The sequence below is a fragment of the Pleuronectes platessa genome, chromosome 6 (genome assembly GCF_947347685.1).
Source record: "Pleuronectes platessa chromosome 6, fPlePla1.1, whole genome shotgun sequence".
Taxonomy (NCBI): Eukaryota; Metazoa; Chordata; class Actinopteri; order Pleuronectiformes; family Pleuronectidae; genus Pleuronectes; species Pleuronectes platessa.
The window spans coordinates 9181310-9325488 of record NC_070631.1 but is presented as its reverse complement, the minus strand read 5'-3'; the positions used below and the strand labels follow the sequence as shown (position 1 = coordinate 9325488).

The following is a 144179-nucleotide window of genomic DNA, read 5'->3' as shown; positions in this document are numbered from 1 at the left end:
TGATTTCTGAATTGCTTGTTACACATAGTGCTGATTTAAAAAAACTATTCTCTGATTAAAATGTATCTTCATTTGAATGATCTGATATTGATTAAAAAAAAAGACAGATTGAAAACTTAAAAACTTGTAAAAAACGCTCATCACTAAATCCACTGTGTGAAGGTGCCCCTCCAATCTGAGCAGTCTAGATCCAGGCCTGCTGTCAGTGAGATGCTGAGTCAATTCCTAAATCCCACTGTCCTTTCACCCTACTTTGGCTCTTTTGGGTATTGTTACTTTGAATATTTTCATAAACCTCACAGATTTTTTATATTTTTAAGGGATGTTTTGTTGACTCCATTTTTATTGTGGCAGGTCAAATGCTTCGTTGGATAAAGTGCAGTCTCTTCTGTCTTCCCGGAAATCCTTGCGTCTTAAGGAAGCACAAAACCTTAGCCTCAGAGTAGGACGAACCTATGAACATGTAAGTTGGTCTCTTATGTTTCATGTGCACCATTAAATATTCACTAAATTAAAGGATTACCGTAAGAGTATTAATTTTAAGCAATGAGACACGACATGCCATTCTTTACGGCACAGTTACCACAAACACGGTAAGGAATGGCATCTAGATTCTTTGACACAACCCTCATTGTGATCAACAATGCTCAAACACCACTTTTTTTTTAATCATATTTAAATAGTTGATGATCATTGAATGTACAACTCCATTTATACATAACTTGACTTTTTGTTTTGTTTTCCAGGCTTTTAGGGAGTCAAAGATCTTGAGGTCATTGTAACCTTGAACTCCATCGCATTCTCATGAACGCTATATCTACAGTGCCTTCAGAGAATTTTTTCAAATTAACACGCACTTGGCCTCAATGATGAGCTGCTTAGAATTTGGTGGTCAAAGGTGAGGGTGACACAGCTCATTGTTCTCTGTTCTCTCCATCTTTCAGGACATCGAATGCAGTGAGGCCGAGGCAGATGTCGCAGGGACAACCATGGCAATCTACACCGTTCAAGCTGAGGGTGATGATCATGATGGTCCTGGTGGACTCTTTGCAGATGTCGGTATGGTCCTGGAAGGGGTCCAAGTTCTCAACAACCTCCAAAGTATCAACCATGCATGCATAATGCTTTATGGGTTGGTCTATGCTCTTAATTTGAGCTATCCAAAAAACTTGAAGTATACATTCGAAGCTTACCAGAAGATCCTGATGGACCTGGAATCGTCCAAGCCTTCAGCCAAAGTACGAGCACTGAAACTCAAATTGTTCAGGTGACTCTTTTTTTGGGGTGGGGTGGTGATGGGAGGAGGAAGTACAGGAAGAGACCTATGTTCTACTACTATATGTTTAATGTTGTTGAGCCTGAAGAGTTTGTTCTGTCCTTTCATATCCCATTACAGCGATCGTTCCAGCAGATACAGATGTAAGGAATGTTGTTGAGCCTGTAGTTTGTTTGTTTGTTCTAGATCTAGAAAAAAGAGCAGGTCCTTTACTGCCATTGTTGGAGCAGATACTAACTTGCCTCTGTTCTATTGCAATTACAAAACATGTTTCATGTTCCATCTATAGCAGTAGATTACTTGGTTGAAGAGCTACACTACCTGCTGAGTACAGTGTCTGTGTGAAGAGAAGCGTTAATAAATTAGTTGAATCAACAAGGTGGTCTGATTGTATGCATCATTGAGATATTGTTGAATTTCAAACAAATACACAATCATCTTGAATAGGTAACCTAATAGAAAAAATCCATTGAATATGAATCATAAAAATAATGCATTATGATTAAATTTAAGCTTAATTGTTATGTATTTCAAAAACATACACATTAATCATCTTGAATAGGTAACCTAATAGAAAAATATTAATGGATATTAATCATAAAAATACATAAATCTAATGCATTTTGATTGAATTTAAGCTTAATTGTTATGTATCTTAAACACATACACTTTATTCATCTTGAATAGGTAACCTAATTACTATGTAATTCAAACAAATATACTTAATGTATTCTAAATGTATAACCTGAATAATATGCATTTAAATTCAATAAATTATATTAATACTGAATACATAAACCTGAGGAATATGCATTTCAAATGAATAGGCTTTATTACACTGATGCATATGGATCATGTAAAGTTTATGTGGTAGGTTTATGTTCAAAATATAAAAAATAATCAAATGGAACTTTGTTATTAATTAAATTACATAAATCTTAAAAGTTAGGGTTAAATATTTCTGTGAGTGTGTGAAGCACTGATTTATTTAATTATACTATATAACTTTAATGTGTATGTTTGACACATGGAACCATTGCATTATGTTTTATTGCAACGTGATCACAAACTATGGCCATAGAGGTCGCAGGTGATTTGACACAACACTATTATTCTCAACAAAAATAATCATAAAAGTGTAAATATCATGAATGTCACATATATATTGTAATTATTGTATTGTACATACACTCATATGTTTGTGTCCGCACCATGTGCATGATTCAGTTTTTGGCGTGAGAATCATCAGCCTTTAATGTTTTTAATATGTTACAAATTTATGTCACAAATATATAAATATCATTTCATATTTTCTTTGCAAAGACCATGAACCTAAAGTAAAGTTCATTTCAACCAGTTAAATAGTTGGAGGTCTGTGGTGAAATGTGTGCAGAACACCAGAGCAAGTTTACTGGACGCCACAAACAGAGATCAGATATGTGCTGTGTGTATCTTGCATTTGTCCCTGTGAGTATCCGTGTATTTACACTGACAGCTCTGCATTTTTTCATACCAGCACAAAGTACAACCCCCCCCCCCTCCCCCACTGAAATACACTGCAAAGACAAAACCCATTAACACCATCCCTCTGCCTATTACTGTCTCCTCTCCATCCCGCTCCTCTGCTGTCAGTCACCCCCGCTGCCCTGAAACTGTCCTAAATGACTTAATCTAGCGGGCCGACAGTCCTCCACTGAGGCCGGGGAGCGGGTCGGCCTCTGTGCGCTGTAAGGGGATTGCTGTAATTACTGGGATCTGTGCACCGTATTTATCTTTTCAAGGGACGGGTGATCCTGCCATAAAAAGCCCCACATTTGGCAGTTAACTAATGCACACCATTAGATTGATTGTGCTGGATTTGTGTTTGTGTGTGTGTGTGTGTGTGTGTGTGTGTGTCCCATATTTCCCCACTGCTGTCATGCTCCGTAATGTGTGTTAAATAATGCCCGGTTGTTCTCTGTAATCCTGATTAAATGGGGGTTAATGTGTGTCTGTTGTACTTTGTCACAGACTCTCCGGCCGTGACCTTCTGTGACGGCAGGGTTTGTTTAAATGAACTGGCTTATGAGACATGATCGGACGTGAGGGACGCTGCACTGGGATCAGGTGTCACCACTGGGTTTGTCTCCTGCCTCACACTGTGGGAACGAGACACTGAATGATTGACAGTTTGTCCCGGGAATAAATAAAAACAACATCGCTCCGATATGCTCTTTTACATGAACATAAACCTCAGCAGCTTTCCAGATCTGACATTAATGGTCAAATAAAAGGGAGGGGGGGGGGGGATAATGAAAGAAAATGAAATTATCACTCTTCTTGGATGTGGCAGAGAAACAAACAGATTGACCACGCTCTTCTTTCCAAAAAATCCTCCCCCGTGCAGGCAACATGTTCCTCACGTCCATCTTGGCTGTTTTTTCAGATATTTGGTGTCAGTGTGTGTGTGTGTGTCTCTGTCTGTGTGTGTGTACGTGTAAACGTGTGCATGGGTTTGTGTTTGTGTGGCTGTGTGTTTGTGTGTGTGTGTGTGTGCGTGTTGTGAAGACGGAGGCTGCACCAGGCTGTCCAGCCTACACACAAACCGTCCCGTCGTTAAATCACCTTTCTGTTTCCATCCACCATCCACTGCCCTGAGCGTGTTTTTCATTTGATGTGCGGTGCGGTCGGAATGAAAGAGGCTCGGGGAGAGAAGAGCGTGAAAACACAAATGCAGGGGGGAACCGAGAGAGGATGCACAAACCCCGTTGGATGTCAAAGTAACTTCAGACCGTGTTCTCTTTGCATTAATAAAACTAACTTTAGCCATCTTTGTCACTTCAGAGTCTCTCACACACACACACACACACACGGGCACCCTCGTTTAATCTCTCTTCTCCTTCCCCTTTCTCCCACTTGTTCCTTATTAACTTTTATGTTTCTGACCTCGGACACGGGCATGAGTACACAGATATATTACAGTAATTATCTAATTTTACAGTGCCATTAAATGTCACAGAAATCCAGAGTTATGACATTAATACAATAAAGAGGTTTTGGGCCAGAGGGATGATAACTTAATACTGGACCAGTCGGGGACAAAGTGTCTACTGTGGGTTTTTGCCCAGTGTCTTTCATAGATAACGAGACACTGCATGATACAACACATCTATTAATATAAGGTTTAAAAATGTGCAGCGACGTGATTGATGCATTTCAGAAGTTTACAGGGTTCAAAGTTTCAAAAGTCAGACGGAAAGGCTTCGGGTGAAATGCATGCAACCTTAAAATCATCCGAATAATTTCGGAAACACAATCGCAGCGACGGACCAAACGCACACCTCACCTCTTCATTTCTCTATTCAGACGAGCGTGTTTCCCTCCAGGATTCAAGTTTATGAAATATTATATTTAGATTTCCCTTATTTTTCCCAGATCCTGGCCGGCAACAGTGTTATTTGCCGTGGCTCTGACTGAGGCATATTTGGGAGCAGTTCAAATTCAAAGCTGTGCCAATCTACCAGTTCCTTTTTTTCCCATTCACCACCCCCCCCCACTCTCCACTCCTCTCACTCACTCTCCACCCGTTTTCTGTGTACCCTCTGTCCCAGTAGATGGAGATGTGAAATATTTAAACACACTTTGTTGTTTGGGGACAATGCACTTCAGCAGATGGGCCATCGCCGCACAGACCCCAATGTATGCAAATCTCCATACAAAGCAGCCCAGGATGTTTTCAATATAACACAAGTGCCTCGGGCCCTGTTTTAATCCCTCTTTACCCGCAGCCAATGCACTGTTTCATCCAGTCAAACGCCTTAAGCGCTATGTCAACTTGGACATCTGGCCACATAACTGAACCCAACAAAAAATAAAAAAGAAGTGTGCATGTGTGTGAGGAAGGGAGTGTGTTTATGGAGGGTGAGACGGAGAGATAAAGGTGATGCGGTGCCGGCTGGTGAACTGAAACATCCAGAGACGTTTTCATCCCTCTATCAGTGGCGTCATTAGAGAGAGAGAATAAAAGGGGCGAGGCGGCGAGGATTCTTCACCCCCCCACACCGGGGGAAACAGGTGCCAGAGTTGCTTTCTTCATTGTCTCTTAACTTGTTTTGCTGTTTTCTCGCTTGTTTTTCTCAACCCCCCCACCCTCTAGGAATAAGCGCACACACACACACACACACACAACCACGCACACACACACAAATGTGGCAAGGTAACACACACATGCTGCCTGCAGACTTTCTGGTCAGAACACTGATTTCTGTCGTTGTGACATGTGAAGGGTGCTACAGCACAGCCAGACACCTGGATTCACATGGCATCCTTTACTACTCTGTGTCAAAGTCCATGTGTGTGTGTGTGTGTGTGTGAGAGAGAGAGAGAGTTTGTGTGCGCACTAGGTGTGTGTAAGGTGTGGGGGTAGGTGCCATGGAAGGCAGCATCTCCTGAGGGTAACTCATCAGCTTTTCCTGGATGGACCACAAGTTCAGATGCTTGTGGCAATGTTGCATGTCCTCGTTGACCCACATGATACGGACCACACATGTTCACGCATGTGCAACATGACCATGTGAAAATATATGGTGTGCTGCAAGACATGAAAAATGTAGCACAAACATGCAAATGTGTGGGTTTGCATGAAATCGACACGTGTGTAAACCTGAAAGACTTCAGGGGACAATGATATCATCTGTGGTGGTGAAAATCCTTGTCACTGCTTGAGAGGATCGGACAGTTTATTAGGTTTAATTCTTAATAAAATATCACCCATACTCTTATTAAATTATAATGTGTCACAATCAAGGTTAATAAAACCAAGACAGAATGAAACAAATGTGTCTGTTGTTTTTTTTAATGGTGCCTTATTTGCAAGAGATATCAATTTGCTAAAAAACTAAATACTTGCAATCTTTTAAATAAATAAAACACAGTATTTGTTGCAATTTGTTGTGTAATTTTCTTTTTCTCTCAATGGTCATTTCTTTGTTATTGAAATAGATTCAAAACAGACTTTTATTTCAAAAAATTAATTACAATAATTTAATGGTCTTTTGTTTTCTCGAGTAAAAGGAACCGGCTTCTAATTGATCTTTTAGACCGACTGTGAAAGGCCTTAAATACACACACGTTGTTATTTACAGCTCATTAAAAACGGTGCTAATGAAATGCCCACAGCTTAAATTATACTTAAAATCTCAATGCAAAATATAGTTTGAAGCATATTTCTCTTGTTTTTTTAATCCACATTGTTTTAAATGTCTGGTGATTTTCATCAAATTGTAAAAATGTGTTCAGGTTGTGCGTAGCCACGACATATCGGAGCTCTGTAAGCAGATTCCTTTTGCGCTGTTTTTTGTAGCTGGCATGAGAGAGACTGCCTGCAGCTTGTGTGATGGTCTGTGTGGATGTGTGGATGTGTGTGTATATGTGGGGCGGGGGGGGGGGCCTCATGTGTGCATGTGTACTTAAACTTCAGGCCATGAAAGTGTTTGTGTGTGTGTGTGTGCCTCCCAATGTGTATGTGGTTGCATGTGTGCGGATCAGTGTGTGTGTGAGTGTGTGTGTGTGTGTGAGTGTGAGTGTGTGTGCGTGGTGCGCAGGGGAAGAAAGAGTGTAGGTGAGTGCAGAAGACAAACCTGTCAGTTTCACAGCTGGTTTCTCTAGCTGCAGGGCTGAGGCCGGAGCTGGGTGACACTCAGCATCACAGCAGCACAACACAAGGCCTGGGGTGAACACACCATCATATACTGTAGACACACACACACACACACACACACACACACACACCGTGGCCTCAGCCGTACGACCAAGAGACCGGTGAAACACACCACCTGGGAAAGTCTTCGTATCTTGTCAAAGATTTGTCTTTCCTTTTTGGCTCGATGGGGGGTGTGAACAACATCACCGAGCAGATTGCCTGGCAATGGACTGACCATCATGTTGTAAGGAAGGGGTGGGGAGGGTGGGGGAGGGGGGGGGGGTTGAAAGAAATAACCAGAGTGTAATGTAAGACGAGAGCGGCTTTCTTCGCAGCAGCTCGGAGGGGGGGACGGAGTCCCAGTTGCTCCATCGTGACTATCCTGGTCACTCCTGACAGATTATTGGAGATGGAAGTTGACGCTGGCTGTTAGCTGGACGGTCCCGTTCCTGCATCAAGGAGAGAGATGCTGTTCCCATCCTTTGGTCTCATTTTGGGACTCGCTTCGCAGTGTGCTCCACAGCGGAGTGGACTCTGTGGGGAAAAGGGCCTCAGGCATTTGCACACACACACACACACACAGACACACACACACACACTCCCACCCAAAGCATCCCCCTACATCCTTCACCATCCCAACACATTTCCATCCTCACTAGGATCTCTTCAGGGTATTAGGAGGATGTTGGCCTTTTTTAGATCTTCTCACAACGAGCACAGTCGACAAGCAAAAAGCACTTCAAGGTAAGACAACAATAAAAAAAAAGGTTAGAGGACATCAAAATGTGCAGACATCAATTATTCTGCAGAGAGCTAATGAGCAGCAGAATACTGTTGTATTTAGGAAGGTGAGAATCCACATTGTGAATTCTGTGGACATTTTGGCAAGAAAGACCCTGAGTGGACTCAATTATTAAAATAAAGTAAACATGTTGACAGGAGAAATGAAACTGTGTTTTGACTGCTGCTGTCAGGGGAGGTTCCCCTGTCTAAAGTTTACACAGGAAATGATTACGCCTCAGTGATTCTGCCCTGGATAGTGTGTGTGTGTGTGTGTGTGTGTGTGTGTGTTAAGTGTGTGTCTCTGCGCGTTTGAATGTGTGCACTCTGCGATCAACTTCTGCTAAATACTAATTACTGAATACTTAGTACGGATGCCCTTTCTATTGGGTCCCTTTAGTATAAACATTCATTATGGCCCTTTTTCTCCTTTGTAGCTCCATCATCATTATTCCACCGCATCCCCCCGGAGGAGAGAGACAGAGCTGGGGCCGGGGCCGGGGCCGGACCAGGCTGGGGGAGACAACACTGTAGAACCAGAGCGCCAGGACCTGGGAATGCACACAAGTGATATTTGTGCGTGGAGATCAAAAAGCATTTACCTTTAGATGTTTCCCTGATATGAATATTCAACGTCCTTATTGAAATCTAATTTGGGTCTCCTTGTCTCAGGGGTCTTTTCATCAGTGCCTGTTGCCTGAGGCCACTGCTGATTGACAGCCAAACTTTAGAAAAGAGCAAGCAGGAAAAAAGGGGAGATCTGGTGGTGCTGGAGATGTGAGCGTTGTGGAGCCAGGGAGAGCTGGAACAGATGAGTGGAGGGGTACTGAGAGGGCTGGGGTGGGGGGGCCCGACAGGGGGGGTGGGGTATTTAACCTCCTTGTGTGCATGCACAAACAGAATGCTGCAGATTATTAGGGCCAGAAGCGCTCTCATATACACGACAGCGGAATAGAGAAATAATCATTTCAGGTTTTTCTCCTGTTGAAAAAGTCCTGCCTCTAACCTTGATGTGATCCGGATCATTTAGCATTTGAGTAATGTTCAGGAAGCTGTCATCTCGGACTTCAGGAAACTCTTGACATTTTGTACAATTAATTTAACAGTTTTTAAATGTGATGAGTTGATTTATTAACAAAATTATCCACAGATAATCATTGAAAATCTTCATCAGCGGCATCATGAACATTTTATAGCACTATAGAGCATTTTATTTAATTTACTTCAGGAACAACATTTTTTACTATTGGTTCCTAAACTGATTTTCCACCTGACTTATCTTCATTCATTGTCATAATGTTCATGAATAAACAAATATAATAAATTTAGAAAACATAGCAAGGGACAGAATGTTTGTGTTAGTTCAGTTTGACATGTCCACGCATCTAGTGAGATCTGAATTGAAACCACAAGTTGATGAATTAGTCAGCTTGTTATTTAGATAGTTGAGTCAAAATGCTGAATGTTCTGTGGCTGCAGCTCCTCGGCTTTGTTACTTTTACTCATGTTATGTGAAGTAATACATGTAAATAACTTCCGGTTGTTTCTGGTCAAACAAAAAGATCAATTTGAATGTTAACATATCTGATATTTTACAGACCAAGCTTCTAACCTAATTAGAAATGAACGACCAGATTGAAAAATAACAATGATTTCCATGATTACTAATCACAGTCTCAGTAAAAAGATCTTAGTGGGATAAACTTTTCCTTTGAAAGATTTGCCATTTATCTCACTAAGAGGGTTAGGGTTAGAGATTTCCTTTGCTCTCTTCTCTTCTTAAAACAGAGCATCTGACGCTCGGTGCCAAAGGCCTGACACCATATTGTTTTCTATAATTACATTTCTTAACATTTGCCCTGTTACACGTCTACATTTATGACTGAGGACCTGTGAACTCCAGATCCGCTCATTTGGCAAAATAAGAAAACGGAAAAACAAAATAAATTCTCTTCTCTCACTGTGACTGCAGGGGAGAGTGTAATTCTGCCTCTTAGTTTTTTTTTGTGCTTAAATATAAAACCAATATTAGAGGCTGAAAAAAACTGGTGTGTCTCTGAAGAAGAGAAAAGCTTCATCGCAAAGAAGGATTCAGACATTTGCTCCACTGTTCAACTGTCAGTGCTGGATATTACTTTGTTCTGCTGGAAGATGAATAACAAGTGGCGAGTGCATGTACACACACACACACACACACACACACACACACACACACACACACACACACACACACACACACACACACACACACACACACAGACACACACACAAACTAACACTGTCCTCATCTGGCCAGTGGGTTAAGCATGGTTTAATGTTATTATTGCGCAGGTGTGGGTCTTGTCCCTCAGGGTTCCATTAAAATGATGCCCCCTCTCAATGGCGGCTCCATTCCCTCTTTATATTTAACACAGGCCATATGTCTAGCAGGAGGCAAACAGCTGATGGGGTTTAATTGACGGAAATCAACATATTTGGTAGTGTGTGTGCATGTGCGTGTGTGTTAGTGATGTGCTAATGGTGGACGTGCTCTGGCATCAGGGGACATCTTTAAAGGGTCAATTGTGAATCAGAACCGAGTTTGGAAAGAAAGGAGAGATGAGAAAGAAGGAGGGCATCGGAGACACGGAGGAAGAGAGAGAGAAACATAAAACGGAGACAGAGGAAAAACTGCAATGCAGGACAGTTTGGATTCATTTTGGGACGTGTCCGTTCCAGCTGTGCACAGAGAGCTGACTTCATGTTCTATCAGGCTTCACAGAGACGCAGCACCTGGCTGCAGTCAACTCATGTAGAAGCAGCTCTGACACTGAGCTGATCCCGGATCAGGAGGGGACCCGAACCAAACCAGACCGTACACCCACTGCCACAAGGACCCACAATCATGCACAATAACCCTTTTCTTCTCATTTAACAGAAATATTTCTTGGATCCATTTTGAAAACTATAGAAGAATGGGGAAAAGTAGTTCTCGGTCATGAGGGATAAGCCAACATTAGGCTAACAGGCGCAACGCAATTAGCACATAAAACCTGTCAATGGCCCTCGATATCACGGCCCTCTAAGGAGTGGCAGACTTATAAAGCCTCCTGATCTATTACTACAAAGTGATTAATCCTCCCCACACAATGACCAGTCTTTAACTGGGCCTCTATATTATTAGGTATCCCTGTATGGCACTTCAGCCCCGCACTAATTAGCATTCAGATCAGGCACCACAGAGACAGCCCCTCCACCACAGAGGAAGGACACAGGATGAGATGGCGACACAGTGAAATGTCATTAACTTGATGTTAATTACTAATTAATGGGGCTATTTCATTTACATGTATCCCCGGCTCCTCTCGGATGGAGCCTGCCTTTACTGGGTTACTCTTACCAGCCGACAAGTTGGGGGAGGGTTTATCTCCCCCCCCCGTCTCTCCCTCACACTCCCCCTCAAAGCGTCTCATCTCTGCTAATTAAATAGTGGGCCACTCATCATGATTATTATGTCTGCTTTTACAACACCATTCTGTGTCAGCGAGAGCACTCCAATAAGCAAGTGACCACTTCTTTAACACCAGGGCTGTTTTTTTGTATGAACTGGGCATTAAAAGCCAAATTCGGTGCCAACTCCACTCCACTCCACTGACTTCTATCTGACTTGTTACTTTCACTCACTTGTGACCCCCCCCCCCCCCCCCCCCTCCCTTTCTCTTCATCGCCACGCGGCAGCGACAAGCCGCCCGTCTCCATGGCAACCCGAGCCTCTGGTCCCAGGAGGAGGAGTGGGCTGGGTTGACAAGCGTCTGGCCATTCGCACGTGGGCAGTGCCAGCTCGCCAACATGGCACACAGCATCCTGCCATATGGTGCCACCGTATACGTCCTGCTGGCTCGGACCCGGAGTCTGGGCCTGCAGTGAGCGGGGAGTGTGAACCCGCAGCAGAACCTGTTCCGCAGCTGATCCACGTGCAGCACCGGCAACTCATCTGCACATAAACTGATCTTTTAATGATTTAATAAAGAACCTTTGTTTTTTATTCTTGATCTGTGAATGTAGGTGCATGATAATACTTTTGTAATCGTGGATAGTATTTGCTGTAAATCTGAAGTCAACTCAATGAAAAGTCTCAGAGCGATAACAAGAGATGTCTTCTGTTCTGCAGACAGAAAGTGTTTGTACAGTTTCATGAAGCTGGACGAGCTCCACTCATCATTAATACCACACTGCCTCTCGGTGGCACCACAGAGAAAAGACATGCTGAAGCACACTGAAGATACACATTAATGCTGACAAAATATATTTTTATTCAAAGTCAATATATGCTTTTAAATACAACATTTCTTAAAAGCATTGGAATACTGCATATTCTTGCCTTTTTTCTTATCATATATATATATATATTATACATTATCAAAAATCTATTTGTCAGTGAGGCTTTCAGGAACCTACAGTGAGATATGTTGGTGAACAGAACATCAGCTATTTGTCGTGTAAATCTTAACATTCTGCAGAACAACATCGACACAGTAACACAAAAAGAGGACAAGCAGTGAAGGCAACTGGAAATCAATGCAAATCTGCTGAGTTAAACATCTCAGGAATGTGCGGCATTCAAAGAAGAAAGGCTGATATAAAAAAGTTGAAGGCTCATTCATTTGTGCAGCAGTTTTATATAAATAGACTCGATTGTGTAACTGAATGGTCAAGGCAACATTCACGTTCAAACATGGTGTGTGCACAGATTCTAAATTCCAACAATAGGAAATTCCAAGCTCGATAGTTGATTTCTTATTCCCATGTTAGTGTAACCACTGACCATAATGGGCATTTCCTATATTAGAATTGTAAAGACACCATGTTCAACCAAAAGATACACGCCTGTGTATGTAATCAACGATGACAAGCGACATAAGCAACACAACTCCCGCAACCGAGGAAACAATGGCAACGTGCAACTATCGCTGATACTGTGTGACCGCAGTTCTCTCATCGCTTAAATTAGACAAAGAATACAAAATGCACAGATTTAAAAGAAGGTACACGCGTCAAGTGAGCATCTAAACTGGACGTGAAATCTGCTGAGTGTAAAACACAAATTGCAAAACTGCGTCGTGGAGGCTGAATGAAACGATCCTTTCTAGTTTTGTGCTGCTACATTCTCTGCAGTAAGGACATGATAACAAATCCTCTCCGGTAAGTTAACGGTGGTTGTTGGTGCTTTCCCCTGCACTGCGATATTCATCATATCAGTGTGTAATCATAGAGACAATAGTATTACAACTAGCAAAAGGAGATAGAGTGAGAAAACTTTGATTTGTCTAAAACGCCATGACGAGGATCCCTCCCCCTCCCCCCATGTACTGACATCACTTCCCGTCTAAAGAGTTACTATAATGTAAAGTGCATAATAACTTTGTATTTTATTTAACGCAAAAACGTTTGAGATGATTATGTGGACGGTTGTGTTTCCGTGGATGCTGCCTCCTTAGACGGGAAAGTTCGGGTCAGAGCAGAAGAACAAGTGAAGACACTAAACTTGCAGAACGTTCTATTGAGTTTTCCAGGCGCCATCACACTTATACAGTAACTTACATTGTCCCATCAAAATATTTCATTTTTCTCTTATCTATCTGAATATATATATATATATTTTTTTTTTCTAAAAAAAATTAACAAAAAAGGTCATAAAGCCATATAAATAAAGCACACAAAATAATTAGGTGAGGTATTTCTTTTCCATGCGTCCACATAGAAAAATAGAATAAAAATAAATCGATAACCTTTGGTCATGTTGCCACAGAGCTTTCCGTGACCCCCCCCCCCCCCCCCCCCACTGCGCCGTAACGGTAAGGATGAGCTCGTAACCATGGAGATGCGGTAGACAAATGGTACGGGGACATTAGGAGCGCCTGCAGTGTGATTAGTGGCCGGGTAATGAGCTGTCAATCAGACGGTTCTGGTGGAGATGGGTAGAGTGGGGCTCGACTAATAAGAGACTTCGGATACGGGAGGCTGGACTCTCCCTGCGTGTGGCACAGCGTCTCCCTGCAGGGCAAGAACACACACCACCCTGCTCTGTGGCAGCTGTCTCACACATCCATCAGTCTCAGGGCTCCTCCGACACACAGGGACACACCGAGAGCGAGCCGCCGCTTTCCAACAACAGTCGAGAGTCACACATTCTGGAACAGGTGTAAACAGTTAGACCAGCAACCGTGTAAGAACCCGATGATTTCTTTCTCTCCCACTCCACATCCTCCCTGAACTGTCGGAGCAGCTACTGACACCGCCGTGTTTTGCTCTTTGCTCCCTGTGATTTGTCGTTGTGCCGACTCTGCTGTGTGCTGTTCAGTAACTGTTGCGGTGCTCCTTTAACCAGACCTGTCCGTTTTTCCAGGTGTCGTATGCAGGCTCCCTCCGATGCGCCACTTGCCGTCCATTGGCTGAGTTCTCCAAAGTGAATCGTGTCCTAGCTCCCGGTCGCCCCAAGGTCACACTCTCCCTTGAGGAATGGCGCTCCGGTCGCTCTGATGACTAACGATCTAGATGTGGATGTTGTGGTGGCGCACCTTACTACAGTCAATGTCCATCCGGCGGGCCTCGGCGAACGCCAGGAAGGTGCAGAGGCCCAGCACGTTGACTGTGGTGATGAGGGCGAACACAGACGCCCACGAGCCTGTGGCCTCGATGAGATACCCCGAGAAATACACCAGTAGGACCCCTGGACAGAAACACACACACACACACACGGTCGCACTGAGTAACACGTTATCACAAAGGCAGCACACACAAGCTTCACTTTAGTTTTCCACGAGTGTCGCAGTCCGCTGAGCGTCCCTCACAGGACCACACCTGTCATCCTCCGCTCCCTCTATTATTCATCTGACACAAACTCAATCACGCTCCTTTGATGAAATATGCATCGCACATGAGCCAGGGTGACGGACGGGAGACACGTCGGCGGGTTGGAAACTCAGAGACGTCAATGAATAATTTCACGTTATAGATTGTTAAAGGCAAGAAAAACACAATAATTTAGAAGCTGCTGCAGAAAAATGTATCACAGATATTTGTCTCACCTGAGAAAGCACCACATGTATTCATAACACCTGGAAGAGGAATGCAGATACACACATGTTAGATTTAAAACTTCAGTCAGGTCAGTGCTAAATAGATTCATGTTAATGAAAAATCTTTAAGTACTTACCAAATAGTGCTCCAGCACAGGATGGAGCGAGATCTTGAACATTAACAGAAACCCCACTGTGGACATGAAGTAAAATCATTGTTATATTATAATATCATTACTTATAAGGTGCTAAACTATCAACTGACTAAAAATAGTTTCTTGCACCGATCGAACTTAAAGTTCCAGTTGCTGGAGGAATATGAAAAATATTGCAGTAGTAGAAATAAACATCTGATATTTTAACATATCAAAAGTGCAGCTTATGTTGTACAAATCATATTAATGACTAATAAATATTAATTATTTTAATACTTAAAAATATCACAACACTACTAAGATATCATATAATCAGAAAAACGATTATTAACAAAGAAAATACCAGATCAGAACAGAACAAACTTTACAGTCCTTCAGGTTCATACGTTTTTAAAAACCTGACACTTCCTCAAACTTCTACATACTTTCTGACACAGTATCACATCCACCACAAGTGCTTACACGCCCTGACTTAGTATGTTCTTGCACACGTGTTGGTCCCTCAGTTTGGATTAAGTCAAGGACAAATACTTACAGTTTAAATTATAAGTTTAATGATCATTTAAATATTTGAAGAATACTAAGAGGATTAAGGACATATTGAGAATTAGCATACAAATTAATGACCGTTTTTTAGCAGGCAAAGAGCCGAAGAGTAAAAAGGTCAACGACCTATGACAATTTTACCTAATTGTTTGACACTCGACTGTACAAAACTAAGACAAATCAATGACTAACAGGCACTGATTGGGCAAAACTGAAATTGACCGAACATTAAACTGACAAACTGACCCTTGGGGACCACCACATTTAAATCTAAAAATAGTTTTTAGTTTCAGGGGCAGAGACGGAGGAGTGTGAGGACATGGTGGCTGCCGGTACCTGTGACTGAAGGTGGTGAGGCCCATGGTGGCAGACACAAATGCTACAGCCCAAGGGAAGGTGTTGTTGCCACATAGAAGGAGGGTGAACACACTGGACACACCCATGGAGAAGAACTAACAGATGGATGAATGCACACGTAAACCACACATACATAATCAAATACAAATAGGTTTCATTATGTACAAGAGGAGCGAGATTAACCACACAATGAGAATAGAAAGTCGACACACCCAGATTAATCATTACAAATATTTTACCTGCATCAACTTCCTCACTGAGGCCGTATCGAAGCCTGAGGGGAACAAAAGAGAAGTAAGGACAGGGAATTAAACAGCTGGCTTAACAATGACTACATACATTTAAACTTGTGTGTGAAACCCGTTCCTCTACCTGTACTGATGAGGTGGTCAGACAGGCAGCCGCTGAGGAGGGAGGAGGGGATGGCCACTAACCAGGGAATCACATTGAACACCCAACCCTGCGAGGACAACACATTATCTGGGCATGAATGAACTTGAAGAGAAACAGCAGGGAACACTGAGTGTTGGGTTATTTTACTAAGTCACAGTGTGCTGTGCTGTTGGGCTTTTCACTCTACGGACAGTGATGTCAGTTAGAAGGTCACATGGTCGATCGATCGACCTCAGTATGTGGCGTCATCATGACTGCCATGCTTTTTTTCTGTGGCGCACCCATCTGGCTGACATTGTGGTTTTTCTGTGAAATGTCCTCTGGTTGGAAAACCTTCCCATCAACCTTAGCGGCATTTTGTGTTCAGTGCTGATTAGCAAATGATAGTTTAATAAGATGCTAAATTAGAATGCCGAACACTACTTTGCGTTTTAAAGGTTCAGTGTGTAGAGTTTAGTGACATCTAGTGGTGGAGTTGCGTGTTGCAGCTGAATACCCCTCACCTCACCCTCCCCTTCCAAACATGAAGTAGAACCCGTGGTAGCCTCGATTTGTCATAAAACCCCAAATGGTGTTTAGTTTGTCCAGTTTGGACTACTGAAAAAAACATGGCGGCCCGGTGGACCTGCTCTGATCGCCTCCCGGTGGCTGGCTGAGGTATAGGTCATAAATCCCGCCTCCTCATTGTTAGTGGATGGGACACGGACAAAACTAAAAAAGCCCTTGTTACACTGATAAATGCTCAAGTGCTCATGTTTGCGGTAAGTTTGGTTTTAATTAGTTATTGGATGCTTTACAAAAATTGTGAAATGTCATGATTGACATTTGAGACAAACGCCCACGATCGCTACATTTGCATCTGGGTCACTTTGGCTTAATTTCCTGATAGTGGGAGGGAGTGGAGACCTGTTGTCAATCTTTATGTACAAGTAAAAAAAAAAGCAAATGCTGTTTACTGAGTATAATGTCAGAGTCCCAGGAACCACTGTGGCCTCTTTGACCTCTGAAACAAAGGTGTAGTCTTTTATTTATTCAAGGAGACAGCAGGTCAATAAGGCTCTGAGCCCGACTGTAGATGATTTGTCTTGTTAAATCAAGGTGTAGTCGTTCTTTATTACATCCCGTCACTGTGACGTCAAATATGTGAAGAAGCCGTCTTTACCTTGGCATCCGGGAAGGTGTCTCTGAAGAAAGTTGGCAGCCAGGACAAAAGAGTGAAGAAGGTGCTGGCGGTGCAAAGGTGTGTAACGATCACGGCACTGTTCAGCAAACGACAAGAGACAAACTGTCATAAAAAAGTGCATTGCAGCCACATTTGTGTTTACCAACTCTTATCTGCTCACAAGTCCTGTTTGTTTAAACACACTCTGTGATTTTCCTGTCTATGATGTTTATAAAGGTGAGTACCGTGTGGAGGAAGGCATCACGGAGCCATACAACTTTCTTCTAATCTGTTTCTCTCAAGGTGGCTCAAACTAAATGAAACCACAGAGGTTCTGTGTGGCTGAGAGCGGAGCCTATCAGCTGCATTGACGTGAGGAAATATCTTGGTTATGGGGACAGACCCGAAGAAGACGGAGGAACTCAACTCCGGAGACATTGACAGACAGCTGAGACAACAGCAGACGTAAATATGCACATATAATAAACTGGATCCGTGTCTGCAGAAACAGAAATCACATGACAGGGCTATCTGTCAAAACTGGGACATGTTCTTCCACAATCCTCCAGTATTCTTTCTAAACCAGCCTCTAACTCTCATTTCCATGGTTGCAAAACACAATAATTAAAGTGGAATTTCAGGTTTTGGATGTTGCTGTAACCGAGCCACAATATTACAGGAGACCCGCCTGACTCAAGCTCTGTGAAACAAACTAAACAACAGTTGCTCAATCATTTGCATTTAAGATCAAACAAACAGCGACCCAAAATACACACAATCACAGAGCGAGGCTTGAACACGGGCTCACAACCACACACACACACACACATGCGCCCTTTAAGGTTATCTCACCAGACTGCAGGTTGTTTGAGGAGCCGCAACCAGTGTCTCTTTGTCAGTTTGGACTGGGGCCCACCGCTTCCCAGGGATTCGAGGGTGATGATAGGCCCTGCAGAAAACACACAGGCACAGTCACGTGGGCGTCCGAGAGGACACTGACTCTAATTATACAAATAAGAAGCCGCAGGACAGGGGAGTGCAGACGGTTTGAAGCCTCGCTTGCCTTCTCCTTTGAGTAGATACTTCCACATGCAGTAGGACCACACCACTGAGAGGAGGCCGGTAACATAGAAGACACTCTCCCAGCCGTACAGGTCCAACATGAGGGAGCCGGCCCCTCCGATCAAGAGAGTGCTGGGGAGGGGGGGGGACAGGGGTCATGACAAGACACGACAAGTCAGGCAAACACACTCTCGTAAAAAGATGTTTCAAGACAGTAACGTACTAAATTAAAACAGAAACGTGTATTAGCAGTGATTGTGACATCTGTCAGGATTTCAATATTTTAGCTATATTCTCTGTCTGACTCAACTCTAAATGAATAAAGATAGAAGCAGTTTGAGCCCGATAAGGCCTTCACGCAAATGATTAATAATAACTTTTTCCTTCCAAGTGTTTAATCTTGAAAATTAGAATGTGTCTGCGTCACAGTTTTGTTTCGTTGTTTCGGTTAAATTGTTTTGAATGTCTGTACAAACAGAACATTGTTTTGATATAGCAAGAACACAATAATCTTTTCTCCAGTTGTCAACACCATTGGCCCACATGCCATCCGCTGTGTCAAGGCCTTGGGAGTGGCTCCTTGTCACTTCGAGGAGGAAGAACCAAGATCTACTGTTATACAATAGACAGGCGCCGGCTGGTTGATGTGTTCTGATGTGACTTGTTGGATGCCCATTGTTTTGCTGATTCATACCTGTTCATTGCTTCCTAAATAAATACTTGATTGAACAAACCGAGTTCGGCTCATCTTCTCATATTTAGGATAAACCAACACGCCTGACACATCACAATAGACACAACTGTACAATCAGCTCCTCTTTGCACATTACAATGGGGGATCTGTGACAAACACTTATTGCACAACAGTTGACTCACCCCAGATAGGAGCCGCTACCCACGGTGCTCATGAGGAAGCCTCTTTCGCTTTCCACCACCTTCTGAGAGCACAGACTCGCAAGGGAGGGGTAATGAACTCCTGAGATCAACACAGAAAACAACATCAGCCGGAGTTTAGGAAGAAGTCCTCAAAAATAATTTGAGGTGTGGCTGAAAAAATTGATTTTTACCACGCCGTAACACAAAACTAATGTAGATCTGAGGAGAAATTATAGATTTTGTGCGTGTAACATGGTGAATGTTCAAGGAAGGGATTTAGTGTTTGTCATCCAGACATGGGAGCAGCTCATTTTTTACTTGTGCAATAAAAGCTTGCTGCGAAAAGTTTTAGGATCTCACCTACGAAGAATGTTGATTTATGTTCTCAAGGCAAAGAAAGTAAAGATGGTGAATGTCACTGATGTTGTAGTTCCTATTGGTCACCAGCAGAGGTCTATGCATTGTGTGGATAATCAATAAATAGGATGGTCATCATCTTCCTCTTTATATAGAATGCTAACTTAAATTTTTTTATTTTTTATTTTAGAGCACAAATGGGATGATGACGATTCGAACACACGACAGACGCAAAAATGAAAGAAGGAAGGACAAAGGAAACAAAATCTAAATATAGAGAATGTGTTTCAGCGTCTTGACAAAAGACAAGTCCAACCACATCCTGGATTACTCACAGCAACAAGTTCTGCTTGTTTCATTTGTTGATTTGAGTTTGATATTTGAAACGACAACAGATAGATAGATAGAACGATTGATAGAGCGCTAGATACTCTATTGATCCTGAGGGAAATTTAGGAGCCACACACTTAAGACCCATGGAAGTACTGAAACAACAGACTCTTGAGAATGTCATCCTTCCAGATCTTAAAACAAACGCAGACCAATCTTTAACAGGTCTGCAAAGAGCAATTATGCCTCGTCACTGACTTCATTCATGCAGCACCTCTGACCTTGCAACAGGCCCATGAGAAAGCGAGCCAGCGTCATGGAGAAGATGGGCTGGGAGCAGAACTGAGCCAGGATGGGTGTGAAGGCGGTCATCGAGCCCCAGGCCGCTGCAGACAGCAGGAGGACCTTCTCACCTCCCACTCTGTAAACAAAGGACACAGCCTGTATTAGTTTTACCCCCTGACTGCTCAGATAGAGGCCTACCTCATTCAGAGGGTTAGAGCAGAACGGTGATCTCCAGGATAACTTAGCACATCAGAGAAAACACATCTGTTTATGATGATACAATTAAAACGTGTATTTACTACAGTATCTGTTTTCGGAGTAAAAACACAACTGGCAGTTTGATCAGCAGGGGGTTAAAACCAGAGACAAACTAACAACAAGTTTCCCGGTCAGAATGGGGTCGGATCACAACATGACCAAGTTTCCTACCTGTCACTGACGTAGCCTCCGAGCACCTGGGTGAAGCAGTAGCCCCAGAAGAAGCTGCCCAGCACCATGCCCGACTCCCTCTTGGTCCAGTTGAACTTCTCCGCCATGCTGACGGAGCAGATGGGCATCGCCACGCGGGCGCAGTAGAGCAGGCACGTCCCGAACAGCAGCACCACGGTCCATACCCTCGCCACCGGCCTGCGCGGGAGGAGAACGGGTCAAGTTATTCGAGTTTGGTTGGAGCAGATGGAGCCTGAGTCCATCCCAGCACGGTTGCCTCATAGCAAGAGGTTTCCTGGTTTGAATCCCAGCTTGGCCGGGGTCTCTCTGTGTGGAGTTTCTGTGTTTTGTCAGGGTACTCCACCTTCTTCCCACAGTCCAATGGCATTGGGGATAGGAGTTATGTTAATGGGAGGTTCTAAATTATCAGTGTCAATATTAGTGTGAATGGTTGTTTGTCCCTGTATATTGGCCCTGAGATACACTGGTGACCTCTCCAGGGTGTAGCCATAGCCCACCTCTGGCTCAATATCAGCTGGATAAAGGATAAGTTGTGCAGATAATAAACAGATGGAGGATGAAGGCAACATCTGGAAACAAAATTAGTCCAGAACTTATATAACTAAAAGGAGTGGGACCACCTAAACCAGTTTGGTTGCCGACTATTCATTATCGGCCAAATAGCCTTCTTATACTCAAGGTATGCAAGTTTCTACAATATGCCCACAGGGGAATTCATTTAACAAAATGATGTCACAACAATATAATAAATAAATTACACTGAAAACTAAGTCAGGAAAGTTCTCCCGCACATTTTACACTCACTATATTAGAAAGAAATGACAAATTGCACGGGAACATAACTTTGATCCTCATCTCTGTATCGCAGATCTTTGAAACAAAAGCCCTGTTTGTATGTGTAGCATTACTTCTGCTTTTTTGTAAATAAAGGACAAATAAAAGGTACATTTTCGCTCATATTTTCTTATCTTAACAAGGTTTTTTGTATTGTATTCGTTTCTAATAAAGGAAACATGACTCACTTCCTTACTCATAAACTATTTGGCCCTACAACTTCAAATCTCAAGAGCACTGGACCTTGACTGTAACATCACTGCTGTCACTCTCTGTGTTTTTGCTGCAGGATTCCTGAATTACAAGGAAAGAGAGTTATTTAACTATCAGAGAATCAGAAGTGTTCAAGGTTAATATGCGATAGTTGCTGGAAACTGGAAACTGGAGAACACGACAAGCGGGCAGCAGCTGAATAGAGGATCAGGGGTTAGAATAGAATAACGTTACCTGGGCCAGTGGGTGTTGTGCTCAGGCCACTTCTTGTGACCCGCCGGGACTCCGCTCTTCTCTGGCGGACTGTTTTCCTTGTGACAGACCAAATCTGGACTATAGTTCTTGCCATATTTTTGAATAACTGCCATTCAACGCGAGGTAAACGGCGGCCCCCCCTCCTCCTCCTTCTCTGTCAGTCGAGATTTTACTTTGAGTCTCTTTACGCGCGGTGAGCCGACGCAGACGCTGGGACCAGGACGCAGGAGTCTCCGCGCGGTCTTATCCCTGCTTTGCACCGTGTGGATCCATGACCTGAAGCGGAGGAAGGCGAGCGAGCGAGCGAGCGGCGGAGGAGCTGGGCTGCTGGAGGAGGAAGAGTGGTGTTCGTGATGCCCGAGGAGGAGTAATCCACGTGTCAGTTTTTCTCCCCCAGCCTCCTCCTCCTCCAGCTCAGCCCCGCAGTTCTCCTTCTCATCGGTAGGGCTCATCAGGAAGTGATTTCAGCAATCCTGTAGTGTAGAGACCTTAGTCAGCCGGCTGCAGCCATTACTGTGTGTCACCAGAGAAGCATCTGGCTGAGGCCCCTTCCGTGTCTGACCATGACGGGGCACTTTATATAGTTATATATAGATGGAGGTGAGGAAGATGAGTTCTGCTGTAAGTCCCCACCGATGAGGAGGACGATGATGGAGCCTGGACTGAAGGAACTGAACTGTGCACAGAGGCTGTTTGTAAACACGTGTCATGGAATGATCTGCATTGAGCAAACTATTAGCATCTGTCCTACCAGTATGTGGATGTGTTAGAGTAACAGCACAGTTAACTTTTATATCAGGAGATAACTTTTTAATCAGGAGGTGAGATAAACATTCAATCAAAAAGGAGGGAGGTAGATGAATGAGACAAGGTCAGAAGTGGAACATGCACACAGGGACATCAAAGGAGGTGTGAGCTCCTGCACTCCTCAAACTAAGTAAAGGGTATTTTACTTTTTTAATAACTAATTACCACAGATTCCCTGGTAGCACTGGCTGCCACACAAAGGCATGGTCAGGATGTTTTGTTTTGCCTTTTGGTAGTCGATCATTTCACTGACCTCAATGAGTTTCAAAGATAAGTTAGGCCTGGCAATGTGTGACTATTCCCGTCATTGGGTGTTAGTTGCATCATCATAAAAACATAATTTTAATGGTGTAGCTGGTCACACTGCTTAGGTAACAGAGTATTTCAATCATTAACATGGCACTGATCATGGTTTTTGGAAGTCATGATCTGTATAGTTCAGATATAAGTTTTTTATCTAACTTTGCGATGAGAAATCGAAACCAAGTGCTTGAATACAAACTTCCAATCTGTACATAGTGCAGAACCCGAGGGAAATGAGTAAACTTCAGAGCAACAACACGCTCTTGATGCCCGGTCCAGTTTAAAAATTCACTTTTATTGCAAAATAATATACCAGCAAAAAAAAAAAAAAGCACATCAAATTTTTGCAAAAGAGCTACTTATTCCATACATGTAAATAATGCATCAGTAAAGGTATCTCCATGTCTGAGTACATAGATTTATCACCATTCACATTTTTGAATATCGCTTGTGATGTTTGACAACAATATGAAACCGAGGTCGCCCTGAAGCCCGCACAGTCGCAGAATGCTGCAGAGTTTACAGCTTCCCAGGAATCTTGCCTTGTCCCACCTGATTACTGCTACTATGATGTACAGCTTGATGTTTTCTCCGTTCTTATCTGCATCTTTTCATAAGGTTTTAAGCAATAATGAAATATGAATCTAGGAAATTTCCTTTTTCAATGTCACAGTAGCTTGAAACATCCAAAGTATCTTGCTTTGGCTGTTCCTGTAACAGAAGAGCACAAGCTGACAGACTACTCGCTGAAATGTGGATGGTTTTTTGTAAGGAAAACGTTTATTTGAGGCAGTGCACACTGAGCCGCCCACTCTCCCCCTGAACATCAACCCCTCCTCTAAGTGGTCACACACAGAACGTGACAGCCTAATTTAGGCTTTATTCACACCCTCCTATGCAAACAACTTTCCCTGCCAACAGACAGAAAAACCTAGTGTAACTGAGATAAACCAATTTTATTTAAACAGATATTTAAATACCAAGCAGAATAATGGTATGTGGGTTATTTTAGTGTGAGAGTTCCTCTTAAAATGCCATTACTCCAGTTTGCACATTCTACCTTACTTAAGTATCAAAAAGCAACCCTTACAAAAAGAAAAGGTTGTACTCTACGAGTCGGTTTGTCGGGGTATAAATAGGTAAAGGAAATGTGTCCGTTATATCATGCGGTGGTATGTTTTCTCTGCGGGTCCTTATTTGGGGTCTTCGATTGTTCCCTTGCTGAGGTCTGTCATTTTCGGATACTTCACTTTCTTTTGGTCAAGTTCGTTTTGAGCCCACAGCAGGAGTTTCAGGAGCTTGGCCAGCTTGGGGGTTGACTCCCTGTTTTCATAGTCGAGTACACACTGATTTACTTCACTCCACACCTGAAAGACAAACGCATGTACATGTAACTGCTTCGAATACGTTCTCTACCTAACAGTGGATCGTATAGAATATGTTGCACTTTTATTTGGGTTCATGAGAGGAAGCCCAGACCTAAACATTCTGATCTTCAGCCCCTGGTTTGGGCCATAAAACTTCTACAGTTCTAAATTCGATATATTATCCCACAATGGTTTCTGTCTAAGAGAAGATGATTAAATAACAATCGAAATATATATTACAGAAGTTTTTTAAATACATTTTTGATGAATACATTATTATATTAATTGAGTAATAACAAATAACCATTCGATTTATCGAAAAATCTATCGTTTGATTACTTGATAAATCCATAAAATAATAATCTATAGGTGCAGCTCTAATAACAAGATAGTCCCGTCTTCATGCTGCAGAAAAAGGCCACAGCCAGTAACTAAAGATTAACAACTTGATCAAAAACAAGTATTTGGCTCTTCAGCCAGCACATAAACACTATCATCGCTTTAACAACATGCTTTGACCTCACCTTCTGTCTCTGCATCATATTCAGCAGATCTCCGAATGGGGACTCCTCCGGGTTGTCGAACGCCAGCAGGGCCAGTGTCCTCTCCATCTCCGTCAGACACTCTCGGCTCTCCTCCCCCTGCTCCGCTAACTGAGCCTGGGCGAACTCGAGAGCAGCTTCGGTCTCCCTCAGACGAATCAGCTCGATCAGATGCTGCTGCTGTGAACGTGAAACCAAAAACATGACTGCAACGGTGAGTGAAAAGAAACAGACTGAGCGATACATGCAGGTGAATGACATGCACTTGATTTTTACCTGTAGGTGAAAGTAGAGGTAACGGTTCGTATCCAGCAGCTCCGGGTGCAGACTGTTGATCAGCGCGATGGCGTCCTGGATCTGTCCCTTCAGGATCATCTCTCGGATTTTAATCCGTTCATCGAGAGAATCCAGATCGACACTGGGCTCGATCCCGGACTCCATCCGGAATTTCTCTGCTGCCTCTTTGAAGCCCTCTGTTTGAACAGAAACCGTGGATTTAGAAAAGAACCCTGCATATTCCACATTCAGCCATCACACAGAACTGCTCTGCATATGGAAAAAAAAAGCTTGTTCACCTGTCACCAGGTAGTTCATGATGAGCCGGTTCATGTCGGCTCTCTGGATGTGGACATTGTTGAGTTTATCCATCCACTCGTCCCTCGTTATTTCGTCCTGCTTCTCTGGATAACTCATCGTGACCCTGGAGCAGAGGAGATTAGCTTCGTTGTCACGTCACAAGTTATCATTTTATAGCTCACGAACAAGAACAACTTCACAACGTCACAACAGTGTGGGTGATGTATTCTTCAGTTTGACAGCAACCGCGACACCGGAAATCAAAGTCACAATATCTGGGGCCTTCGAATATAAACACAACATTGAAGCCTGATTTTCGTCAACACGGATGAAAACAAAGACAACTTTCGACTTTGCGAGTATTTAAATCGAACACACGCGCCCGGAACAAACACTATTCTGTTCCATTGTCTTTCATTGTGTTGAATCTACAACCTCACCCCAATAGAAGCGACACTTAGTTCACAATACCTGGAGATTTTGTCGCTACTTCCCAGCAGTAGCTAGCTAGCTAGCGGAGGTTAGCCTCTTCTTCTTCTTGTTCTTCTTCTAATTCTTGTTGTTGTTCTTCCGCTTCCTCCTGTCTACTTCCGGTGTCACGTCGAATTGTGTTCCCAGTTCTCCACAACTAGTGTCTGTTTGATAGCGCCCCCCCTCGGTGGTGAATGTTGTGTTCGCGGGTGGTACCGTCTATCTATGTGCTGGGTTCAGGTGAATATTGGAGACACATACTCTTAAGGGGATACAAACATCACCACAACACCGGTACGTCAAACCAAACTTCCGACTCACTACTGCCCCTAGAGTTCATTTAAAGAATTGTGTAACCATGAAATTCCCTTGATGTTATGTCGAAATTTCAATTCTTCTTGTTTTGTTTTATTTTCAACAGCTGCTTTTGTGTTATAATTATTTTCTAAAGGTGATTTATGTTTGATTGCACCGCAATAAACTGGCAGGAAGTAAACGTTATAACTTATAACTGAATCCTTATTCACACATATTTATCTCTTGTCTTACAAAGGGTATGTGTTATGGACATTTACATATTGAGATGTTTGCTCATTTTATAATGTGGTTACTCAATAAAAAAATCCCTCTGATGTGAAACCTGCTTCCTTGTTTCTGCTTTTTCAGGATTAGAGAGAAAGGACTGAATGTAACTGGGAAGATGATGGGAATGACCTTGTAAAGCTGAACTGTGAGAAAACACTATCTGTCCAAAACGTAGTAGTTTAACATCTTCTCTTCTTTTTGTCGCAGCTCACTCTGATGAATGATCGACATTTTGCAAGGCTTCACTAGAACTCACAAAAAGAAAACCTGTTCTCAACCGGCTCTATTGACTTTCCATCACTGTTTGTTATAGTCAGACATTAATATAGTAAATACTTACAAAACATACTGCTTTACTTCACATTTAAATCTTTAACAAAAATGTCAATAAATACAGTTTGGTGGTTTTTTATGACACTAGATTTCATCTTCGTACACAACAGTGCCAACAAACAGTTTGAACTTTGCACCACTGTTGCATTATTAAACAAGGACTCCTCTTTGACAGGTCCTCTCCGTTCTGCAGCTGCTGGTTCGGACATGCCCATTGTGTGGATTATACCATTATACCCAAGGGTGCACACAAGTATGATGATGAGTGCAGGTCCAACCTCTTTTACCATCTGCTATTAGATGCTGGGGCAGTAGTGATCCAGGATCCTATCAACTGTTTGCAGGGGGCTTTTGGAGAGGACGACTATGAACTGATCTAGACATTGCTGAAGTTTGGGGAAAATGTAACCGACATGAAGAATGTTTCAGAAACATGATTATGATGCTAAACGCAGCATGGACTGTCCCATTGGTAGTTCCCATGATTATGCTCCCTGGGGCGAGTATGACCTTCTTTCAAGGTTTGGCCTGTGTCTCTGTCTGTGTCTTTCAGTTCTGAGAGGAGATAACTTTAACTGATCGGGTGGTTCACATCATGCTCGACTACACTGCATGGTCCCTCTGCGCCAAACTTAAGGAAACCTCGGAGGGGCAGAAACAGTGGCAACAGATCTGTCATAACTTTATTTTTTAAAACTGTCAACAAAAGCGGTTCATCAACTTTCCTCCTCTTCCCCACGAGGCTGGAGGATTATACCTATGCTACAGGGAGGTGGATACTTACAACAGTGTTGATCACATGTACACAAAACAAAACACATATTTACAGTTTTAACAGACAGAGGGACACAAAAAGTATCTTGTTTGACTGTTGTGTGTCCATGTACATGACTTGTGTATTTTATTCCTCTCAATAATATACTTAAAAATATATAAATTCTACTATGCCTAGCTACAGGGACAATTACATCACGATATTATTATTGTTTTAAACCTCATTTATAAGTCTTTAGTCTAGCTATTACATTTAAATTCCACGATTTTTGAGAATACACTACATCAATTGATTGATGTGTTATATTAAAAAGATAAATGAAAGTACAAAAACAGTATCCAACTTATTTCACAATGCAGGATTCGTTTCTGTCTGTTTGTCTTCACCTAGTGGTAAACTGGAGTATTACATTAGTGGAATTTGCATCTCCCTACCTTCCCTACGATTTTATATTTCACAATGTGACTGTAACTTGTCAGCTCCTTGTCTTCTGAGTAACATGGCCCTCAAGGATGAGTTTTACAAATAGATATATGATACATATAGAATAAGATTTCAACATGTAGAGTACTTGTGTAAAATAAGGGCAGTCACAGCAGGATTTGAACTGGCTGCATTATACATGTTATTCTATCATGATGTAGTTCAGTAGTTTTAACTTCCTCTACCTGTGATGGACTGTCCCATTGGTAGTTCCCATGATTATGCTCCCTGGGGCGAGTATGACCTTCTTTCAAGGTTTGGCCTGTGTCTCTGTCTGTGTCTTTCAGTTCTGAGAGGAGATAACTTCACCTGATCGGGTGGTTCACATCATGCTCGACTACACTGAGCATGGTTCCTCTGCACCAAACTTAAGGAAACCTCGGAGGGGCAGAAACAGTGGCAACAGATCTGTCATAACTTTATTTTTTTAAACTGTCAACACAAGTGTTTCATCAACTTTCCTCCTCTTCCCCACGAGGCTGGAGGATTATACCTATGCTACAGGGAGGTGGATGCTTTCAACAGGGTTGATCACATGTAAACAAAACAAAACACATATTTACAGTTTTAACAGACAGAGGGACACAAAAAGTATCTTGTTTGACTGTTGTGTGTCCATGTACATGACTTGTGTACTTTATTCCTCTCAATAATATACTTAAAAATATATAAATTCTACTATGCCTAGCTACAGGGACACTTACATCACGATATTATTATTGTTTTAAACCTCATTTATAAGTCTTTAGTCTAGCTATTACATTGAAATTCCACGATTTTTGAGAATATACTACATTACTACGATTTTATATTTCACAATGTGACTGTAACTTGTCAGCTCCTTGTCTTCTGAGTAACATGGCCCTCAAGGTAGAGTTTTACAAATAGATATATGATACATATAGAATAAGATTCCAACATGTAGAGTACTTGTGTAAAATAAGGGCAGTCACAGCAGGATTTGAACTGGCTGCATTATACATGTTATTCTATCATGATGTAGTTCAGTAGTTTTAACTTCCTCTACCTGTGATGTCATGGCTGTTTGCACCAGGCACCACATGGTCATAATAACCCACCACACTGCTCCAGTGAACGCAGTACCCGTCTGGGCCGCTGGGTGGCGCGGATTCTCTCGTATGTAAACATAGTGACGGCAGCGTTTTGCAGTGGTGGAGAAGAACGTGTACGTCATTTTCACAATGGCGGAGGCTGGGTGAGGAGGAGTGTGTGTGTGTGAAGCGACGCTGCGATTGTTGGTGCTACATCGCCCGTGAGACGTGCACGGTGCCCCGAACATGGCCCTGAACCCCAGCGCGGCGGGGAGGAGGGACCCGGACCGCGCCGGGGCCGCCGGGCGCCACCCGGACGGCGGCGAGCCCCAGAAGAATTCAGCCGCCACCTCGGCCCCGGCCAACCAAAATGGCGTACAGGCTGGATGTGGAGACGTTGTAATGCCCGAGCAAGAAGCCCCTGAGCGGCGGAGGAACGCGCCGACGGACGCCCGGAGCTTCAGCGGCTCTCCCTCGACGGGCCCGCGACCGAGCGAGGAGCTGCCACGGAGGAATTTCCAGATCCCGAGGAAGGCGAGAGAACGGAAAGGTGGTGCCCATGTCGCTGCTCTCCTCAACAGAGCCCGTACTGTCTGTTCAGAATTCTGCTGCTGCATGTTGCTAACCTGTTAGCTAGCTGGCCCCCGGTGCTGCTTTATTAGATTTGAGCCCAACGTCCAGCGGTGTTTTGAGCCCGGGATTAGATTAGCGTCACGCGGGTGGAGCTCAGGGGACAGTGTTGTTGGTGTTGATGTAGCGGGAGAAGATCCAGCAGACATAGGGTGCTCATGTCCCCAAGTGACCGGGTGAAAGCTCACATGATCTGGTTCCTCCACCTCCTCACTGGACCGTGATCCGGCCGAGCTGCTGCCGGAGGAAGGAGTTGTGCAGCAGGCATCACCTGACTTCATGTGTGGGTGTCATTGACCTCAGTGAAGGGCATGGATTCATCCACAACACGTGCCCGTTAGAACACGTTTTCACTGTACCACGACATGTTTAATGCAAACTCAAACTTCAGCTGTCCACCACCTGTCCCTGCCCGATGTCCCAGGCATCAAGAGAGCCCCTCACCTCAGCATCCCACAATGCACTTCTCTCTGCTGCCTCCTCCACTGACTCTCGGAGAGGGAGAAGTACCATCAGCAAAGTGCCGGGTTGCATAGCAGTTGTCACAAGCCTCCCTGTTCCCCATCAGTCCCCATTCACTTTAGGGTTGAGATGAGATGGGAGGACAGTGGGTGGGCAGCTCGGCCAGCAGCAGGTGTAATGCACCGAGTTGTAGAGTGTGAGACAGACCTGGCTGTGTGTCTCTGGTTTGTCACCTGAGAGGTTTACTCTTAAGTTGCACCACAGCTCGAGGCCGACAACACTACACCCAGGTGTCCGAAAGAGATGGCTTCATTTCTTTGCATGTGATTTGATTGAGAAACTAAAACCTCATGTAAATAAAGGCACATCCGAGGCTCGGTCACATTGGCGGAGGTTTGTTGTTGTGAGGGACTCCTGGTCCCTGTGGTCCATCAGTGTTTTTACACTCTTTATAACTTTGTGCTGCTGTGATGATCCGGCTTTAGTCCGATAAGAAACAAGTTAAACGTCAGATTGCCCCTGGTTCTTTGCAGCTATACTGAGCTGAGAGGACGTGAATTCAGCCCAGCTCCCACCACTTCCTCTTGCACCTCATATTTTCTTCCTACAAAATTGTAAAACTCAATTGTTAAGCTGAAACACAGAACATGTGTGTCCTCTATCTGTCAGAGAAAGAACCATCTATTATAAGCTTGATATCTTCATGCAGGATCCCCTTATAACTGAGAGAAGAGTGTTATTATTTGCCTGATGCCGGGGCCGGCCCCTGCTGGTAAACTTTGCACATGCACAAGTGTCTAAGATACAGATGCTAACCCACCGATCTCCCCCCCCCCCTCTTCGCAGGCCTGTACAACTTTCTGCGGCCGGACAGTCGGGAGTTCGAGGACCTCGTGAAGATTCTATCCTCGTTTTACTTGGACTCATCGTCACGATCAACCTTCTCCTACTCCAAGGCCAGGATGGTCTACAATGAACTGCTGGAGAAGGAGGTGGGTCAATGTCTCCCTGTACCCCTCAATGTCAACACGAGCATTTCAGCTGCTTCCACTTAGTGTTTTCAGCTTGAGGTCTTCCAAGTTGCGTAGTGGACTAGAGTCATGCATGTACGTGCTTAGACCTTGTGAGCTTCAGACCTGCTGTGTCTCATTGACTTTCTTTGCTCTTCGTGTGCCAGTTCATCGAGAAGCGGCGAGAGATGAAGCAGGAGGGGCGGACAGAACAAGAATTGACCGAGTCGTACTGCTTCCTGTTTCCAGACAAGGCAAAGGTTAGTCCATATGCAAAACTGTTCTCTTGTACTCAAAAGATGATGGACAAGGGACACAACATACATTTTACATACTGGATAGTGAACTCTGTGTGTTCTCTGGTTTGTTTAGCTCCATTGGATCTGCGAGAAGGGTCTGGCTGTTGGACACTCCAAGATTACTACACTTGGAAATCCGTCAATGGGTGAGTAGGTGCCTTGAATGTTGCTGTTGGAAACCTTGAAAAGAAGTCGATGGATGATCTCTACTGTTCTCATGAAAATATTTTGATCATATATTTTCCTGCCTTACTCGTTTCTGCACCTGAAGATGTTAAGTTAGTATTTTCAACTGTAGGAAATAAACAGTTTATCTTTACAGTCTCGCTACAATATAAAAAATCCTTTACCAGTAATCAACATATACTGTTATGGTTTGAGTTGAGTGTGAACATGCTGTGGTGTCCTGAGACCACTTTCCTTTTCAAGTGAATGGGAAATGGTCTCAGGCCTTACTGGACCTCACTGTGTATTTTAATGGAGTTTAACGATCGTGGTCTTATCTCTTATCTTGTCATTGCAGGTGTTTATCTCTCCAAATATTCCGATTTATTACAAATCAACCCTTTTGAAGTGGGCTCATCTGGAGACATGGTCCTTTTTAAAGTCATGAGGGTACGTCTGCCGTTTTCATTATGTAAACAAGTTTAATTTCTTGTGGGACTTGAAGACAACCCCGTGTGTCTTGTGTCTCAGGGCCGAATAAAGCACAACCATGAGAACATGCCGAAGAATGCAATGGAGCCCACACCCAAGTTTGACTGTAACTTGTCGAAAAGTGCCAACAGGGTAACATCTCTGCTGTCCTACAGGGCCTTTGAGCTCACGCAGGTAAGCGCTGCTTCCATTTTCATTTGCATATTATATGTACTATGTGTGTATTTTGATAAAAGCTATGAATTCTTTGTTTTTGATGTCTCTCTCTCTCTCTCTCTCTCTCTCTCTCTCTCTCTCTCTCTCTCTCTCTGTGTTTTAGCAATATTTTTATGAGTTTGCATTTGATGAGATCAAGGCTCGACCCAGGCACGTGTGCCCCTATGCTGTGGTTTCCTTTAAGTACATAGGCAAAGAGGCTGCTGCGACTCCTATGACTGCACACAGGTACGTGTTCCTGCAGGAAATTCTTAAACGCTCAAGCGGTTGAGAGCTTGGAAAGACGTGAGCCACATCTTAACTGTGTTATGTGTTTATAAACAGGCTTTTTCTTTCTCTCCTTAACAGGTTTAACACGATTTCCCCTGAAGGAAGTAAAGGTAAAACTTGAAATTCATGTATTTGTCAAATATGTAAAGAGCATCTCTTTTTGTTCCTGAATTGTTGTCATGTCCGTGTAAAACAGGAAATGTAGAATGCACTGTTCGCACCAGTTGCATAATACATGCCTGCTGGTTGGCACCTGCATCTTAAATAACTGCTCAAATGTTAAACAGTATCACAGTGTTACTTCTTTAACTTAGCACCTGGTATGCATGCTAACACGCTGATGCAAAATTATCAAAATTCAATGAAACAGCCAGTGCAAAAAGGTTAAAAGGAGTATGTGTGAAAAGCATTTTCTCCTGTGTCAAACCAGCAGTAGTTACGAGTTATGCAATGGTTATGAAAGGTTTTGAGCCATGCTTCCTCTGACCTTTGACATTTTCTGTCGACCCTCTTGCAGGGAAGAACTGCTACACCGTGTGGAGCGGCCCACTACTGAACAAGGGTCGGGAGTTATTCCCAATCTGTTTACGATCGTCTTCGCGGCCCTACCTTCCTTTCAAACTGTGAGTAATCATGGAAACCGTTTTCAGACACGACCTCCGGGTGAAATCCGGGGGAATTGGCTACGGAGTTTACCCAACACCGCCACTAGCTCACACATCCCACAAGTTCTATTGACCTTTTGTTTCGGTGTCTTATTCGTGTGTGCCAACGCTTTTTCATCGGGAGATATTTGTATTCTTTTTGTTATTTTCCTTTTTGGGTCTGTCGCGCGCTAGAAGTGTCATCAACCCCCCCAACACTCACTTGCGGTGTGGCCCGCGGAGGAGGTTCTCCTGCTGTGTCCACACATCAACTTCTTTTGGCTTTCTTCAGACTTTAAACTAGGAAGTCAGGCGAATAAAGTCCGTAGAAACTGCGGAGCCTCTCACTCGGACATTTGGGTTCACACACTCAGGCACCTCCTCCAGACACAAGGACCCGTAGACTCCAGTGCATCTCAGAAAGCAGCTTTATTGTCTCACATAATTCTTTGCATCTCTAGAAAACATCCACCATGGTACTATAATTTTTCCGTTAATCATTAGACACCTCTTTCCTCAAAAGACTTATGCTCTGAACTATAGCACTACATTTATCTTGTTGCGGTGAGAAGGGGAGAATAGAAAGCACTCATATATAATACAGACAAGTTTTTTTTTCAGGAATTGATTATGACTTGCTCTCTGATATATCTGTGTGTGCTCCGCTGCAGGCCTGAGAAGCTGGAGATGAATCGGGGCATGCAGCTTGAGCAGGTGAAGCGAAAGATTCCCTCTGTGCTCTTTTCTTGGGATACCTACAGAGCATCACGGGAAGGTCAGTCCAGACCACACGTCTATATCTATAATTAAATGATAGAAAAGGGCCCAGGGCATCTGGACGGTACTCCATAACTTGAAACTCAATTTCTAAAGCTTTTCTAGATAAAGAGTTTGCACTATTTCAGCTAAAACTGAGCACAGAGAATCTAACAAGATTCTAATTTACTGTTGTCGTCTGTTATTTGTCTGCAGTAATGAAGTGTGGGATGGCCTGCAGCCTGTTTGAGGTGGTAGATGGAAAAGGCAAACCGACCAGCGGCACCCTGGCAGCGCTGGTCAACAAACTGGAGCGTGACAGGATGGTGAGTCACTCATTACCTGTGATCTACAAGTTCATCATACATTAAACTCCTAAAATTACAGAACCAGTTCACGGCTTATCAACAAAATTAACTTAGTCCTGAATTCAACGTTGCAGGATGTCCAGTATACTTCTCTCTCAGAGAAGGACAGAATAATCATATTTTTCTAATATTTAGTGTCATTTTGTTTGACACAAATTCGTTTTTACGCTTTTGTAGTAAAAACCTGAAGGGAAACAGCAAACGTTCCTACTGTCTTTTGTCATAGTAGATTGAAACACGTACACATGAACACCAACCTGTCAAACATTACACTGACATTCTGATCACTCACACAATGATACACCTTGGAGTTTCTGTCTGAAGTGTCTAATCTCCTTACTCAGGTGCTGGTGATGTCCTTGTTTGACCGGGGCTTCCTCTTCCTGCTCTCTTCAACTCAGATGGTTGAGTCCAAAGGTACTTCAATGTTTTTTTTTTTTTTTAATCCTATCATGATTCTCTGTCGGGTCATCCAAACGCCTTGTGGCCTTCAGTGAGAGATCAGCTTCAAAGAAAACGTGCTGTTTGTTTTTTCTAGAGCGGTGGGGGCGGACTGAGAAAAACCTTCAAGCATTATTCATCTTTCAGGAGTCGAGGACGGTTGTTAAACATTGTAAGTATTAATCTCCCTCCTTTTTCTGACCCAGCTTCATTTCCAAACATCTGCATGAAACGGAACCAGTTCCTAACATCTTCAATTGAAACATGAGCTGCTGTTATGACTTTTATTAAGCACCTGTCTCTAAACACTTATAATGCAGTTGGATACCTTGCCACTGACACGTGTCCTTCATTTCAGCATCCAGACTGTTTGAGCAGGAGCGGCTTACGCAGGATCCTCTGCCAGCCAACCTGTCCTCCGTGGAGCCCTTCATCCCCGCTGTGCACTACTCGCTGTTCAAGCTGCGGCCGAACCCGGGCAAGGACATCAGCTCCGGGGTGGAGCGGCAGGCCACCGATTACCTAACGCGCATTGATTCAGGTACGGTGCGGACGTTCGTCCTGCCCGACTACAAATATAACGTGGACGACCGAACCATCCCGCTTCCGGTGCCCAGACCCAAATTCAACATGGATGCCGTGCTTCGCTCCTATGTGCACAACCCTGCCAACTTTATGTTACCCCTGAACAAGGCAAAGGACATCATGGAAAGAATACGAAACCCTGTACCCGTACCCGTACCCGTCCCTGTCCCTGTCCCTGTACCTGTACCTGTATCCATACCCGCACCCACACCCACACCCACACCCGTTCTAGCCCCAGTGGAATACAGCCCCGTGTCTGACTGGGGCGGCTCTGACAGGGGCTCGGACAGGGCAGAGAGACCCCCGGAGAGGCCAGCCCAGGAGAAACCACCACCACCACCAGACAGCAGCAGCAGCAGCAGACGGCGGCCTGGGTTGGCCAATTCGAACGGAGCCCAGTCACAGCACAAGCCCCACGTTGACTCTCAGCCTCAGCCCCAGAGGTTACGGTTGTCCCAGAGTGAGTACGACAAACACAAGATGAAGCAGCTGCTCAAGCTCATTCAGCTTCATAAGAAAGCACTAATAAAGGATCCTGAGAAGGAGAGGGAACAGGACGGGGCCTGGGACGCCAACAGTTTGAAGAGGAAGTTTGAGGGAGATGAGAGTGGAGGCATAAACAAACACCAACGAACAGATCCGCTGAGCAACGGGGAGCCCAGTCAAGGTGAGGGGGGCTACAGGGGTTTGTGGAACTTGATTTTAACATAGACGCATGTGGGCTCAGAACAGAGAGATCATGCACACTGGTGTCTGAGGAGCTGGGGGCACTGGCCAGGTGCTCCCAGTTAACTTAATGGCCCCAAATCCAGCTCATAAAGGTGCTGGAAGACAGAACCAGACGCACAAGTCCACGGCTCTGGGGTCGTCACAAAAGTGTGATGTAGTCTTTGTTTTTTAAGAATTTCCACCTTCCTCTGTCTTTCAATAATGATTATTGCATTAGTTACAAAACACTGATTAATTTCAGTAATTCAGTTGCACCGAAAAAAACAAACACTGCTACCCATTGGCACTATATCAATAAGCCTGCTGCATTAGCTTACACCACAGTAAAATTACCTGTTTACTTGATTTTAAACACTTTGGTGTCAAGGTGGTTGCAGTTTTATTGCCTATCCACACAGCTGCAGTACACTAGAAGCTGAAATAATCAATTCATTTAGGTTTGTGTCAGTCTGCACCTCGAGCAGTATATTAACTCTGTCAAATGAACAGTATCGCATAACTGTCTTTGTACCTTGTAACAGGAAATCTTGGCTTTTCCTTTTAAGAGTTAAACGAATCAAATGAATTGTTTGTGTCCTACCAGGCATCCAAGCCGGTGAGTTGGGAGATGACGGTGGACACGGGGACAATCTGACGGCTGTAATGGAAAGCATGGGCCTCTATGACACTGACCTGAGGGCCCATGGCAACACCAACACCTCAGCGGTCAACGAGACCCAGCGCCTCCTCAAGATCCTGCTGGCCACTCTCAACAAAGCCGTGGCTCAGGGTTCGATGCCGGTGCAGGTCAACCACGGTGAGCCGTCGACAGGGTCGGGCAGCGGGGAGCCTTCTATCCCTGACCCAGATTTTAGGAAACAACTTGAGCCAGCATTGCTAACAAACTACACAGAGGTGAGATGTTAACAGCTGATTCTAAGACTGTTGTTTTGGAATATTTCAACATGTATTTAATACGTGCATAGACCTGAAAATAACCAATGCTGGTGTTTTCTCTGCCCAGGAGGACATGGACTGTAGCCCTGGTAGTCCATTCAGTGCGGGCTCCCTGCCAGAGCAAGCACACACCTCAGATAACCCGACCTGGGTTCTCCCCGTTAATGAAGGTACCTCGAAGCAGCCAGTTAACACAGACCTCTCCCCCTTAGCTGGGCAGAAGCCTGTGCCTGAGCCAGCGGCTGTGAGAGCGACAGACATTCAGCCAGAGCTGAAGACGCCTGCAGTTGTGGAAGTAAAAAAGGCGGCTGCAGGGACCACGTTACCAGTTGTAGAGGAGATTTCCTTCAGGCCCTCCATCAGCCTGGACACCATCCTCAACCAGGAAATTCATAGTCTCACTTCTGCCATTAAGAACATTATGCAGACGAACCACATCTGCTATACCTCGCAGCTACCACCACGGTTGGTTCCACGTGGCTGCTTGTCGCCCAACAGCTGCTTCTCAGACTTTATCGTGCCCTTCGTCTCCCCTGTCCCCACTCAGGGACACGTCAAAGCACTATGTGAGATGATGGACAAGTTGATCCCAGCCCCACCTGCTCCCTCGAAGGTCACTTCTCCACCTCCCCCAGTGACAACGTCTAATCTTACAACACCACCCCCTGCCCCAATCCAGACTCCCAAAACTAAAGCAGAGCCCCCCCTTTCAAAGAGCACCTCCTCCTCCCTCAGTGATAAAATTGGCTCTATCAAAGAACCTGCATCCACAAAGGCTAAATCAGAAGTTGCATCAACAGAGTTGGCGGGAGAAGTCTTTTCTCCCTCTCTAATCACGACAGACTCTCCAGATTCCAACTCTCAAAACCCAAGCCTGCTTGCTGGCAGCCTCATTGGTCAGCTGAAGCCCGAGGTTTTCAGCAGTCTGGTGGAGATCTTTAAGGACGTCACGAAGAATTCGGTGAAATTCTACATCCACTCTGAGGAGGAGGGGGAGGAGAGCACTGTGTGCAAGGAAATAAAGGTAAAGGTTTAAATGATGTCTTAAAATTGCTTGTTTCACCCGGTCAAACATGCAGAGATATTTACATTTATATAAAATAACAAAATCTTCATTTGTGGAACATAAAATGGGAATTTTATTTGACAAATGACCTAAGCTTTTATGAGATCGTTTAAATGACTCTCCTCTCATTTTCTGTGAATACAGTTGTTTAAACACCATTTGCTGACCATTAACCATGCACGTATTCTCTTTCTTATTCTTATCTAGAAATGTATTCGGGATCATATTTTATTTTTAGTATTCAAGCCTATGAGCTTTCCCATTATCCTGCGGTATTACATTTCACACTTGCGTAACCAAGTGAACACACAGGTCGACACTGGGGAGATGTGAAAGGCCACACTGGCTCCTCTCTGTCACTATGTGTTCAGTGTCTCGGGGCTCTACGTCTCTCTGCATCTGTCAGTCACTCAGCACTTGTACGTGTAAGAGAGGAGGACATGTTCATCTGTCTGTCTCTAACAATTACATCTCTCCTGTCTGGCACGATAGGAGTACTTGAAAAGTCTCGGCAACAGCGAGTGCAGCCCGCAAACATTTCTGGAAAACAGCTGCAGTTTAGACAAGCTCCTCATCATCATTCAGAACGAGGACATCGCTGCGCATGTGCACAAGGTAGGAAGATCACCTTCTCTCCAGTCTGTAATTCAATTATCTTGGCACTGGCAGACCTTGGTAGTTATCCCATATAAATTTCCATTTTTTAAATTCAATTGTTACCTCTGCCCCAGGGTATTGTCCTGTTTGCTATGTTTAATTTGTTCATAGCATCATTTGCATGTTGTGCCAGGGTGTATATTAATCATGAAATGCAAGTTCATCTGAATAAAAAAGGGACATAAATCTAATAAAAGCTTTTCCCCCTTTAGATCCCGGCTCTGGTGTCTTTGAAGAAGTTGCCTTCAGTGAGTTTCGCTGGAGTGGACACTCTGGATGATGTCAAGAATCACACTTACAATGAGCTCTTCGTGTCTGGAGGCTTCATGGTGTCCGACGAGTTTGTCCTAAACCCCGACCTCATCACGCAGGGTAAACTTTACTTTTCTTCGCGGGAGCCGGGCCAATCCGTGGAAATATTAATCGGATGATACTTGAGAGCTCACTTTGTGTGTTTTCTCCAGATCGTTTGCATGGTCTGCTGAAGTTCTTGGAAGAGCAGAGCTCCCCTGAACACCCCTGGCAGTGGAAGGTGCACTGCAAGTCCCAGAAGAAGCTAAAAGAGCTGGGGAGGTCAGTATCTCTGCAGATTTGCCAGAATTATCACATGAAAAGGATTCTAGGCCATATGCGGGTGTGAAGAAACATCGCTACACTGTCTGGATCCACTTTTGTGCTTCTCTTAAAGGTTAAACACCAACGCCATGGGGCTTCTGAACCTCCTGACAGCTTATCAGAAGAAGCACCTCGTGGAGTTCCTCCCTTATCACGAGTGTGACACTCAGTCCCGTCAGGCTCCTGATCTTGAATGTCTGATCAAACTCCAAGCGCAGCACACACAGCAACGGCACCTTATCTTCCTCACAGGTATCTTCATCCTTATCAGTGTTAACTTCATCCTCTCACACTTCATCTAATGCTAGCAAAAGAAAATGTGTGTTACTGCTGAGATGGTTGAGTGAGATGTCTTTTCCCCACATGCATTCTGGTTGAATAGATTATATACCTGGTAATATATGATATTAAAGTATTTCTTGTTGTAATGTGTTTTTACAGAGAGGCCATTTGAGATGTTCCTACAGTTCTCACGAAATGGAATGGTGATTGCCAGCATTGATGATGTAATGAGCGGTTTCCACAGTCTGATTGGCTCCATCAATCACAATGAGCTTCCGACGCCGCCCTCTACTGGTGGGTGTCATCAGCAGCAGCACTTAACACAAAACACTGGATTTCATGACATTTCGCTGTAGTGTAATTGCTTTGCTGAATTGCCTTCTGTCCTATGTAGTTAGCAGCAGAGTTTTTCTAACACAAAGCTGTTAATGCATTTGCTGATAATGCATTACTTTCTGCTTTTCCCTCTCTCTCTGCCAACTCCTGCTCTGGCAGTAGTGAACGATGAGTGTGTGGAGGAGGACATGTCATTAGACTCTGATGATGGTGAGGAGCCACCCACTATAGACGATTCTGCAGAGCAGAACCAGGAAGGAGAGAAGAAACTGCAGCCGCCCCCACCAAATATGGAGGAGTTTCGTCCTCCCCTCCCAGACCAGCAGGTCACGCCTGAGAGAACTCCGACGTTGTCTGAGTACAGCGCTCTCAAAACGGCTATCTCTCAGTTCAAAGCCACCAACCAGATGGGTACAGGCCCTTCAGACATTGGCAGCTTGTCACCAGGAGGTTATCCTGTGAATCCCCACCAGAGCTTCCTGTGTCCCTCAGCCTCGTGGTCCTCCTACACTGGCTCTTCAAGCTACGCGGCCTCCCCAGCCTATCCAGCCTCACCCTGCAGCAGCACCCAGGAACAGGAGTATCGCACGCCAGCCACAGCTCCTGCCACTGTCCCAACTCCCCCTCTCATGGCCACAGCAGGACCTCTTGCCAACCTGGCATCCCTCCCCATGGAGGTCAAACCTCCCCCTCCACCTCACCTCATGATGCTTGGTCACACGTACGGCTCGGATACTGGCGGGGCTACTGGGAACTCTCCACACACCACCTCCATCCCTTACACAGAACATAGTGACACAACGCAGCCTGTTTACATTGCTGGCATTCCTCAGAATGCTAGTGGGACTCCCTCACAACATGACAGGACAGTCAGTGGACCTGGGGAGGGAGTGTGGGGCACTGCACGGACTAGCACTTGCGAGAGTGGCAGTTCCCAGGGTGTGGTCACATCGAGACTGTTGGACCCCAGTGGGCTCCCTAAGAGCGGGGATGGAGGCAGCACCCCTGGTAGTCAGGGGAACAGGACTAACATGAATTGCACTGCCAACCTTGGATCGTCTGTGGGCATTCCCACAGTCGCCACCAGGGGGGGGTCAGTAGTCAGACCTACGCTGCCTCCACATCCAATGTGTGCGGTTGGCTACGGGAGTATAGGTGGCAACCCGGGACAGATGGACCATGGGCCTATGCGGGGTGCAATGGGTCCTGGCTCTTTAGGGAGCTATCGAGGGAGAGGAATCCCACCAGGATTTTGGACTCGTCCTGGACGAGGACACGATCGGGGGGGTGGTCCCTGCACTTGGGGTTACCCAGCAGGGAGGGGTGGGACACAGAATTACTACTCGGACTACACATACTCTCACAACTATGCCCCTGAATAGACAATCAACATGACCAGAGGGGCAACACAAACACCATACTCCAGAGACTTATAGAGCTGGCTGAATGTACATATTTCCTTGTCATAAACACGATGATTTAAATCCGTAAATAAGGCTCCTGGTTTTCTACATCTAATAAAAATTGATACAGGCAGTGCCGAGTGTCCTACTGTCGTGTAAACTGTACGTACACTCTTTCCTTGTGAGCTATTTGAGACCCTGTTCAGACCACTATATTTATATTTGCCAACAAATGTTTATGGCCTTCCAACTTCTGAATTTATCATATTTTTTTTTCCTTCTGTTTGTCCCAGTTTTGAAGCGGTTTGTGAACACGGGGGAAAGGCTGATATTTTTTTAAGGAAAAAAAAAAACCTGGTGAATTAAATTTCACTCTTGCTGTTGGTTTTCTTTTTTTTTTATTTGACATATTTGGTTGTCCAAAAATCTATTAAATTAAAGCATTTCAAATCTCGTTTGTGTGACAGGTTTGATGACAGTGTCAAGCAAACCTATTAAAAATATAAATCGCACCTGTCTTCCTGTCCTTTCACTCAAACTCCACATTTTATCTCCGCTCCCTACGTATAAAGATGGATTACATCACCTGGAATGGTAGTAAAACAGGGATTATGGAAACCAAAACATGCAGTACATAAACTGAGGAAATTAAAATATTGTCGTAGTCACCAACGGGTCATATTTTCTGAGAAACTTCAGCTGTTTTGGTGCACATAGTAAAAAAACAGAAGTCTGGACAAGTATATTTAAAAACGGAATATTAAATACTGGGGGAAAAGCTCATTTTCTGACTGACAGCAGGCACCGCACTCTGTTAAATGTATTTCCTGCAGCAGTGCACGGTTGCGTGTAGGGACCAGTTAGGAGGGAACGTGACACTTTAAAACCATTCAAAACTCCACGCTGAGTGCCACTGGCCCTCCGACTGTACCACCCTTGAGAGAATCATTAGGCGGGTTGATGTCCCCTCTGTGCTGGTCTGTCGTTTTGTTTCATTATCTCAGTGGAGATTCAGAGGGAGAGAAACACCAGATGGCGCCACTTCCTCTTGATTTGGAAAATAGGTTAACACTAATCTCCAGAGCCTTCCATCCAGTGGTGCAGTAGTTTTTTCCATGCTGACTGAAAATATGTTTCTCCATTAAATCAATTGTAGCCAAGACCCATCTCGCAAAAACCCTGATTTATATGCGAGAGGTTTATCGAGCAAGAAGGTTTTATTCTAAAAACACCAAACACCGCAGAAATGAATATACCCCCGGAAGCCGACATGTGCAAATACTGTGTGGGCAGCTCCACTACTGCAGTTTTCATGGTTGTGTGTTAAGAAACCCTCAACAGTGTTAATATTATACAAACAAAACATTTAAAATACAGAGTTAACATATCCGTATTAAGGTGTATATCCTTTATATTGCCTAAAATGATCTTAATAATTGGCAATATTTGGACTTTGCAGTGTAACTAAGTACAATTACTCGTAACATCTGAAGTACTTCTCACTGTTTTTTCAAATGTCGAGTCGATTGATGAATAACCGTTAACAGAAAATGTATTAACTCCTCAGATAAGTCAGTTAGTTGGACAAAATCCTTGTGATGGAGTTGCTTTGGGCTTTTGGCAATTTTCTTAATTTCTACAAACAAAACAAAGTCTAGATTAAAAGTCATAATGCAATTCGATTAACAATGAAAAAAGAAAACGAGAGAAAATCATGTGGTTCCACCTCAGATGCAGCATTCAAATACACAATCAACAATAGTTTGGAGTGGAGTTTGACAAAGTACATTTACTCGATTCTGTACTATTATGATGCAGAACATTTGAAGTACTTCTACTCTAACACTACTGCTTTATAATATTTATGGTTCCACCTCAGTCAAGTGCACAATCAACAAAAGTTTGTCAATAAAATGACACCGGTTTCATTTGTGTACTTTTATTTTTAAATATTTGAAGAACATTTTTCTGATCATATGAATATATAACTCGGGATAAATCAAAAGTACCGGAGTTTACAAGAGAACGTGTGACCTGATGTTCTGGGTCATCTGGGGGCAGAGGAAACGAGCTGTAAACACAACATGGACCTTTCACTTCACAAGCTAACGAGGCTAACCTGTTAGCACAGACACACACACAGCAGATACCTGAGGAAGGTAAGTCTGAGTCATTAAATCTCCTTCAGCTGTATTTCTCTCAACATGAGCTAAACATGTGTCTCTTTAATTCTCCTCTAATGTTCAGCAGCTAGCTTAGCGGCCATGTTTGTGAGCTAGCAGGAGCTAAGGGAAGCCAAGCAGGTGACTGAGGCTGAACTAAAGAAACCACCTCAGGGTCAGAGATGATTATCTGTGGATTCATTTAACATCACGGCTGCACTTCAGAGGCCGATACTGTGAATTTACTTTATCAACCAGAGGGACATGTATTTAAATCAGGGAGCTCATGAATCACAGCCTTGGCTTCACCGAGTGTCTAAGTTATCAGAAACTCAAAATTATGCTTTTTTAAAATTTTAATCACAGATTTGAGGCCTGAAGAAGTTTAATTATTCAATATTTCTCCTAAAAGTTCACTTATTTAGGTCAATACCTCAACCAGCTACAACAGAAGAGTGCTGCTCACTTGTGTGCTGTGAAATGTTAAGTATGTTTTATTGATAAATGGCGAAATGTTGACTTGTAATGTTGTATTTTTACATTTTGTTGGTACCTGGTGATGGAGGAATTCATCCATTAAAGGTAAAAAATAATATAGTCTTAAAAGTACTCCATTATAAATAAGTAAAAATTACTTAAGCGAAAACAAAAAATACACTTAAATTAGCAATAAAAGAACTCCTCATCACGTAGATTAAGCAGTAATCTGTCTGACTCGGTGAGTTCAGCTAATTTCCTCACTAATTAATTTAATGATACAGCACTACATCATATTTTATATACTCCCAGTATGGTTTTGATGTGAAAAAACAACATGTACCTGAAGCTGTTAATGTAAATGGTCCGTGTTTATAAAGCACTTTAGTCATGATTACCAATCAAAGAGCTTTAAAGTAAATGTTATGGCCATTCACCCATTCACAAACACATTCATACAGTGCATCAATGGGCATGGGAAAACTGCAGTTGAGTAAGAAGCACATCACATCCCTATGAAATGTAATGAGAGGTGTAAAGTAACAATGTATATCGATGGGCTTACTTGATTAAGGGAGTTGAATACTTTTTTCACATTTGGTTCCCATCTGTTAAAACGGAATAAAAATTCCATCGGACTAGAGCATGAAAGGGGGAAGTAATATCCAGGTCATGACAAAACATGTCCACTTTGTGTTGATCAAATAGGATCAGGGAGCTGTGCAGTTCTCTGGGTTAAGCTTTGAACCGATGACATCACAGGATGCAGGGCTTTGGGCCAGAATGTAACGTAGCTCTGCTGTGAGAGGAACCGAGTGTCGCTTCTCCTGTTACCGGCATCAGCAGCTCACGTTACGGAAATCCTCCAGTTTCAAGTTTATTTTTACAGTTTGCAGGAGATGAGAAAATGGTTTGACCAGAGAAACGTATTAAGCTCGTGCAGAAGCAGAACATAGTGTGAGGGTCAGACACATGAAATAATGGAGGTGGGAAAAGGACCTATTCCAGTGATGTTCTAAACCAGTCACCTATGATTCTACTGATGCTAGAAACACGAGCAACATTGTGAGACTCTAACCAGAGGTTCAGCCATGCAGGCTGCAGTGCACCGAGCCAAATATTAAGTGCTTATCATTACAGAGCAATCTCACTAATTAGCACTTTATACAAAGAAAAGCTGAGAGTGGTGGGAATTGTATTAGTTTTGAACGTGGTGGAATCATAATTAGCATAAAAATATTTGACGATGATGTTAAATGAAAAGTCAGAGTTATTACATTTCATCCTGAGGAGAACATGGACGTGTCTACCTCATTTTTCGTAGCAATCCATCCAACAGTATTCGAGACATTTAACTCAAAAGCCCATGACAACCTCGGGGGTGCTTGGGGGAAAAAAAAGGGGTCACCAAATTGAGTAGGTTTCGTCCTGTACGGAAATTAATTTGATCTAACAGTTGTTGACATATTTCAGTCTGGAACCAAACGACAGGCCGACCTTTTGTCTTCCCCGGAGCTATGTCACAAGCATAGCTGGAAAAATAGTATCATAAAGTATATTGTTGAGCATCACTGACACTAGAAGCCATTGTAGATAATACACCCATACTTCCTGTGACAGTAAATATCTATTTTTTTTTTTTAATGGAAACAATAAAGTCATATTTCATCCAAGTTCATTGTATTTTTAGTGGACAAGCACGACAGACAATAACAAGGGGAGCAGCATTACAACACAATAAAGCCGCTGGAGGACAGAAGCCGAACAGTAAGGAAGAATAAAAAGACAAGAGGACGTTGTAGAAATGTGCTCATGAGCAACTTAACCCAAAATACTTAATGCTGTTGTGCTCCTCAGATCTTATAATATTCAACTGCATTCTACTCACTGAAGCAAAAAATGCCCCCAGAGAGACACACAGAGAGAGACTGCATCTATTGACTGAGATCAGGGTGCGTCAGCGCGTGTTCGCATTGATGCACCCTTATTACTCATTTGTTTGTTAGCAGTAAAATGTGATCTTTACATTTGATTAATGAGCCGTTCATGTGCAATGTTCCCCACAGTGATCCGACTGAGACCAGGGCCCTGTTGCTCATCCAGCTGCTCTGGAACATGGCCTGCGCTCACATGCAGCGGCTGGGTATGATAAACAGCTTGTTGTCTGGTGTGCAGCAGCCCACATTCATTTTAATCTTTTTTTGGGGAAGCAACCAGCCCGACTCCTAAAAAAGATCTACAGTGTAGTATTGCTGTGGTGGCCTGTTCTGAAACGAGTGCTCTGTGTGTTTCCCAGGCACATATTTCCGAGTGTCCAATTAGAATGAAATAAGGGTTTTTAGTCAATCTGGTGACACCGGGCCTCCACTGAGGTTGTGTGTGTGTGTGTGGATGTCAAGGCGTCTGAGAGATGTGTATGTGTCTGACACAGCTGGATGCCTCCACTCCTGCCTGATGACTGTTTTGACAGTTCAGTAATAGCCCCTGTTGACAGTCTAGGCAGCCCTTCCGCGAGTGAAAGCAATTCAACTCGTGCTATTTAGAGTGAAACTCCCCTTTCGCAGTAATTAGATTCTTGAATAAGATGATTCTGAATCCCTGGGAGCCTCGCTGAACTAGGGGAAACAATTAATCTGAAAGAGGAAGTACATACTTTAATTGAGGCTTGATGGAGTGTTTTGCTTCGGAGCGGAGCATCTCTTCAAGTATCAAGCGATCCTTCCTTTACATCTGGGTGTCTTTCCCCCCCCGGTCGGTTCAGGGTAATTTGCAGGAAGCGGAATGAGTGAGTCAGCCCGGCTTGCACCTCTCTGCCTCGACTGGAAATGCTGATGTTTTTTTTAAAGTGCAATTAGTTGAATTATCTGCAAATTTGTAAACATCAGACGGAACTACTCTGTACCGTGTTTGAACTAATGCAAAACCAACGAGTTAGCATATTGATATGTATCTAAATGACATATTGATATGTATCTAAATGACATATTGATATCAGCCAGGCAAGCTCCCGCTTCACGATCATCACACTTCTCCATTTTTATTTCAATATATTAGCTTATTTACTCATTGAGACTTTATATAAAATAAAAACACAACTCCCCTTCCATGAAGGTAAATAATCCTGAGTATGGGTCCCATCATCTCACACCTTTGATGTCATTTGGAGCCGAATCACCTGTTATATGTTCTTTAAACTGTGCTTATAGACTGTAAATTCTAAATTTGCGCTGTCGGCCAGGATGGTTTTAATTTAACATGTTTTCACACATTTAAAAAAAACTTTGGAATAACTGTTCATATGAAACCGAGGCGACCTGAGCTCGTGTACCCTGCCTCTCGCCCAATGTCAGCTGAGATTGGCTCCGGCTCCCCCATAACCATTAAAGGATAAGTGGTATAGAAATTGGATGGATTGATGAAACGGGATATTTTAATGATTCCTGTTTTAGCCGCATAAATCTGTTCAATTCCCTCCTCATGTTTCAAACGAGCGGGACTATGTGAAACAATTTGATGGAGCAAAAGTAATCATGTACTGTGTTATTCTAGGCCTCTTTGTTTCCCTAAATGCGCTGCTGAGGCCTCCCATTAGTGTCCCAAGGTTGAAATAAAATATGTAAAATACCAAATGGCTTCACTATCTGCACTCCTTCTAGCTTATGCGCTACCTACACTGCTGTTAAATCCCGAATCAGCGGTGTGCTTATATAACCGGGGTCACCTGTGGCCCCTCTGTGAAACAAAGAGCCCTTTGTGAAATGCTCCCATCGTGTCCTCGTTGTTTTAACTCATCTGCTAATCATATCAGAAACAATAAATCCCCACCCAGCTGCGTGTGCTGTGTCAGGGCGAGGGACCAGATTAGAGGGATTTAAAAACAATGAAATTGACAAAGCACCTGGTTTATATCCTCGTGGTAATCTCCTAAAACCTAACCCGAACTCATCACACCATGTAATGTCTCTGGTACACTGTCTCTGAAAACATCAGGTCACGACTCGGATTCAAGATGTTACATCACGCAGGGGAGCACAGCAGGACTTTATGTAACCCTTGTTCAGGAATTGAAATGTTGTTCACCATTTTGAAAACAATGTAAACTAAGTCGAATATGAAAATTAACTGGCAGGGTTGATTAAACAGAGTGGTGCATCACAGCGCGGTTCTCTCTTAGTCGGATTTTGTTTAATCCCCTCATCGCTGTCAAAGGGCTCGTCTGTCCCAGTTACTTGCACGGTTGCCCATTTGTAGATTTCCTCGTTGTTTGGCTGTGAATTTACATTCAAATTGGACAACTTATATTCTGCTTGAGGTTTTAAAGGGAGCCAAGTTTTAATTAAAGATTGGCCCCTCCTCAGGTGACCTGCTGTCCTTTGTTAGAAGTGTGATTACTGACAACTTCTCTTTGACATTATATGAAGGATTACATCTAATCCTATTCAATCCCGATGCAATCCTTAGTCCCAGACACTGTGTGCATTAAGATTAAACTACAATATAGATGCTTTAACTTTGAGGAATTGATTTGTTTCTTGTGAGGCTAGTGTTTGTGTCCTCAGGTTTTGAAGATCCCTTCATCCCCGACCACTCATCTTTCATGTCACTGACTCAATGTTCACGTACAGTATGTTCCTTCGTGGCAGTGCATGTTGGTCCTTCTTAAGCATCTCTGTTGTTGCAGTGAGCAATTGTGTCATTTGAAGCACGTTACACTCACTGAAATCACATATGGCTGCAAGCAGTGATTTCTGGTATAAAACGCTAAACAGAAGGAACTCAATTGACCAAAATGAAAGCCACTGGCAGCAGCGAACAGGTTTCAGGCTTCACAAAGTCATTTCAACTACCTTAATTCTGTTATGAAGGAAGAATAAAAACAGTCGCACACTTATTTCATCATCACAAAGCCTACAGCACTGCAATAATTGGGCACTCAAAGTTCTGCCATTGGATCCCCTTCATTGGATTTGAACGATACTAGGTGTGTAGGTTCAGGAGATGGTGCTGGATGTCTCCAGGGAGTTAATATTATTAGCGGTTATATGATAGGCCAAACCATCATACACAAATCGATATTGCCCCACATAATTTTGTCTGTCCACCAGGTTTTGAAGTATACATTTTTGGCATTTATAGCGCCCCCTATAAACCATTCCTGAATTGCTTTGGTCGGCCTATTCCCAAAGACAGACTGAAGAGAACTAACATTTATGATATTTCTACAAAATGTTAAAGAGTTAAATCCATTGGTAAGTTTAGTGGTCAATATCTTAAAAACGATTAACCAGAAGCCACGTTTATCGTGAAGTGATGATCTAATAAAAGTGTGGCAGCAGTTTACTGGTTTGAGAGGAGATCCTAAAAATATGCTACAAAAAATGTCAAAGAAAATCCATCATGGCAGACTTTGCTGTCCGAGAACTTTCTGTTGAAAATATTGATTTGCAGTTTTGAATCAGAATTCATGTCAGTTGGAATTAAGGTGTGTGGGAAGGGGCCTTTCCAATATGGCACTTTTGAGCCTCAATTACAGCGACCCACTTTCTGACTTGGAGCATATTTCTCGGGACACACATGCACATCATTTCCAGTTATTGGACAAAAATTCACGTTTCTTCAGGATGACAATTTTTAGCCAGTTTCGGGCATAATACTTCACCAACTGCTAATTGACACAAAAACAATAAGGTTCTACCCCCTCAGGGCTCGAACCATAACAAATCTACACAAAGTAAGAGCCACCAGGGGGTTCGCGTCAGTGCCGCTTGTAGTATTTGTCACTTCAGTTTAAATTTCTTGGTGTGTTTGTTCCGCAGTGTTCAAAGTGCTCCGCTGTGTTTGATCAAAGAGATGCCGTCTTTGAAGAGCAGTCCAATTGCCGTGTGTTTCTGGTTTGTTGACACTCACTGATTTCTGTTCTTCACTGTTTGCCAAATGAACCAAGCCAAGATAAAGCGTCATTGTTTTTCGCTGCCAGATTAATGCAACAGGTTTGTGCGAGATATGAATATATATGATGGATCACGGCAGGATACCCCTCTGTTTTCTGCTAGATACGATTTTTGAAAGGTCACTAAAAGCCATAGCTTCCACACAGACACTGTCATGTTGCAATTCTTTTGTATCTTAATTCCTCTTTTCTATATGATAGTGGATCATGATTTTGCCTTCAAAATCAAAATAAGTGATCTAAGGGGACTGATCACTTTATTAGGAAAACAGGGAAGAAATGTTTTCAGGAGTTTCCTACAATGTTAAAGCAGTATATTATATATTTTTTGAGATATGGTTTACTGCGGTGCAACTAATTAAACCCCACCCAAAGTCATCCAAGATAAATCGACTGAGCTTACTTCTTCCGGTCCATTACAGTCATAACCCTAATGCATTTTCCAGAGCTTTTAATCCTTGTTAAACAATTTCTGTGAAAAATGAGCCAGTTTCATCCACTGATCCCACGAGAAATACATCCTGCCCCACTGTACCTGAGCTCACAGAAGTTATTAACAGATTTTTAGGGCTGATAATGGCTCCCCTCTGATTTAGCGGTGTCAGTTCATTGAGGGTAATAAAGCAAAGTTGAAACTTTCATTTCGTCTTCCGAGCTCGATGACAGAGAAGAGCAGAATTGGAACAGGAGATATTGCTTTCTTTTCTTCACTGCATTAACATTCAGTTCTTATAACATCTCAACACTTAATTCCTGAGGATTGTCCCAAAGTCCTCTCTCTTCTCCTCTAAAAATGAATTGGCAAGAACAACTACCCTGTTCAGAATCAGCTCTCTGGTGGCCATTCTGTTCCTTCTTCACTTAGCATCGGCTCCAGGAACGCTACATGCTTATTAGTTTGGATTTTGTAGTGGTCTCCTGTGGAGTGGGAGAAAACAGACGTAAGGGTGCTGGGGTCATAGGTTGCATTTGGGATTACTGGAGGTTTGGGCTGTTTACAGCAGCTGCAGCGACATGGAGTCAGGTAGAGGTATATGAGGATGAAGAACATGGTCACCACACAGCCAAGCAGTGTCGTGTAGCCAGTGTTGAATGTCTCTCCCGCAGGCAGCCGCACCGTAACATTCACCTCACGTGTTGCATTCAGTCCCTGTTTAATATCCACAGCTGTGCACACGTACAGTCCTGAGTCATTGACCTTGGCTGCTTCGATCTCCAAGGTACCATTAGGAAACAGGCTAATTAGCGTGTCATTTATGCTGGTCTGGGTGACGTACCCCTTGCTGGGGGACAACCATGTAAATGAGAGGTTTGTACTATCTCTATCTAGGGATGTTTGGCAGTCTAGACGCACCCTGTCCCCATCTGAAACCAACACATGGGAGAGGAGCACGATCACGGGCTGCGAGACGGCCTTCTCCACGGTGCAGTTGTGGAAGAAGCGGTTGTGTTGCAGGAACTGGATAGTTGCTCGTTGGTCCCCGTAGACGGAGCAGGTGTGCTCATCCGCAAAGTCCCTCAGTGAGTCATAACCCCTCAGATTCCAGTGCCAGAACACACTGTACATGGAGCAGTCACAGATCAGAGAGTTGTTGTGGAGATAAAGCCCGCGCTGCACCAGCCCGGGCAAAGCTTTCACATCCTCCCAGGGCAAACGGCTCATTCGGTTGGACGAGAGGTCCAGCATGGTCAGGAAGGGATGAGTGTGGTCTTGGATGGAGAAGAACGGGAAGTGTGTGATCTGGTTTACGCTGAAGTAGACCTTCTTTAAGCTGCTCAGGCCACTCAGTGTGCTGGCCTCCACCTGAGTGATTTTATTATTGAAGAGCAGGAGCTCCTCCAGCCTCCACAGCCCCTCGAAGTAGTGCTGCTCCACCACATGCAGCTTGTTGGAGGACAGGTCAATGTGCCTGAGGCCGGAGGCGTTGTGAAACACCCCATGGCCCAGGATAGTGAGCTGATTGTGGGCCATTCGGAGGTTCTCCAGTCGAGGCATTTTTTTGAAGCTGCCCGGACCCAGCCAGGACAGATGGTTGTGGCTGAGGTCGAGGGTGACGGAGAAAGAGGGCAGGGACCGAGGGAGCTTGGCCAGACCGCTGGAGCTACAGCTCACTGTGTCAGATATACAAAGGCAAATGGAGGGGCAGGTCTCCTCAGAGACGTGGAGGAGACAGAGCAGCATCAGCAGAGGTCCTGGATACAGTCCAGAGGTCATGTTTCTGGAAGTGGAATCCTTCAAGGTTTCTGCTCCGTTAAGCTCTCCCTGGTTAGATAACAATCAAATGAGAAACCACATTATATATTAAAAAGATCCACCTGTTCAGCTGACCTACAAGATGACCACGAGGTTAATACATACAGGAATTTTTGTGGCAAGAGATGAAAAATCCGTCAGTGTACAAGCCACAAATCCTCTTTTTTTTTTTTAATCTTCAGTTTTTTGATTCTAAAATAAATAATACATGTCTTTCTGGGTATTGTAATCATTGAAGGGTTACGGCTTTTATTTTCACTGTCCGTTAATCTACTGATTTTTGTTCTTGTTTATTTAATCAATCATTTGGTTTGTATGGGTTTGTATAAGGTCAGAAAAGATGTAAAACATTCTCCCGAAGCCTTGAAATGTCTTGTTCTATGCGACAGACAATCCTAAACCTATCTAAGATGCCAAAAACAAAGCTGATATTTATATGAGTATCCTAATGATTAACATAATTTCCCCAAAATAAACCAGTTGTCTAATACTGTTGCTGTGAGTTAAATCATTAGAAACAGGAAACATTGAAACACACGATGAAACTTCTGTATTTAAAATGGTAAATACTTCACCTTTTAGAAAGATGTTTTCTCTCAGTCGACATCAGACGATTTAAAGCCTAAATGAATTTGAAAGCACACACAGGGGAAAAGTTCATACCACTTCCAGACAAGCGAAAAAATTGGCTGACTTAGTTAATCCTATTCTCCCCTCTAGAAAACAGGAAAAAAAGAGGGCAAAAAGAAGAGAGAACTCTTCCAGAACCCGACTCCAAAGTAAACTGATTAGCAACAACATAAGATTCCGACTGTCCCATGCCTTTCCTCTCTCCCGAAGTTGCAGCCGATCAATGAATACTCACAACATTGCTGCCCTAATCCTTATCTGCTCCTCGGAACGATGCTCTCGCTTTCCCTCCCAGCCAAGTTTCAGGTCCCCCTACCAGCTTTCTCTTCATCCCAAATGAGAGTGCCGCTCAACAAACATGCTGCAGTGCTTTGCAGTGTATAACAAACAGCACAGAGCTCTCTTAATCTCCAACAATCCCCTCCTCCCTCTCCGTGTCATTAAGAGACCAGCCTCGTGTCTCTCTCTCTCTCTCTCTCTCGCATCATTAAGTAATGATACTGGTGGCTTGCTTTCCCTCTCTATCTCACGCTCAGCAATATCAGTTTCCCCACAATATTCTATTAATAAGCTATACCATTACATTTTTTTGTATTCGGCGCACTAACAGTTTGTATTACATGGCAGCTTTCCTCATGAATTTTACATTTGTTATCCTGTAACCTTACACTAGTATTCCCAGAGGACTGACATTTTGCTTTGTCTACTGTAGTTATTTTATTGTTTAATGTGTGTGTATGTGTGTCTGTGTGTGTTTGTGTGATTCTGTGTGGATCCTTGTAAATGCCCTTGTTTTGGTGAATTTTGAATCTGACGAATCCCGTCCTCCCGTTTCTCATGTCTCTGTGAAGTTTGAAGGAATCTGAGTTGAAAGTCTTTCTCGCTCGGAAGTTGTCCTTTTACCCGTGTGCCTCTTTACATTGTTGTTTCTATTTTTGTGGCTTTGAGTGGATGGCTGTTGCATGCCACACATTCAAATACTCACACAGACACACACACACATTGACACACACTCTCTTCCTCTCAATGCTGTGTGTTAGCACATCCCCGGCTTTCTTCCTGAGCCCCGACGTCCCTGCTTCCCCTCAGCTGCTGGGTTGACTGGATATATGCCGTCCATGCTGCTTGGTCATGGTGGTCCTGACAGCTCTGATTTCTGTCACAGTGAATTAGCTTTGCCTCCCAGCAGCCACCTCCTCACCGTGAACACCCCCCCCCCCCTTCCTTCTTATACGTGCTTGGGGCTTTGACTGACTCCCACTCCCTCGCTCACTCATTCATTCATTCTGCAGAGACACATAGCCGATTCTCCTTTTGATTCGGGATTCGCCGGATGGGGGTAGCGTTGGGAAAAAAGGTGGGCTGCTGGGAGCAGATGTGCAGTTGACAGGAAGGTGGATGAAGGAAACCGACGCTGGATGTTAGGTGTGAGGCTTCAGGTGGAAATTGTTTTTAAGAGTAGGATTAAGGGCAAGAACGGAAGTTTGACATATTTGTGTTGAAATGAACAAACAATCACCGTCTTCGGCTTTGTGGCATTACACACAATCTTGTCCCCAGGCTAGTCATCAGCTTGGGTGGAATATTTAAGAAATACATACGCCCACACATGTACGAGATATGTTAGAGAGGGAATCTAAACAGGCTCTTCCTGAAGGTGTTATGTGTATATGGTCTTATATCCTTGCTCAAATAGCCTTAACATAATTTGTCTATTTGTCCTGCAAATCCCACTCCAAAGAAGATCTCTGGCCTGATATAAATATTCATCCCTCATCGTTTTAAGGTATTGTGTATTACTCCTGTTCGTTGAATTGGCTGCACCACTCATGTATGTAGTAATAAGTCCTTAATTGTAAACGGCTCAAATAAGCCCTATAAACCAGTATGTTCATCTGCATAAGCTTGTAATGATTCATGGTTTGGTGCGCTCAGATAAATACGAGGCATCTAAATAAGGTGCATTATTGTGCCAGCATGATTTCACCGGCTACATTTGTTTTTAGCTACAGTATAATTGTGCAGGGAATATGTTCCTCTCCTCGAGCAGCCCTTGTGTTCGCTGCTGTTGACATAACCTGTGAATTTCAGTGGCTCATTATTTTCAGTATTGACTTCCATCTCGTGCAGGATCCGTCATCTTCGAGTGCAATCAATTGTCATTGTCCTCTGAGATGAGTTCAATCAGAGGAAGAGCACAGACAAACGAGACGGAGAGACGGACGAGTTTCTGTGTACACTTATTCACCTTAATTATGGCACAATTATTTTTGCCTTTTCCTGCCGATTGCCTCTCATCATGGCGTAATAGTCTTTGTAGTTTCAGCAGAGCGAGGTCCTCTGGCGTGTCAATATTAACACCTTCTTCATCTCAGTGTAGTAAACACACATCTTTCCAAGACTCTCCAGTCGTTTGTACATCTTCCTCGATGTGTAAGTTGTCAGAGTGGACAGTGCGTCTCCGGCCTGCTGTTCCGTAAGATCCCTAATCTCATCAGTATCTTTGTATCAAGCTGCTCTGCAAATCCCGCCTCGGTCTTCCGCATATATTTGATGAGACTCCGTGTCCCGTATGCAAAATAGCGCTGTCAAATCAGCCAGGTTCAGAGTGGACCTCGAAGCTTAAACCCTGACCCTGATGCATCCTGCCCCCAGCAGAAAGTGATTTTCTCTTTACCATCTGCTGCAGAGAATAAGAGAAGAGGGGAAATAAGAAACACACAGCGGCACAGGGAACCGGCTGCTCTTGTCTCACCCTTGAGAAGCAGCGAAGCTCAATAATACACAAATTGAGATTGCGGCAATATTTCTGGTGAATGCCGACGCAGAGGAATGCAGGTATGCAGAAACACATTTATTCTGTTATTAGTTTCCATCAATATTCAAAATAATCCAAGCGGTGGATTAATTCATTCACTGAAATGCTGCAATGCATTTGAAAATCACAGAATTGAACCAGGAGAGGGGGTAAACATTGCTGCATATTTGTTATTAACATTTTGACGAAGTGACGTGACAAGAGAAAGGCCTGTCTGCCACATTAACGCACCAGAAATATCTGAAAGGAACCCTGCACGCCCTGAAGCCTGAAGGGTTTCCAAAGCCTTGTCTGCCAATTATGAATCCTTGAACCTGAACACACGCACCCTTGTTCAGTATTTATTCTGCCTTTCAACAGCCTTTTGTTAGCATGGCTGGCAGCCAGTCTCTCAAGTATGAGTGAGTCAGTGCCTGGATAAAGATTCGGTAGATAGAGTTTTATTCCTCTTCTCTTGGTGGGTGAATTTGCTGTCTGGATGAGCTCTTTGTCGGAAAGGAGTCCTGAACAGAGGGAGATTATTTCCTTGTCAGGAGGAGATGCTCGATTGTTCCGCGTGCCTCTGCATTCATTGCGGCCTCTGTGCATTATCTGAGAACGTCTCACCTGTAAACCTCCCAAATCTGGCGACAAGGCGGGTTTATGTGTTGCCTAGTGTGAGATGCACAGACATTACTTTCACAGACGGAACAGCTCTATCACTCAACCCATCTGGTGGCTGTCGTGACGTGGATGTGGGGAGAGACAAGCACACCATCTAGTGGTTTAAGACCCGACTGGAATGATGAAGCATCCAGTGCATTCAACCCTTTCCCCATCACTACTAGAGCGAAAGGAAGAGAACCCATAGAATACAAATGAACGTACAAAGAAACAATATACTGTGGAGAAAAATAGAAATAAATCAAAAGTATTGGGTAAAAACTAAAATAAAAATACTACTTGATTAACTAGCCTGTCTAGTCCAATACTGGAGGCCAATACTGGTATAAATATTTGTGAGGAATCCAACAATATACTGGCCTATAATAAAAACAATTATAGCATACACATGAACAAACAGTTTTAACTTGTGACTTAAATAAATGCAGACTATTAACATTGTTGTACTGTTATGTTTTGCGTAGTAGATGTGTAGAAGATTGGCACTCAAATGACCCCCCCCCCCCCCCCCCCCCACACACACACACACACACTTAAAGAAAGTGAAAGTGAAAGAAGAATCTTGTATCTTCCTACTGATCCAGATCTACACCAAAATTGAATGGCTTTGTCTTTTCGGATCTATACTACATCCTTCCATTGAGTTGTATGGTTACTCGCCCAGTAGTTCTTGCTGTTCTGCTGAATAACACACAAAGTCTATCTAGACCACAGGTGATAGATACCGGCTCCTGTAGTTTTATGAACCTTAATGTTGTATCTCATTTGTCTAATCGTTAAAATACCATATTAGGACACGTTTGTGGTTTCACTTGGGAGTTGTGTACATGTATTACTTGGCCAGGTGCAGTGGTCTCCCTACAATAAGTACATTTCAGACTTCAGGTTTTGTTGGATAAAAGTAACAAAGATTCAAGTTAAAAAGAGAACATTACTTGTCCAGTTAATTCGATTGATCTGTTTTTATCATTGCTGATTCGTATTTTTTCCAGTTTGCGATAGCCTAATCAATCAGTGGCCTGTAGTAGCTTCATATTTAACATAAACACACATTACTTTTCATCCAACTCTGAATAATAATATTTCCACAAAATGTTTTGCTATTCCTCGAAGATTTATTTCAAATTGTTGTTAATTATACTCTCGACAGGCCTGAATAATCTTCTCCCCATATCAGATCCACCTGCTCCAAACTGTCCACTCAACAGAAACCAGAGCCGATTTGAATAAGAAAATAAAAGATCAGTCTCTGTCTAACCGAGGTAACATCTCACCTATATGCTTGCATGTGCAGATGTTTGGCTGCTGCGTGTCTGTGACCCGTGAGCACAGGAATCAGACCTAACTCTTGATTACGATGCAAACCCACGTTTTCAGGCGTGTCAACAACGGAGAGCGGCGTGCAGGAGAGAGGATCCGGGGTATGAGCAGCCCCACGTCTCCTCAGCCTCTATCATCTGCGCTCATTGTTAACGGATTTCAATTAGGACTCACAGGAGTTAATATGATTGCTTGCTGTTTACCCTTTCTTGCCTCCTTCCATGGAAGCCAATTATGCATGAGTAGCAGTGGATGAGCACTGGACGCTGCTAATGGCTCTGCTTCTCCCTTTGTGTTCACATTACTGAAGGATATGGGTTGTGAAATTAGATCACTACTGAATACTGTGCTATCAGTGATTGTGCTATAAAACATTATGGGGCAGAACAGAGCATAGAGTGTGACGTGACTATGGGGTGGCGGGCTGTCTTCTCTTCCCCTGCACTTTTATTTGTCGGCGTCTCCTATTCCTTCTCCTGCTTCTCCACTCTTTTTTTGTCATCTCTCTTTGTCATTTCTTTTCTTCTGCTTTCATCCTCTCTGTCTTCCCCTTGCTCGTCCACTAGACCTTCATCCAGCTCTCTTACTTTGCTTCCTGCCACTTCTCATCTCACCCTCCACTCCTCTCCTCTGGTTTATCCTCTCCACTCTTATCTCTCCACATCACTTCTTTTAAACCTCTCCCCTCCACCTTTCATCTCGCTGCCCTGTGGTTATCAACAGAGACAGACAGGACATGCGGCCAAGCCTCAATCCACTTCACCTTCCATATCACTTATGCTACATTGACCTATCTCTGAAAAATTCATTATATCCTGATCAATAAGGATTAACTTATATAATATAGAGATTTCATATATACCGCAGTCGTAAAATGAATCATTATATTATCACTCAGGGAATTTATTGCCCGCGTATCATTTGAAATTCCGGATTCCATGTGGTTGCATCTTCCTGTATATGGAGCATGACTGCAGACGATTGTTCTCTCCTCGGCTGTGCGGTTTCTGAATGGCGTTGAGAGAAGCAGCGAATACGTCTGGAAGAAACTTGTGTTAGTATATGATCTCTACACATGGACTGACAAAGAAATGGCAAGTAGAGAAACCCAATGCTGTTTCACAAAGCTGAGGGACAGGAACAGCTCTATCTTATGCGGAGCAGGTCTTACGTGACTGCACTGCGCGGTGGAGACAGTGTGATGAGTCCCATAGCAAGCTGTCTGTACCGCCTGAGCCACGCCACTATCGCTGTGTCACCGCCGCCGCTCTGCTCAGACAGACACTGGGGGACATGAGGGGTGATGAGCAGTTAGCCGTTCCATCAAGGATCTCCGGGGCCATCTCCGGAAAATGAAACCATCTTTGAACAGGTAACTCAATTTAACTTGTGGCCGCCTTCTCCGGAGCTACAAGCACCAATACCTTCCCAGCTGATGAGATGAGGTAACAGAGCATGGCCAGAGTCACTGACTGCAACAGGGGAGGCCCACTTCGCCCCAAATTGCCTGGACATGGTCAAGGGAGGCTTTGCCACCACTTTTACAGATGGAGAAGCGAAGACTGAGGAGTAGAATGGTTCGAGGTTTTCTCTCCTTCCTTTTCAATCAATAAAATAGACTGACTTTAATCATGGAGCTATTGAGTGCTGAAGCTGGCAAAATGGAGAGTTGGTCTTCTGGAACCATTCCCAACTTTGCTCTCTTCAAAGGCATTTTCCTGCACAGGAGGGAAAATAGTGTATTTGTAGCAAAGCTTACAAGGTGCCCAAACTTTCAAAATATATTTCGTCAATTCCACTTTGTACTTCACACACTAAATTGAAATGCTTCTTTTATAAATGGAAATCTTTAAAAAACGCACCTTATGTCCGTCTACTGGGTTTAAGTTAAGCCCCGGAGGAAGAATCCACATCCGTGAGTCAGTTGAGTAATGGAGCCGTTTGAAAACAAATGTAATAGTAAAAATTCTGACTGACAAGTAAACATCGAGGTATTATCAGAAAAATACATTCAGCAAAAGTGAATTTTCTTAGAAAAATGGCCTCTGTAACTCAACACTGTTACTTTTACACAGAGCTGCCGACGCTCTCCCCTCCGCTCGAAAACCCCCAGTCACTGTCAACGGGCCTCGGTCACACACACACGACAGGAGCAAAAGATAAAATGGCTCCAAGTCAAGCTAGCTTCCCTAGACAATAGCCTGATGCCCCCACAAGTGGGCAGTAAATTACAAAATGAATGTCTGCAGGCTAGATCAGATCTTTTATAGGACACACTGCTGTTCTGAGATCAGATTTGAGGAGAGATATCGCTTCCATTTCAGTGTCGTTTAATTGATGTCTATTTATAGCTTTAACGGGTCAAACACTCTTTGCCCTGACAACACGCCACTGCTGTAACAGATGTATGATTATATATCACATTCATAATTCATCTATACCTATGCATAAATCTGTGTGTAGCCTTTCACTGTTGCAGCCAGTGGAGCGAGAGCTGATTTTTTTTTTATTTTACCTTAAGGTAGTTTCATCCAGCAGCCCCCTCCGGGTCACAAAATACATCTGGGGAGGTAATGAGATGAGTGGAGAGGAGGAACAAACGAGGCTCTGCTTCACAAATTTGTACTTATTTTTTTGGCTTCTTTATGGTCTTTGTTTTTTCTATGTGAAATATTGGCTAATTTCACCTTGCTGGGGCTCAACCAGTTATTTGAAAGAAACCCTCTGGGATGTTTGAAGGGAAACTGGCTGGTGGAGCTGCTAACAACTCAAACACATCTTAAAAGTGACAGGGAGTCCTGACTATACACGGATAAAGGCTCAATATTTACCACTAAACTGCTTTGGACTTGACGATGCAAGTAAAGTTCAAGTAGTAATTGTGCTTCAGTGCAGACACAGCGTTGCTTTGGGGAATTAGAAACAGGTAGAGCACCATCGATTTATCAGAAAGGAACTGGCTAATATGAGCCTTTCACAGACATACCAGTATCCTAGGTTAAGATGAAAACATTTTTTTTAAAGAATAAACTATGCCATAAAGATCAGAGACTGTTCATGTTTACATTATACGGATAATTATGCTTTCTTTCTGAATTCAAGTTGGATATATTTTGTTGCATTTGTGTCTTTTTATTTATAGTTATATAATAAGGTTTAGGGTTACACTGTAAAAAGATCAACCCCTTAGTTACATTTCTTTGTCATAAAGGGTTTTGATAACTTTAGAAATCATTTCCAATATTTATTTAAAAAATAAATATCAGCCTATATATCAGTATCAGAAATGTCCTTTTACTCCCATCAGCATCGGCCCCCGGAAAATGTATTTTTGGTTCGGCTTTAGAAACAGGTTGTGTTGGATCGATGTAAAGCGCTGAGCTGACAATGCACACGTTGACAATTAGATAAATAAGCTCTGCGAAGAAAGGAGGTGTTTCACCCACACCACTCATTAGAAATCACTCTTATTAGGCCATTTCATAATTGTTCTCCAGCTAAATTATATAATGATCACCCTGACCTTTCCACAGTCCCACTTAGTAGTCCGAGTCGGTGCGTTCAGGAAAGTCCATTTAATGAGTGCAATTTAATGTGTGGCCCAATAATGCTATCTTCCACTCCATTATTAATCACAATAAAAAAGTTAGCTCTGTTAATTATTGCAAATGTGTTACAATGAAAATGCCAATGTGGTTTGAAAGCCTCTGGGTATTTCAGAGGATGTGATGTATCGCTGGCACTTCAGGAAGAACTAATAAAAAGTCTCCTGTCCAAGTTAGCAACCCCATCAGATAGATGATGCTTCAGATGTATTAAACTGTCCTTCAGCAAAGTCTGCATGACTCCATTATAACACATTAGATAAAACTTTAATGTTCCCTGTGGGCAATTTGGGTCATTATACCTTCATGTTGAGGGAAGCTGTGAACATACAGCACATATTGGCATCCTACACTCACGATGAAGTAGCAGGGATTGTAATGAAGAAGCAGTTGCTTTAACGACAAAGTGTAGGTCCCGGCTTCTGTCACATCAGCATCTTTCCTCCTGAAGTGTCCTTGAGCAGGACACCGAATCCCGACCAGCGCCAGACCTGCCGTATCGCAGCGGATAGTGGAGTCATGGAGTAAACACAATAAACAGGTTAGACTCATGCTGTTCACCTGCAGTGATTCTCATTGATTATTCTCTAATGCAGACACCAACTCTACAAAATGTAAAGGAAAAAGTGATGCAGCGCTTCGGGGGGGGGGGGGGTGTCATAAGGAACGACGCGGCCTCTCTGTCAGCCGCACACTGTGAAAAATGAAAAAGAGAAGGGGGGGGGATGGGGGGGCGGCATGTTCGAACTACAGGATTGAGTGAGACTGATTGTGTAGCCTGCAGAGGGCAACCCTTAAACTTAGCAAATATCATTATCAGAGGTTGTGTTGCTGCAGCTTCTCCTCCTCGTTCTCGATGCACCAGCTGCAGAATGTTTTTTCGCAATTCAGTCTGGCCCTAAAGCAACAAGGAGAATTTACTTATTGCTCAGAGCAAATCCAGCAAATATCAGGGGCTGGGGTTGGGGGGCTTAGATGTTTTTTGAGCGATTACACAATGATTACCGCCCGCTGTGTGCCGTTGTGCTGTGTGTACGCTGCAGTACAAGGGCACTAGGGGGATATACAGTATTCTTCATTATCAAAATTTTAATAGCTTGCTGATAAAGTCTCTCCAAAATGAAACGTTATTACAATAGATTGCTCTCCCCCCTGCAAAACCCGAAACACTCATCACAGGCCAAACCTAATGAGACATAAGAAACTGGAGATAAGGGAGTTTGGGCTGGAAGGGGGGGGGGGGGGGGGGGGGTTCTTCTGCTTTATTGTATCCTAAGCTCTAAAGTAGAGTTTGGGTTATAAAATACTAATTTGTTTCCATAAGCTGACGCATCTCAGCAGAGGCATCGTTGGTTAGTTTGGATAAAATATGAGAGGAGAGGTAGCAAGGAACAAACGTGGGAGCCCATCTGTCAGTGCAGTCTGGTTGAAGTTGGCCCTCGCCTCTCACTTGTGATTATTTCCTTATCTCTCTCTTACTGGCTGCTGATGAGTAACAGTGACCCGCAGAATTGCTTCCTAGACCATGTTCCCCCGTCTGACTGCGGCATCGCAATCCGTCCCTAATGTCAGTGGATGTGCTCCGAGGCTTAAAATCGCACAAAGCTGCAAAAGAGCCACTTGTTCAAATAAACTGCCACGTTGGGCGTCTGGATAACACATGAGAGCTGGATGTGATGGCATAATTTCATATATTCTGTAAACATTATTATCTCTGGCCACTAGGGGTCATTCAATTAAAACCCCCCCAAAAAAACGACCCAGTTTGATGACGTACAAAAGCGTGACTCAGGCGAAAAAACATGTTCCTGGATGACACAGAGTATCTTTAGTTCTCTTCACGTTACACAGCAAACAGCCATGAATAGTAATGATCCATCATGAGTAACCAATACAAATGGCAGAAGGAACACAATACAGTCCACGGCATTACTGGCTAGCAGTGTGTGTTTCCTTTGTCATAGATCATGTGCCCCAGACGCTGTAGAGCAGATATGACACAATTCACCATCGTCCAAAATTGATGACACTGGCCGGCAACAGTCGCCGCTTGTTTCTATGGAAACATGGGCGTCAGGGGGGTCAGTCTCTTTTTTTTTTCTTATTGTTTTTCTTCAATTGTCGAACTGACATTTGACAAATTAGAGAGAACGAAGCCTGGCCGAGGTCTATGAGACAATCTTTGTGAAAGCAGCCACAGAAACACTGTGTCAGGGATTCGAACGTTTCTGAATTGCACAGTCTGCATGATTTTCAAAGATTGTACAGGCAACAACTCTGAAAAAAAACTAAACACACACACGCACACACACGCACAAACACACCATTTGCCAAACAGTCCCTCTTTGCCTTGTTAATCTGCTGCTGTGATTTTTCTTCGCCCCGAATACTGGGCTGTCCAAATAAACAGTGTCTTTGAAGTATCCCCGCAATGTTAATAGCCGTGGCACCTTTAATGATGAGGCAACAGACAAGGCCTGGGAGAAATATTGGCTCAGCGAGGTCATAGCCGACAAGGTCCCATCTGTCTCTGTGCAGCCTCGGCGGATCCCGAGCCCTTACATTACTGTGGCCCCGGGGCAGGGAAAATGGATCATCAATCTGATTTACAGAGCCTCTGGCCAGTGCTGTCATTTCCAAGCTGAGTCCTCCCGTCACCTTTCGCAGGTAAATTCTTAATGGGTAGTGATGTTAAACCGTCTCACGTTTGGCGTCACTGAGCCCAGACCTTCAGAAAAACTCGATGTCACATTACATCACACTAGCGCGCCTCACGGTGGCTGTTTGCGGTCGGCGTGTGTATCTGTGTTAAGTACAGCACTGCAGTCCGGGCAGTGAAAAGAAAAATGGAGCGGAAACAAAATAAAGTAGCGATAGCCATTCGTTTTTATATAGTGCCGACTATACTGCCGCTGTGTATTGGAGGATAACTCCCCACCATGGTCATGAAGCTGAAGTCTGTTGGTCGACTCGGTGGCCAATCTGTTTGCTTACTCCAGAAATTGTGTAAAACTGGATCAACCATGCCTTTAGTGCAGGTTCTTTCCCTCTCTGTGTAGGGTTTTGGACACACACAAACACACTAACACACACTCTCACAATCCCAAAATGACACAAAACACTCTCCTGCCTCGGAATTTGTTTCGTGGCTGACACAGTAGAAATGTGGTGTAAACAACAGGCATCTATGGCCACACAGCACTGTTGATAATGAGTCTGTAATCCATTTGATGGCCTTTAAACAGGTTCTCAGGAGCCTCAGTCAGCAAAGGCGGCCAAATGGCACCCCGGGGGTGGACATTACCATAAAGGAATTGCCATGAAGAGGAGCACCAGTGAAGTGCAGGTGGGTCACCGGCCTGTCAACCCCACCCTGTTGATGCATCATTGCACAGAGGGATTTTTGAAAGGGAAAAGGGAAGGAGAAATCCCACTCTTGCTGATTTCCGTCAACATCTCTTCACGCTGGTTTTTCAGTCCCTTCAATCCCCGCTGTCATCTTATCCGCCTCACCCACCTATGAAGTCTCCTCTTAAGCACCTTCATGCACCGGGGAAATGTCACGTTTGTGCGCCAGCGTAAATTTTCTTATCTTATTCAGAATGGAGCCGCTGCGATTGAAGAGGTTGTCTCCACAATACAGGGCCTTAAGGGATCTTTTGAAACGCAGCTCTTTTCTGCTCGGCTTCCCTCTGACATAAATCCCTCCACTGAGGACGGGCTTCTCCATCCTCGGGTTTTCTTCAGGTACATTAGTTGTTTTTTTTCTGCCATGTGTGTGTTTTGTGTTGTGTTCAAGTGCAGCCGAGAAATAACAGGGGAACCCCAGCTGTTACCCCCGGCTGGGTGTTTAAAAACCTTGGCTCCAGCCCAGGAAGTAAACGCATTGCATGGCCAAGCTTGCTATGCTCCCTCAGACTTTAAACCTGATTCCTGCAAAGCTGCACATTGTTATTCACCTGGAACTTGCTGTTTGGTTGACTTCCAGACGCAAACAGCATTTTACAGCAGGGCTTCACTGCACTTTCCCTAACATTTTGCTAAGCCTGTAGCCTCGGTCTTTATTCTCTGCATCACATCACAGGCACATGCAGCTTCCAAACCCTCCTGTAGAATCCCCTCCCTCCGTACACCGTGTGATATCGTACTGTTGTTCTCTCTGGCAAGGTGAATATTGTCAAGGGATCATTTAATAAGAGACGGATCGCTAGGAAAAGGACAAGAAAGGGCCTCAGGTGGAGAACCTCCCCCTGATGAGGATTAGTTTTATCCTGCATATGCAAATGACATTGATTAAGCCATAGACAGTAGTTCCCTTGGCTCGGTGTGGCATTCCTCTTTTGCAGGTAATCTCGGGAGAAAGTACTGCAACACAGCCTTGGGAGACAATGCTAATAGCCAAAGATGAACTGCCGTCATCACGATGATCATTTGTGGCGCACAGACAGAGGGGGCTGTGGCAATTACATACACATGACATTGAACAACTGGTGTTTGCTTTTCCTGATCTGCATGCTGATTAGCATGAGAAGTAACACGCGTCTCTTTTCCTAAAATGCACTGGATGCTTCTCGCAGCCCGTGAATATATAGCCTTATCGTCTTCCCATGCTGGGACTTTTAACGTCTTAATCCCTCGGCATATTGCAGGAAGATTATCTTTCTAAAATTAACTAGCCCCTGGAGACTGCAGAGATAGCAGCTGCTTTTTTGCCACTTGGTAAGTTTTCAACAAAGTGGCTTATTGCATACAGAAGAGCGCGCTCACATTAGCTTTTTAAAAGCTTTAAGATTATAGGACTATAATGCTGTTTCTACTGCTGCTTTGTGCCTTCAAATAGAGGAAATTATTGAACGCAGGTTGGAGCATTCCTTATGCTTGGCGGCATATGTGCTCTGCATGTTGTCAAACGGAGGAATTCTAAAAGAACAGCCAGTTCTACTTTAATCCCGACGTGTCTGGCATTTGTGAGATGTAGTCAATCAGAATTACTTAGGTGAAAAGGAAACTTCTCTGAAACAAAATATGAATGAGTCATGCTAATTGCTGCAAGTAAACAAGATTTAATTAACTCACACGATGGTTAATGGCTAATCCCCCCGTATATGTGGGTTCCTAAGAAAAATACTAAATTCTTTTAATTCTCCTCTGACATCTGTCTTGAAGAGTGATACTTCAGCAGACGTGATGGTCGCCTAGAATGGGAACAAGCCATTAATACTGTTCATGGTCATGACTTTATCGCTACATAAGTCATCAGATGTCTGCAGCTAAATGCCCATATTATAATATAGCAAGTCTGAAGTTATAAATGTTAATAAATCGGCCATAAATGAATGTCGGACTATTCAGCTCTTTTTCCAGACGATAAGTTGCGGAATGGTTGGGCGGCTGCTGCCAAAGCCAAAAGGATAAAGCAAGTATGTGCACTGGCCAAAGGGACTTTTTACAGACTGGTAACTGTTATCTTGGTTCTGGGCTCATAATGATCTATACAGTTTTAATTAATGAGTGATTAATGAAACCAATAATGTACAAGGCCCCCTGAAATATGTCTTGTTAAAAAGCATTGTGAATTGTTACTTTTAAAGATAAAGGATCACGTTGATGACATCTCACTCTTGCTTCATTGAGTTTGTACGCGCCTATCTGCTTAATTTGTGTTAACTAATATAAGGTAATAAAAAGGATAAAACATGTCATGGTGCTGATATAGGCTCAGTAATACATTTTTTTTTCTGAATGATGATGCTGGTTTAATACTTCATAAATAGGAAATTTTATTCACAAAATTCCCTCATCGTCTTTAACTTCTCATTTTTATCCAGGAGCCTGAGGAGTCTTTCGCAGCATAAAGGCAGTAAAACAACATGGCCAGACAGCCAGGTTATCACTGAGCAATCTCTGGTTCACACATTAAGACACACTTACGCCTGTGGGTAATTTAGAGTCATTAATCCCCCTGGTTTGCATATATTTGGACTGTGGGAAGAGCTCTTCACCAAAAACGCCCAGAACAAATGTATAATTAAAACTGGTGATATAAAGGGCATCAGGTGAGGGTCTCCTATAAGGCTGGGATAGATCATCGGTTCCAAAGTGGGGCGAGATCTTTATGTATATAACCTTGAAGGCGAAGGCTCTGAATTCTCCCTCCCATTGCTGTAATGCTCTGGCAGTGGAACATGGCCCGTTGCCTCAGAGGAAATATTTTTCTGAATATATTTTTTTCTGAAGAATCATTTCAGGCCCAATTTCTCTGTGCAAGACCCACTCTCCTCCACCTCCTTCACTGCAAACCAAAAAGCTCACCTCAACTGACAGGCAGCTCTGCAGTGACTGCTGCTGCCGCGGTGGAGAGGCCACTTGGAGAAAAAAAAAAAAAATGCAGCAACTGAAGCCGACATAAAACGATACGAATGGGCCATCCACTCTAAGACAAATGGTTGCTTGCGTGGCTCTGTACCTGTATCCGTTCTTGTGTTTGCTTTTTACAAAATTATGCTCATTATTCACTATTTGCTGCTGAACTGTGCTCGCCCCGTCCACTCACCCTCTGAAAATATGTGTATTTCGTGGAGTGCATCTATTATCTCTAATCTGATAAGGATTTTTTTGCAGCAGTGTATGGCTGCTCGGCTCCAGCCTCCCTGCGTGCAAGCAAAGCCCAGACTAAGACAAGTGAGTCATGTTGGAAGTGACAGCAGATATTTATCACTGCCACTGTTTATGGCGCAGCCGGTATGAACACTTTTTCTTTCTTTCCTGTCAATCTGGAGGCCTGAGCAGGAGAGCTAGGCACTAATAAGACAGCTTTAGTGTTCATCTCGCACGGTCCCCTCCTCCCCTCTGTCAGATGAAGGAAGTGATCTGAGTGCGTCGTGGAGAGCGTCCCCAGTGATCACTGAGTGGAAATAAAGCCTGTTTCTTAAATAAGTTAGAACAACCACAGCTGACTGACTGGCTAGATGGGTTGTGTATTTTTTACCCCAAGCACTGTTTTAATGTGTGAAAATCAAAAACGGTTACAGGTTTTGCATCATGTACACATAGGGGAGGCAATTGCTGTTGTACGCATGGCAAGCACCCGCTTTTTCCAAAATTAGAAATCCCTCCCCTATCAGCATGCCTTTTTTTTTTTTTGTGCCTCCACAGAAAACACGATGAATAATTAAATAATAAATAGCGAAAGCAAGGAAAACTGTCATGTGCGCCTCAACTTGATTTATGCATCGTTCCCGAAGTGAACAAGCTGAAAACGATCACGCAGTGTTGGGTTTGTACAGTTTGTTGTTTCCAAAGCTCTAACATCCGTCACCCACCTGTTTCTTTTCATGTGCGTTTCCCTCCGTCTGTGATGGAGGACTTTACGAGTGCAATTGATAAGAGATAACGATGTTAACTTAAAATCTCTTCACCACAGCCTTCATGCTAAGTGTTTCCTTAAGATGTTGTGCATTGAGGGAACTGCGTCTTGAAGGGATTAATGAAACACCGAAAGACGTTTACTGCAAAAAATGAACCGCACAGGAAATTACTAACCCTGGAGGGACTGAATTTCTATTTGCTTTCGGTCGCAGCCTCTGATCATGATATACCTATATCCCCGCAGCTGTGATGTGATTGCTGAGGTTGCCTCCTAATGGTTTACCATTTGCTTTCGGATGCACTTTCAAATCATTCGGATCGCCTTGTGATCTTCGACACGTTTTCCTGAAAGCATCCCGAGAGCAAACAGAGGGATGTTGCTTCTTTGTTGGAATCACTCTCTACATGACATTCATCAATTTGAGCTTGAAGGCTCAACATACCAGCATATTTCCACTCTCAAACGAATGCAATTCTCCATTATTTAGATGGTAATATGGCTCCTGATGGGCCCTGACGTCTGACAGGATGGGTTTGAGTTTGATGCTTTCCTGCACTCTGGGATCGCTCCAACGTAAAGAGGGGCTGACTCTGGCCGCACTGGTCATTTTATCTGGTCTCCTCATTTCCTGCTAGTTACATTAGCTTGTCCACTGGGGTTTCCTTTGGCACATTAAAACAGATTTGGGTTAATAATTGATGCTGCGATTTATGGACTCCAGTGCCTGAGGTTCAATTGTAAGCCGCCACTTAAAAGGAAAGCACGCCTCTCACTCCTGCCCTCGCCTCGGAGAACCATAATTTATGACCTCAGTTTGATGGTGTTCAATTTATTGTACAGGAGTGTTTTTTTTTTTTCTTCTTCGAACGAAAGAATCTGGCGTATCATTTTTCAAACAACGGTATTTTCGATGTGATTATGTTTGCGTTTCAGATTTCATGTTCACGCGTCAACTCAAAACAATGAGGAAAGAAATATTGATCTATGCAACCACAGGCAGTAGATCTGTCTGTATTTGTGAGCCGCCGAGCTCCTGGCTCTTCTTTTATTAGAAATGTTGAGCGAAATGAATGTTCAATATCAACGCCACTTTACACTTAGCATCTGAGGATCTATAAGATGCTGGTCAATAGTATTCCCTGGCTGATCATAGAGTGTGATGTGTGTGAAGGCATTGGGCTTAGCTGTAATTAAAATCCAGCAAGGAGGCTGTGAAGAATTACGTGACTCATAAGGTTTGCTTGTGATAGCCGCTCCTCTACACAGATGTAGGAGTGAGTGTCATGTCTTTCATCTGAGAAATGTCATTGTAAGATTTCAATGAAATGTCTCAGTGTAATCGGTCTTTTTGAGAAGAAAACAGAAAACATTTCTCTTTGATTCATCCACAAAGCCCTGTATGATCCACATTCTTGGATGGGAGTATAAAGGCAATTTGACTTTTTTCCCTATTCATTTTCTTTGATTGAGCTCCATATTTCCTGATTATTAATGTTCCTCTCTCTGAGCCAGTAGCAGCAGCTGTAGGTGGTTGACTGTGTCGCTCCCTGACGGTTTACACTGAGGAATCGAGACGTCTTTTGAATGGGCTGCCATTAAACGTTTATCGATACGAGGATTCATCCGACTGTCTTTGATGATCCCCTGACTTTACATGCAGGAGCTCCATCGAGGTTAACTTTTGTGGTTTTGAATTTGATATGTGGACAGTCACTTCTTACATACCTTTTCCCCTTTAGCATCAACTCTTGTAACTTTGATACATTTTAAGGAAGGACTCTGATTTGTGACCAAATACCCGCAAAACTAGAATGGCAGTCAGTAGAGCGCATACCTCACGTCAAGGCCTAACAGTCCCCTTAAATTCAACCAGGCTGCACCAAATTGCACACACAGGGTTAGCAGCCCCATAAATATGCCACATTTTGTCCAATGAATCATTCCCTGCGGTGAAAGTCTAAGAAATCACAATTTAAAAAAAGACGGTTTTAATAAATCGTGGAAATCCGTTCAATATTTTTTGCGTAATCCTGCTGGCAAACAAACAGACAAACAGACGGGGGGGGAAACATGAAACTCCTTGGCCAAGGTAACTAATAACATTCCCAGCAGCCCTAGCTGTATTTTGTTTTGTTATAATTTGCAAATATTAGCATTAGCAACACCCAGTAAACTAAGATAGTTTACATAAAGCATACATTAGCATTGTCGGTGTGAGTGTGTTTACAGGCTGCGCGTTAAACCCTGCATCTCAGTCCGGCCTCCACCGTGGCTGCAGACACTCATTAGCAAACTGTGGTCGCACACTCACTCATTCATGAATGTGGTCAGTGCTCCTCAAGTGTGAACAGATTTGTTTTCTCAGTGTCGGCTGCACCTTGTCTAATCATATGCTTTCATGCAAATTAAGGTCAATCTGAAGGTGAGCCAACAACTTGGTTCAGCAGCAACATTTCTGTACAACACACAGCCAGGCGAGCGGACACAGCTACAGGCGATGTTCGATCTGATGAAAGACTGAGACAATGTGGGATACAGTGTAAGAGCACCGTGGAGCTGGAAGGTCTTTTTACACATTAAGCACGACACGACAAGGAAAATACACAAAAGAGACTAAAAGAATCGATTACGACATATTGGCATTTTTTTGGTTTTTCTCAAATTGTGCAATAGTTATTCTTTTTTTCATTGTCAAGTAAATGAATAACGGAGAGGAGGATCCATTCCCGACAGGACAGAACAGAATATAAAGCAGCGGGAAGCTTTAAGAAATGCACCTGGATTCAATCCCCTGAAAAGAGGGATTGCTGCCATTTCCAGCTCCATTTTAATTTCCTGTTTATTTCCCTCTCTGAAGCTTTGGGAACTCTGAAAGGATTTGAATGTCCTTTAGTTCCCATGTCTTTCTCCCGTCGCCTTTGATTTATAGATTTGATTTTCAGCTTGAAAGCAAAAAAGGGAGAAATTCCAAAAGGAGGGGGAAAAAAACACCATCATGACACGGAGGAGCTTAAAGCGAGCTGAAAGGTGGAGGAAATGGGAAGGATATAAAACGAGCGTTGCCAGCTCCACGGATGAAATATGAGGAATTGTCGTGAACCATGTAACAAAATGTGATATGTAGCAAATGAACTGGGCTTTATTCAATCCCCAAGCAACCATAAGAGGTCCCATTCTGCCCTGTCTGTATTGTGCTGTGCCCTGTGTCGACAGGACTCACTTTCACTCCACACTGGCGGGCAACCATTAAATGCTACAATACACAATCATTCCTCTCTCCAAACTCAGTAAACACAGCGTGCTCCCAGTTACTCCCTTTCACTTTGAACCTTGACTCCTCAGCAGAAGATGCCACTTGGGGACAGGCGCCCTGACTTGACCGTGACTTCTTTCATCTCCACAGTGCATCCAAAAGCAAGCTGTGGTTATTGTAACCCAGGAATGTAGCTTTGTATGAATTTATGCATTTCCTCCCCTTGTCGCTTCCTCTATATGCCAGAGATCACCTGGAGAGACTCCAAAAGGCACCCAGTGTGCTGACAGTGGAGCGGCCTTGGGGAACAGCCAGCTTCTATGACCCATAGTTCCAGCGGCCCCAGTGCTCTTCTGGGACCATTGAGCCATGAGTCTGGGGGGAGATAGAGCACGGCTGAGGGACAGGCGGGACACTGAGGGACGGTGGAAGCATTGAGCTCAATGAGCAGATGAACCCAGGGGATTACTGTCAGCATGCACGTTCCTCCGGTGTGCATACGGTTAAAATGGGGAGCAGTTTAACTTGAAGCTCTTTTAATTGTGCAGAGCCTCCAGCTAAAGGAGGTGATGAACAGTGTAGGAGGCAGCCGCCATAAGTGTGGATTGAAGTGGATGGCTTTTATACGTGAAGGTAGTGATTTATTGTTCCACCCTCTGTGATAGCTATGTGCAGTAATTTGTAACGGAGTTAATTTCCACATAATGAGTGCACGAGATTAATTCATGTGCATGATGAATTGCAGTGGGGCAAAAGCAAATTCGTATTCTAAATGTGTGCACAAGTGCAGTGTGTGTACCTTTTGTGTATGCTTTTCAAAACTCCGGTGAAGACTGCAGGGGCACTTATCTAAAATAAGGAGGCCTGCCCTCCACCGCAGACCTATAACGGCTCCATATGGTAATGAGCTGTGTGAGATGAAGAAAATATGTTATTTGCAACACAAACAGCACTGCAGTTAGTTCAAGAGGCCTAGGCGTAATCCAAACACTTTCAATGACAACATGTTTTCAAGCGTGAGGTTCCAGTGAAAAGTAGAAGAAGGAGCTCATTTTAGTTCCAATGACACAATGAGCATTTCAGGAAAATGAAAATAGTTGGGAAGAGCAGCACAAATACATCCGATGCTAACTCGCTGCGGTTGCTGGTGTGTGACCAGCTGCCAGCACATAAACGGGATTGGATAACAAACTAGGAGGCTTGCTTTCCAAAGTGAAAGGGATGATGAGGTTATGATGTCCATCTGCACCACAGTATGTGCAGTGTCGCCGTGTTAGCGTCTTCATTAACATCAAGATTGTTTTAATTTGTCCAAATTGGTCCGTGTAAACACGCTGGCGTTTGGCACTGGTTTCCACTGACAGAGGGGCAGAGAGAGGAGGCTTGTAGGTGTTGAGTGCGGCTCTCCTTTGTGTCACATCACAGCCACAGAGCTGTATCACCACAGTCTGCTTTCCCAAAATGCCTTTATTCTCACGCAATCCTCACCGCGGGGTCAGAAATCAATTCAAAACAAGAACAAGCCATTGCTGGATATAAAAAAGAAAAATGTAATCTTGTTTCTAAAAAGTTAAGCTTGCATTGTACTGAGAAAACGACCTGATGTTTATCGCAGTGCAGTCGTTATCCTTTTTCCACATTTCTCTCTGTGCCTCGTTGTGAAAGGATTACAGATGAAATCCCACTGAAAAAGATGCTTTGCGGCCACACAAAGACTAATGATACAGAAGGTGATCACCACGTTAAGAAACATGCATCCGCCCAGTCAGTGTGATTCATCACTTTATTTAAGTGGGCACAAAAATAATGACCGATTTACAGTAATTAAGTAAGAGTAAGTAAGTAGAATAAATGAATAAGTTCTAATGTTGTGTCACCTGGCAGCTGATGCAGAGTTAATCCAAAGTTCAGAGTTAGTCACGAAGAAAGCTTTCAGTAAATTGCTTAATCAAGGAAATAATAGTTCAACATTTTTGGAAATTCATTTTCTTGCTGAATTGATAGGAGATGATCAGTGTTAAACATAAATGCTTAACACTGAAAATTAAACTGTATCTTTGTGACATGATGCAAACGATGTGACCACAAATTACCTAGCCTGCATTTTGATGTTATATTTTTAAAGGAATAGTTTAAAATTATCAATTTTTGAAAATTTGATCACTTTCTTGCCAAGAGTTTGCTGAGAAGATGTCACTCGCCACGGGAGTCTCTGCTGGCTGCCTTACAGTCTCAATGTGGTGTGTAGCCGTGCCCAGGCAACAACTGGTCAGGGGTGTTACCCCACATCAAATCACATGTCATTTTTATAATGATAATTTAATAAACCAAAGAAACAATATTTCTGTCAGACAACTTGTCAAACGTGCACATGTTTGGCGTCTAGGCTCTGACCTCATCACTCCTTCAGACATGATTACATAGATATAACGAGAGTGAGTATTTATAACACCCCCCTCGGAGCCTAGAGGCGGAGGCTGGGGCGGTGCAGGGGTTGAATCAACTGGCGGCAATACTGACGCGGTAGCAGCAGGGGGGGGCGAGCAAAGGGAGTGATGGGAAATCTTTGCCGCTTAAATAGAGGGTGTCAGGGTGTCATAAATTGTGGAGAATGAGACACATCACATAATCTGAGCGGTGAGGTGGGGAGTGAAGCAGATCAGCAGCGCAGCTCGGGTTGCCTGCCTGAACTAGCTCGCAAGCTTCGCTCCGTATAATTTGTTGGTTTGTGAGTTTGTTTGCGCTGCTGGTTGTCACATTTAGTTACAGTGTTCATGCTTCATCAAACTCACGTTCACCTGCTGGAGCTACAGCCGCCAAGGAGGTTATGCTTTTACCGCTGTCCATTTGTCTGTTGTTTCCTGCAAGATCACACAGAAACTGCTGGTCGGTAAAGAACCTGTTATATATAAGTGCAGATCCGGCTTAAGGGGCTCTAACATTGCGAGAACATTAGTTTGTTCAACAAGATTTATTCATCGTTATCGACTAAAAAATAAAGGGAATTGACATCTATGAGTGTGTGGAATTTGCTGCTGTGGGAAAAAACAGGGGGATGTTAGGTCTTGACGGAATATCTGCTCCTCTAAGTGCCTTTCAAGTTTCATGTCATATACAAACATGAGAGTAGTATCAATCTTTCAGAACGCTGTGCAAAACAGGGAATTAACATAGTTCCTGAAATGTCAAACTGTTCCCTTTATCTACACTCGGTTCCCTTAACATACGCTGAAGCTTGCCCGAGAGTAATTTGTCATTATTTTATGTGTAGTCCTGGAATAATTCAGGGGGTTACTTAATGAGTTTTATATCTCCATTAAATTCTCCATTTGTTACTCACTTGTTTTTCGCGTGACTGTTCTTGTATCCCACTGAAAAACGTCATAGAATTATATATAGGCTAACATTCCTTTATTGGAGCTAACACTAATGAAAGGTGAACTGGTCATCTGCACCTGTCTCTTCATCCTCACACAGACGTGTCACATCACCGCCGCCCACACATGAGGCACACAGACACACATAAACACACACACACACACACACACGCGTGCGCGCGGAGAGGCAATGCTATGAGTCATTCCCAGAGGCTGTGGATAAAATCTCGTCCATCACAATGCACCATGAAGACACTTGCGATAGAATCATTCACGCCGGTCCAGACCGGCTCAGCCGGTTGGCTAATTAACAGACACCAGGCGCGAGGCACTTGCTATCCCAATCAAATTGGGAGCTAAAGTCCTCCTGGCTGGCTATCGCAGCTGCACCCACTTATCACACGGATCCAGTGGACCGTGTGGCTAGCTATCACAACAGAGGCCCGGTCACACACTAATGGGGTCTCTGGAAGATTCCAGGACTGTGTGGGTGGGAGGTCAGCACCTTTGGAGCCATTACTGCCACATACCATGTAGACCCTCTGATCATTATCGCCACGCGGCTGGTTCCCAATCGGGAGCAGGTACCTGACACATCTGCGAGACACAGGAACAGCGGCAGCCGTAGGTTGACCTTCTTGCGGTTCTACTTTTTCACATTAGATTTTTTTTTTTGCTTATCTCAAAGGCCACACGCTCACATTTCCTCCAGATGCAGATATGCCGTCGTATAACCGGTGATTTTCAGAGATGCTCCAGGGACAAATCCTCCCGTCACCATGTGCTATTCGCTCAACTTATGTATTCCACAGGTCACTTGTGCATTATCCGTCTATCTTTCACATTTAAGGTTGGGAATGGTGACCAGGCTCACGGCAGCAGCTTTAGAGAGACAGAATTAGAAGTGAGCAGGTATGACAGATGGATTAGGGTCATAATTGAAAGTGTGGTGAGTCTGTCGTCCGGGCTGCGGTGCACCTGCATTGTCTTTGGAAATAAACAGCAGAAGAGGCAAGAATTTGTCGTCTCATACAGCATGCCTGTGGAATTACAACACACTGTTTTTTTTTCTCCCTGCAGGCGCTGATGCTGCTTACAGTGATACAGAAAAACCATAGATAGCCTGGTTTTATTATTCCAAAGCAGATGGTACAAAATGAGACATGGGGTCCCAGCAGCTCAGTGACCTTCATGTTGCTAATCTAACATTGCCCCAACATTGATCCAACATTAACACCTCACCCCTCGCGGAATATGCATGACTCCAAACAGGCTGGTTCGCTTGTGTGCTTTCGTACAAATCACCCCGACATGCAATTACCTCCTGCTCTGGAGTTATTCCTTTCCTGTGTATACGATGGGCCCCTCTCATTTGAGTCTGGGAATTAAAGAGGTTTCTAGGTTAATTAATGTGACGGACAGACCCCATTGTGCCTCGTGTCAGCCCAAAAGGAAACCTTATTGCCTCTTGTCCTGCAGGTTGACTTTTTATTGTTCTTTGATTTGTCATTCTCTAAAGGAGCAAGCAGTGCCAGCCCTGTAATTGACTCAGAGAAGACTGCATCGAGCGGACATGTTACTGAAGGCTTGAAACCAAAGCTGTGGTTTCTCGTATAGGAGCCCGGAATTTGTCGAGTAATTCTGTGCACCTCTGCCTTATGGAAACCATGGCTGTATTTGTTTGGTCAGCTATACTTCAAACCTAAACCACATACAGGATACATTCTCACTCCTCCTTGCTTGTTGCTTCCCACTTCATGATGAAATTGAATTGGAATTTATCCCAGTGTGAGTGTGTGTATGTGTGCGTGTGTGTGTGTGCACCCAATCCCATTGACAGTGTGTCTGCGTGAAAGTGAGGAACGAGGGAAAGAGAAGATCCAAACCGAAACGAAGCGTAATCTCGGCCTAGATCACACCACCACCCCCGGGGGAGAAGCACCTTCTTCCTGGGGTTAGTCGGTGAATTAAATCACAGTGAGGGCCCCATTTTTCAAAAGTAACCTTTCCATTGACAGTGTAAGTGGGAGTCAGGCTCTCGCCGTGGAGTCCAGGCAGTGGAATTAGTGTCGTGCGTTGCGACACCAGTCTCTCAGGGTGTCATTTGTGGGGACTATTGCTGCATTTTTCCATTGCCTGCCTGCCTGTCTCAGTGTGCACAGAGTGGAGGAGGCCATCTGCCCACCTCCCCTTTCACGTTCCTCATTTCTCCCTTCAGCAGTCTCTTCCTAGCAGTTCCCACACAGTTTCCTTTAATGTATTTTTGGTGCATCTCATAAATTCCACAGCATGTGCAGGCAGAACCATATTATCACCCTCGGATTTTGGACATGCATGATTTCCCGATTGGAAGACATTCCTGCCATCAGCGCGGCGGATGGCGATAAACACGCTACATGGCAGGACTAGGCTGGAATTAATTTCTATTCAACTTAATTAGAAATTTGTCCATCCAAGTTTGTGATGTCAATAGGACACAATTCAATAAGCGGCACATTGCTCTTTCTAATCTTTTAATTGAATAGAAATGAATGAAACGGACATGTTCATAAAATTGAATCCAGTTCTTCATAATCATTTTCCCGATAAAGGAACTCTCTGATCGAGCGGCTTCACTGATTTATCCTATATCGTCCCTTCGCTGTTTCCTGTTACACGATTTCCCAAAGTGCCGCTGTAATTTTTCAACTCTGGCAGCCCTGCGGAGACTATTGTTATGGTGCCTGGTCCAGTCAGTTCTTTAGGTTACTTGGAAATGAAGGCGAAATGAATTATGTATCTACTGAGTGCTCAGCGGGCACCTCCTCTCACACTGTCAGCCTCCAAATGAACACAGCACTCACTCATTCAGAGCCTGACCATCATTTCATTCTTAAAAAAATGACAATTTGCTTTAAATCATCTCCCTGTTCAAAAAATGATATAAAATGATTGCCACAAATTGGCAAGTGAGTCCCTGGCTGGTGCGATCATACGAAAACGAATTATCATAATCTGCTTGTTTGTAAATGCACCATCTGTGCAGTTAAATAGTTTGGTGATGATAGTGTTATGTTAAGAAGATGTGAGGGCTCCTTGCTGCTAAAGATGTGGTTAATTATCACCAGTTCGTGTGCCAGTATGTTGCCTGCATAGTGTGTGTGTGTGTTTGTGTGTGTGTTTGTGTGTGTCTGTGTGCGTGCGTGCACAGGATGAATCAGGAGTGTCTTCTGAAGAAGGGTTGCCTGGGAGACCAGCCTGGACCCCTACAAACGTGTCTGTGCTGCTCTCCTCCCCCTCTCCTCCCCCTCTCCTCCCCTCGCTTCCGTTTTTTTTAAAGGTGCATCAGTGATGGATCCAAAACAATTTAAGGAAAAAGGCACTTTTTATTCCGCGGGTGCAGGCGCTTAATGTACCTCCAGCCACTGATCTCCGTTTCATGCCTTCCACCGTCAGCGTTAGAAGAAGAAAAAAACGCTGTTAGACTTTGTGAGTGCGTTTGCGCGTGTGTGTGCGCGCGTGTGCGCGTTTGATGGGGGAATAAAGGAGGGGATGGGAAACAGCGAGAGAGGGAGAGAGAGAGAGAGATTATATGGAGGCTGAGACGCAGCGCGCAGAGAAGAACAATTGTCTTATTCAAGTCAGTAAGTGCATGTGTTCGTCTTGTTTACCTTCTCGTTCGCACTGACGTGTGAAGACACTAAAGCTCCAACTTCCTGAAATCCTGAAGTGATGCTACTTTTGTTTTTTTCATTTTGTCTCTCCTCCCAGCCAGCTGAGTGACGTCTCGCAAGGAGAAAGGGGGCTGAAAACTCGGCGCACGCAGTGAATCCCTCGCTGTGACTCATTCATTTTGTATAAACGCGACCGGTTGCGGAGACCGAGAGAGCCCCGGCTTTAATGAGCCGGATCTCCTCCGTGCAGGCGTCTCAGTGAAGGCACGTTGCAGGTAGACGCGTTTTCTTTCCCCTTCTCTCCTTCCATTTTTTCCCTGAGACCGTGGAGATGATATGCGCCCCTGGGAGACGAACACCACAGCCGACCGAGCCATCCCTGCGCTCCCGTGGAGTTGGTCTGAGCGAGGAGAATGTCTCCCACTTCTGCTGGTTCTAACATCTAAGTGCTGGATTTGAGAGATACCTGCTTTTTGAAACCACTACGCGTTAATCGTTAGGTTTCTGCCGCTCCAGGCTGTGAAGATATGCCAGTTATTAGCGGAGGCTTCGCTGTGTTTCAGTAAGGCGCTTTGGTTTCGGCGTAAACGGACAAAATTAGGCCAGTTCATCCGCGGCGGCTGATCGTGCTTCTTCACTGATATATTTAATTCTCATGGATGTTTCCTTCCTTATCGCGAAGGGACTGATTTCACCGTCTCTATTCAACAAGCTGCACTCGCGCCTGGCTGCAAAGCGATGGGCGCAGTTCGTCTGAGCCATCCACAGCGTCTTGGTTCCCCAGCTCCGCTTGTTGAATCTCCTCCCTGGTGACACGAATGGGTTCGTATTAACAAAACTTAACTCTGGTTCTATCATCGGTGGACTGCAGACCCCATCCTTCCCTTAAAAAGTTCGCAATGGCTCGTCCCGGGGTGTGCGCGAAGCTGAGCACCGTGTGGAGAGCGCTTTGGCTCATGGGGACCGTGGTGGATTTCGCGCTGCCACAGGAGACTTACGCGCCCCATTCAATTCGGACTGAGGGCCACCTGACCCTCGGCGGACTCTTCCCGGTGCACTCCCGCGGGGCCGACGGCACACCGTGCGGGGACCTCAAGAAGGAGAACGGCATCCAGCGGCTTGAGGCCATGATGTACGCTTTGGACCAAATCAACCAGGACGATCAACTCCTACCCAACATTACCTTAGGCGCCCGGGTGCTGGACACTTGTTCGAGGGATACCTACGCGCTGGAGCAGTCTTTAACTTTCGTCCAAGCCCTGATCACGAAGGACACCTCCGACGTGAGGTGCACCAACGGGGAGCCCCCGGTGTTCGTGAAGCCTGAAAAAGTGGTGGGAGTCATCGGCGCCTCGGCGAGTTCAGTATCGATTATGGTCGCCAACATCCTACGCCTCTTCCAGGTAAAGTCTTTGAGCGTGTGCAATACTTTTCGCGTGGACACTGACGTTAGTCTTATAGCTGAAAAAAAAATGTTCGTGCTCTATAATCAGCTTTTATGGGAAGCGAGTCACAGTGATGCGCCTCCTCACTGCTTCCAGTAACGGGAAGCAGATGAAAGGGGATGCCAAGTGGTAAACCACCCAAAACCTTATCTTAAATGGAAGAAGATTGTTGCTACAATAAACACAAAACTGCTGTTCGAGCCGATAACATGCATTTATTTTAACTTTTTTCAATTTTTAATTCATATTATGCAATGGCTTATTTTCGCAAAGAATTCTCTCCATGTGAATAAATGGAAATAAGAGGATTGCGAGGGCATTACTTTTTATGTTACCCTCTTATAGTGTTTGTGGCTGAGACGGCTGAATGTCCTGCTGCGTGTTCCCGGTGGTGCTGAAAGAACAGCTCCCGTCTGTTCCAGCCTCACTCTGGAGTCTGGATGAGTGGGCACTGGCAGCCTGACACAATCACACCCAAACTCCACAAACCCCTCCTGAGAATAACAGGCCTGCTCCGTGTGATTGCACATGATTATATGAGCCTCCTACATGGCAGGACTGCAGGCATTTTATGAATTGTTTTGAGCCTGAAAGCCGTGATTTATGGACTCGTTGGCTTGTTTTTTATCTACGGGGTTCCCATGGTGCAATGAGGTGCTTTCAAACTGTCTGCGCCCTAATTGAGCTCGATGACTGCAAAGTAAATGAAATGAATCTGCACCACTAATTTCAAAATCAGTTAGCTCAGGGTTTATGGGAAAACACATCTCTATTCCTGTTGGCTGCGAGTCAACTAATGGAGTCGGCCCACTGCTGGCGCTGCAGTGGAATGGGAAACGCAGCAGGGCACCAGTGCAACAGATTAATTATTTATCGTGCATCTCCATAGCAAAATATCTATTAACTTGAAAATGTGGACGCTTTTGCAAACATACACACTCCCCTTCCGTTTGACTGGTGTGAAGAGAGCGGTGTTCGGTCGAGGAGGATTACCTGAGCTTCGGTGTTGATGCCAAAGATTTGTGGTTGCGGATTGTAACTCACCGGCTTGTCGTTTTTGTTTCAGTTCAATCAGACAAACCATGGGCCTGGCTCCAAGGAGCTGTTTAAATGCCACTGTAAAACCTTAAAAATATTTAACATGCTTTTAGGAACCATCCCCCATGACTCCATTGGCCCCATTGGCTCTATACAGACTGAGGGCCTTGACTGCAACCCTCAGCCTGCCTGTGGTTCTTCTTCATTCTTTGAAGACTGAGTTTAAATATTTAATTTTGTTATCATACCAAGTTAGTAAAAGCCTCCAGTCATGCTTTGAAGCATCCTCACCATACACTCCTAAGTTTGTTTCAGAATGCTTGTGTTGTAATTCTTCCTTTTTCCAGGCAAGCATGTGAAATTGGGAGAAAAAAACATCTTGTAATGCCCACTTCTCTTGCCTCCTCACAACAGGTGTAGCAGGATTTTTGTGAGTGTCACGCTGTGGGAGTGGAGGTGTAGTCCATGTCTGATGTTGCACTGCAGCTCAGACTTTTTTAATCAAGCGTGAGGATTGTGTGGATTGACAGCGGTTGTCATGCGGCTCTGTCCATCACTCTGTGTTTCTTCGCGTTTCTTCTGATGCCAGAAAAGTGGATTAATCACCACGGCCAAATCTGCACACTCCAGGAAAGAAAAATTCAGTCTACCTCTGAATCTGTTTGCCCTTCAGCACACTCATTTTTCTCCCTCCTCTGGTCCCAGTTGTGATGATAGGACGGATAATAACGGTGATCAATTAAACATGAAGCAGCGTGATACTGTATAATCAATACATACCAGGAGTGAAAGCTCCCTGCCCATTTACTCTCATTAGTCTTACAGCATTTGATTAGTGTGTGGTCGCAATTACAAGTCTCTGAGATTGCTTTGAACTGCAATCCATCAAGTATCAAATGATTCCAGTCAAAAGTGTCAAAAGCTTGAGAGAACACCTGTTCAGGGATAATCAAAGAACTAAAGCTGATATTTTTTTTTCTCCAATCAAAGTGAAAGAAACATCAAATGGGCTCAGTGCAGTGTTCAGTTTCATGTCTTAGCTGATTCAAATTAGGATTGATTATTGGACACGCTGCATAACTAAGCAGTCTAATGAACTTTGCATTCAATTTTGTCCACTTGAAGCCTGCGGACAGTGACCTCTCCCTGAGCTCTCCTCCCACCGACTTGTCTCTTTGTTCTCCGTGAAGCTCATCAGGTCATTTTCTGTTTCACCCCTGTGATAAATGAATCCTCTGGGAGGCTAAATAGTGATTGTAGATTTTATTGCCAGACGCTAAATATCATGGCTGTCTATTCAGGACATGAGTAGCTGCTCAACGGTTAATGCTGGGAAATTGACATGAGGGATAGATTTTTTCTGAGGACCCGGGAGGGTTGATCAATACAGTTGCCATGGTGAGGCCGATTTGCTGCTAAGATGTTTTTATTTCACTGCCTTTCATGCTGTGTTGGAAATGAGAGGCAACAATGCCACAGGAGGAAAACAAAAATCAATCAGCCAAACTTTTGGATTGTTACCAGGAGCTATGATGTTGTGCGACTTTTGAAAAATCGTCCGATCCTTTACCCTCTGCACCCGGCCGTGCTCGGGGAGAACAACGCTGCACCAGAGCAGACAGGGCAACTTTATCCATTTGTAAGTCCTGGCCTCTTGAATGAATCATGAAATTGATTTTTATCCAGATGACATTTACATCAGGGAATGCAGCTTGCTATCCTCTGTCACATCTCTTCTACAAAGACCAAGACAAAACTTTGTTTTGAATGCAGGTGAGCTCCGTCTCGCCCCCCTGTCTGGTGTGGCAGGCCCTTCAGATGAGCTGTCTAAGTGAGGCATTGACGTTGTCGGCCCTCATAGCCCTGACAGGCTCCGGCCGGCTTTTTATCTCCTTTTCTTTCACAGAATCATATCTGTGATTGATTTGAAGGAGATTGAAGCCTTGCAGTGTGATCTGCGCAGCTGACACTGGTAAAGAGGGACACCAGAGGACTGTGTGTGTGTGTGTGTCTGTCTTACATAACAAGCTCTGAAAGTGACACCAAATGTCAGAGGTTAAATATGTTTTTTTTCTTCATACACGGTTGTCATTTGTTCACAGTTGTCATATGTACACAGATGCAGGAAGTGGCACAGCTCAATTAGTCACATCTCTGGTACTGTATTTAGCCCAATCGCAAAAGATATCACAGCTGTCAAGTATGCAGCATATGAGGAACTACACACACACACACACCCTCCACGTACAAAGAGCTCCATTACCACTGCTGAAGGAAACTGTCTCATGGATATTTCATGATCCACATCAGTGATGTTGGTGGTTGCATTTTTTTCTCCATCATTTACTAATTGACTTTTATTCAGAGTGCGACACACTCTGTACATAATAACTTCATGAAAGAATGTTATTCCAGTTTCTAAACCAACTAACTAATAATGTTCACTCTCTTCCTTAAAATGTTACAAAGCTTAACCCAAACATGAAATGTTTTGGATCTTTTGTCCATGTTTTGAAACATTTCTTATCACACAACAATCTTCACTCAAAAAAGACCCACACAAACACCGCTTTGTTGAGATGATAAAATATTATTATAATTATTATCTACTACAATAGTAGATATTAGTTAATAGTCCCCAGTTCTTTTATTCCTAAAGGGCATGGCAACATTTTACCATAACTGGTCATCCTCCGGTGGGGGTGTGGGTGTGTGAGCTGAGGTGTATTAATAGATTAGCTGTGATAGCAGGTCATGCATCATCTGTGAATGTGGTCATTCATAATAACACTATACATGTAAGGACAATGCTGCATATTATTGAAATACAGGGAATGATCTCTTAATACCCAAATCAATCATACGAACCTTACTGAACAGAGGTCGACTCTCCAAATAGTTAACATATGTAGGTGCTTTCTGTATGTGTATTTTTTTCCTGTCGTTAATAATTCCCTTTTCGCACACAACAAAATGGCTGACCGTCTTTAAAGCGTTATTGAGTCATCAGTTACACTCACACATTCATGCAGATTTGATAGAAAAGCTACTGAACATCATTCTCAGTCCTTGGGAATCAGAGCCTGCTGGTTTTCATTCCAGCCATTTAATCAGACGCTGACTTATGGCCCCGTCAGACCAGAATTGGCAAGGTGACATTTACACTGTTTCAAGGAGCAGGTGGGACAGGATATATTGTGGGCAGAGTTACAAGCACAACCAGCAGGTGTTAGCATGGATAAGAAGCTAACAATAGCATTCAACATGTTGATCAATTTCCACCGATTTATCAATTACATTATACTCTGCTCTGTCTTTCTTCATCGGGGTCCTTGTCCTTTCCAGCCACACAGCATGAACCCTCTTCTGCCGCTTGGGTTCTGTGAGCATGCAGTTATACAAACAAGGGTACAAACAATCAATAGGTACTTAAGGGGAGGTCAATCCCCCCCTGCTCTATCCAATTGGCTGGATATCGTTGAATCACGGTCATTTCGCAGGTCACAGTTGAATCAGATTAAGCTGTGCGAGAAGCCGACAAGGTGAGACTTCCAAATGATGGGGCGCTAATTTATGACGTTGGATCTGGGATGAAGGGGGATGTATTTACCTGAATTTATCAGGCTGAACAGAATGGCACAAGGGAAGAGTTTAAAGACCAAACAGCCGCTGATCTAGTGAAGCGATGAAATGCATAGGTTTCACGGCAGAGTCGTATGGAGACAAAACTAAATAAAATAAGCATAGACTGACAGGGCGGCGCAGTGCAGAGATTACCACGGTCACAGCAAGAAGGTTTTGCGTTCAAATCCCGGCTAGGGGCCTCTCTGCGTGGAGTTTGCCAGCTCTCATCGTGTCTGTGTGGGCTGGTTCCAAATTCCCCAGCTTCCTCCCTTAGCCTACTTCAAAGACATGTGGAATTGGGTTATGTTAATTCTAATTTGTGTGTAGGTGTAAATGTTAGGGTTCATTTTTCTCAATATGTTGGTCCTGTGACCTGTCGAGGGTGTACTCCACCTCCGTCCCAATCTTGACTATGGTCGGCTCCAGCTCCCCCATGACCCTCAATCGTAAGCAGTGTAGATAATGAATGGAAAACTAGAATGGCAGTAAATGGAGCATATGCCACTGCCAAGGCCACCAGTCCCTTTAAATTCAATCAAGCAGCAGCAAATGGCAAACAGTCTTCGACATCAGTCTTCCAAATATGACAGATCCTCTCCCCATCAAGATCCTTTCAGTATTTCCTGGGAAATCGGGGAAATTGTCAAATGGAACACAAAGCTCCTGGAGCTGCCCCAACATTTAATTGGTTCTTTTTGGCCCGTGTACCAACCTTCAAGCAAGTTTCATGGAAATCCGCTCGGTAGTATTTGTGTAATCCTGCAGATACACAAACAGACAAACAGACAGGAGTGAAAGCATAACCTCCTTGGCAGAGGTAACGGCATAAAACCGGAGCAGGAACTGTGCTCCAGTAATTAATCTGATAACCACACAAAGAAATGTTTGCTTCACTCTGATTCCCCAAATGTCCCCTCATTTAGCCTTTTAGGTAGAAACAGTGTTGTGAAGGAGCGCTGTTGCCCTCAGCATTCAGGGGAGTAGGTGCAGTCTATATACACACACGCAAACACAATGCAGTGTGAGCCGCTGATGCAATATTAATAAAATGAATAAAATATCCCTGTGTCAGACAAGTTGTCATTGGCGCTGACATGGGGTCATTAGGTCAGCAGCATGCCACGGGGAGAATATGAGAAACCATGCACGCCTGATATTAAGGTCTTGGCCATTCCCACAGGCCTTGGGGGGGGGGGGATGGTGCACTTGATTATTCAGCTACATAATAACATTCTATATGAATAAATGTTTCTCAATGGAAAGAGGGGTGGTAAACTCTCATTTATGTTCCGACATATCCGAGTTTGTAGCCTTGTAATGATTCTATCGTAGCTGGTAAATATTGATTCAGCTTGTGTAATGCCGGGCCATCCCTCATTAATGCTAGGGGTGTGGGGTCTTAGCTTGACGATTGTGGCAGCTTGACTCTCCCTCTCGGGTTATTACACACATTCTCTCCTTTTGCATCAGAGGGGGAGGAGGGCACCTGCTTAACAGCTTAGCTCCGCTCACAGTGAGGTCACACCGGCATTCCTTCAAAGTGTATTGTCACTGTGGCTGTTAAAATGTGACCAGAATAGCGCTCTTAGACTTTGCTGGACGTTTTCTGGGGTTTATCTGGGCGAGCAGTGTGAGCAGGAGAAGCAGAAACCCCATTACATCCGATCCTCTTACAGAGATGAGTGGAGAATCATGAGCAGGTCTCTGCTGGCTGCTGGTCTTAACTCATTCATCGTACAATCCTCACAGCCATTTTTAAAGGGGTCAGTGTTGTGATGTGTGATCCATGCAACATTATGGACAGAGCCTGGATCCTGAAGTTACTCAACCATAGTGAACTTCTGCGCCGTTGAACTAAATAACATTCAAGCCCCTCTTACACAGCAGAAGATCTCATAAGGGCTCAAAATGTTTTCATAGATCGATGAGAAATTTGCCTTTTAAATTTGATCTGTTTTGTACCCTTGGCAAACACAGTTTCTCCTTTCCTGGTAAATGAGTCAAGTGAATTTGTTAGAAGGCTGCTTTTAGAGCTGCCAGTGAGAGTGTCTGCAGCATCAAAAGGAGGAGGATGCCGCATGGCTCCTCTTAGACCTGGGTTCTGTGCTTTGTTCTCTGTTTGATTGCTTTCCTGCCATTTTCCACATCCGGCTCGGGAATCACAAGGCACCTCAGAAATTACACTGCACTTCACACTAATCCCGTGGATCTACTTCTCACGGTGAATTCCCTCTCAACACATAAAATAAAGTGTTGCCCCTGTTTTCTTCTGTCTGCTTCCTTTTTCCTTGAAGTCCAGCATATTTGAAATCCCCCTCTTCAACATTTATAAGCAGTATGATACACACGTTTGGAACACACACTAAAATGTATTTCCTCAGTTGTTATTAATGTATCAACAATTACGTAGACCTGGGTGTAGTAACAGATAATTGGAAGGAGAAGTAAAATGCAAATAGCCTAATTATCTAAAATATGTCTTCATAGATATTACTAACTAATCTCAATTATCAGGGACTCACCAAAATCATTAGGATTCATCCTCTGGAGATCATGAACGTCCAAACAACTTCTAGTTTCATGGCAATACATCCAATAGTGGTTAAAATGTCTGGACCAAAGATAGTCTGGACCAAAGCGGTGGACCGACAAACTAACCATGTGGAAGTTCAGCACATTTTCTGTGTCTAGATCCCACTCACGCAACAGCAAACGGGGCCAATGCATGATACAGTAGCCAACATCCTCAGTCTGTGGCAACCGGTAGATTCCTCATGGAACACGACCTTGGCACGTCTCTCTCTCTAATGATCTGTGGATGCACTTTTAGATCAAGTACCCTCGAGCTGCAGAAATCCTACCAAGGCTAAACTGGCCAAGGATTTACCCCAACATCAACCTGACTCGGAGTAAACACTCGCCAGCTGTCTAATACGTCATTTTGAACATGCTTCGCTTTATGCACTTGTGGTTTGCAATAATAAACACCCAGAGTGACGCACTCAATATCGACCCGATCCTGTAACTGCTATATTCAGCATATGTCTCGAAGATTGATTGTCCCTCCGACATATGTAATGTGTTTGCCTTCGCTAAGTCATTGGCCTGACGTCTAATATTTTACTCCAGAGGAGTTCAAAACCTCCGTCTCATGACAGATGGATCAGCTGGAGAAGATCAAATTCACCTTGAGCAGTGACAAGGATTAGTCTCTGAAAGTCGAGATGCCTTTTCCTGATTTACTTTGATGATCTAACCAAAGTCAAGAGATACCACTTGACTTAAGTCTCAACGGCACAACTTGTATTAAATGTTGGATGTTAGTACTTCTATATGTTTGTTTGCTGAGCAATATTGAATCTGTGTTTGTTTGTTTTTTGCTTATTGTCTTCTTGTTTGTCTCCTGCTTCTCATTCTCAGGAGTTTTGGGTAAGGAGGCAGGTGGTGGGATTCGCTATCTGAAAGTACTTAATGTGTGGTTTGTCCACCACATACTGAACACAACGCAACAATCCCAGAACGAACTTTGTGCAGTGCTCTGTCCACTTTCATAGGGACAGGAGGTGCTTTTGTCACATGGCAGTCTCGCTGTCCCTGGAGTCCGGTGGCACGAGGCTGTGTTTCGACTGCATGCCCATGTGAGGGCCCTAATGTAGATAGGGCATGCCACTGAAGAGCAGCAAGAAATAGACACAGTCACTGCATGCCAGCTTGAGCTGCAAGAGACGGAAGAGAAAACACAGCAGTCCTTCTGCTCCAGTGTCTGTGGTTTCTCAGTTACGTCGAGTGGTATCGAACCATGCAGATAAAGTCGTGTTTCGTTTTATGTTCCCTGCTTTTGACGATATTTCTGAAAACAAATTGGCACTTAATTCGGTTGAGAGTATGTTTTTTTTATTTATTTTCACCTTCATTGCATTGGAGTTGTGACAGGAATCTTAGTGGCGCATAGTGCAGCAAGTAGCAATAAAATGCCACAGTTAAATGGCCCTCAGAGGGCGTACCCCCAAGGCCCGACACTCCCATTCATTTGATCTGGATTTTTATTTGGATCTGCACCAAATTACACAGGCATTAATATATCAGTCCCCCAACTATCCCTGATATCTTTTGTCATCTAGATCCATCAATTATTCTTAAAAAATCAATACAAATGTTGAAAAAAGAGCCTCAATCTCATAATGTTAAACAAAAATAGAAGAATTTCCTGGATCTGCTCTCTAATCTTTCGGTTTCCCTTACAGTAGTTTTTGTATAGTCCCGCTAACAAACATAGACAAAATATAACCACGTTGGCAGATGTTTAAAAAAAAACTTCCGTTACAACCACAAATTCTGCAAAAATAGTGCTGCAAGTAAAAATGCAGCACTATTGTCCAGTTAGCCACAGTCCAGTGCAGTATAACATGTTTTTACAGTTACAATCCTCATAATGCAGAATATCTGGTCTTTTGAATGTTCTAATATGTTTAATATTATGTAAATATTATCTATGCTAATGTTGAATTAATCATATTTTTTGACTGTTACTTTTAGCAAGGTGGAGCGAGTTTTGAAAAAAAAATATTTTGAAGCGTTATTCAATCAATAACAAAGCAGGTATTATAATATGTTATCAGTGTAAATGTTTTGTTTATGAAAAATATGTAGTGAAGTAGAAATACGTTATTATACTTAAATGTTAAGCTATTACATAGGATATCATGTACAAATAGCTCAGAATTGTACACCTAATACAATCCTAGTAATTGTACATTTAATTTTTTTTTTACATTGCTCTGCCAGTGTTAGAAATCGAGGCCTAATTTAACTGTGTGTGTGTGTGTGTGTGTCCATATCTCTACAGACAAGTGATGTATAAGAAATGTTAAATTCACTGTCTGTGCGTGTGTGTCCAATGCATTTCTACATGTCTTAGTGATGTCCTGGCCCAGTGTGCACTCTCACAGCCTTTATATAATAAACTGTCATCAGGATTCCCCGACTGTCCTTCAGTCGTGTTATTGTGGCAGGGCTTGGGGGTGCATCAGACCGGTTGCTAACAACAGATATTAATATATTACCATTATATCGGCTTGACCAATCTGGACCTTTATAGGGATACAAAATTATCAGAGCGCCATACAGGCTTTGGGTTGTTACGCTCAAATACCTGATGATTTTTACATGACACGTTGTGGAACTTGGAATTTCATTAGATCCATTTTGTCATATTTTTGGTGAGTGGGTTTTTCCTCCTCGTCTGGCTGGATGCGCAGTGGTGTGTGAGTGTGTGTGTCTGTGTGTTCTGTTGAGCTTGGAAAGTATACTGTGCAGCGGGAGCCAGAGCGTCCATACAAAATCTGTTGAAAGGATTACTGTTTTCAGATGCAAATCCCGTAGGATTCCAAGTGCTCTCCGAAACGCCTCCAAGTGACAGTTCCATTGATTTGGGGGAAGACCTCAATCACCGCTGACATTTTACAAATTAGGGAAGCTCTCTCCTTTCAAACAAGGCTGCTTAAACGACAATTGACTACCGGGCGAGAGCTATTGATGACAGACTATAGTGTTTTTTAACTGCCTCATCAGAGCTGGAGCGTACACATGTGGCCCAGAGAAAGGCTACGCAGATCAATAGCATGTCGTTTGTCAATAGAAGATGCATAGAGGTGTAATTCGCTCTCTACGTGGAGGTCGAAGGCCAATCGGATGGGATATTTGCAAGTAGATTTACTTTGGCTTCTGGAAATAAAATCCATCCATTTGCTGCAGCTGCCAGTCAAACCTTTATCTCCCCGCACTGCTGCGAGAAGAGAAAATAAATTGCATTACTTTTGTACAATCTTGATCAAAAACCTCCATCAGTTTTGTTCAGTTTTCATACTGCGGCTGATGGTTGTCTTGTCAGAAACCTGCATGTGTCCTGATCACATTGTTGGGACAGAAATACGTTTGAATAATCACATTATGGGAACTCAGCTCCCATCTGGTAACCCCCCCGAGGTTTACCAACACATTTCAGGTGAACGTTGGGCAGGAAGTGGTTACGGCTAGGCTAGATCGAGACTGTCCTCCCAAGAAAAGGGAAAGCATTGCTAACTCCAGCACATGCCCCAGAACAACAACTGTTTGCAGTTAAGCAGTAAACCTCTGTAGCAGCTGCCGTAATTATCACACTTGTCCTTGGGGACTAAATGAAGAAGTAGCGCGGTGTTGTTATAGAGCAACAAGGAGCACAGAGGAGGGAGGTCGATGCGGTTGAGTGAAAACACGGTGATGTTGTCCTGTCAACTGTGGCATCGGCTCGCAAAACACTCGCACTGTATGTGCTGTTCCAAGGGGGCAGTTACAAAACGACATATGCTGCAGATTGATTTGAAGGTCTTGTTGGCTGAGGCCGCAGGTAATAAATGTTAGTCCACATTAGTGTTTGCATGTTCCCTTTATTGCATTAATCATTTACCCTTCCTCTAGGGACAGATGAGCTGGTCCCCACAAGGTAGTTTCTTGTGTTGGTTTCCTTTAAGGAGGGGAAAGGGTTGAGGTTAGCATTGTGGTTGTGGCTGTGGTTAATCTAACGTGTGTATGTCTGTCTACATAGTCACATAATGGGGACTTCATTATGAGGCCAGAAAGTCTCCATAACGTAAAGGTTAGGTTAAGTGTTAGAGAAGCAGTAGTTCTTGTTAAGTTTAGAGAAATGCTGGTGTCAAAGTAGACAATATATTTGTGTCTGTTAACATGACCCCTGTGTCAAGGGAGGAGATTATTGAGTCATAAATGATGACAGATTGCACGTTGCTTCTTGAACAATCAGTGTTTGTCGTCTTTTACGACGTGCTTGTCATCACTAGAAAGGAAGTGCACGTGCGACTGACTTCCAGAGCCTCCTGGTTTCCCTCTGTAATCCTTTGAGGAAACATTAAAAGGCGGGAGGAGCCACAGCTTAATGAACCTTTCCTCTGTCTCACAGTTCCAACATGCGACACCGGGAACATCCTTCCTCTTTCGCTTCTCCATGTTAACATTGGCAGAGCACTGTCAGCTGAGCTCAATGTCACAGAGATGAAGAAAGATCAGACATGCTAGTCTCCCTGTTCGGATGTTAGGAGGCGTTCCCAGATGTGGTGTAGGTTCTCGTCCATGATGACACACCACATGAGATTAGGCTGATACTCTGTAGTCTGACCCCGACAGAGTCTACAGGAAATGAATGTGTTTCAACGTTATGGCCTAAGAAGTCATGGAGGCGTGTTAGTGTGAAACCCTCAGGGTGGCGATAATCCTACCCTCTCAGTGCTCAAGCAATTTTCCAGTTACTGTGCACATTTGGAAACACGCTTTCGTATTTAGAGAAACCCTCCACGGTGAACCGTCCATGAGACAGACGTGGTTTTGAACAAACAACAAATGAACTTAAAGTCAAGAACTAAATGAGCACTCACTCTATGGGTCATACTGCCACTGGCTTGGAACAGCCTGTTTACCACTAGACAAGACTTTGATGTGTTTATATGAAGTGAGTCACATGACCTCTGATTATGTGTTTTTACATCCCGGACATATGCAGCTCACATAATACTATCTTGCTTCAATACTGTATTCACGGGTTTAGCTTCAGTAATACTGCAACAGGGGAATTTTCCTTCTCTGAACCCTGTCATCATTTCTTTTATGTTTTATGTATTTGGATTACTCTCTGAAATACTTCTGATGTTGAGAGCTATGGGTTCTTGAAAACAAACTGGGGATTTAAAATCTCCTTTAAATTCAAAAGTATTTCAACGCGTTTCATCAATGTTTTTTTTCTCGTGGATGAGCAATGAACCGATACGTATAAAAGCCTTGTTTTCTGATCTTTTCTATAAATATATATATATAAATTTATATTAAGGGTGTTGTTGTGTTTGTGTTTACTTCAGCTCTTCTGACAGATAGTGTTATTAGCAGAGATGAGATGCAGGAGGTGGGTTGAGAAAGATGCATGGTAGTGCTCGTGTTGAAAATAAAGATAACCCTTCAGTAGTCTTGTGTGACAGTTCCATTGTATTTGAGTGTGGCCCATTCCTGTTACAGCTGGTTAACTCGTCTGAGGGTAATTGTCTGATCTGGTGTCTGTTGCGCATCTCTGATTCTGCCTCTGAAAAACATGTCAATGCGCTGCCTTCTGACACTTTGTCTCACTGCGAGTGGAAGTTATGTGAAATGTGCGTGTCACAAAAACACATTCCCCATAAATCTTCCCGCTCCATTAGTCGAGACACTTGCTTTGATGAATCATAATCTCGCTGAGAATGAGAGTCTGTTTACACAGAATAGCTCCGTCCAAGAGACTGTGTCCAGTTTCTCCAGAGTTGGCAGGTTATTCAGTGCGGCACTGGAAAAAGCTTCTTGTGCTCGATAAGTGGACAATTGCCCATTGTTCTGGCTGTGCAGTGGAGCCAGTGTGTTGCTGAGAGGACTACCAGATCAGAGGCCAAGTGCTGCACCACACCAGCAGCCCAGAGCAGAACAGAGAGCCCATGGCAGGCCAGGTCACGATAGGACAAAGGATCATTCTCATCAGAGAGAGCCGCAGGGTGGATGGCAGACCTTCGGAGACTTTAATAAGCCTCCGAAATTCTGCAGCAGTCACCCCACTATGTAGCAGCAAAGAGAATGGCCCATGTCTATGTCCGTGCCAAATTTCATGGCGATCCATCAAATGGTTGTTGACATATTTCGGTCGTGACCAAAGAAATGACAGACGGACATTGCCATCCACAGATCAACGCTGGCGATCACGACTAAATATCAGATTTGAAAAACACTCATTTTTGAAAAACTAATAGAATCAGGAAAGCTTTTGCTGTCACATTTAGAGAATTTTTCCACTTTCTATTCTGTTGCCTCGAGCAGACAAGTAATTATAAATGCAGCAGTCAGAATTTTAACCAGGAGGGGACCATCCAGGCTTAATGTTGGCATCACATCCTTGTTTACATGATTTAAAGTTAAACCTCTGATCAGAACATTTACTTCAACATGAATCACAGTGAGATCCTCAGGCTGTTGCGCCTGTCCCCTGTCGTCTAGACAGAGGAGGTAAGGAGACTGTGCTTTCGCCATTAAAGGACCCAGAGACTGCAGAGTAGAGGGGCCTTATTGCCCTGAAGTGAGCCTCCCGGGCAGTTGCTACACTTCCACTGAAAAACATTACCAATGAAATACTTAGGGTTAAAAATGGGGACCAATTTGAGTCCAAGATCTTTCTGTAAACTCACAGTTGTCTCTTTAAACAATTTTATAGCAATGTTTTGAACGTTTGATCCGTTTCGGCATTTTTTTTATTAATTTTTTCTTTCGTTTGCTTTTCCAATTCAATTTAATTAGTTCTCTTGTGACTGTTTTTCTGGGTTTTTAATGTTCCTTTTATAGATTTTAATGTTGTTATCACAGTTTTTGCAAAGTGGCAGTCACCAAGTATGAATATTTTACTTTGAATGTCAGTTTAAGAAGCTAATTCTGCTTATTTACTGTAACAGAGGACTTTAGCTGGAGCGTTAATTAATCTGCCCATTCTTGTTCGACTTCCCAGATACAGGTCCAGACGGGCTGAGGCTGGATTTTGGTGTGTGTAGTGAAAAGCAGGTGTGGCTGATGTGATACGATAACCTTAACGCTGAGAGAGTTCCAAGCCATCATTGCAGGCGACACCGACTGAGAAAATGACATTCTGCTCTGTGCCAAACCAGTACGTGCGGTATATCCTGTACATATATCTCCAGTCGATGGGGCTCAGTCCCAGTAACAGAAGGAATAGGATATCTGTGATATTTTTCCACTGCTGTGATCAGTGTGTAATTACATGGCCCTGCTAAAGAATTCTTTGTGAGGAGCAGACAGAGAGGAGAGATAAGATTGAAGAGCCTCACCCTCATTGTCTGCGCTATTAGGGGAGAAATGGGCCTGGAGATGATGCTCTGTTGAGTCAGAGGAGAGAGAGAGCTATGCAGGGAGAGATGGTGGGGGGGGATAGTACAGAGGGAATCATTGGGATGCAGGTCAGAGTGTTGCAGGTGCACTACTGACAATGAATGTGTCAGGCCCTGCATGCTCCAGGTGTAGGTTGGAAAAAAACACGCACCTATGCTCGCTCCGTGGTGAATGATGTGTCGGGGCCATATTAGGGTTGGACGGTGTAATGAGGCAGAGCTTGTATAGAACAATACCTGCAGCTTAAACGAGAACATTTGTATTCCGATGGCTCTCGTGAACGAGTTCTCTTGTCCTAGGTATAATATGCATACAGATTGGGTTTATTGATATTTCATATATTTCTCCGAGAAAAAGTAAAGTTTCCGTCCAGGCTGCGAAGAGCGCCGTAGAGATAACAAAGCTGTGTCCAGTGCACTTTGCAGTCAGGAAAAATCAATGCAGCCATCTGTAATGTGAGACCCTGTGGATATGAAGGCATACATTTGATAACACTTAGTCATAAACCCGCAGGCTGTGTTTTATTCTTACTGTGAGTTGAGCTTCTGTCGCACCTGGAGAGAGAGCACAATGCAGCGCCTGGACGATAAGGGATGTTGGACTGAACTCCATTGTTCTCTGCTCTGTCTTGTGCGAAGCCTGAATCGGAGGTTATAATGGAATGACTCTAAGTGTCGCTGCTTGTTGGCTCCATTTGCAACATGTATCTACACCTTCACACCACTGGCTGCAGACTCTCCAATGAAGCTTTGAGACCTGTTGGGAAACGTTTATTACTTTGAAATGCCAATAGAGTTGGAATAGCCGTCTGTTTACCAGATGGAAAGATGGAGGTCGGTCGGGTTCCCTTTGTGAGCTATCCACACTTCCCTCCCACGCTTCGGCTCTACTCTACTGTGTGGCTCTCCTGGTCAAATATCTGATTTGTGAGTCATACCTAGCCTCTATACCCATGGAGAAACATGCTGGTTGTCTTAAAATACACTCTGGCAGTGCAGCCATGCAAGAGCTCAGGCCCAGCACAGAGGACTGGAGCTGCCCAGGGGACTGGCATGGAGCGAACAGGAGAGACGGAGGGTGAGGGAATCGACGAGGAAAAAAGAGGAGTGGGTGGAAAGAAGGAGACGGTGGAAGGTCGCGGTAGATAAAGGATTATGAAAGCCTAACTTTCTGTCATGTAACAGCAAGGCTAGTTCAGCGGTGTGGGCAAGTCTAGAGGGAGGTGTTTGTGATTCCTGAAGCAAGAAAGCTGCAAAATACAGTGAGCATCCAGAGAAGGTAAGTTTGTTTGAGAATAAGTGCTTAGAAAACTGTTGAGTGATGTGGTAGGAGTGTGATGGGAGGCCGGCTTTGGTAAGGTGGAGAGGGAGAAAGTACAGTAGGTGCTTGGTGGAAGGAGAATCAAACAAATATCTGATCTTTGTCAAATACCAGGTTGAGGACAACAAAATCTGCTTGGGTTATATTTACCACCAATGCTTCTGGGTTGTACAAGGTTGCTGTTGAAGGTTGGCTTAACAAAGCACAGGTTCTCTGTCATTGGAGACTGATCCTGTGTCTTATGTTATGGCACTGGTCTTCAACAGGGGGTCCGCGGGGGTACTGCAGGGGGGTCGCGAAATTTTTGGCTGATAAGACAATTCTTTTTTTTTTTTTTTTTTTTTTCCCCAAAAAATGTTTCCGCAAAATTCACCTCTTCAGAACCAGAATTGAATATATTTCATGCAAATACGAAAGCACAGGCACTAGCCAATCAGATCGCGTTTATGCTCACGTCTAAAGAGTGCGAAGCTCAAAAAGAAAAGATGGAGGAGCAAACTCTGTAGATGGTCGTATTTGTACCTAAAAGTTGTTTGCTTTACTTTTTTTTGCTTAGATTTTAAAAAATGTTAAGAGAAATAGCCACTGTACAATGTAAAAAAAAACATAACTGTAACTGAAAAATAAGTCTGAGAGGATTTGCGAGGTGTCTGAGCCACCTTTCTATTGTTAGCATGCTACTACCCACAAGGGTAGTATTGAATGCACAATAACAGGGTAGCTATGTTTATACATGGCACTAGGCCCAGAATAATAAAAAAAAAACTATTTTATGCAATTTATATAGTAGTGGGGTCCCTGCTCCATCTCGCCATCAGTTTGGGGGACCTTGACCTGAAAAACGTTGAAGAACCCTGTGTTATGGTATTTACAGCTAAAGCACTAAATTATGGAACATATGTTTTGTCTGATAATTCAAGTCAGCAGTGAGTTTCTCATTATGTACGAGTGACCATGATGTTTAAGCTGCACAAGCTGTTTAATCCACGACTATGTTGATTCTAGTGATGAGCAAACTGAATTATCACACAACTCTGCAGTTTCCCTCTAATAGACAAAGTATTTCAGTGTCTTTAAGCAAATTTTACCATTTTTCATTAGCCAGTGGCAGATGAACACACAGGAACATTTTAGCAGCTCCAGCACCAGATGTTTTCTCAGGACTTGGTGAGAAACAGAGCTAACGGAGCACTCACACGCACATGTTGGAGGCTTCATCAGAGCCGCGGCTCATTCTCTTTAAATGGGGTGATGTTATGCATGACCAAACTGCATTGTGGTTCCGTGGCTTAATTTAGCTTTTGCTGCGTAAGATAGAAGTTCCGAAAAAGCTCAACTTTTCCCACTGCATGCATCACCCAATCAAATGCCCAAGAGCAGGCCAAGCCAATCACGTCACGCAAATGGAAATACAAGGCCAGCCTGACATCAAACATCAAAATGAGGATGGAGAGAGGAGGCAGAGGCTGCTGCCTACTTCCCTATAGCATTGCATGGACAGCTGGCATGGCTATGTTGGCAAGAAAGCCAGCTATGTGATTGGTTGTCTGTGTTAATTACAGCAACGTGCACATGTGAGTATTAAAAGGAGTTTTGATGGGATGTATGTTGCAATATCAAGCTTTAATTGCTACAAGTGGATATCATAGAGCAATTCTTGGTTTGGAGATATGTTCATATGAATATTTTTGCATTGGCAGTGAACGCTTGAGACTCATCATTTATTAAAACACTGTCAATTTTGAGGAGTGAGTGTTGACATGAAAAATAGGGACAAAATTGGGGGGGGAAAGAGAAACACTGAGGACATGGAGGAGGGGAGTGTTGGCTGGCCTTCGTGCAAACGACTGAGGGCAGATTGTCTCGACTTGGGGGGAAATTGGCAGCCGGAGGACCTCTGTGGGCAGGAAGTGTCTGCTGATCATCTGTGTGGGCGTGTCTGCATGCAGATAGATGACGGCGAGGGAGGGATGGAGAGAGACACTCTGGGAAGATGGGACTCACTTTTGTCTCTCCGACGGGCCCGGAGCACACAGAGGGGGTGGCGGGGGGGGGGGGGGGGGGGGAGGGGGACAAGGGCGCGAGGCTGAAAGTCACAGGTTGCGTGAGGCCACAATGATGAAACGCAGCCTTGACAAAAGGAGAGTTTGAGTGAGAGACACAGACGGGCAGGAAGACAGAGGGGGAGAGAGTGACAGAGAGAGGGAGGGAGAGCTGTCGGTCTCCGCCGCCCTTCCTCCCCGCCTGCTCTGGTGAAGAGAGATTACCAAAGCCCAGCCCGAGGTAGCATGTATAGACACAGTCATTACCTCTGTCCTACTAACAAACGGCGCTGCTGTGTGAATGCAAACCGATGCCTGTGTGACCCCCGCTCGTCCCTGCGAGATTTGCACAGCCTTGATTTAGCAGGAACGGTGTAAAACTTGATAACAGCTCAATATTTTTATGGGGCCTGTTTATCATACTGATTCTTTTTTTGTTTGTGAGATATTGACCGTTGCTGTTTTACAACACCAGGCACTGGGCTACAAATAAATCTTTTGACGGGGGACCCTTCTGTGAGAAAATATTTATTCCACTGTGGATTCGGGGTGTGTAGTGTGTTGAATCGCTTTCAAAATGGCTCCTCAGCCGGAACATAGGATCATATTTACAGTTTGTGTGTACGTGTCGTTGTGCTGGTGTCACAAGGACAATCTCTGCGTTGGCGTCCGGCCCCTGGCAGCGTGGGGTTTGAGTCGGGTCTGTCAGAACCCGCTGTCATGTCCGCCGTCGCCCCGGAGATTCTTGCAAACAGACTAGCCGAGCCTGACTGATGTCAAGATATACTTAGGAGCTAATCATGCAGCAAATAGAGGCACAGGGATTCCTGCAACAGGAACTGCCTGGCTGCCCTCGCTCCAGCTAGAGCCGCTCATGGGAAACTTTTCGGCTCTGCCACTCACAGCTACTTCTCAGCTGTGTTTTTGAGTGCTGTTCATTAATCGATACCAAAGCCAGTCTGGACAAGTCCCTGGATTTTCCATGCCTCTTGTTTTGACACAAATGGTGTCTAGTCAGTGCTGCCTTTTGTAGATAAAAGATCTGTGTTTGAAAGATGGCTTTTGTGTTTTGTCATAGTTTTTTTTTCTTCTGTGTAGACGGCTCGCCTTTTAATATCTGCAGAATACCTTCTTCTCAGATGGCAAGGATAGATGGTGGCCATTACCCCGACCGAGAGTCGTGTGGTGCCATATGCTGCCTGCTTTTCCTCCAAAAACATTTCTTTTTCTGCATCAGCCGTGAGAGAGTGAGGACGGAGCCGGCGCGGCACAGCAAGCTGCATCTGCACCACCGGCTCCCGGCTCGTCAGAATCATTTCCTTCACATCAGCAGAGCAGGACGGTTGAAGCACAAACATTTCACTCTCTCGCCCCTCTCTCCGCGCCTACCCCCGGAGCTCGTGGGCAGCTGCATGTGAAAACACGACGGAAAGGCCAACGCACTCTAATTAACTTCACCTGGCATTCCGTGTGGGAACGTGTCTAACCTTTGCACAACCTTGCTAAGTCACCTCTTCTCCGAAAACCCAGGTTGAAATTCTCATTTAATGTCAGTAAGCAGATTGCCTCCACCCCCCCCCCCCCCCGCCCCCCCCCCAACCCTCCGGCGCTTCCTCCCACCCGGCCTCCCTTTCGTCATCTTCTTTTTTCTTCTTCTTCTTCTTCTTCTCAAAACACCCTTTAGACTTCACCAGCAGATTCTTATTCCGGGCGGCCGCAGCACTTTGCGGTGGTAAATCAATAAAACAGTGTCCCCTATAACAGACCTCTGTGTTTTCCTCCCATCGATCCTGTCAGCCAAGATACATTCAAGAGCAAGCCAGTGCGATTACCCTCAGCAATCCGAACTTTGATCTATACTGCAGATGACAGGTGCCAGACATCAGCTTTGGGTAATTGTGATACTGAATGGGGGCATTGTTAACCACTCGTTCTTGGCCTGCACTCATCCGCCCGGGATCGGTTCTCGTAGCCGTCGTCAAGGCCGGCCGCTCGCAGGCATCGCTGTCACACTTTCACCTCGCTAACGCCGGAGCATAATCGTGTTGTTGTGCGTGGCGCCATGGTTCACATGTAAGAGCTTCAAATGAAATGATGGTGTGCAAACAGAGTCGGGTGTAACTGAGAGAGAGGCGAATTCCTCATACGTCAGGATTAAGAGAAAATAATCCCCTATTTATTCACATTCTAATCGAATTATTTACAGAAAATAATTGAAAAATCTTGATAAGAACATCCTGGCTTATTATCTCTGTTTTATCAGCTGCTGTGAAGACATTCATATCTGCTGCGACTTTGTAGCATCAAGGGCTTAATCGCCATTTTTATATGGGTGTCAATCGTCAAACTGTGAATAAAGTGTAAAAGTTTAACTTTGTCGCTTGAAATCTCACTGAGGCGTTATCACTTTCAGAAAGACTTGACTTCACCCATTTATTTATTTCATAATGAAGGTTGAATCACTAACTTGCGTTCAACTTCATTTATCGTCCATTAGCTCTCAGGGGGGTGAACAAACTCCACAAAGATGTTAGATTGTAATCAGCGTCAGTTAGTCTGCCGCTCCCTGTGTCGTGATTCCAGCAGGTCTAATCCCCCCCCCCCCACACCTCTGCATTTTCTTAATCAAGGTTTCGATCAAGCCCCTTTTGTTACCTGGAGATCGAAGTGGTAATTAAAAAAGCAAAAGGCTGTAAATGTGGATGTTTGCTCGGCCAGCTGTGGACTCCTGGGGAATTGGGAGGATTGGAGAAATTGTATCGGCAGGGTACCAGCCTGGGACAAAGTAAAAAGACATCGCCATCTTAAATGTGTCCCCCAGCAAAAAGCTCCAGTGAGACAAATGTTCTATCAGCTTTCTGTCACAGCTGGGGCTGAAGATGGGACTTGATCCAGCAAACGTATATATCAGCCTTTGACGGCCATAGTATTACTGTAGCAGCTCTGTTAGGATAGATCCAGTATCCAACTCTCCAAACAGATGCTTTACTTTTTGGAAAGAAGGCTCTTTTCAAATGCAAATCCCCGGAGCTGTTGCTTTCCCATTACTTTGCTCTGCTCCCTCCCCGACCCGGTGAGCTCGGTCTAGACGGCACTGGAGTGATTCACCTCCGTGACATCGCCCTCTCCCTCCCAGGTGGGGATTTGTCTAATTGCATCACTGATTTTGCACTCGCTGATTTTGCGTTTAGCGTTTTACCTTAATTTTTTGTTGAAATGAAACATTTGAGTCATCTTGAGATCAACCACCTGCTTTGCTCCTCAATTTGTCCGCTTTGTGCAGTTGACCCCTTTTGAGTTGTGGGTCAGAGCTATAACTCACCCTCTGTGAGTTGAAGCAATCCCATCAGCGTGCCGCGGTGTCCTCATTCCTGTGTTTCCCCAGCGTCCGCCTGCTTTTGATCACTCTAACAGAAATGGATGGCATTCATACAGTGCTCAGATTAGGCTGTTTGATGAGGTGCAGTGCTGGGTTCAAGAGAAATAGATGCATGGCCCTGCATGTGCATCCACTTGTCCAACAGGAGGTGGACATTTTGATCCGAGAAATACCACCGTGTGTGATTGCTCGTTTCAAAACCACTGATGATGAGATGCTCAGGACTTGATCAGGCGGCAATGTGCAATCATTTGAATTGATGCTGGGCTTTTGATGATTACCTCCTGAGACGTTACCTCCTACATTTACTCTCCTGAGTTCCTCTGCTTGTGTTAAACCAGACTGAGGGTGCGCTCAGGGAGAAAGTGAAGTGAATCTTCACCTTGCACCATTTTTTTGTGGATGTGACCCAACTGCCCCCCAGCAGCGAATGTCCTGAACCAACTGTACAGATGTTAGCCGTGAGCTAGCCTGCAACAGGCAACTGTGTCTGCGGGAATGTGTCTGTGTCGTTCTGCTCGCCAGAGACTCCTCGTTATTTCTGTAATTTCCCTCCTGCATATCGACTCTTTCCTCTCGTGTTTATGAAACGGAATGATAAAGCCATTCGAGACAAGCAGATCTCTCTGTAAAGTTCAAACACGCAGACGCGTTTTTTTGCAGCAATTTGGGACACCCGCGGTGAATTTGCAGCTAATCATATCTTTCTATTCCCTTTGTAGGCAAATTCCACCACCTCCAAAAGTCACTTCACACTCTGCGTGAACACTCAGTCGTCTGCATTGTCTCTAAGCGCCTGTGTTTGGGCACAGAGGTGATTTGAGCTAAATTTGCATACTGGCATGTTGACATCTTAGTTTACCATTTAGCACTAAACACCAAAGTACAACTCAGTATTCAGTCATAACCCAAAAAGTATTGGACACATTTTGATGTGATGATGACGCTTAATACAAAAATCTAGGGATCACAAAACACAAATGAACATAATCAACTTTGACCTCCATAGAGTTTTGCCGCTAGCTTGGCTGCAATTTCAAATGTAAAAGGGTGAGTGCAACACCTGAGATCTATTAAGGAGTCTGTTGAACATTAGGAAAAGAGACTGTGTTGCATCTCTCTGCAGAGCTTGCTTGATCAAACCTTTCTGTCTGTCCTCATGAGATTCCCACTGTTTGGTTGATTGAACGCGGCTGTTGTGAGCTGATCGTGATAATTAAGTGTGATTACGCTGCTTTGCATTAGAAAGGGAACATTGTGTACAACTGCAAGTTAACATGCACAACCTCGACTCCCAAGTTCCAGACAAACACGTAAGATGTCGAAAAATCCACTTGAGGAAAAAAAAAAAAAATCAAGGTCTACTTTCTATCCCTTTCCGTAGCCTTCAACTGCTTCCAATGGTCATCCTCGGTTCAGGGACTTTTCTCAGTTGCTGCACAGATAGATTAGTTTTAAAGGGGAAAGGTTGGACACTCAAATAAAATGGTGAATAGCACATTTCAGTGAGTAAGGAGGGATTTTGTACTTGGCTATTCAGAAATGTGTTTTTATCAGAACAGTCCCCATAGCAACCAAATGTGATGCTGAACCACAGTAACACCAACACACGAGAGAATGTTTTTCCAAGTCTCCCTAATGCCGCCTCTTCTCTTCCAAGATCCCGCAGATCAGCTACGCGTCCACGGCCCCGGAGCTGAGTGACGACAGGCGCTATGACTTCTTCTCGCGGGTGGTTCCCCCAGACTCGTTCCAGGCCCAGGCTATGGTGGACATCATCCGAGCCCTGGGGTGGACGTACGTCTCCACCATTGCCTCCGAGGGCAGCTACGGAGAGAAGGGAATAGAGGCCTTCACACAACTCTCCAAAGAAGCAGGTGAGGACGTCATGGTCACCAAAAAAGCTCTAATACTTAAAAAAAAGTTTAATCAATTTATTTATTTTTGAAACATGAACTTGCATTTTTGACCCCGAGAAAGTTCAGTGTTCCTTTTCACCGTGAAATCGCTTTTCGCTGGATGAATTATTGATCTGTTTGGCAGCTTCTGCCTTGGTTCCCCAGTGAGTTGTGGAGTGTTACTGGAAATGTAGACAGAGAAACAGCTTGTAGCGAAGATGCCACATCACAATAACGAGCATTTTCTATACCCGAGTCCTGCTTTTTTTTTTTCTATTTTAATGTAAGCATTTTAGCTTTATTTTGCTAGGTGCAGCCTCAGAAGTGGGATTGTCTCAAGTTTTCTAATGTAGTCTCTTTGGCTTACGGAGTGGGGAGCACGTTCTGGCAACTAGTCAAGTGGGAGAGTTTTGTTTTACACTCTGCCTTCCTGCTTCACCCAGCCTCATTTTTTATTCTCGCTAGTGAGAGTGCCGGGCTCTAAGGACGTTAATGATGGTCCGTCAGCTTTACGGGCAGTCAGTTCAAACCACTCTGTTCCAGCCGTGTGTGGGTGTAGGTGTGTGTGAGAAGCAGCGGGGATCTGCATCTTACATATCTAGTCTGTTTTAGAAAAGAACCCGGCTTCTCTGCTGAATATCTCTGGACATTTTTTCCCGAGAGAACCATGTGATTAAAACAGACGGAGAGAGAGAGAGAGCCTGTATGGTCTGGGAAGCAAGCAATTAGAATCTTGTTTGTTGGGTCGCGTAATGTAACATTAATGTTGATAGTTTAAAGTAGCAGTGATCTTTGCTCGGGCCCTAGCAGTTCAATTGTTGTGTTGAGATGTGTCTTTGAGATGTGTCTTTGGAGGACCTTGAAGAGTACTTACAGTGCAGCAGAGATTTGCATGCAGACAGGATGGTCGCCGTTTCGCCTGCCAACTGGGCTGAAAATTGTGCACATGCTTGACTCAACTGCTTTTTCCACATTGATGCCGTTGTTGACATGTGGTGGTACATGAGAACCGGGAGTCGTTCAGTGACAGATTTCAGCAATCACACTGGATGATTGCAAGAGGGTGTTTAGTGCACAGAGGTCGGCTATAGCTGTGTTCAAGACCCCAATTCAAGTCTCCGTCCTTTGGAGAGAATGCTTCCCGGGGTTTTGAAAAATAACCCTCCATTATCCTTGATAGCGCAATCCATGCAACAAGAATTTGGCTGCTTCTCACCTTCCCCCCCCTTTTCGGGATCCCAATCCATTTCCTATCAATCTGCGGGGAGTGATCGCTGTCTCTTCTAATAGACTAATGTACGGAAACCTCTCAAATGAGGAAAGCTAACCATATCCCACAGGCACCGATCAGAAGTCCAGCCTGCATGAATATTTTATCTGTGTGCATTCGTGTCCACCGTGATCACTCGTTAAAACCTTAAGATGCGGTTTGTGGTGGCGTAATTTGCATTGAGACAGAGACAGAGAGAGAGAGAGAGAGAGAGAGAGAGAGAGAGAGAGAGAGAGAGAGAGAGAGAGAGAGAGAGAGAGAGAGAGGAGAGAGAGGAGAGAGAGAGAGAGAGAGAGAGAGAGAGAGAGAGAGAGAGAGAGAGAGAGAAGAGAGAGAGAGAGAGAGAGAGAGAGAGAGAGAGAGAGAGAGAGAGAGAGAGAATGAAGCTCGTCTGGGAACAAATAAATAGACTTGCTTTAAGGCTCATATTGAAAGTTTCGTTTCATCTTATACCCTGAGATAAAGGCAGTTTCCTCCAGCTGGTTTTCTAAGATACATTTCCCACTTTTTTTTTTTCTCGGTAAACATTATGACTCCTGCATAGCTATGAGGAAAATGGAATCATAAGCCACTGTTGTTGTTGACTCATCCTGTTGCTTCCGAGCTGCAGTCACTTTGCTATATTTTGTATTCATACACAAATGGGAATTAAACCCTCTACAGGAAAGCTTCCGGTACCCTAGCCATCTTATCGTTAATAAACACATTAATTATGTAATAGGGAGACTATACATTCACAGGATTCACTCAGAGGCAGGCGTGCCGCACCAGAACTGACTGAGATGGATTGAATTCAAGAGGCAAACATCGTAGTGAATATGGAAAGGGAATATCTAGAAAAGTATGTTCTAGGTAAATGTATTAAACATGCATCATATTTAATAAATTGCTAAGCTGCAGAGTGTCACTTTTGTGTGGATGTTGTTGCAGCATCCCGGACACTTGATCAATGAGACCTTGAGACGGGTTTTCGGTGCAGCCTTGTTTGGTTGCAGTGAAATGTCAGATGCATTAGTAGGATTCTCGCTTCACCACTTCAAGGAGAGCCTTCCAGAGGACTAATGCAATATGGCTGCCCATTACCCCAAGCTGAGACCGGAGTGATGGTCAGCCTGTATTGATCTCTTCTGTTTTTTTCGCCCATTCTTTTATTCGCTCTTCATTCTCTCTCCCCTGTTTAGGCACCGTTCCATTGCGCACCTCCATCCTGGCTGCAGGTGAAGCTGGCAGAGATTAATCGTGTTTGTATTTTTCTGTGTCTGTCTGGACCCACGCCAGAACGATTGAGCTCAGTTTTTCCCATTTGATAAAAAGACTTGCATTTGAGGAAAACCTCCCACAGAATATCCCCGCGGAATTGATTGCAGCGAGTTGCCAACACGATGCTTGCTTACATCAGATCTGAGCCGCGTGAGGGGAAAAAAAATATCCAGTGAAAGTGAACCACTCATTTTGAGCAGGAGGTATGGACAGAGGGACGAGCCCGGTGCATCGGGAAATGGCGTAAAATACACCATTACATGATCCCTCAACATCTGACAAGTCCCAGAACAGCAGTGCGAAGGAATGCAGGGCACACAGATGCCAGCTGCGTGTCAGTGCGTTTTGATGTTCTCCCACGTGTTCGGGGGGGGGGACTGGAGGGAGCAGGTCTGCCTTTTGACTGTCAAGGTGATAAATATAATTGCAGTGTTGTGGGTCCCCTCGAGATTTGGGTTTGCGGGCTGTAGAGTAGGCGGGAGGGGAGACCAATCCAGAGCCTCTAAAATTAAAGGCTTTTGTATTTCACTAAGCTAAATTGCAATGTTAGGTTTCTCGCCCTGCAGTGCATTTTCAGAACCAAGGGCACAGAGGATGAATAATTAAAGCAGTTAATGCGGTGCATGACCTATGGCACTTAGACAGATAAGTGGAGGACTTCCAAGACCTGAGGAATTTAACCATCCTGATCATTAAGCTGCCATTGATATATTAATCAAATATGGAGCAGAGGGCAGAGGTTAACGATGTATTTACATTTTGTATGTTGTTGAATCAACAGGTCAATTAACAGGGTTAGACCGGCACCTCCTTTCTTCTGTTGTCAGCAGAAATCTGATATTTTCTGGGCCTGAGATGGATTTTCAACAAACATCATCCTCACTTTTGTCTCACTGTCTCTAAGTGACAGCTGGACGGTGCAGAGTTACTGTAGAAAACTTTAACAAGTGCTCATAAAACACTCTCTTCTCCCAGAGCCTGGCATTTATCTGTCCCGAATCTCCAAGCCAAGACAGACACGCGGCTCCTCTTTAAATCCGCAGTTCGAATCGAGGACTCTTTCAAGCCCTCACATCGCCTTCCTGTGGCAGGTGAGGCCAGTTCGGCCCACAGCACAATGCACTCTAAGCACAAGACACAGTACTTGCGTGTCCATCTTGCCGGCCCCTTGAACTAAAGGACCGTCTGACCATCTGACTGACTGACGGTGGAGGCATTCTGCAGGCGTTCAATAATTTAGCCACCACTGCACAACCACCGGTCCGCAGCCTTTAGGGCAGTCGAGAGCCGGCAGCACGTTCAGCTCTGGTGCTCTTTTTTTCCTCTGTAGATGAGATCTGCTCCGAGCCCTTCTTATCTTCATCAGCGGCTTGTGTGGTCGCTCCCTCTATTATTAACTGTTGTGACATACAATACATCTCTGTTCAAGACTTGTACCATTGTAGCTCCTCACACAAGGTTTATGTCATAATGGAGATAATGGAAATAATACATTTTTCTTCTTGTGTGTGTGTGTGTGTATGTGAGTTATACCTATTTGCCGACATACTTTTCCCCCTAGAGCTGAAAGCTGCTGCTCATACACCAGAATCAGATGTTAAACAGTGGAAGTGCAGTGTCATAAAGTGGGATTTATGGCTGAAATCAACTGAAATCTCTGCTCTGAATCTGAGCTCCAGTGTCATCCCTTGGAGACCTGACAATGTAGGCCGCACAAATGAAACCGAGCACGTCTCCCTTTAACAGGATGCCACAAACACCCTGAGCAGCAGCCAGACCATTGGCAGCGTCTCCATTTTTGTCGTGTGGTCCATTTGAGCAGGATAACACCAGCCATCCCAGAGTGTTTTTCTTGCATCAACAAACATCACTAATCCTGCCTGCTGATAAAAGAAGAGTGTATAGTTAAGATGCGGTTCAGGAATCCTTGTTTTGCTATCTTCTGCCTTTAGAAATGCCACAGTAAACTGTGACTGGAGATGTGTGATCTGGCAGCTAAAAGCTGTTTATATCAAAGTAATGAGCCTAAGGAGAACGGCAATTAGGAGATCCCTTCCATTTCTCTGTCTACTAGGGGAAATTCAAACTGAAAGGTTATTGGGTAGGCTATTAAAATGCTTGAGTGGGAGAAATTTAATTGGGTTTTTTTCTGTGGAAAGTTTTGTTGTTGACTCAGGACACAGGCTGCTGCCTCGGGTCCAGGCCTACAGTAGTTAGGACGTTCTCTCACACAGGTGATCGGATCTGTTTATCCAAAGCACTTTAAAGGTTAGCGCGTACTTAGCGAGTGTAATTACAGAGCGGAGCATAACTTTTTTATTATTATTTTGCCTTTCGACCTGATAATGAGCTACAGAATATAACCCAAAGGACAACAATGGCTAACAATTTACAGACTGGCAATTATATACCAAGCTTAATACAGTACGTAGCTAATATTTAGCAACGCAGGGAAGCGGTCGGTACCCTTCATCCTGTTGAAACTCATTAGTGGTGACCTGTCTGAGAATGATTTATTGTCAGTATTAATTTCCTCTTTGTTTGCTATCGCCAGCTGTGCTATCTGATTAGTCCAGGGTCCAGCAAGAGATGTTTGATAATGACTTTAAATGAAAAGTCAATGAAAAGCCGCTGGATTTTCACCGATCCATAATATGAAATCTGTAGCTTTACGTCCCTGTTGGTGTGGATTATTGGATTTGCCATAGCAGATATGTTTATGACTCCCTCACTCTGTGAAATGATGCTGGTGCTCAGTCGGGGGGGGCGCAGTTGGAGTGTTGTGTTGCATGCTGCTGTGGTTTGTCGATCATTGCCAAAATGTAAATGTATACACTGTAAGACTCTCGTTTAGACTGTACAGCAAGCATGACGGCTTCTTTAGAACCTCGCTATTGTGTTCAGATACGTTTTTGCGTTTCCATATGGGGGAAATTTTCCATAAGAATAAAATCAGCCATTATGACCTCAGGCTTTGTGTGTGTGTGTGTGCGTGCGTATCTGTGAGTGAACGGGAGAGATCATCCCAGAGGCCTAATCAGTTCTTACTCTTTCCCCATTAAAAGGTGGGATCTGCGTCGCCCAGTCTTTGAAAATACCCCACAACCCCAAGCTGGAGGATTACGACAAAGCCATCCAACAACTGCTGGAGACGCAGCACTCGCGGGCAGTCGTCATCTTTGCCAGTGAAGAAGACATACGGTGAGGAGCGCAGTGCATTGTGCCTTCATCCATGTTGCTCAGGCGTGTTGATCACTTGCCATGTTGGGGCCTTTAATCTCCGAGCCGCGGCTCCTGAAGTCAGGCTAGAGGCAGAGATTTACCACGCGCACAGGATGTCTGCTACACAAATACACCTCCAACAACACAAACAGCAGCGCGCCTCGGAGGAAAAGAGGGAATCGCAACAAAGCAGCAGAGATATTGTGTCATTTACAATGCCCTGTGGGGAATGTTTATGTAAAGAATCACAGAATCAAACATTTAGTACCTATGAAGTCAGAATGAGGGATCTAGAAGTGGATACTTCAGTAAAATAAAAAAAGTCAATGACTATAACTCATACGTCCTATTGTTTTTAAATGAGATGTAAAAAATAACATCTTTCATCAGCGCAAAACAAAACCTAAACCAGTTTACGTTAAATAACAGAATAATTTCCCTCCTTGATTTTTCACCTTCGATGTGAAGACTGAATGAAGAGCTGTAATGTCCAAGCCGCTCCTTAGAGCCAGCTGTTCCTTTGCGTGATGGGCACTAGATTGCTCCCTCCTAATGCACACGGATGTCCTTGCAGGGGGGTTCTCAATGCCACCAAGAGGGCCAATCAGGTGGGCCATTTCCTGTGGATCGGATCCGACAGCTGGGGAGCGAAGAGCAGTCCCATCCACCAGCTTGAAGACGTGGCGGTGGGAGCAGTCACTATACTGCCCAAGCGCTCCTCCATTAGAGGTACACACACACACACATACACACACACTCACACACACACACACACACACTCACACGTATATTGTTTGTCAGAAGGATTATGCAAAATCTACCGATTGGATTTCCACAAAAGTTGATGGAAGGGTGGGATGTGGGCCATAAAACAACTCATTATATTTTGGCGCAGACCCAGTCATTTTATTCTCATTTTCTTTAACAATTCAATTCAGCGCCAAATCATAATATACATTATCTCAAGGCACTTTACAGAGAAGGTCAAGACCTTAAAAGTTATAGATAAACCCAACAGGTCCCACAATGAGCAGCAGATTGGCGACTGTGGAGAGAAAACAACTCCCTCATTAACTGGGAGAAACCTCCTGCAGAACCAGACTCGATGTGGGCGGCCATCTGCCTTCGACCAGTTGGGGTGAGCGGAGAAAAATGAGGAGACGGGAGGAAGAGAGGGGGAGAGAGAGGAGAGAGGGACCAGGAACAGTTGTGCACCATCAGGTTAACTTTGCAAGACGAGGTTGTTTTTTTCCACCAACAATTTCTCAGAGAATAATTTATTGATCTTGATGAAAGAATCGGTTATGTTTAGGGGACTGATATGTTTGCAATTCGGTGCAGATGCAAACAAACTTCCCGATCTATAGAATTTGAATTACATTTCCTGAGGGAATGTTGGGACTTGGCGGAGGTTTGGCCTTCTACTATTATATTGTCTAATAATAATCACAGTAATACACTTTACTCGTATAGCATTTTTCAAAGTTACAAAGTGCTTCACAAGCAAGACAGCAAACACTTTAATTGTGCCTGAAACTGTGATTTTATCGATTAAATTTACATATTAAATTTAAATAGAATTGTATTATATATACACTCACTGCAGGGGGTCACATTTAATGAAGTGTTTTACATCATGTTGAGTTCCATGGGGATTAATCAAATAAGAGTAAGTATGGTTTTATTCAATTAACTGTGTGCTTAATGCATGAGCTATATATAAATGTAACCACCATTTGTGTTTGTTTCATTGTGAAAGTAGGCCTGCTGGATTCATAGACACCAAGTTAGGAAGTAAACTTTTATGGTGAAAAGGTTCCGTAAAAAGAAACTAGCTACGGCCGGGAGCCACTCGGTTGTTTTACCGTTGCAGACTCGACGCGTAAATCAGTCTCTTGTTGACGCTCGTAAAGTGGTTACAAGGAGGAGTAAGCAAGGAAGTTAAGATAGAGGATAAACCCAATGTAAGAACAGTATAATAATAATAAGTTTAGCTTTATGTTAAATCACTCTGAATTATTTGGTTTATTCAGACTAACTCGACATGATGGAAAACACTTTATTAAATGTGACCAGTTTACATTGAACTTGGGAAGAAGTTACATGGAAATTAAATTTGTAATTGTAAAACATAAAGTCCAAATTATTTCTTAAGTGAATCAAAGGACAGAGATCAAATGAATAAGCACTGCAGATAAAATCAAGAATAAGGTATAAGTACATTCTGAGGTTCTGAGGTCCTTCGGCCAGTAGAGTAATGGTATATTCGTTTATAGTTGTATACTATAAACTGCAGTCCACTACATGAACCATATGCTTTAATTGGTACAAATAGGTTTTTTTCTGCCTTGTTGCTTTTGTTTATGTTAATAACAGTTTTTAAGAGCAACCCACTAAACGTATTAGGTCTAATACAAGGGTCCTGCAGTAGCTCCGACCTGATGACGGTTCTAATGTTGCTGTTTCAGAGAGGTGTTGATTCTGTGTGAGTGAAACAGTCTGAACGTTGTGGACAATTCAGTTTGTGGTGCTGTTGAGCTGCATTGTAAAGAGATGTGTGTCTGTTGTTTCGCCAAACATCACCGATATAAATGGGAGAGTGAAATAAACAGAGACACCTATCAGTATAATGCGACAGAATTCAATAACGGCACAAACTACATCCTCCCTGTTGCCTATTGAAACCTCCAGCAGGTACCGGGGAACTTAAGCATTCATTTAAAGTTGTGCTTCTGGCCCTCTAAGCAAATCTTTGATCGATAGTCACTTTCCTTTTAGCTCAGTCTTTGGTCTTTACTGACTCCTGAGATAAATATCTGGTTCTTTATCTGCTAAATGCTCCCCGATGTTCACCAGCTGCTCTCTAAGTGCGTCTGTCTGCCATTTGATGCTGAGCAGGTAGTTTACAGTGAGTGTTTAGAGCTTTTTGTGGAAAAAAAATAAATAGACAAAGCAGCCCGTTGCAGCTTGAGATGATGCTAATGAAAGAGGTGAGTGAATCAGCAGGAGGGGGAAGTAAACGGTAAAGTTTCAGGAATTAAAAACCAAAACAATGAGCTCAAAGACAATGAAACGAGCCGAGGGGAACCGAAGAGAAGGACAATCCTTTTCTCTGGATTAATCAGCCATCCCTTTTACATTCAATAAGTAGGACCATTAATAAAAACATTATTAGTACCGCTTGAAGAACAGAATTACATTTCCCTGACTCACACATGAAGCCATATAAAACTGTTTTCAGACATGAACTTCCTGGAAAATGACTGGAAAATTGGAGTTAGCCTTTCACGTTAGAATAACACAGGTGGTTGTTTTCGGATGAGACAAGTTCACAAATTCTGCCGCGGGAATTTATTTTTTTGGTTTACTGCACACGTACACAGACATTGGTCCTTGTTCTCAATCCCCCTTTTAATGTAATCTTCTTCAGATTGGCCTCTGTTGCACATTAGAAACACGCCCTCTCGCTCTCTGTGAATTTTTGGGACATTTTCCAGCTGTATTCTCCATTCTCACATGCAGGGCTCACTCGCACATGTTCCGGATATTGTACAATCCTGAGCGACTCACATATAGCCCCTCCGGATCATTTCAGGAGAACATGATCTGGAGTTCAGTGCATGTCTGAAAGCAGCTTCAACGACTGGAAATCTGTGCAAAACGGAAAGAAAGTAATTGTTTAATCTAGAAAACACATTATAGATACACTGTGCTGTGCAGCAATCTGTGCTAGATGATACATTTCAGAGATGACATTTTATTCTCACTTCTTGTCCCTCCGTCTCATCTATTCTATTTCAGTCGGCAATTTCCAACTTTTTTCTCTGAATGGCTTTCAACAGTCCTCAGAGAGCGACAACGACCTTTTTAACATTAGTGTTTGTTGTACACGACCAGACTCAAATCTGTTTGGATAATATTAGCTATTTTATTATTAAATGCTGAACCAGTGAATGTCACACACACATCGATCAGCGTGGGCTTATTTGCTTTACAAGTTGAAAATCTCCTCTCCCAAACTGCGTGAAACAATTGGCATCACTGATCTCTGCATCGTTACGGAAAGAAACACAACATAAAACGTCTATAGCTGGAATCCTCTTTGCCCTTTCGATCATTTCCAACAATTCACGTCGATAAACTCCAAATGAAATACCATTACTGTTTGTTTTTATGTGCTCAGGAGGTGGATTCCTCTCTAAAGCTGCAGCATAAATAGTCCAGCCGCAAGAAAAAAGGAAGACGATGGGGAAATTATGCTGCTAATTATACGCCGCATTTGCCAGGACATGTACAAAATCACCACACAAATAGAACGTTCCCAGCAGGAACCACCTTATTTAATGTTCTGTCCAGTGTCACAGGCCTAATAACCATTCATCACTTCAATTGAGCAAATTTATAAGTCTGCTTTTCTGTGAAGCTTTGCTTAATTAGGGGAGGTCTAGCCAGGACGACTGTACACTCTGGCGGCAGCGAGGAAAAAATATTAATCCACCATGCATCACTGATGGTCGTTTGAAAGGAAAATAAGCTGAGTCATTCAGCTCTGATTAGCCATTATCACCTCTCTACCCACGGCTCAGCTGACAGGACTGCGTAAGAGAGTGCAGACGTGGACAGAGAAACTTTAAAATGTAAAATTCATAATTTAAAGATGTAAAGAAGTCACTGCACAGTGGATCTAGCACTGACGTTTACTGCCCTGACCCACATTGGGTGGGGACGTTGCACAAACAAGAGAGAAAAATCCAGAACGCAGGCTTTCTTTTCTTTCTGCTTTGTCTCTCGTTGAGCTAATGCATCATACAGGCACCTAAGCCCTATCAGGCTAATATATCATTACTTCAATCCAGTTCCGTTTTAATGGATTTTATGAATTGAAGAAAAACTTGTTCAGCACCTACAGGACCTCACAGCCCGAGGCAACAGGCTGTGGCACCACTTACAGTCCCTGCGTTATTTATTATGCATCCTGTTTTTTAATTAACGTAATTTCCTAGATGAAAGGAGTGATTAAAGTTCCATGGGGCTCGAGAGGAAGAGGAACCACCCCGGTCAAATTGTGATGAAGAAGCGCTTGCTGGTGTACTTCCAACACCTAGCGGCCCCGCACCACGCCGCCACCACACTGCTGCGCCTCGTTTCCTCCAGGTTGGAATTGGTTGATAATTGGTCCGGATCTTAGCCATTCTCCTGCTTCCTCTCTTCCCAGGGTTTGATGAATACTTCACGGCGCTCACCCTGGAGAACAATCGCAGGAACGTGTGGTTTGCTGAGTTCTGGGAAGAAAACTTTGACTGCAGGCTCCTCAGCGCCTCGAAGAGAGAGGACACCAGCCGCAAATGCACAGGTACACGAGTTCTGACATTAGCAAATTAGGAAACATGTCTGTAAAACACTGAAGGATGATAATTTCACTCTCCTGAATCATGCTCAAGTGAACTTGACCTTTTGTTCGCAGATAGACTGTTGGGGTTTTAATTCCACCTCTCTGGTCTGCGGATCAGCCAGGAAGTCTAACGCCAGGTGTTTCCACCCAGCGGGTGCAGGACAGGCAGAGTTTATTATTAGAATAACAATGCACCACGTGGTCTTAGTCATAGTACAGTTACAGACCGTCTGCTCCTGTGGCTAATGTCCTGTATCTCTAGAATCCCATTTTCTCTCTATATTCCCCCTTAACCCAGTCACCTTGACAGCTCAGCACAGTCATGACGCGTGTATTAACTGCACTGCGCCACAGTGGACTTCACTGAGGCTGGAAATTACAGGAAGGGAAACTAAGTAAATGCTGTCCATGCCCCGTGTTCTGCTTTATTGCCACCATTATGGTAGCATTAATGACAGAGCTGCTGATAACATTCTGTCATGTTCCTATTACTTAAACTGTGGCTGCCAGCGTTGTGACAGGCATTGCGCTGCATCTATCATGTACGCGGATGATGCCTGTGATTTGGGAGGCTGTATTAATCTTGCTTTCATACGTGACGACCGTAATAACAGGGTGACACAAATTACTGTTTGCTGAGGGATTTTGTTTCCTTTACCGTCCTTGTGTTTTGTGTCTTTCGTCATGCATCAAAGACGGAGCACGGTCGTCCCACTTCGTGTGCCCCACTAACCCTCTGTAAAAATGACTATTAATGTCTGTTATCTTTTCTCCGGTTGCTCCGAGGACGACTGCACCACTCAGTCAATTTATTCTCTCTTTAATTCTTTTTTAACATCTAGAGTCAAGCTCGGTATTTACGAATGTTCAATATGAACTGAAGGCTTTTGCACCGACACACTGTCTCTTGAGCAGTGAGCACTCTATGCGCAGCTCAGAAAGGTAAAAAGGTTACGTGTGGGCTGAAATGTGTGTTAAGTTCTGAGAAATTGGCTGAAATGTCAGCACAGATTGCCTTTGACCCTCTTCAGTTTTATTCAAGTCTCCCACATCATCATATGTGTCCTATTATCATAATACCCTCCTCCACTCGGCTTGTAAATTACGACCGGCTATCACCGGAGAGAAAATAGTCTTTTAGTATTCGCCGTAATTCTCTTTATGTTTATGATGCAGCTTTGTTATCCGGGAGCTTGAATAGTATGATTATCTTGATGATGATGACGATGATGATGATGATTATCATTAAAATTAGCAGTAGTATTTTTGTTGTGATTATTTCCATTCACCCTTTGAAACACAGCTTTTATCCACCCAGAGTGTAAAATGGCTAATTCGGTTGGTAACAAAAACAAAAATCCAGCAGCGGTGGCACATTATGTATTCAAGCAGTGTCTCAGCAGCATGAAGGGAAAACCTTTAGAGCAGCCTGTGAAAGAGCAGGAGACTGGGAGGAGGATATAAAAGAGCAGGAAGCCACTGTAGCAGAGCATGTTACTAAAGTTCACGGTGATCTTCCTCACCTTGCAGATGGGACAAATGACGTACATTCTGAGCGACCTATTACTTTATAATACACCACAGTAATTCAATCCCAAATCTGCTCTGTTTGCCACAAACACATTTTCTCACAGTTCAGCCTGATATTTTCCCACCTCGGGATAAAATGTGTTTTCTTATTTTCCGTGCCACGTCGTCCCTTTAGGTGTTATTCCTTCCAAATCTAAATTCAAAGCAAATGGTGAATGGGGGACGAGAAACAACACGACCGAGCAGGAGATGATGGGGCGTGCTGGGAGAATGTAATGTCTAGTGGCTCGTGGTTTATTTGGTTGTTAGTCATTTCTCTTTCCTTTTTTTTTTTCTCTCCCTCAGGCCAGGAGCGCATCGGGATCAACTCCAAGTTCGAGCAGGAAGGGAAGGTGCAGTTTGTGATTGACGCGGTGTACGCCATGGCCCACGCGCTCCACAACATGCAGAGGGACTTGTGTCCTGATCATCTCGGCATTTGTCCTCAAATGGAGACTGCGGAGGGGAAGACGCTGCTGAAGTACATACGCAACACCAGCTTCAACGGTGAGTGACGCGCGGTGGAAAGATTCCTACAGAGGATCATAACAGGGAAATGGTTTTTGTTTTCAGTTTTGGAGACATTTCATAGCTCATACTGACAAAAGTAAGTAAGACAAAATGAGATCACTTGCTGCTTATCATAGCTGCAGATGATTTCTCTTCTGTTTCCTTCGAACAGTATGCTTCAAGCTCTATCGTGTGGCTTCGGAACAATCGAGCATACTGTCGATTTGAGAAATACTAGAATAATGTGCTAATGGATGAACCAGCGATAACATAATATGAAATCTGTCTTTGCAATGCTATGACTTCTCTCAGTGCATGAGTGGAAATGAGCTTATACAGCCACTAGATCATTAAAGGAAACAACTCATATGAGAAGATGGATGTCATTCTCACAACTGTACAGCAGATATGCAGCAGGAGCGGGCAGCCAGTTAGCTGAGCTATTTAAAACATTAATAACCATCCATTATCCATAGCACTTATCCCGTGAGGGTCACAGGGAGAGCTGAAGCCAATCCTAGCGGGCATTGGACAGACGTCAGGTTACACAATGGGCAGGCCGCCATTGTAACACAAAGTCAACATACAGAGACAAACAATCATTCATACTTACATTCACACCTACGGTCAGTTAAGAGTCTCTAATTAACCTAATCGCAATCTGCACGGCTGTGGACTGTGGGAGGAAAAGACCGGAATACCTATGGAAATCTCACTCGGACCCGGGGAGAAGATGTGGGAACCTCTTTGTTGTTAAACCATGCATGCTGCACCAAAACATGTTTTTTAATAAAAAAAAAAAAAGTGTGGTTGTGGTTTTACGGACGATTACTCTGCCAATAGTTGCTGCTCCTACGTATGACCCGCTGTGAAATGGAAAATTGCTTTAACCCTTTAGTTTTTCAAGAGACTAAACAGACAAGATGCAACGTGTCGGTTAATTAGGTTTAGAGGTGCGAGTGAGCAACAGCTTTTTAACTTTCTGGAGAGAGCCAGGCTAGCTCTTGTCCTGCTGTTTCCAGTCTTCATGACGAGCTAAGCTAATCGTCTTCTCCCTTCAACAAACTACTTACCAGACAGACTTGGCAAGAGAGCAAATAAGAATAATTGAAATACCAAACTTTCTTTAACTGCTACGTTGTCTGAGAACATTTTGGCTCAAAGGTGCTGCGTGTTCATATCTCTCTCCAATGTCAAGATAAAACATATCTTTGAGAAAAACTAAATAAAGGACATAAAAGCCAGAGTCATCCCGGACTATAAAAATTGGGCAATGAATTCCTACTTTACCACCTCCTCTGTGATATGCATCATATGCAGTCGCTTGTGGGCTGACTACAATTTACATTAGCATTTAGATTCATTTATAGTTAAAAGCACCACAATGTTTTCTTGATCTATATTTTCTGCCTATGTGATATATTATGGGTCTACCAGTACTTGAACCTCTACATAATTCAGCCCTGTGAACAAAGTGATGTGGATGATACTTAACAATTAATGGCAAGTAGCTATAAATGACAAATACTCCGGAATGCAGGAGTGGAGGACGAGAGCCAAATGGGAGCTGGGGTTTAAAACCAGAGAAACTTTGGTCTTTACAAATATGCTGGTATGTATGTCAGCCAGTGATCATTAGAGCCTCCTCTGAAGTGCATCGTGTCTTCACAAAATGTTCTAGATAAGATTCTGCTGTTTAAAATCAGAAATCCGTGTAATCTTCTCAGGAAACTGTCCTACTTGGAGAGGTAGACCCGGCTCACTTCGGGCTTTAAAAAACACTGATGTAATTTAATGGATCGTGTGGGAAATGTAAACTTGTTTCGACATATCGTTCTAATGAACCCCTTACTATCCAGCTCTATCGTTTCTTTTCATTGTCTCTTTCTCAGCTTAATTATGTGTACAAAATGATTTCTCACGTATATAATCTGAACTGCAGGGTCCCGTGGCTGAAGACAAATCTGGGTTCGTTTGCCAGGTTAAATAAATGGCTGAAGAAAATATTAACACAGACGGGCTTTTAAAAAAGATTCCACCATGAAGAATATTAAACTAAACTAAATGTGGGGCAGAAGAGATCAAGTCTTTAGTTTTCTCTTGAACCTACAGGTCATCTCAGGGATTCAAAAATGTCCTTTCTATTCTGATGATCAGACTAAATTAGGATTTTGTTTCACTCCATTATTCAGTCAGAGATGTTTCATGTTAACTGATTTCTGTTTGACAGGTGGAGATGTTTTTGTTTTGCCCAAACCGATCGGTGCCAGCCAGGTCCCCTCAACAGCCGTTACAGGCTGTATAGGTAGTGGCTTGTTGTCACATCACACAACACGAGCAGTGCTTGACCAGTTAAAGCTAAAAATAGACATTAACAATACCGCTGCAGAAGCGGTATCTCTCCTTAGATCTGATCTCAGAGCAGCAGTCTTTCTCATAAAAGATTGGATATTGGCTTCTTGCAGTCATCTCTGAACACAGGGCTTTTTGTTTGCATTTATGTGTTTTCTTTTAACCGAGGAACATGTGTTGCTCTTCGATATTTACGCACTTGCCATATTTGAATCACAGTTTTATTCTAGCGGGCCTAATCCCTTTATCTCCATTCATAATTCTACCTACAAAGCTCTGATTTCCAATATTTTTGCTTTGTTTTTTCTGCCATACAACAACAGACCGACTTGAAAAAAACATCAAAAGATGTTGGCAGGGATTCAAAGGTCTGGAGTCAGCCTTTGAAATTCCTACAAGCATTAAATATAAGACCAGGCTCAAATCCCAATAAAACAACATATGCATTCATTTCTTGAATAACTTTCTCACTGCTCTTCTTTTCCTATGGCAACCATTAGTTCCTCCCTTAATCTGAAGACATGCAAACTGGGGTGATGTTATTTGGAGACCTTAGATTGTCCGTAGATTTGAATGTAATCGTTTGTTTCTGAATCTTGGCCGTGGGATACACTAGCAACAGCCATCAGGTAAAACCTTTTAAATTCAGCTGAGTGAGATGTTTAAACCCAAAGAAACCTTTGGGTTTAATCAACAAAAAAAGGTCAGGGGAAGGTTATTTAAAAAATAAAAGTTGTCTTATGGTTTCTTTTGAAACTGTCAGTAGATGTAGAGCCCCTAAGACCTTCAGGGAGACTGTTGCACAGTTTTGGGGGTGTAATTTACAAAGACTGCCTCTCCACGACTTTTAGTTTTGACGTCAGGAACGATCAAAAGGTTTTTTCTAGTCGGAGGATATCAGGGACCGCGCAGGCACATATTTTTTAAGCATGTCTGCCAGGTCTGATGGGGGAAAGCCTTCCAGTGATTCAAAAACTAGTATAAGAATATTAAAATATGTATTCTGTGACTGACAGGCAAACAGTGGACACAGATTAAAATTGGAGTGATGTGGGCTCTTTATCTGTTTTTTAAGAACCCATGCTGCTGGATTCTGCATTCAGACAAACGGAACAGTAGAGATGGATGGATGGTTTTTAAAAGCCCTAAATCAAGCTAATGTGACTTTAACAGGAGTCATAACAGCAGAAGTAAATGGTGCATTGAGGACATTCAGTTGTTTATTAAGTGTATCAAAATGAACTACTGAAATAAAGGAACATCCAGAGCAGTGATGCTTTTTAAGATAGTTTGTGGATAACACTGTAGGCCTGTGGCACAGAGGAATCAAATATACTGTCAAGGTACACTCGGCCACACTAACAATACTGATGGTATCATTCCTCATTACATTGTTAATGGGATTTGTGGTCAAAAAAAGGAATAAGATATAGGAATAAGATATCACTCGACATGTTCTGGCATAATTAAAGTATAATAAGTATGTTAAGGATCTTGTCCATTAAACGTTTGGGTTCTAATGGTGTCTTGCATCTCATATTCCTTTGTTTTGTGTACAGTCAAGGCATTTTAAGAGTTACACTTTATTTTTATCCATGTACAAAAATGTGTGAAGGCGACTTCCCAGCGAGCTAAGAGCTAAAGACATGCCCGCCTTTGTCTAATGCGGTCGCTATGGCAGCAGTGCAGAGTTCCAGAAGGCAAGAAGCCCACCGGTTTTAAGGTGGAACTAAAGGAAGAAAATATATTCAATCGTTTGAGCCGTGCTAAAAAAGTCCAAGGACACCTTAACTAGGTGCAGATTCATGCATGGGACCGGGGAGCCGCTGTTCGATCTCATAACCTTCCGGCCCTCTGTTGACTTCTCTGTGGGTTTTCAGCGTCTGCAAATGATTTAGCCGACTGTGGTTCTGACAAAAGCGACTCATTTCACCTGAGTCAAACAATAAGATCTCCACCTCCTGCATCTCCTCTACCTCTTGTGCTGTCTTGCCATTGTGTTTTCTCGGCCGTTTTTCACCGGCGAGTGAGTGTTGCTCTCCTGCAGCTCCGTCAGGCTCATACCTCGCTGGCCCTTTATTGCATTTCGACTGGAACCACGCACATTATCCTGTGTACGTGCCACCGCTAACGTGTGATTGAGAGTGAAGGAGTGTAGGCCTCCTTTGTTGATCCCCCCACTGTGCCGGAGTCACAGAGCTGAGGAGTGAGAGGCAGGAAAAAAAAGGAAAAAGAGGGGAGAATAATGATGCGAGAGAAACACAGCAGTGGATCCCCGGTCCACCCACACCGCTCAGCACAGCAGCCGTGCACTTTTGTTCGGTCTTAGTTCAGAGCCACATGCAAATGCATAAATCTGTCATCTTAGACAGCGGCCTCACGAAGGTGTCTACACAGGCAATTTTTGTTCCCGCGAAAATAGCCAACGGAAACTAGGAAGGAATTTCGAATGCCTTTTTATCTGCACACACACAGACAGAGCACTTAATTATTTGCTCTAAAGCTGAAGAGCGTCAAGTGCCCAATCACTCGTGTCACTTAACTGAGCAACTCTGTGTGTTTTTTGTTATTTGTGTAAGCCCGTTATATTTTTCCCTTGCTGGGGGCGTGGAGTAAGAATAGTATACCCGCCACGGTTATTGCCTCCATGAGTCAATACCTTGTCAACATCTTTTTGCGGTGTGTCAACAAGTCGGTCGTGTGTTTGGTGGAAGCAGGAGTGACAGGAAGGTGAATGCCACCCGACCAAGCTTTAGTTTGGTTTTCATTAGGTTTTTTTCACCATGGGCTCCACAGAGGCTTCGAAAGGATAACTGCTACGGCTAATTAATTAATAGACACATAAAGAAGGCTGTATACGAACAGTTGAATTCATTTGGAACACAGGTCCAGCTTCGTTCTCTGTGCTGCTGACACATGGTTTTTCAATGAAATAGTCACCGGCTTTTAAATGAAAAGACAGATGGTTCAAATGACTCCAGCGGTGCCATTTCTGTATTGTTAATGTGGAATATGTGTGCTGCCACTTTGCATAACAGCAGATAGTGAGGGATGTGTGGCTCCGCATCATCATGGAAATGGCTGCTTTAAGTCTTATCAGCTGACTTTAATGCACAATAGTGTCACAGAGTCAGGGAAAAAAATAATTTGGTTGCTTGTACTGGGCGTTTTATTAAATTGGCCTCACTGGCCTGTGAAGGTTTTTTTCCCTGACTAGTTCTGCTTTTCCTGTTTCACAAGTCTTTGCCTTGAAACTTTTGTACAATGTTCAATGACAAACGTCCTTGGAAAAAAAAAAATGGAAGGAGATGAAATTCCCTCCTGGCTTTTTAAAAATAAGGAAAAAGGTTCAGTGGCCTTCCATCCGAAAGCCACGAGCTCTGTTCTAGATACAAAAGTCAACGCGTTCCCAAACGTGTTTTGGACGTATGCTGCTGCTCCTGTCTCTCCACTTTTTATAGCCAGAGCTATTAAAGTACTTAATTCCCATGCTAAGTGTTATCAGACTCCCCCCGTCCCATTTCAAAAATGGTATCTCCAGTCGGGCTGATGAACTACTGTATTCGGTGCCAAGGTGAATAGACTTGCAGCATTTTTTTTTCTTCTTTCTCTTGCAGCATTGTGCGACGGTAGAAATGACCTCATCCACCATTCAGCACTCATGTATAAAATACAGCACAACCATTGTTCCCATTAATGCCTTTCAACATCCAGTGCTGCGAGGGAGAGCTCATGTTGAGTGACATCTGCATTAAAACGCCGCCTTGCACTCACTCCCCAGCCAAGAGGATTGTTTGATTGAATTAACCTGCACACATCCACACATGTTAGTGGAGGCACAGCTGAGGATTGAGAGCTCCCACAGCTACACATAAAAAAAAAAAAAAAAACTCTATTACTATTTTATTCCTTACCTCATGCGTGTGTTTCAGGTGTCTGCGGCCCTCTCCGAGCTAATTAGTGAAATCTTCGGGGCTCTGCTTGACACAGGCTGCTCCACGCTGAGAGCAGATGGGAACCATATGATGCTCTGGCTGACCTGCTTATCCTCGCCACGTCTCCTGTTGTTGTCCACTGCGTGACTGAAACACGTTGCTCTTAACCCAAGGAGCTGCGCGCTCATTGTAAACAGCGTTCAATGTCGGATTTCAGAGCGCAGCTGAGAGTCCACATGTCCGACCGTGTTTGGAATGTGAAAAATATTATCCCCCTGTCACCGGTGTGCAGCCACGGTGATGCATAGGAAGCAGGTGAGGGAAGCGTTATGTTGGTCAGTAGGGAGCCCGATTCCCTGCCCCAGATTATCATGAAGGTTCGACATGTAGGTCACGATGTGTGGGGGAGCAGACGCACACACACTGAGATCCTTCATGTTGTCCACGTGTTGGCTGCCACGCAACCTAAAGGCAAGGGGTCAAAAGGTCATGTTTTTCCTCATATAACAGGAGGTGTCTCACCCTGTGAAACCAGCGTCTAACACCTCTCTCTCTTCTGCTGTCCTTTCGTGTCCTTCTCTCCTGCTACATACAGGCAGCGCCGACACCTCTGTTGTGTTTAATAAGAATGGCGATGCTCCAGGACGCTATGACCTGTTCCAGTTCCAGGTGACCAACTCCTCCACCCCGGAGTACAAGATGGTAGGACAGTGGGTGGAGACGCTCCAGCTCAGGGTACGACACTTCTCTGACACCAGGAGCCCAAATCATGTAAAATGGTGTTTGTATGCTTGTGTCTAAACAAGGTATCCACACTCAGTGATGCAAAATATTCACTCGAAGCCACTTGATGGCTTTATGTGTTTTCCAAAATTGAAATTTCTTACCTGACAAGGACATGCATATTATTTGCATCTCAAATACGGAGAGCACTCAGCTGCAGACAGGCCTTACTTACATTCTAATTGATGCATATTAGATGCAGAAAATTAATCTGTTTGTGCAATTTAGCAAGAAAAACAAAGTGTTGCACTTTACCCAGCAGACAACTCTTCACAAATCCAGCAGGTGTAGTGTTGTCCTCCGGCAGTTAACATGTTCAAACACACAAGTCTGGTTGATGTGCAGCCTGCTTACGCATTCGAAGGATGAATCATATCCCATGTTCATGCATAGAGTTACTTTTAGACTTTATTTCATTAAGTGTTTATAGTCGCACTTGAAACACATTTTTTTCAGAGGTTATTAGCGTCCAAACAGCTGCTTTAAAGAAGAGAAAAACACGCAATTAAACCCACAATAGATTTTAAACTCGGATTGTGAGGAAGGATAAAAGGCAGTAATTATAGTGTAATGCTTGTTGTGTGCTATTAATCTGCTTCTACCTGTGTATGGATTGTTGGGGCAGAACAACAACCTCAGACAGGATTTGATTTAAGGGTCCTAAGATTAGAAAGAAGAAAGCAAGAAAGAAAAGAAAGCAGCGAGGCTTTGCTCTCACTCGGTTGCTGGAGATCACGCTTCTCCCACTTGCATAGGTTGGAGGACTGACGCTGAAGGAGAGTGGGAGGAAGAGAAAAAGAACATGTTTTTAACCCAAGTGTCAGTCCATATATGATCAGTCTTTGGCAGCAGAGAGCAGCTGAAGATGTGGACGCGGTTGGAAACTGATGCCTAAATACACATCTCCGGTGTCACGGTTGGTGCTCGGCAGCTTTTACTGCGGGTTTCCCTGTACTGTACGCGAGGAAACTCAAAATCTATGATCCAAAAATTGAAATTTAAAGTGCACCCCAGAGTGAAAGATAAATCATATGGAAGGCTCAAGGTACTCCAAGGGTTTTAATATAAAAATAAGTGAAAATGTAATTTCACTTTTTGACATTTCCAAATGATAGGAGTGGAACCCATGGGGTAACAGAATGGATAAGTCGTTTTTCATTTCACGGAATCCCTAAGTATCTTTGATTCACCTGTTAAAAAAATACTTTTACTACCATATTAGTGGTTGGGGCAGCGCTAACTTAAAATTACACATATTCAATGAGAGAATGACACCTGAGCTGGAAGTTTTATGTTTTTCAATGGAACTCAGATTATAATAAAAAAAAAAAAACATGACATTTACATACAGATGAGGTAACATTTGCATAATAGTGCCCCGGATCAGAAGAATTAAGTTCAGTCGGAGGGATTTGATAGCGCAGGTGGAACAATGTCTGCTGCTGTAGTTTAGTGCTTCATTCTGTTTAAGTGTGATTACAAACCAAACGCTGTTACAACACAATTATATTCCGATGCAGTAGACATTAGCTTGTTCACTAACACATGAGGAGAAATCTAATTTAAAGGGTTACCCCGGAACGAGCATCCTGACGTGCTCCGCCACCGTCCATAAAGCCCCGTGTTAGACCAGCCCAGCTCGCCAAGGCTCAAATTAACTGTAAAATTATCAGCTCCGGCTAAAAACCCAAATGGAAACTACGGCAACCCTATACGAGTCCAAGGTGTCAAAAATACCCTGCTTCTGGTCTCCATGGAAACAGAGCGTTTGGTCTCATTACAGTTTCCACACTGTGTGTAATCGGGAGGTTTTCCAGAGAGCAGCATTTATTGTCCAAATAACAAATGGCACCTTCATGCCCCCAGATAAATGGCAGATGATAATCTACACAGACACCACAGAAACAACGCATTTGTCATGAAGGGGTGTGTGTGTGCGTGTGTGTGTGTGTGTGTGTTTGCTGCATACCTGCACTTTTTGTATCTGCAATTATAGGAAGCTGTCACATTTTTTAGAAGGCTATTCTAGTTTTGTCCTGCACTGCACTCGTGTTATATACGTGATGGTATTTCGTACCCGGTGAAGTGATATCTACCGATGTTGTTCTGATAACGAGTTGTGGTCCTGCAGGGGATTTTGTGCAGGACTATTTTTTGGAGTCTTCCTGGAGTCACGCTGTCATCACAGCATTGCCAGGCAATCAGCAGTCAGTTTCTGTCTCTGATCACATGAGAGATAACAGTCGGTAACTATCTTGTCCACACATACTTCCACTAGGGTCGGACAGTCTAAGTTTAAATTAAATACAACTGCACCAGATTTGGGACATTCACTGATATTGATTCCCACACTATGCCTGTTTTTGGTCAGTCAGCCTCTATGAATTATTCCCTGGGGAAGTTTTCGAAAAATGCTGCAATTTTAAAGTCAGCCCCCTGTTCTGGATTTGCACCAAAACATATATTCAGCTCTTTCCTGACCCATATCACACCCGTGCAGTTTCATGCAAATCTGTGCCGTTGTTTTTGTGCAATCTGTCTGACAAACAAACTAAAATACGCAGGTACAGGGGTGAAGACCTGACCTGAGCACAGCTAATCAGGTGTTTGATTTACCTCTCCTCTTGTTTCCAGTCTTTGTGTTAAGCTAAGCTCGCTGTCTCCTGCCGGTGGCCTCAGATTCAAATGATAGATCTCTCAGCAAGAAAGAGAATATTACTTCAAAATGTTGAACTATTCATTTAAGTCGTGAATTCCCTTCACATCGAGGTGTAATGTAACATGAATTCCCGCTGTTGTGACTTTAATGCAGGTATTAATGCACCTTTTAATTGTTTGATATCAGCAGTTTTAGAGGACCATCAAAATAGGTTTAATAAGTTTACCAGTACTCAGCTGATTTCTATATTTTAATGATTTTATTTGCCCTGGTTTATTCACTGATACTGTATATTGGTGCGAAACTGCCTAAACCATGCATCTTTAATCTCCTGGTGCTTTAAGAGTCATGGATCAGGACACGTTCATAATAAATCAAAAGATCGGCTCCGAGCCTCATGAAAGCTTTTTCTAACTCCCTTCCAGAATATGCAAAAGCTCTAAAAAATTCAATTTCTTCACGGCTTTTTTGGGCCAAGTTGTACATTAAAACTACAGTTTGAGCTTAAATCATGAAACAGCTCGGGGTGTTTTTGGTTCGGGGATCCAGATCGTTCTTCAGTGCATCTGTATGCTGCACTTTTTTAGTTTGATGGCAGGATCATAAATAGGAACAGCTCTGCGAAATCCAAATGAGGCATTTTGCAATCCCAAATCCCATTCTCTCTCCTTCTCATCACGTATTTCATACCTCACTGGCTCCTGTATTAAAACATAATGTCTTTTGCATTTCACATTTCTTTATTTTTATTTCAACGAACAAAGGTAAGCTGCGTTGCCATGGGGATTTCAATTACTTTCCAGTATTAGGGAGAGGCAATCCCTCGAAGAAATTGGCAGGAGAGATGTTGCACTGTATTAGGTTAATCGTTTTTTGACTACTTTGAATTCTTTTTGCTCTTTTGATTGCGTTGCTCCTTGTTTTTGCAAAGAAGGCAATAGTAATATTAATTAGTGGCCAGTTAACAGCCTTTGTCGGAGCAGTGAAAGTATTTCTCCCGATCCACAAGGTTGCTTATCTCTACTGGTAACTCTGGTGGATCTGCCTGTTCCTAACTTCTCTTCTCGTGCTGTGTCATCTCTCTCTCCCAGCTGGAGGAGCTTCAGTGGCCAGATGGGGAGCAGGATGTGCCCATCTCCGTGTGCAGCCTGCCCTGCAAGACTGGAGAGAGGAAAAAGAGGGTAAAGGGCATGCCGTGCTGCTGGCACTGTGAGCTCTGTGATGGTTACCAGTACCAGTACGACGAGACCTCCTGCAGACTGTGTTCCTATAACATGAGGCCCAACCCCAACAGAACCGCCTGCCAGCCCATCCCCATCGTCAAGCTGGAGTGGCACTCACCGTGGGCGATAATCCCCGTCTTCCTGGCCATGCTTGGAATCATCGCCACCATCTTTGTCATGGCGACATTCGTGCGCTACAATGAAACTCCCATCGTGCGGGCGTCGGGCCGCGAGCTGAGCTACGTGCTGCTGACGGGCATCTTCCTGTGTTACATCATCACCTTCCTCATGATCGCCAAGCCCGACGTGGCCGTGTGCGCCTTCAGGAGGATCTTCCTGGGCCTGGGCATGTGCATCAGCTACGCCGCGCTGCTCACCAAGACCAACCGCATCTACCGCATCTTCGAGCAGGGCAAGCAGACGGTGACGGCCCCGCGCTTCATCAGTCCCACCTCCCAGATTGCCATCACTTCCAGTCTGATCTGTGTGCAGCTGCTGGGCGTGCTGGTGTGGTTTGCCGTGGACCCGCCGAACACCATCGTCGATTACGATGAGCAGAAAACCATTAACCCCAAGCTGGCCCGCGGCGTGCTGAAGTGTGACATCACAGACCTTCAGATCATTTGTTCACTGGGCTACAGCATCTTGCTGATGGTGACCTGCACCATCTACGCCATCAAGACACGGGACGTACCGGAAGACTTCAATGAAGCCAAGCCCATCGGCTTCACCATGTACACCACTTGTATAGTGTGGCTGGCCTTCATCCCAATTTTCTTTGGCACAGCCCAGTCGGCAGAGAAGGTGAGTCATTTTCCCTCTTCGCTTTCTCTCCCCCCCCCCCCCCCCCCCGTCACCACCCTTCTCTTTGTCTGTCTCTCCCTCCTCTCACAAATTTCCCTTTCATTCCTTCAGCCCTGTTTTTTATCTTGTCCAAACACATGCAGACTGAAATGGAAACACAATCAGAACATAAAGAGGGCACACAAACACACACACGCATGTGCACTTATTGGTTCAATTTCTTTTTGAATTCCTATTCACGTGATGCAAGGAAACACACACTGGGAAATCTCGGACAAAAATGGGTATCTACAGTAAAAACGGTGGGGGGTGCCCGGAGATCCAGATGCCATTATCTTAGCTCTCAGGCGTGAAGCTCATCATATAGCATCAAGCCTTATTCTGTAGAGGGGGGAGAAGCGGGTTGAGGAGGTGGATGAAGAGGAGGGTGAGGAGATGAAGGAGGAGGAAGCCAGGGAGGAACGGGGGGGGAGGGGTTGTAAATAGAAGTTTGATTCAACACATTCCATCTCCTGACAGCTGCGCTCCACTCAACAAAGCGTTTGACATTGGGTGCTCCTGGAGTTGATTGAGAATACGGCACTTTGACCTTCTCTGCTAGTCATTGCTTATCTCACCAGCGCTGGGCAGAATACAGATGCATTCATCTGCCGGACTCATAAGTTGCGCGTGCTGCATGGCCGAGTGTAGCAGACGGAGCGGCGGGGGGAGTTTTCCACTGACGGGACATCGATGCTGACAGGAAAGTGTTACTCCTAACCTTTTGAGAGGCACAGCGTTCAATATCCCTCCTGCCCGCTCGCTGCCTGAGATGGATCAGAAACTGATTTTCCTCATCTCGGGTTTGCCTGCTGATTTCACAGATGAATTACACCCTCAGCAGCGATTAGGAGTTCATTATGTTACTCCGGGTGACGAGCAAGCAGTAATGTGTTTATGTTTCCCCTTTATGCAGTTAACTCTTTCTTCACGCCGGCTCCTGCACTCGCGCTCACCTCCAGCTCACACCGCATTTTCCTGCTGTAATGGCCTTTGCGGGTGCATTTCTCCCCACTCCCCAGCCACTGCTGGTGCGAAGTGCCTTTGCATGTCTTCATAACATCCTTGTGCAAAAGCTGCAGTGTGGTTAAGGTGAAGTGAGGCCAGGTTATCCATCATCTCCGCTTGTTTATGCTGAGGCTCTCAGCACACATTCCTCACATCTGTTCCTGCTACAACCGTATTTACTGGGGAACAAAACTCCGTCATGAATACTTCAGTAAAGTAATGGCACAAAACACACATTTATAGGAGAGTCGTGTCATTAGGTGACAAATAGCATTGATGTTGTATGTTTTTGTTTGCAGCCTCGCACATGAATAAACTACTGGAAGCTAAATGTGATAGTTTAGACTATATCCTCATTTAACGCTCTTTGCCCTATTGGGTTTTTATGTGCAGATGTGGCTCAACACCCACACAGATTGGAGTAATCTCTCTCACTGCAGGTTGTCCAATATCAAAAGACACTGAGATGATGTGATGCCAGTTTCCAATTATAATAAAAGAGAAAAGCGGCGCGTGCGGCCTCATGTTGTTTTGTTACATTCTGCTGCAGTGGAAGTTGTGCGTTTCTTTTAACTCAGCACCATTAAATGCCCTTATTTTCCACACCTGTGCCTCCCTCCCTCTGGTTTGCTCATTCAAACTCATGTTGAGGGAAACGGTGTGGAAATGGTAGCAAAAGATCACAGAGCATCCCCCCCCCCCCCCCCCGCTCCCCTCCTCCCCTTGCCCATCCGCCTCATCTGCACCTGCGTGTGCTCAGTCAGCTACTCAACACTCTCAAGTTAATGACTGTGAGAGTCACCAGCATCAAAATTCATGTGTCCTCGGGCCAAGAGATCAAATCCGTTATGAAAACAAACTGCAGGCCTGCGAGTCACTACAATCACACACTCGGAAACAATCACCCACCAGAGACATCTGCAAAATGCTCGAGCGTGTTGTACATACACAAACGTTGTGAATCTGCTGGAGATTTCACAGTTTATCCATAACCTTTGTTTTAAATAACTATAATACAACCAAATAGATCAAACTGAGATGAAGAAAATAAAAAGGAATTCCACGTCAAGTGCATATCTCTACTGCATTGTTTATTCTGTGAAATCAAATGTTTCGTGCATATCCAGTAAAAACATTTGATAGTAGCTGGATTATCGGAAATAGAACAGAACTTTAGTGAAATGTTTGCGTGTCTGAAAAACATCCACAATCCATGTTGACACAAATATTGTACAAAATACATCAACCAAGGTTATCCATAAAAAGTACATCATCAAACACATCATTTAGAGAAAGTCAGGGTAACACCACAGATAGTATTACAACCTTCAATAGGACAAAAAGATGAATATGTAGAGAAACATGCAGGACTCGTGATGGAGGAGATAAAATCACAGACAAAGTCTAACATCTAATATAATAAGTCTTTTGCTTAAACCTCCAAGGGCTGGAGTGCCCATTGTGAACATCCTCAAAATGTCATGCTTAAGGGCACAGACTTGAATATCTCTCCCTCGGCCAATATCAATACCAACATCGATTAGCCTGCTCACGTTGGTGGACCAATGTATCAGTGGCACTAATGTAAAGGAACTAGGAAATACATCTAAAGGAAACTGTCAATGAAGATGAGAACCAGCAAACAGAACAACTGATAATACAATGAAGCACTTTCCCCGAGGCTCCGAAACTTTAGAGTAAAACACCCACACGAGTCACGCTTTAAAAGAGAACATCATGTCACCAAAACTCACACAATATACAATGAAACATAATAAATAAATAAAATTGACGTACATTTCTGGAAACCACTTAGGCTCTTGTAGAGACGCCTCGTGCACCCGCATGAACTTCTCAAAGATGGACCATCCTGCCAAGAATCATTAGCAATGACAAACTCTACTTGCCGAACCCTTCTCACTCCATCTTTCAGGTTAAACTGAAACTGCAGCTTATGATCCTCTTGTCTCACTGCAAACAACTGCACTTGACAGGAGCTTGTGCTGACACTTCCTGCCGAGATGTGGAGTCTTTTAAAAGTAATGTGAGATTTCCAGGCCGATCAGTTTTATGCTTGAAACCTTTCGGCGGACTGCAGCCGAGGCAAACTGCAGCCAAGAACTGAACCAAGTCAAATTGGTCAAGTGTGGTGCAGAGACACCACAGGTTGCCATTTCTATTCCGAAATCGATGTAGAACATTCGTCATGATGAGGAACATCCCATCACCACCAGCTTCTTCTTCTTCTTCTTTTTATCAAGCAGGAGAAAGCGTGACGTCCCGGTTTTAAAACGCCTCAGCTGCAAAGTGGAAGTTGTGATAACATGCTGTAGTTTTCAGTTGTGGTTTTTACAGAATTCGACAAGGCTGAAAATCTGTCGTGCAGAAAGCACCCGCCCTTTTTATTTCTATCTGTGCCATGTTCTAGAGCTGGGTCCCTTGTAAACCTGCCTGTTGGGAATGAGCTGTTGGCTTTGCTGGTTGCGGCTTCGTCTCTGTGACTGTGAAAGTGATCTGCGGTTATCTAATTGTACACGTGCGTTGCTATGAACACTCTGTGGCCGTTATCTACAACGTCGCTTACTTTAATTAGTCCAACGCTGCAACCACAGAGCCTGTTTATTTTAAATTCATTAATATTGAATGAGTCGCGTGTCCAGATCCCATCCAATTCAACACTGCACTTCCTCGGGCTCCGAACAATACACACGCAAGGTGTGAAGCCGGCAGGATGAACAGTGACCTCAGGGAATGCAAGCCATAGACAGACGGAGATTTCAGGAATAATTTGATAGAAAGGCTTATATGAAATGCAAAACTATAATCAGAAATATATTTTTTATTATAGTTAGTTCCTCAATTTGCAGACACAATTTTGAAAATAACAAATGTTCAATAAAAAAGTTTGATGTGCAGGCTGAGGCATGATGCTCTGGTGGTCTGGGAATCTTCCTCTAAAAGATGAGACAGCAAAGTGTAACCAGCGTCTCCATAATAATAATAATAATAGACTTTTATATTTCTATCTGACCAGAAATAATGGGATCCAATATTGATTTAATTTACGCATGCTGGAATTACTGCTCCTGGCAGAACAGTGGTGGATGGGGGGGGGGGTGGAATTATATATCCAACATTAATGCACAATTCCTGATTCACTAAGGTTCACATTTTAGTAACGCCTTGTCTACTTTTGGCAAATAGTTATTTTGTTCAATCTCATCGTAAGCACACATAAATTAGACACTGTTTATTATTTAAATTTGCTAATTGACTTTATTGTTTGTAGGTGATGTATTGGGAGGACAGGGGTCAAGGTTTGGGACTGCAGGGGCCAGTTGGATTTTAGTGCCTCCCTGCCCCCCCCCCCCCGGATCCGCCCTGTGACAGAATCACTGTTGCAACCCTTTATTTTTTTCCTTGTCTGGAAATAATAAAGCATTACATTGTGAGGTCATTGCATCTTGCAGACACAGTATGTGTTCCCCTCTGCTCCAACACTAGGTCAGCCACAAAATTACTATGTTTTCTTCAAACCAGTATCGATGGAGCTCTCCTAACCTCTGACTGCGAGGCCTGACCAGTATCGAGTTATTTCCTCCTCTAAGGTACTTGCTTGATAAACATGGGCCCATGAGCATCAACACAGGCAGAGCAGGTTTTTGTGTTGCAGAGCCTCTTTCTGTGCCAATGTTGAAGCCAAGAAATGGGGATCACCCGTGTAGAGTCCAAGTAGGACCCTCCACACACAGAGCTGTGTCTCCACTCGGGGGTTTGCCTGCAAAAAAAGCCAGACAGAGTTATTCATGACACGAGCCGGGCGAGAAAGTAGGCCACCCAAAACAACAAGAGACACGCAGGTAGTCGAGAGGAGACTTCAAATACTCTGGATCCATTATTGAAGGCGTTCTGTAATGGGGCAGAGAGCATCCTAATCGGCGCTTACACAATCAAGTCCTTCTCCGTGTGCATTTATACTAACCCTCCTCGACTGAACTATACCCAACTAAATTGCTTTTGCAGTAAGTATATCCCTTGTGGGCGTAATTATGAGAATTACCCTCAACAGCTTTTTGTCTAATGGAAACACACTCCGCTTGTTGTGGCTGGCTGTTGCCGTTCGTCTTGTCAATGAGATGTAAAAAATCTCAAAATCAAACGTTTGATTCCTGATGAGGACGTGAATAAATCATCAACGCCGGCTATAAATAGAGGGTTGCCAAGCAGTGGTGAAAATGACTTCATGTATTTATTTATGTTAAAGCAACAGAAATGAATTATGAATGTTCTGTGACAAGCTAAACATTCCAGTGGTGGGTGAGAGGGGCTACGAATTTGGGTCAAGCTCTTGGAGAGGCAGAAGAAGAAAAACCCTGTCTCCCTGATTAGAGCCAGGAAGAGAGAGATCTTTAGTTTGGTGTGTGTGTGTGTGTGCGCCTGTCTTTGTCTCGCTTCATTAGAGGGAGCCTATATAACAACACGTATTTATTTGTGTGTGTGTGTGTGTGTCTTTGTTTGTGATATATCTTGAGCAAGCACCTAATGCTCACTGTGCGTTTGCTCAGTTCTCCTGCGTGGTCAATAAATCAGCAGCGATAGGGTCAGCACTGCAGTCGAACGCATCAGAATCTCATTAAAAGCGTTTTCCAGTCGTGTTTAGCTGCTCGCACCCCTCTCTGAAGTGTTGCTATGGATACCAAACAGGTTACCAACCAGCAGACATGGAGACACAGCGCCGGGCGGAGATCCTCCGGTGATTAGATTTTGATACCCTGTTGTACTTCCTGCAATACTTTGATCACTTGCCCCAATATCGAATTGGTGGAAGCTGCAAACTCGCAGCTCAAGACTCTCGGAGAAGGGACGGCGTCTCCGTGTCCCCCCCCCCCGCTCAGAGAGACGCGGCTCCGGGTGCACCGAGAGCATTGTGAAATTCATACAGTTATTAATGCATGGTGCACCAGCCAGATGACTGCCTGTGATGCTGCTCTCCACAGACGAGCGGGGAGGGGATGGAGAGGGAGGAGGAGGCAGTGGAGTGTATTGGCATGTTGATGATATCAGGCAGGCGGGTGATTGGTGGAGATCGGAAGACAAAGGCATGACTGGCATGTAAATGACTCTTGTATGAGAGAAATTACCATTAGTCGTGATGTTTACCAGGGAAAAACTCTATGCAAATGGTGACATTTCCTCCTCTCTGTGAATCTGTGAGCGGTTTGCTGCTCTGCAGATACTCCGTGGAGCCTAATGTGCTTACGCCTGTATCCTCTCCCCGTCCACATTACCAGTGGCTGACTGGAAGGCTGCATATAAGTGACATCTGATGCTTTCAAGTGCAGTAGATTAGTGAGAAGCCTTCGCTGACGTGCTCTTGAAACTGTAATGTCCTCTCTTGAAGGGATCCTTCTCATCAAAGACCCTTAAATCAAATAACAGGGTCTCATGTGTCTCCTGAATGACTGACTGCACTACCTCATTGTGAAATCATTACCTTTTTAATGAAGTCACTATAGGATGCCCTTGTTAACCTGAATCATAGCGTGAGGCGGCTTACGTAAGCTCGCAATTACATTTTGACAATTATGTAACCTCTGAAAAGGGATGTCATGAAAAGAGAATGTACGAGTGTGAGGCTCACATGAATGGTTATCTTATGAATGATCTTACCCCTTAGTGCGGTGAGAGCCTTTCACAGGCGGCACTCCAATGCTTCCAGAGCTGCGGATAAAATAACAAACGCAGACCTGCCGTCTACTGCAGACACAGTGCCTAGTCTTTTATTGTGTTCTGCGTTAAAGTGGGCCCAGCTACAGGAACCGTGAGAGGAGGAATGAGATGCTCAGGGGCTGCAGATTGCGGCGGTCACACATGAGACAGTCAGAAGCAGATCTCAAGTCTTAATCGACAACTCTCAAGCAAGTGCATGTAACTGTAGACAGAAAATAAAGTCAAGTCACCGATGATTTACTCCCGTTCTCACATTTAAAGCCATCAAAACATTTGATATGAAGCGGAAACTAAAAGTCCAAGTCCGGCTATGTGTTCACAATATTTGCCAGTGTGTTAATAATTCATGTTAGATGGCAGCATGTGAGACCCGACCCGACCAGGTTATGTCAGATGGACATTGTGTGAACTGTTTAAACCTCACGTTAGCACTGCAGCCAACTCGCCAGCTGAAAAGACACATATCTGTATCTGTGGGTGTTACAGTGGTGGATTAAGGTGGATTTGGTCAGAGCCATGTCACAGATTTTTCAGCTGCAGACCTTGCAAACCAAGGCCATCTCCTTACTGCTGTCATCCACACCATAATAACATAATCCTTCAAATCCAAATCTCAAAATGTCACCCTACATGAAAGCTTCCCCGTGCATCTTCAGTAGGTTGTTAGGTTTGCACACACTGACCTACAAATCAACATGTGTGTCAAAAACAAAATGTAATAAAAAATGTAATTGTTTAATAAAAAACAAACACAATCTGTGTTAAATCAAATCCAACATCATCAATTTTATGACTCGTGTCCTCTGGTCTGACAAACGTTTGAGTGGTGAAATAAAACAAGTGATGTAAAGGTAGAACAGAGGTGACTGCAGCATGTCCCAGTCAGGGTCAGTGGTCGAGGGGTCCGGGCGCACAGTGTTGTAGGGAAGAGGCCACGCGAGGACATTTCCAAGTCACGGTGATGCCTCCGCTCTTGTCATTAATACGCTTGAACCGTCTTTGACTTGAGTGAGTTGCTGCAGGTCAGGCTTTAATAAATGCTGCTGGATTATGCTGCTGTGCGCATGGATGCTTCTGTCCCCATAGCTACACACAGCAAATATACAAACCACCAAGTAACTGACGATGTCACATCGTTTAAAAACAGGAATTTTTGTTATTTAATGAAACTGTCGGCTCTTACCAGGAAGTTTAACATTGTGCTCGTAAATAAAACCAAAATATCTGGGGATGACGCCAGCTCCTGCGTCCAGGGATGTTTCTTCTCTCCCGGTTGTGAAACGGACGAGCAACGGCCGTTTTTCACTGGAGGCTCGTATCGTGTTAACAGGCAGTGGTTATTATTAGGTGTTGCCTCATTGCTGTGCTCAACAGTGTGACTGTTCTGTAATTGGCTGCGGATGTTTAGCCATCATAGCTGTCTTGTCCCTCTTTTTTATCGATTAGAATTTAAATGCACATCCACATTTTAAACCCATTTTTTAAAAGATGTCAAATGAAAGTTTGTACCACAAGGAACTGTCCAAGTTGTTTCTGCTCGTCCAGTCTCCACTAAAATCTCTTTTACCTGTCTGTGCTTTGTTCCAGCTGTACATCCAGACCACCACCCTGACCATCTCCATGAACCTCAGTGCCTCGGTAGCACTGGGCATGCTCTACATGCCCAAGGTGTACATCATTATCTTCCACCCCGAGATGAACGTGCAGAAGAGGAAGCGTAGCTTCAAGGCTGTGGTCACAGCTGCCACCATGTCGTCGCGTCTGTCCCAGAAGCCGAGCGAGAGGCCCAACGGAGAGGCCAAGACGGAGCTGTGTGAGAACCCCGCTGCTGACCCCATGAGTAAGTGGCCCAGTGAGACCAGGGCACCGCCTCGGAGCCACGTACAGATGCACCACGAGCCCTGTTCACTCAAGCTTATATTAGATCACAATGTTTAAAAGATGACTTCTGGTCAGAATGGATTTCACACAAAAGCTATACGCTCCTTCTTAGTTTATTATTAATGAAAGTATTCAGATATTTAACAGTAGCAAATCACTATAATAAAAGTCGCTATGAAAACAGTTAAAGTGCTCATTATTAAACCATGACTGGTCCCATTCTGAGCACAGCGTCTCACTATATTGTCATTATTTGTCTAGAGACACACATTAATAAACACTTATACTTGACATGATACAGCAGTACGTTATAAACCCCATGTGCCTCTACACCACTGATTCATGCAAAATAGGTGATCTTAACTATCGTATCTGCACAATAAAAGTTTCTATTGGTTATAAATGTTAATTTCCCAGAGAGAGCGAATGAGATGTCTCCCCATTCGGTCTCATATCTTTCTCATATATCCTTTCTCGACTAGAAAGACCTATTCCAGCAGTTTAATTGGGTGGCTGCCTGGGTAAAAAAAAAGTATGTATAATGTCCCACAGAATGGACGGAGTCGTCTTGTCTCCTGATAAACGGTTCGACCTTTGGCCCGTGTGCACGGCAGAGAGAATGAGACAAGATGGGGGACTTGCTCTGTGAAGAGATTTGAAGAAGCAGGGCTTTGTCACCAGGAATAGAGGCAGATAATCTGCCTGTGAAGCTGTGTGTTACTCACACCACCCTTCATCTGAAACAGTAAGCATGATCCAGTTAGCACAGATCATGCTGAGTATTAGTGGATGAGTGGGGTGGCCTGCACACCTTCCCAGTTCGGTGATGGGAAACACCAACTCTACAAACTGGCAGACTCTGTATTTGAACCCAGTGTTGCCATGGAGGCTCTAAGCTGCTCTCTTGTTGTCAGGATGGAGACGGGGATGATTGACAGATCATGCAAATCTGACATCACAGGCTCCAAAGGTCTCGTCTCCTGCAACGCCTCTAATCACAGAGAGCGATCATGGCACCCACAGGTGCAGCAGCCCCTCTGCCCCTCTCTGAGTGATGCTGGGAGATGACAGATCTTCCCGGGAATTTCTCCAAACAACCAACAGTTGTCACGCTCATCTGTCATGAGCCGAATGAGCTCGTGGGTGTGTGTCTTCGTGTGTGTGTGTGTGTGTGTGTGTGTGTGTGTGTGTGTGTCCAACTGTGACAGCTCGTGTGTGCGTGCGCTTTGCAACGTGTGTATCGGCGTGTGACTGAATGTGTGAGTTACGCACATTCAGTCGGAGAGATGATGCAAGTGTATCCGGGGACTGGGAACACATCCTCGCCAGTGACACACGCGGCTCATCCAGCACCTACACATTCCGCATGGAGGGCGAAACCCAAACATCTGTCACGGGGCAGCACATCAGAAGTCCCCGAGCGGGGCACGCAGTCTCCGGGAGCCCCCCCTCCCCCCCCAAAGTGCAGCGTGTCATGTGCTCTGTGCGTCTCTCACCTTCTGTCTCTCTCTACATGGACGTCTTATCGCCTCGTCGCTCCTCCCGGCGCACTCTCTCTCCCCCTCTCTCGCCCCCTTCTTTTTTAGCAGCAGTGGAAGTGACATTTATTAATGCCGGATTTATGTGCATGACCGACCCGGAACCTGAACTGTGCCATGACCGTCCCTGGAGACTGTCCGTCAATTCCTGTACACATCAGGGAGCCAGATCCCCAGATCCCCCCCCCCCCCCTTTCAGGGCCCGTCAGCGCCGGGCCGGACCACTGGGAGAGATTTATAGGATTAGGAGCGTTAACAGTTCTGCTGATTTCTGGTTTGTATTGATACAGTGTAATGTCGCCATGATTAAACATGTCAGGGAGGAGGATTTTCTCCTGACGGAAAATCCCTGTCCTGTTCTTCTCCGACGCAAACGAATAAAACCGGCACACGTGGAAGCTCCCATTCCTTCCAGTAATAACTCATTCAATCCACAAACCAGTGGCGGGGCGAGAAAAAAAAACCTAACAAACACGAATAATCAACGGTGTGAACGACTCAGAGGATGGAGCAGGTAGATCGTGGACGAGTCGACACGCGCACAGACACAACCGGAAACCACCTCCATCAAAGTGACGGCTCCTCCTGAAGACCGTTCGTGTCTCACCCGCAAGAGTCTGTCGTACATTTCCCTAATGTTTTATTCATCACTCTTTCTGGCCGAGACTACAACATGCAGCTGTAAAGAAACGGTGGGACTTTAATTGCACAGCCCACGGGAGTTGGTCGGCATTGCGACATTAAAGCAGCGGAATGGGAATTTATAGCAACGCCTGTGATTAAGAAAATGCATAGTGTCCTGCGCGTGCGACTGTGGAGTGGAAATACACATTCTTCCACTCGCTCACTACATCTTCATTCTTCTTATCTCGGGTTTTACCCACCGCAGCGTCACACACACTGACCAAATATCAACACAATCCAGATAAATAACCTGAACACCAGTGAATTCAAGTCCTCAAACAGCCGTTTAAAGAAGTCACGAGGAGCCAGAGGGACGCGCGCTTACAAAAGAATTCCCTCGCCCCAAAGGTTTGAGACTCAAATTGGTTTTCACAACGCCAGATATAACGAGAGGACAAACACACACACACATACACACACACACACACACACATACACACACACACATATACACACACACACACACACACACACACACACACACACACACGGCACCTAGGCTCTCCGCCACGTTCAGATATGTTTCCATGGCAATGCAGACTGGGATCACATTGCATGCCCTAGCATTTGTTCGGTGCCCACTTGTGTGGTGTTTGTGTTTTTTTATCACGAGTTGCCATCTGAAAATAGATTCCCAGGCTTTACACGGGGGCACTGAGAGCTGGGTAAACACACCGGGACACGGAGCCACTGCACACAGCTGGTGATAAGACGGCCGCGGCCTCGTAGGATGAGTTTCCACGAAGCGTTTTGTTTTATTTGATCTGCTCAAATTTCTTTCGTTTGTTTTTCTCAAAGTAAATCTTAATCTTTTTTCCCTTTTTTTGTTTTTTTTCCCCATACTCTCTCCTCAGGTCAAGCAACCAAGAAAACATATGTGAGTTACAACAACCTCAGGATCTGACCTGCTTGCAAATCAATGCAGTTTGTCCTTTTATCTGTGATTGAAAAGGGGAAGGGAGCGGTGGCGGGCCAGAGGAAGACAGACAGAGACAGGAGAGACAGCGCAGGCATCCCAGCACCTGCAGTACCTATGCACTCCAGGCCTGTGGATAGCATCCAACCTTCATCCAGACATGATACATGAGTCCGGGCGGAAACTAGCACAGCTGGAGGCCGGTGTGTTGTTGGGCCTCCAGAAACCAGACTGTAGTTGTTAAGCTTGTGTTGTGGCCCCCCTCTCTCTGACAGAGAACAACTTGCCTGCTAAAAGGGGGTCACAGTGACAGAGGACAGACGCAAAAAAAGAAATAAATATAAAAAAAATATACAGCAGATCTGCTCACGAGATATTTTCTTTTGAAATGTCATTAAAGCCATATTCTCTTGGGGTTCCCATTATCAGATTTCTGTTCTGTATTGTTTCTGAGTGATTTTCTTCTGTGCCTCTTTTTCCTTGGAGTTAATTTGACGACCTTGAAAACAGCAAGCTCTGCCACACACAGTATTTTTGTTTTAACCAAAATCAACTCCGATCAGTCCCAGATGATTATTATGTTAGAGTGATGGGCATTGTAAGTATATTTTTTTTGTAAATATTTGAGAGTATTTTCATGTTTGGAGTACAAAAAACTAGATATCCAGTCTTTGTTCAATTGGATTGGGATGGTAATGACAAAGCACCACAAAGTGTTCACTTTGCATGTGCCAATGTGTGTGTCTGTTATATTTGATGTAAACAAAAGAAGAAGAAAAAAAAAAAAGAGTGAAATAAATTCTGAAACTGACGATGAGCTTCAGCATCCTCCTGCTGTGTTTTCTTGACCAGGACTGAGCTGCAGAATATGGCTTTGATCTGTTTGTGAACCCCCCCCCCCCCCCCCCCCCCTCGTCCCGATCTGCAAGCATGTTTGTTTTACATAGTTTCGTACATTATTGGGTGACATTATTAACAGAGCAACCATGCAAGTATGTTGTGATATCTGTCAAATTATGAACATGTAATAAAAAATCATTTTGTTATCTTTTCTACAATGAAGCCTGACATCAGATCACAGTTATTTCTGTGCATGTGTGAGTTCCCCTATAAGAGTGTGTGTGTGTGTGTGTGTGTGTGTGTGTGTGTGTGTGTGTGTGTGTGTGTGTGTGTGTGTGTGTGTGTGTGTGTGTGTGTGTGTGTGTGTGTGTGTGTGTGTGTGTGTGTGTGTGTGTGTGTGTGTGTGTGTGTGTTAGTGTATGTTTGTGTTTCATATGGTGTTGTTTACACTGGCCTATGAATAAGAACAATTAATCACTGTGCTGTGGACGGGTTAGGGTTAGGGTTATGATGTGAATGTCATGTGCTCGTCCACTGCCCCCCCCCCCCCCAGTGATGGGGCACATTAGCGAGCTCGCTGTCACGCAGAGACAAGACCCCTGCGATAGGAGGGGACGTCCGCTCGCCCCCCTCCTCCGCCCCCCCCCTCCGCTCGCTCCATCTCATCCCCGCTGCTTCTCCCCTCCACGTCTCGCCACCGATCCCCCACATTAATAATACAACCTGTCAGATCCATTTGTCCTGCTGATGACCAGGGCCTTTCCGAGCTAACCGTTCGTCTTCCCCGCGCCTGCCTGCGAGCATAATGTTGGTGTTTTCGACATTGATTATTATATAAAAAACATGAATAGAGCACTCATAAGGGGGACTCCTGTTTCCACAGCCGGTAAGCCTCTCCCTCCAGGCTGGCACATGATATATGACTGAGAGATGCTGATTCCTCTTTTCTGTCTGTGTGTGTTTGTGTTGTTTTTTGGTGGGGGGCGGGGGGGAATAGAGGGATAGAGATCCTTTCCCACACAGGTTTTCTGTTGTTTCTCTTTCCGTTTGTCTGGCATCCCTCTCCGCTCCTGTGGGACCAGATGGTCTTTACTTCTCACACACACAGTCTGTCATTTTCTGTTGCACGCGGCCAAGAAAAATCCCACTTATGCCCAATTAAGACTAGCCTCTCCCCCACCAAATTAATTGGCTGTGTCAGTGTCTGTGTAAGTAATCAGCTGGGGCTGAATAGAGTTTGGATTTGCGGCTCAGCAAAAAAGAACAGAAATGGTAAACGGTTTGAGCTACTGCATTCTAGATCTGTGGAAATAAAGAAACTTTGAAATGTAGAAAATATTTAAAGGTGCAGTGTGTAGAATTCAGTGACATCTAGTGGTGAAGTTGAATATTGAAGCTGAAAACCCCTCATCCTCCCCTGCCAGACACTAAAGAGAACCTGGGGTAGCCTCCAGTTGTCATAAAAACTTAAATGGCGTTAAGTTTGTCCACTCTGGGCTAATGTAAAAAACATGGCGGCCTCCGTAGACAGGACCCGCTCCTGACGTAAACATAAAGTATTTAAAGATAAAGGAACCATTCCAGGATAAGATAAACAATTCATACAATGTACATGAAACACACTGGTGAAAACATCACTAGGATTATTTTATATTCAAATTCTGTCAATAGATCCCTTTCACCTAAATCCCACACACTGAACCTTTACAAAGTCTGAGCTGGGCAGGTTCCGGGGAAGGTTTCTCTCCTTGGGTAGCGTGAGGTTTGGTTTCCTCCGGGTCCCCCCTCCCATGGCTGCAGCGTGAGGAGCCCACCTGCTCCGTGTGCACCTGTTCTCCAGGCTGCACCTCCCTGGGAGAAGTCGAGAGCGGCAAACATCAAAGGGATGAAACTAATCTGGGTGGACGGCGAGCTCCACCGGGACCTGAATGTTTCAAACCCCGACGACTGTCACTCCCGGATTTTTACGCATGTGGAACATTTGAAGTCGAACTATAGAGTTTATGAAATCTGGAAGAATAAATATGATTGTACGCTGTTCATGCTTTTGCTGGGAGATCTGACTCTCAAAACCTGTCTAGTTACAAAGTTGTCAAAACTGTCGGCACCGTGTACGAATTACAAGTCTGCATGACCCAGCTCAGATGACAAGGTGACACGGCTGCTCTATTAAACGCACATTTCACTTTGCGCCTCATGTGAAATGTGTAAGTGGCAGCAATCGAAAGTCTCTGGGTGTTTTTTTTCGGGGGGGGGGGGGGTATTTTACGCTGTCTGAGTTTTCATGTCACTTGGGTCCGGCTCCTCCTCTGAGGAAAGCCTTCTTTATCTTGTCAGAACTCCTGATGCGCTCTTTCACAGACAATTTACTGATGCCGCCTCTAGATTAGCTCTGTTTCAAGGCTCCTGGGCCCCGGGCTCTCCTATCTCTCCATAAATGTCCAATTATCCAACTCCAGCCAGAGTGAAACCTTATCTGCTTCCTGTCAGTGACCAACTGAGGCCTGATGTAATGCGGACTGGATAGAGACACTCTTCACTCTTCTAATTCCCCCCCCAGTTGCATCTCGTCCTCACGAACCTCCTCACGAGGCCTTTCTCTTTA

At 44.1% G+C, this 144179-nt stretch overlaps 5 protein-coding genes and 1 long non-coding RNA gene across 8 annotated transcripts; 3 read left to right on the top strand and 3 right to left on the bottom strand.

Moving 5' to 3' along the window:
• Positions 1–235: 235 nt before the first annotated feature.
• On the top strand, positions 236–1654 carry LOC128442539 (uncharacterized). Its single transcript, XR_008338838.1, has 2 exons — positions 236–266; positions 355–1654. It is a non-coding gene; the product is annotated as an uncharacterized LOC128442539 (long non-coding RNA).
• Positions 1655–13548: 11894 nt separating this feature from the next.
• slc17a9b (solute carrier family 17 member 9b) lies at positions 13549–22509 on the bottom strand. Its single transcript, XM_053425373.1, has 13 exons — positions 22049–22509; positions 20747–20944; positions 20314–20453; positions 19346–19445; positions 18471–18601; positions 18260–18356; positions 17408–17504; positions 16225–16312; positions 16092–16126; positions 15832–15947; positions 14932–14987; positions 14804–14833; positions 13549–14445 (listed from the first exon to the last, which is right to left on the bottom strand). Exons 1-13 carry the CDS (start codon positions 22180–22182, stop codon positions 14267–14269), a joined length of 1401 nt encoding a protein of 466 aa, XP_053281348.1. The 5' UTR covers positions 22183–22509; the 3' UTR covers positions 13549–14266.
• Positions 22510–24120: 1611 nt separating this feature from the next.
• Positions 24121–26374, bottom strand: LOC128442183 (glucose-induced degradation protein 8-B homolog). The gene is made up of 5 exons (XM_053424494.1): positions 26136–26374; positions 25664–25788; positions 25365–25561; positions 25071–25268; positions 24121–24546 (listed from the first exon to the last, which is right to left on the bottom strand). The coding sequence occupies exons 2-5, from the start codon at positions 25779–25781 to the stop codon at positions 24373–24375; spliced, it is 687 nt and encodes a 228-aa protein (XP_053280469.1). The 5' UTR covers positions 25782–25788; positions 26136–26374; the 3' UTR covers positions 24121–24372.
• Positions 26375–29609: 3235 nt separating this feature from the next.
• Positions 29610–42237, top strand: tasorb (transcription activation suppressor b). 2 transcript variants are annotated; one of them, XM_053425310.1, is made up of 22 exons: positions 29610–29913; positions 31302–31447; positions 31633–31725; positions 31838–31910; positions 32288–32379; positions 32461–32595; positions 32741–32865; positions 32986–33017; positions 33425–33530; positions 34223–34326; positions 34524–34633; positions 35020–35092; positions 35214–35288; positions 35475–36368; positions 37014–37324; positions 37434–38390; positions 38925–39047; positions 39302–39461; positions 39554–39662; positions 39778–39956; positions 40146–40280; positions 40482–42237. In XM_053425310.1, the coding sequence occupies exons 1-22, from the start codon at positions 29610–29612 to the stop codon at positions 41702–41704; spliced, it is 5559 nt and encodes a 1852-aa protein (XP_053281285.1). In that variant the 3' UTR covers positions 41705–42237. The 2 variants fall into 2 exon arrangements, with proteins under 2 accessions (XP_053281285.1, XP_053281286.1); XM_053425311.1 differs by having other exon boundaries at positions 29822–29913; positions 40485–42237.
• Positions 42238–50995: 8758 nt separating this feature from the next.
• amigo3 (adhesion molecule with Ig-like domain 3) lies at positions 50996–52529 on the bottom strand. Its single transcript, XM_053425556.1, has one exon. It carries the CDS (start codon positions 52527–52529, stop codon positions 51141–51143), a length of 1389 nt encoding a protein of 462 aa, XP_053281531.1. The 3' UTR covers positions 50996–51140.
• Positions 52530–80155: 27626 nt separating this feature from the next.
• Positions 80156–140722, top strand: LOC128442550 (metabotropic glutamate receptor 7). 2 transcript variants are annotated; one of them, XM_053425051.1, is made up of 10 exons: positions 80156–80659; positions 103722–103938; positions 109555–109690; positions 110286–110440; positions 114927–115064; positions 116979–117179; positions 124065–124204; positions 128003–128938; positions 137303–137555; positions 140673–140722. In XM_053425051.1, exons 1-10 carry the CDS (start codon positions 80156–80158, stop codon positions 140720–140722), a joined length of 2730 nt encoding a protein of 909 aa, XP_053281026.1. The 2 variants fall into 2 exon arrangements, with proteins under 2 accessions (XP_053281026.1, XP_053281027.1); XM_053425052.1 differs by having other exon boundaries at positions 80192–80659; positions 140679–140722.
• Positions 140723–144179: the final 3457 nt, after the last annotated feature.

Excerpts from the sequence above, each read along its gene's own strand:
- tasorb (XM_053425310.1), top strand. The coding sequence starts at position 29,610 with ATGGCCCTGAACCCCAGCGCGGCGGGGAGGAGGGACCCGGACCGCGCC. Across the intron at positions 31,448-31,632 it reads ATGAACTGCTGGAGAAGGAG|TTCATCGAGAAGCGGCGAGA; the intron begins GTGGGTCAATGT and ends TTCGTGTGCCAG. Across the intron at positions 35,093-35,213 it reads TCAGATGGTTGAGTCCAAAG|AGCGGTGGGGGCGGACTGAG; the intron begins GTACTTCAATGT and ends TGTTTTTTCTAG.
- amigo3 (XM_053425556.1), bottom strand. The coding sequence starts at position 52,529 with ATGACCTCTGGACTGTATCCAGGACCTCTGCTGATGCTGCTCTGTCTC.
- LOC128442550 (XM_053425051.1), top strand. The coding sequence starts at position 80,156 with ATGGCTCGTCCCGGGGTGTGCGCGAAGCTGAGCACCGTGTGGAGAGCG. Across the intron at positions 103,939-109,554 it reads ACAACTCTCCAAAGAAGCAG|GTGGGATCTGCGTCGCCCAG; the intron begins GTGAGGACGTCA and ends CCCCATTAAAAG. Across the intron at positions 124,205-128,002 it reads TGGAGACGCTCCAGCTCAGG|CTGGAGGAGCTTCAGTGGCC; the intron begins GTACGACACTTC and ends TCTCTCTCCCAG.
- slc17a9b (XM_053425373.1), bottom strand. The coding sequence starts at position 22,182 with ATGGCAGTTATTCAAAAATATGGCAAGAACTATAGTCCAGATTTGGTC. Across the intron at positions 19,446-20,313 it reads TCTCATGGGCCTGTTGCAAG|GAGTTCATTACCCCTCCCTT; the intron begins GTCAGAGGTGCT and ends TGTTGATCTCAG. Across the intron at positions 15,948-16,091 it reads CAGTGAGGAAGTTGATGCAG|TTCTTCTCCATGGGTGTGTC; the intron begins GTAAAATATTTG and ends TCCATCTGTTAG.
- LOC128442183 (XM_053424494.1), bottom strand. The coding sequence starts at position 25,781 with ATGAGTTATCCAGAGAAGCAGGACGAAATAACGAGGGACGAGTGGATG. Across the intron at positions 25,269-25,364 it reads ACCTCTACTTTCACCTACAG|CAGCAGCATCTGATCGAGCT; the intron begins GTAAAAATCAAG and ends TCACGTTCACAG. Across the intron at positions 24,547-25,070 it reads ATATGATGCAGAGACAGAAG|GTGTGGAGTGAAGTAAATCA; the intron begins GTGAGGTCAAAG and ends TTTGTCTTTCAG.